The sequence below is a fragment of the Anopheles ziemanni genome, chromosome 3, assembly GCF_943734765.1.
Source record: "Anopheles ziemanni chromosome 3, idAnoZiCoDA_A2_x.2, whole genome shotgun sequence".
NCBI lineage: Eukaryota > Metazoa > Arthropoda > Insecta > Diptera > Culicidae > Anopheles > Anopheles ziemanni.
Window position 1 is genome coordinate 3,189,552 of NC_080706.1, and position 137,626 is coordinate 3,327,177.

The 137,626-nt window shown below is 45.9% G+C and overlaps 19 protein-coding genes across 19 annotated transcripts; 9 read left to right on the top strand and 10 right to left on the bottom strand.

Moving 5' to 3' along the window:
- Positions 1-11,385: 11,385 nt before the first annotated feature.
- Positions 11,386-17,621, top strand: LOC131288174 (tyrosine-protein phosphatase 69D). The gene is made up of 12 exons (XM_058317285.1): positions 11,386-11,647; positions 11,731-11,839; positions 11,922-13,792; positions 13,866-14,090; positions 14,160-14,421; positions 14,568-15,156; positions 15,232-15,543; positions 15,615-15,767; positions 15,841-16,131; positions 16,206-16,504; positions 16,580-16,715; positions 16,802-17,621. The coding sequence occupies exons 1-12, from the start codon at positions 11,566-11,568 to the stop codon at positions 16,883-16,885; spliced, it is 4,413 nt and encodes a 1,470-aa protein (XP_058173268.1). The 5' UTR covers positions 11,386-11,565; the 3' UTR covers positions 16,886-17,621.
- An 18,638-nt stretch (positions 17,622-36,259) lies between these two features.
- LOC131289239 (broad-complex core protein isoforms 1/2/3/4/5) lies at positions 36,260-39,008 on the top strand. Its single transcript, XM_058318452.1, has 4 exons — positions 36,260-36,433; positions 36,620-36,937; positions 37,008-38,344; positions 38,468-39,008. The coding sequence occupies exons 1-4, from the start codon at positions 36,260-36,262 to the stop codon at positions 39,006-39,008; spliced, it is 2,370 nt and encodes a 789-aa protein (XP_058174435.1).
- Positions 39,009-40,757: 1,749 nt separating this feature from the next.
- LOC131288175 (probable DNA mismatch repair protein Msh6) lies at positions 40,758-44,613 on the top strand. The gene is made up of 4 exons (XM_058317286.1): positions 40,758-41,513; positions 41,577-44,111; positions 44,196-44,351; positions 44,439-44,613. The coding sequence occupies exons 1-4, from the start codon at positions 40,791-40,793 to the stop codon at positions 44,556-44,558; spliced, it is 3,534 nt and encodes a 1,177-aa protein (XP_058173269.1). The 5' UTR covers positions 40,758-40,790; the 3' UTR covers positions 44,559-44,613.
- Positions 44,614-45,346: 733 nt separating this feature from the next.
- On the bottom strand, positions 45,347-47,189 carry LOC131288178 (glycoprotein 3-alpha-L-fucosyltransferase A). Its single transcript, XM_058317291.1, has 5 exons — positions 47,098-47,189; positions 46,941-47,025; positions 46,206-46,780; positions 45,946-46,129; positions 45,347-45,871 (listed from the first exon to the last, which is right to left on the bottom strand). Exons 1-5 carry the CDS (start codon positions 47,187-47,189, stop codon positions 45,347-45,349), a joined length of 1,461 nt encoding a protein of 486 aa, XP_058173274.1.
- A 1,837-nt stretch (positions 47,190-49,026) lies between these two features.
- LOC131288185 (alpha-soluble NSF attachment protein) lies at positions 49,027-52,091 on the bottom strand. Its single transcript, XM_058317297.1, has 5 exons — positions 51,891-52,091; positions 51,364-51,550; positions 51,168-51,299; positions 50,773-51,093; positions 49,027-50,700 (listed from the first exon to the last, which is right to left on the bottom strand). The coding sequence occupies exons 1-5, from the start codon at positions 51,980-51,982 to the stop codon at positions 50,551-50,553; spliced, it is 882 nt and encodes a 293-aa protein (XP_058173280.1). The 5' UTR covers positions 51,983-52,091; the 3' UTR covers positions 49,027-50,550.
- A 398-nt stretch (positions 52,092-52,489) lies between these two features.
- Positions 52,490-53,439, top strand: LOC131288182 (GPN-loop GTPase 2). The gene has a single exon (XM_058317295.1). The coding sequence runs from the start codon at positions 52,524-52,526 to the stop codon at positions 53,436-53,438; it is 915 nt and encodes a 304-aa protein (XP_058173278.1). The 5' UTR covers positions 52,490-52,523; the 3' UTR covers position 53,439.
- A 33-nt stretch (positions 53,440-53,472) lies between these two features.
- Positions 53,473-55,245, bottom strand: LOC131288179 (serine protease inhibitor 77Ba). The gene is made up of 5 exons (XM_058317292.1): positions 54,994-55,245; positions 54,712-54,911; positions 54,326-54,605; positions 53,901-54,263; positions 53,473-53,829 (listed from the first exon to the last, which is right to left on the bottom strand). Exons 1-5 carry the CDS (start codon positions 55,153-55,155, stop codon positions 53,557-53,559), a joined length of 1,278 nt encoding a protein of 425 aa, XP_058173275.1. The 5' UTR covers positions 55,156-55,245; the 3' UTR covers positions 53,473-53,556.
- A 1,805-nt stretch (positions 55,246-57,050) lies between these two features.
- On the top strand, positions 57,051-57,937 carry LOC131288729 (elongation of very long chain fatty acids protein AAEL008004-like). The gene is made up of 2 exons (XM_058317901.1): positions 57,051-57,305; positions 57,389-57,937. The coding sequence occupies exons 1-2, from the start codon at positions 57,051-57,053 to the stop codon at positions 57,935-57,937; spliced, it is 804 nt and encodes a 267-aa protein (XP_058173884.1).
- Positions 57,938-59,097: 1,160 nt separating this feature from the next.
- On the top strand, positions 59,098-60,035 carry LOC131288106 (elongation of very long chain fatty acids protein AAEL008004-like). Its single transcript, XM_058317216.1, has 3 exons — positions 59,098-59,158; positions 59,220-59,410; positions 59,478-60,035. The coding sequence occupies exons 1-3, from the start codon at positions 59,098-59,100 to the stop codon at positions 60,033-60,035; spliced, it is 810 nt and encodes a 269-aa protein (XP_058173199.1).
- A 2,139-nt stretch (positions 60,036-62,174) lies between these two features.
- Positions 62,175-69,879, bottom strand: LOC131287788 (small G protein signaling modulator 2-like). Its single transcript, XM_058316872.1, has 13 exons — positions 69,834-69,879; positions 66,906-67,126; positions 65,806-65,978; positions 65,525-65,744; positions 65,239-65,460; positions 64,860-65,169; positions 64,598-64,777; positions 64,397-64,536; positions 63,131-64,321; positions 62,938-63,062; positions 62,690-62,869; positions 62,341-62,618; positions 62,175-62,263 (listed from the first exon to the last, which is right to left on the bottom strand). Exons 1-13 carry the CDS (start codon positions 69,877-69,879, stop codon positions 62,175-62,177), a joined length of 3,375 nt encoding a protein of 1,124 aa, XP_058172855.1.
- A 1,116-nt stretch (positions 69,880-70,995) lies between these two features.
- Positions 70,996-71,975, bottom strand: LOC131287904 (mitochondrial import inner membrane translocase subunit Tim22). The gene is made up of 4 exons (XM_058316997.1): positions 71,739-71,975; positions 71,349-71,667; positions 71,210-71,282; positions 70,996-71,146 (listed from the first exon to the last, which is right to left on the bottom strand). Exons 1-4 carry the CDS (start codon positions 71,873-71,875, stop codon positions 71,064-71,066), a joined length of 612 nt encoding a protein of 203 aa, XP_058172980.1. The 5' UTR covers positions 71,876-71,975; the 3' UTR covers positions 70,996-71,063.
- Positions 71,976-72,168: 193 nt separating this feature from the next.
- On the bottom strand, positions 72,169-73,737 carry LOC131289242 (probable ATP-dependent RNA helicase DDX28). Its single transcript, XM_058318456.1, has one exon. It carries the CDS (start codon positions 73,708-73,710, stop codon positions 72,169-72,171), a length of 1,542 nt encoding a protein of 513 aa, XP_058174439.1. The 5' UTR covers positions 73,711-73,737.
- A 322-nt stretch (positions 73,738-74,059) lies between these two features.
- LOC131286586 (protein NipSnap) lies at positions 74,060-76,283 on the top strand. The gene is made up of 5 exons (XM_058315561.1): positions 74,060-74,450; positions 74,749-74,931; positions 75,178-75,343; positions 75,415-75,682; positions 75,762-76,283. Exons 1-5 carry the CDS (start codon positions 74,398-74,400, stop codon positions 75,908-75,910), a joined length of 819 nt encoding a protein of 272 aa, XP_058171544.1. The 5' UTR covers positions 74,060-74,397; the 3' UTR covers positions 75,911-76,283.
- Positions 76,284-80,697: 4,414 nt separating this feature from the next.
- LOC131288089 (serine/threonine-protein kinase Tao) lies at positions 80,698-87,378 on the bottom strand. The gene is made up of 13 exons (XM_058317189.1): positions 87,175-87,378; positions 84,168-85,176; positions 83,650-84,087; positions 82,924-83,587; positions 82,649-82,822; positions 82,365-82,576; positions 82,128-82,278; positions 81,935-82,057; positions 81,739-81,855; positions 81,482-81,655; positions 81,178-81,399; positions 80,982-81,100; positions 80,698-80,917 (listed from the first exon to the last, which is right to left on the bottom strand). Exons 2-13 carry the CDS (start codon positions 84,602-84,604, stop codon positions 80,794-80,796), a joined length of 2,955 nt encoding a protein of 984 aa, XP_058173172.1. The 5' UTR covers positions 84,605-85,176; positions 87,175-87,378; the 3' UTR covers positions 80,698-80,793.
- A 475-nt stretch (positions 87,379-87,853) lies between these two features.
- Positions 87,854-89,807, bottom strand: LOC131286815 (vacuolar protein sorting-associated protein 33A). The gene is made up of 3 exons (XM_058315817.1): positions 89,704-89,807; positions 89,429-89,642; positions 87,854-89,371 (listed from the first exon to the last, which is right to left on the bottom strand). The coding sequence occupies exons 1-3, from the start codon at positions 89,803-89,805 to the stop codon at positions 87,882-87,884; spliced, it is 1,806 nt and encodes a 601-aa protein (XP_058171800.1). The 5' UTR covers positions 89,806-89,807; the 3' UTR covers positions 87,854-87,881.
- A 1,056-nt stretch (positions 89,808-90,863) lies between these two features.
- LOC131289686 (transmembrane GTPase Marf) lies at positions 90,864-95,459 on the top strand. Its single transcript, XM_058318984.1, has 9 exons — positions 90,864-91,170; positions 91,676-92,470; positions 92,546-92,835; positions 92,905-93,135; positions 93,198-93,305; positions 93,667-94,590; positions 94,650-94,796; positions 94,864-95,060; positions 95,129-95,459. The coding sequence occupies exons 2-9, from the start codon at positions 92,251-92,253 to the stop codon at positions 95,328-95,330; spliced, it is 2,319 nt and encodes a 772-aa protein (XP_058174967.1). The 5' UTR covers positions 90,864-91,170; positions 91,676-92,250; the 3' UTR covers positions 95,331-95,459.
- A 583-nt stretch (positions 95,460-96,042) lies between these two features.
- LOC131286529 (NKAP family protein CG6066) lies at positions 96,043-97,856 on the bottom strand. Its single transcript, XM_058315491.1, has one exon. It carries the CDS (start codon positions 97,796-97,798, stop codon positions 96,083-96,085), a length of 1,716 nt encoding a protein of 571 aa, XP_058171474.1. The 5' UTR covers positions 97,799-97,856; the 3' UTR covers positions 96,043-96,082.
- A 380-nt stretch (positions 97,857-98,236) lies between these two features.
- On the top strand, positions 98,237-100,930 carry LOC131289901 (glycylpeptide N-tetradecanoyltransferase). Its single transcript, XM_058319242.1, has 2 exons — positions 98,237-99,746; positions 99,828-100,930. The coding sequence occupies exons 1-2, from the start codon at positions 98,637-98,639 to the stop codon at positions 100,398-100,400; spliced, it is 1,683 nt and encodes a 560-aa protein (XP_058175225.1). The 5' UTR covers positions 98,237-98,636; the 3' UTR covers positions 100,401-100,930.
- Positions 100,931-101,196: 266 nt separating this feature from the next.
- On the bottom strand, positions 101,197-102,895 carry LOC131289208 (large ribosomal subunit protein eL13). The gene is made up of 3 exons (XM_058318420.1): positions 102,819-102,895; positions 102,159-102,428; positions 101,197-101,862 (listed from the first exon to the last, which is right to left on the bottom strand). The coding sequence occupies exons 2-3, from the start codon at positions 102,399-102,401 to the stop codon at positions 101,452-101,454; spliced, it is 654 nt and encodes a 217-aa protein (XP_058174403.1). The 5' UTR covers positions 102,402-102,428; positions 102,819-102,895; the 3' UTR covers positions 101,197-101,451.
- Between the last annotated feature and the right edge of the window lie 34,731 nt (positions 102,896-137,626).

Sequence of the window (137,626 nt, forward strand, 5' to 3'; positions counted from 1 at the left end):
GCTTGTTATACACATATATAAATATCGCACAGGAAACGCAACCATATCTAAGTCAAACTAGTAGACATCATGCAGATGAGTGTGTGGCGGGGTAGTGCAAACTGTCGTTGAGACGCGTGTAGTGTGTAGCGAGCAAACCCGCCGAAGACTCCGCCGGGGTTGACCTCTCGGTGGAGGCAGAGTGTAACCAACGAAGAATCACATTATGTTGAAACAATTAGTTCCAGTCACTGTGCCGGTAGGAAAAGGGGGAAGGACTTTGCGGAGCGGAGATCGGCCACTAACAAATTTGTGTGTGTTCTCGGTGATGTTCAAATGGTTCAATCAAGAAACATTCGTGGAAAAAAGAGAAGGAGCCACGATCACGTTGGACTACGCTGCAGAATACGTTCAAGGCCGTCGACAGGAATTTGGCGGACGCGGGAGATCTTTGAAGTTGGATGCTTGTTACTTATGTGCCATCTTCTGATAACTAACTTCCTATGATCTCCTGGTTCCTGGTGATCTTACGCAAAAGGCACATTTTTGCGAGTTCCTTTTTGAAGCCCTCAGACATAAGTCACCTTAAGCATGCCACAATTGCCAAGAATAAGGCACCCGAATTGAAGGCATTGTTGGGACGGTTAATCTAATTCAGCTACCCATGATTTTGTGTGTGTGTGTGCTACTGGTTGCTGATCCAAGGTCCGTCGTTCTCACGTACAGTAGTACCGATGGCGATGACCCAGCACGCAAAGGGGCCACTGACGACGATGACGATTGGGAGCTTATATCAATTTTATCAAACTGATCAATTGGATCCCGAGTGAGCAATGTTTTAAACCCACCGTTGGCGTGGGTCGTGGCTGCCTTAATGCTTCCAATACTTCAATCGATTGGCTAGCCATTTGATTTATTTGTTTATGGCAGCGTACAATGGTAGTCGTCGGTGGTCGCCGTCGTTCGAGGCAAGATAGAGCCCTAAGCGGTCAGCTACGGAGAAGAGGTTAGTCTCTCGCGGCATGTGCGGTGGAAGAAACCCATGCGAAGGAACGAATCGCGATCAATTATTCTATGCTTGCCGCTGATGGCGTACGACGACACGTCGCTGCTGACGATTTTGTGTCGGGTGACGACGATGTGGGACATACTTCAAGAGCGTGTTATAGATAAAGTTCATTCATATGACTGCCCCGTGACGTTGGCGATTCGCGTTGCGTGGCGACGGTGGACCTCTGCCTCTTTTCTGTTTCCCCCACCCCCATTCTACCTGTCCTAATCTTCCCGTACCCTTTGGCTCCAACACTCCCCGGTCCTACAAATCCCGCATAATCTTCACGGTGACAATTACGGCGCCAGCAGCATGTTCGGGGACCGCTTATCAGCCCTATTATTTCGCTCGCTCGCTCGCTGCCACCACTTGCTGCCCCATGTTCGGCTTCTTCTACCACCACCGACGGATGGAAGTTGACAAGTTTTCCATGCACGACGGCCAAGAATTCCTCCCATTATCTCGCGGGCGCGACGAACAGTGTCTCCGGAGAGTTGGTGCGTTTGCCAGCAAGGCTGTGTTTGTGTTGCAGCTTTTTTAAAGGGGCGACAAAACTTTGTGACGCCGGGAGATATCGGCAAGCGGCGCGGGTGGCGACAAGGGGCGCGAGGAACTGGGTAGCATCAGTTATCAACATCTTCGACACTGTGCGAGCACAACGAAAGGGCACGCTCGTGTGTAGTGAATCATTTGTCGTTTAAGTTTTTGGAAAATAGACATCACTCACGCTCTAGCGGGGTAATGATGGATTGTACAGCTGTTCTGATCTCCAGCGCAGAATCCTATAACATTTTCCACCCATCAAACTGTAAGACACGCTTAGAAGGGAATCAAAATACAAACACATTCCACTCCAACGGGGCTGAAATGAGAAATGTCAGCGCAGTCAGAAGTCTGGAATGCTCGGTAAACCTCCGTGGCGTGGCGTGTGTTTGCCCTTTAACTAATTGCGTTTCGTTTACGCAGTCGCCTGGGGGGGTGGATGGGGAGGGATGGGGGAAAGGTTGTATCTTCTTCTCCCTTCATCGGAGATCTAGCAACGTGATCGACGATCGCGGTCCCTTGATCGGCGGCCTCCCCACGATGACGCCATGGATTGTCCCCTCTCGCAAAGGGGGTTGTTTTTCTTCCCAAAGTAGAACGTTTGGAGTTTCGATTCGACGACCCGGAGGGATTCACGACAACCGGGCAAAACTCCGAAGGCTACAATAACGTCACTGATTTATCGATATCATGTTTTGTAATTGATGTTTCTGGTTAAAAACGTGTTTCATGAGCTTGCCTATTATCTCCCCCTCCCATTTCCTTCCCTAACCTCCCTACCCACCGGGGCGCACCGAGAACCTCATTGCCCAGGTTCCTTGAATCGAAACTGTCTACGGGGCGATTCCCCGTAGACACACGCACGAGACAAACACGTTGCTGTGCACTGGTTGCTAATGGAGTTTGCGGCAGCGAAACTATTATATGCCCGATTGTATATGACAATAATCGCCGAAATTTATAGTAAACCGTGAGCAAACGGTCGCGTGCTCACTGGCCAGCTGGATCAGATTCGCTGATTCCCCGCGGGGACAGCTCTATCGACTCTAAGTTTGTGCAGGAGGAATATAGAAGAAGTCCAGAGGGGGAGGAAGAGGAAAATCGTGCCATGCTCAACGTCACCACATTGGCGATGGGAATTCTGGATGCCCACCTGTCCGTGGGGATGTCGCTAGTGGCGTCACTACCAAATCATACCTAAAACGAACGTGTTGCTCACGATGTAACCAATGACGTTATTAGTTGTGGAAGGTTAGCGTGCACGATAGAGTTCCATTAGATTACGTTTTTTTTCCACCACACAACAATGAACGACCCCTGAATCAGAAAGAAGGGAACGAAAGTGCTTAATTTGCACAGGGCAGTACTTATTTGGCCACCGCAATAGTTGCTCTGTTTAATGGGGCTAAGCGTCGCGAAGATTGACAGGGGACAAACAAAGGGATACCTTCGGACCAGCGGGAGGAGGCCGACTAGGCAATGAATGTATTATCTCATACTTATGGCAGTTTGTTCGCTGATTTGTTGAACCGAGCATTAGAACGTGATAAGTACGGGCACGCTTTCCTTGGGCGCAAACTTTACGGTGCTTCCGTTTGGAAAACGGAGGTGCGACCCGCCAGAACCGAACTGTCATCGCAGGCGGCCTACTACGAGGAAAGATTTACAATCTCGTCTTTACCCTTTTGCCAAGCGCAAAGGCAAGGTCCGGGAATGATTTTCCACCCGTCACACAGTGCGCTTATCCTGGCATGTGTCAGCTTGCGCTAGTTCAAACAGATGCTCGTGTGTGAATCGCGTAATGCTGCGCACTAGGATGAGATTAGGAGATTTCAGGGATTTACGAGACTCTTGGCCCGATCCGCTTGACGTCTTGAAGTTGGGGAATTTTATTTTTCATTTTTTTCTTTTTGTTTTTGCTGGACTACGATGTGTGTCCCGTTTTTCAACTTTTCACTGTTATGTGACGGTAGTGGTTGTCGCTGGATCAGTATTTTGATAGGGCAAAAGAATGTCTGCCGCCCGATCGTTTGAGTGGTTTTGCTGCACATTCGAACACCCAACACATAGGAACGACAAACGACGAGGCACAAAAAGGTCCCGGTGGTGCAATAATTAATGTAGGAAGTAGTAAGAATCGTTGAGTTTTACTTTTAACCTTTTTTTTTTGTTTGTTCTTAGCATGTACGCTCTTCGCGACAATTGTTGCGCGCAATTGTTTTACGTTCTGTATTTGTTAACCACGCGTACGTTTCGTTGTAAGTAGACAAGTTGTTGCTAAGTTTAAGTGTTAGCTTTTACGTTTTTCTAGTGATACAAATCAATCGTGTAGCGAAGCAGTGCGTTGGGGCGCGCACGCGAGACGATAGTGAGAACAGCAAAGTACATTAGATAAGAGTGAATTTAGAGCGAGCAAACACACTACCTAAACCGTATCGTTGTTGCATGGAACTGAGACCAGTTTGCGTTACGTTTATTAGATTCGATAGAGGAAACCCGTTTTCTTTTTCGTTGCTGTTTTCCGGCGCCCGCTTTTGCCACGAAGTGGGCCCGAGATCATTAGCAGATAAATTAAAAGCAATGCAATAATAGTGTTACCAGTTGATCATGATGATGATGATGACGACGACGACGACGTAGGCCTGGAGCATAGAAGATAAGATTCTGTTGTATGAATGAAGGGTGCGGTGAAATTTGAAAGTATTGACTGTACAAATCTACTGAGAAGGAAACGGAGCGTGTACTGAGGCTTCGGGAAGAGGTGGAAATGTCCTTCCCGTTGGCGCGGAACACAATTTGAAACCGCCAGAAAGACTATTGCCGGGATTACTACTACGGATAAGGTCACGCTGGACTGCAGCATTTGGTGGCATAGGAAGGCCAACAACGATATTGCGGATTATCGTAAGCAATGTACCGCGCTCAAAGGGTGTTTACTGAAAAGCCATCTGCAACGGGGACGAAGAAGAAGAAGAAAGATAACGAAATCTAATACAATAATTAAATTATAATTAATTCAATAAACGCAAATACAAGTGTTACTAAATTATTGCTATTACAATAATATTACTTAAAAACCAACAAATCAATGAACCATTGTATTATCTATTAAAAACAAAACAGTTGTAAACATACGTTCGGCTACAGTTTACAAAACGAAATAAAAATAAATAATTAAAAAACAGGACAAGAAATATATATACATAAACGAAAAGACGGACAAAAACATATAGTATATTATATATTATTGACACAGGTCGACGAGAGTTGTGAGTAAGAAGTTAAAAAAAAAGACACAGAGAATAACACAGCAAGTTTCAGAAAGTGTGTATGGAGCGAGCGGGGGGTGCTAGAAAGGGAAGCTATTCGAATGAAGCCTACGATATATATTATATATATATACATATACATATACATATACAAATATTTCATCACTTTTGCTGTATATTCATCGATGTAGTTCTATTTGTTCATTTTGTTGTGAAACGTAACAAACAGACTAAAAATCCAGCGAATAAAATATAGAAAAAAACGGAACGAAACGGGAATTCAGCGAAAAGTGAAGAGGTACATATATAAAACATGGTAAGAAACATGCATCCCCACAAAAACTATGTTCATGATCCGGGCAGACAACAAAATAAGAAAAAAACACTGGTAATGTTTTAAAGCACCTCGTTGATGATGCCACGCGGTTCGTTCTGTTACAACTGCATCCTTCCGGTGTAGCATCGGGTTGTTACAAATAAATAAAAGAAAAATAAACTCAAAGAAGAAAAAACTCAAACAGATTTAAAAAAACGAAAAGGTATTACTAGATACAAAAAGCAATGTTGGTGAGGCGAAAATAAAGATATATTAAAGCATTCAAAAATAAACGTATTTACCAAAATCAAAAACCGACGCAGTCTCAAATTATTCCTACCACATACACTAATGAAATACGCAGATATTGTTGAATTAATGATAAACAAAACATAAAACAACACAAAACCAAAACGAAACATTTGTGAATTGACAACATTAGAGCGAAAGTTTAACAAAGTAACTAGTAGCTGAACAAGCAAACAACTGACAACTGATTTTAAATTGTTAAACCGATGAATATCAGAAGACAGAAAGTGGGCGTATCTTTTTGGACATTAGGAAAGGGTAGGGAAAACCTTTCCCGCCTCGACTAACGTCCGCAGAAAACAATAACAGACGGTTGTTGAAAACTGTCACGAAATAGAGGAGATGACGAAAAAAAACCGAAACGATCAAAACTGTGTAAACAAGCAAAATCAGTGGAGAACGCGTGAGATGTGTGATGAAAGAAAAAAAAAAAGCCAGTAAAGAAAACTATCAAAAATCATAAGTAACACAAACAGAACAATTGATGAAAACATGCTGCAAATTTGCGGAAATCATAAACGGACTCCTTTTTTCTTTGCTCTCTCTGTGTTTTTTCTTGCTTCATTATGTGTGGTGTTTACATTTCGCTTTCGTGAGGCAGCAATCCGAAACTCCCTTTGGTCTGTTTGCCATCCTAGTTTTCACCGTTGTCGCTAACCGGAATTTTTCGTCGATCGCGTCGACGTCTCGTCCCGAAAAACCGTTGACCCAGCGTGTGGAGAGTGAAGTAGCACGCATCAGCTTCGATTAGAGCGTCTTCGTGTTCCTCCAAAAAATTCTGCAACGCAACGTTCACAGTATGAAGAAACCCCTGAGTAAGGCTCTGGCGCCTGCAGTGCAAAACGTTCGTACACGACTTCGCGCAATCCGCGCTAATTGCCATGCAAACATTGGGCACAGATAACTTGAATGGAAGGTGATGGCGATCAAAAAATAAAAAAGATGGTGGGGGGGAAGGGAGAAAAAAGTAAACGACCACTTTGGAATGGCATATTGGACAGATATTCATTCCGAAAATCTGTGCGCGTGATTAGAGATGCTAGACTGGGGGGACGTGGACCATGACGTCCTCAAGAAAACGCTTATCGGACAAGGTGCTGGCCTTGACGGGTCCACAGTCGAGTCCCGTCCCCATTGTACTCAACATCAGGGAACATAGTGCATTCCCACACGATAGAGGCAATGTGCCATGTTGATTAGATTTCTTTTTTTTATTTCTGGATGTATTGTGACGGTGTGGAAAATCTTACAAGAAGTTAGCAAAGTATTACTTGAGCTTAAGAAGGTACAAAAATAGATTTTTGTTATGTTAAACCAAAAAACATAGATTAGAAAGGCTGAGGGCATGGTTTCAATATGACATGGACACATTTTATCGAGGTATGTCAGCATAACGTTTCGAGGAAAGTATTAGTCCTAACAGATAACCATTTCCTTCTGACGTAAAAACAAAACATTCCTCGAAAGGGAAGCGCCGTATCTTCAAGCTCGTTTGGGATTGTATCCAATGGATTAATGGTTCGGAAGCTTCAAAATACAAACAACAAGAAAAACCGACTTGAAGATCCCTTAATCAATCGGACATGACAGCCGCATCCAAGATATCGGGCGGATATAGCGGATTGATCTTTTTTTTCCCCAGCGTGACTGATAATGCCGACACGGCGAAGTCAAAAATAATTAATACGCACCTTGGATCGGGCATTATAAGATTTCCCATGATCCACTATCTTTTTGTGGGTCTTTGGGGGAGTGGAGGGGAGCAAAAACAGGGAGCTACGGTGGTGGTGGCGGCGACGGTGGCGGCATATGGTAAAGACAGTCGGTCAACGAGTCTGGCGGATAACCACTCTTTCGGTGTAATCTATGTCTATGCCATGAGGTCCACGGAAAGTGGTTACTCCACAGCTCCTGGAAGCCGGCGGTTATCATCGCGTTCATAATTAATATTTGTAAAGATAAGCCACACGGTACGGTATGACTGGCCAGCTCAGGCGAAGACGTACACCCGAAAAGGCCAACACAGGGGTGACAGGTGAATCCGAAAATCCGTAATCCGACCATGCTTAAACGTGTGTCTTCTTCTTGCGTGCGTGGACGATGGCAGACCACGGTGAACCTTCGGACACCATTACGCGATATCTCCTGTACCGCACCCCTCCCTGACGTTGCCATGTAATCCTTTGCCGGTTCAGAAGAAGCAGCAGCAGAAGTATGGAAGGTTATGTGCGACTACGTCATGCCGTAGCGCCATCGAATGCAAATAGAAATCTCAACCGAAGCCGGTAAGTACCGGCTAATACCGGGGGTTTGTGCTTCGTGTCGTTTGTGCCAGTCAGTGGTGCGAATGTGCAAGTGCGCTGGGTGCTGCTTCACGAACTCCTGGACAGCATAACTTTGCTTATTATAATGTGTCCCTAAAATGCGGAACGTGCCGCGAATACTTAATCATTCCTTTTTGCGGGACTTTTACTTATTGCATGATTTTCACTCTCTGATTTTCTTAAACCTCACACACCCACATGAGCTATCAAAATGAATAAAAAAATAAATAAATAAATAAAATAAACTAAAATAAATACAACAATAGCATCTGAATCCAAAATTTGGCAACCTTCGCAGCCAACCGTATACCATTATGGATGCTCTATTGTGTCGATTCCAGATTCGATTCGATTCGTTCCGATAAGGACAAAGCAAGGACTATCAACAAATTGCAATCCAACGCCCTTCAGATAGAGACCCTGCGGAGATCGTTAATCAACGCCAACAAACTTGACTGGTGCGAAAAGATATACTAAGTGCGAAATCGAGATTGTACCCTAATGTTATATATGCGAGAATGTACTACAAGAACACATGCCGAAGCATTATTCGTTAATTGCCAATTCGGTATACCATAAACTGGAGATCGTAAAAGTATTATACCAGTATCAGAAACCGTGATACAGATAATCGGTTGGGTACGCTAGACAAGATATTCCAAAGCCTGAAGATATCCAGAAGCAAATTGCACCTGAATTTCCTACCTATCGAAAACCCCGTACCCGTAAACTGGTCAAGCAAACGTGTTATGGTTTTACAGGAACTAGCCGCGGCCAATCCAAAACGCGTAAGAAAAAATTATGAAATATTTTGTAATGTTTTTTGTTCCCTATTTATTCTTGTCAGTCCCTCTGCGATAAGAGAACCTCTGGATTAAGACTCCACCGTCCACATGGGAGGAAAGATCTGGCCTCGTGGAAGCGTCCGTGCGGTTGTTGTTGTTCCGTTGATCTGCAAATGAGCCCCAAGGGCCCCGGAAAGGGGTTGCCGAGAAAACGTGCTGCTTGTGAGGTCGGGACGCGCCTTTATCAGTGCCTCGCGCCATCGTCACACGACAATCTGACGCACTGACATAACCGGTGCCAGGTAAAGGGTGCTGCGTCCACACCCTTCTGACGCTACTGTGCACCGTTTGCAGGCCACTTTATGTGCTCGTGTCTTCGTGATATCGGACAAATAGATTGTATTGTTCAAAGAAACTTATCAATTTCTGTCACCAACAATAGAATCTTTAAGAGGGGGTGGTAAAGAGGGAGGTAGGGGCTGAGGTGTCGTAAATCATACCTGCGCAGCCTTCAGTAAAACGTGTACAGCGTCCATCTTGCCATACACTCTAGTAGTGCCCTGCGTCATCCGCAGCGATAGGAAGAGATGCTACCGTGTCAACTCAGAACTGGGCCAGCCCATGGCACACGCGAAATCTCTAAATCAGTCAGCTGGAACTTTGTTGCTGCTCCTGCTACTGATGTGCCATACAACCAGCGTGTTGATTGTACATTTTTAACATTCAGCAACATCGCCGGTCTTAATGATGATTAGTTCAGTGAATGCTCGTGGAGTGGAAACTATTTGTAACTTGTCTTCACGCTCTCCTGTTCGTACCCTGATATATTGGGAACTACTTTTGGAATTTTGCTACGCCAGTCCCGCTACCGCGTGTCGATGCTAGGCCACTCTGTTTGCCACTAGAAAGATAACGGAGCCAATCAGTCAAGTGGCAAGTAATCCGCTCGACACACAATTGACAAGCGTTTGTGCCGATTGATTTAGTAATACAATTATTGAACGGACCGAACTGTGTGTGTTTTTTTATTTCTTCGTCGTAGCACGTTGTTTGAGATGCTCTCACAAGTCGAATGTGATAAACATGCAAGGATAGCAGCAATACAACCGCCTGATATGGCTTCTGCACACGAAGTCTTACTTTTTAATGCGAAATGACTACTCCTACTCACCAGTTACATTATTTAAGCAACGCAGTTTAAAATGGTGATACTCCCATGGAAACAAAAAGATCGCAAGGTAAAATTAACAAATCGTTTGTTGTTATCGGCATTTATTTCCTTATCCATGTTTATGATTCTTTCCGGTAGATAAAATGGAGTTCTATTTTTGCACCGCTCTTTTGGTTGCTTATAAGCGGGATTCACTTGCATGATAAAGATAGAAAGAATGTATGATAAAGCAACAGCTGTGTGTAGATTGCTACATCTGATTTTCCGGTATTGCAGCTAGGTATTCAAAAATCAACGTACAAAAGGCATCGACAAAAGGTCAATTCAGCTCAAATATTAAAAATTTATTGAATATTTTATTACTTTTTCATACTACTACGACGAGTGAAATTTTTCACTGCAGTTGCAATATTTCCTTATGGAAATTCAAACCCAAGAAAGAATCAAATAGCTCTGACTCACTTCTCGAGTGCGGCATGCTTTCTGACAAACAGTTACTATCAGAAAGCTCTCTTTGATTTATAAAGAACATCTTCTCATGATTATTCGATAACTTTTGGGTACCACAATAAAATAACTCCAAGCATCATTCGTAAATTCTATACCTTCATTTCTTTTCCATGAATTCATTGCTTTTACCAATACCGGTTTGACCACGATGAGTGTATAAGGAGGTGAGTTGTGCTCGATTGACCACAAAAAATAAAATAAAAATGTTGGCCAATTTTGGAACCTATTGAATAACTGTTCTCTTTGGCAGTACCCGTACTCTATAAACATTATTGGCATACATTAGATTCGATATGCAGGACGGCATAATAGCTCTATTTGGGATTTCAAAATGTAAAATTGAAACTATAAGGCCGGTTAGGAACTCACCTCTTTAAACTCTCTCACCTTGGCATTCAAGACGAATGAATTTGGAGAAACGTCAAAAGTTGACAAGAAAGTGAACGCTCTGTGGAGAGAATCGTGGAGAGAAACAAGGTGATTCATTCATCCAATGACTCGCTTGTCCGATCGAAGATTCGGACTCTAGTGATGGATAAACTCCGGCTAAGAAATAGGTACGTTTCCCTCTCGCAGAAGAAAGAATGTATCATACATTGATTTTTAAAGCTTCATATGTATGAAGTTCGTCATTAAAAGTATATTCCGCGTTGTATCAACAAAATTAAGCATCTCTCTGTGATTTAGGCCCGTTTTGATTGATTCTATAACAGGTGCGATCCTACCGGAGAAGCACGGAAAAGGATTAAGTCCAATCCGGCTCCGCATGTCACAACACTACTGCTATTTCAGTTTGTTTGGAAGGTGCCTCCGCCATTGTGTTGCTCCCGTGGTTTTTGTTTTCGCGTGTTGATAGAGTCTGAAAATCGCTTCCAAAAGCGGTCCACCATGCATCAAATGCTGTAAATATTGTGTGATGGCGTTCGCTGTGCTGTAGCGATAGAGTGAAGAGCTCAATTCACACACGATAAGGTGCAAACGCGTGTGATAAGCCGCATCCTTCGGATCCACCGTCAGATAGAAGGGGAGTGTTCCGTCGTGGGCGCTGCTAGCAGGGCAGAACAGTAAGAAGAACAACACGAATAGGTGAAAGCAGTGGCACATCCATCCGAGCAATAAACGAACGGGGCGAGATAAATCCGTTCCCCGCGAAACAAATAGTAACGCTGTGCCAATTAATTTACGAACAAACTTCGCTCGACACTCCCACAGTGTCATTGGTGCCGGTACGCCCAAGCGGAAGTGTCAGTGGTAGAGCAGGTGAAGTGGCATCCGCAGCTTCACGCTCTCGCTAGGAGCTGTTGAGAAATGTGGAAAAAGCAAGCCTCCGTGTGCTGGCTCGTTAGTGTCTACGTCCTGTGTCAGTCCGTTGCAACGGAGGGTAACCAAGGTAATGCAGTGGCAGGCCATCTCCAGAAGAGCCACAACTGGACAGATGATGACTAACGCTGTTCATGTTCGATTTCTTTGTAGTGCGGGAGGAATACTTCAGTCGCGGTAGCAACGGGACACTTTCCTGCGCTACGTCCGAAAATCAAAATATCGTATGGCACAAGGATGGTGCAAACATTACCAATCCAAGGTACGATACACCTATTCCGATACGTCCAAGGAAGCGTTGCAATTGTAATTTGCTTAATGACGCACCGTTTTCGTTGTTTCAGAATTACGTTTCAGATCGTAGACAGCGGCGCGCCGGTTCGGAAATGGTCATTTGTAGTGCCCGACGAAGATAAAACCGATGAAGCAAACGCTCCGAAACTGTACTTCACTCTGACGATACACAATTTTACCACAACCGACGAAGGCAACTACACCTGCTACAATCTGGAAAATGGTCTCAACGTGTCGTACAACGTGCGCACCGTAATCCTACCAAAGATCACCAAAACAAGCGACGAAAGAATTAGAACTAAGACGACCAGCATCCTGGAGCTGTACTGCGTCATCGAGGCGTATCCACTATCGTACTTTAACAGTTCCATCTACTGGCTCAAAGAGGATGCTTCGGGCGATAACAGTCAGCGAGCGTTGGCCAGCAACGTTAACAGGCGCTTCATCGACGAGCGTCATCTCAACACCACACTCACGCTTCGCGATCTCACCAAGGCGCACAATGGGACGTACTCGTGCATCGTGCCGCAATCGGCACAGCTGCAGGAGGACTACGGTGAAGTAAAGCGATCGATGGCCCTGCTGATTCTCGACGTGCCCCAAGTGACGATCGACTACGCGAAGGCGGTCGGCGCCAACAAGATCTATCTCAATTGGACCGTGAACGACGGGAACGATCCGATCAAAAGCTATATCGTGCGATATCTGAAAACGGGTGATCAAACGCAGACGTACTACCGTGAGCAAATCGGTGCGAATAATTCGTTCTACGTTCTGGACGGATTCGAGCCCGGAACGGACTACAAGATCAGTTTGGGTGCCTCGAACAGCCAGGGCCAGGGAAAGTTTCATGAGTACAGCGAAACAATTCGGACGCTCGACACCGATCCGAGCTTCACTCCGATGGTGGAGGTCAAAGGGAGTACGCACTCGACGATCACAATCGGATGGACACCGCCACCGGCCAACCTCACCGATTACATCCAATACTACGAACTGGTCGTTTCGCTAGCCGGCGTCAATGCGTCCATCATGAAGAAGGAAGCGTTTCATCCGCAAAACAGTCGGAACCTTCCGTACATGTTCGACAACCTGGCGACGGCCACGGAGTACACCTTCCGTGTGCGAGCCTGCAGTGAGCTGACGAAAATTTGCGGCAATTGGTCGGATCCGGTCAACGGCACGACCAGTGATGGGCAAGCATCGCAACCGCGCAACCTACAGATCACCTGCTCACACCACAACATCTCGCGGCGCAATTTCGTGCGTGTCCGCTGGGAAACGCCCGAGTCGCCGAACGGTAAGATCATATCGTACCAAACGATCCTCAGCGGAGTATCCCACTTTCGCTCGGAGTACGGTGTAATGAAGAACGAAATCTGGGGTCCAAAGATCAAGAACATTCTGCAGAACGTGCTCTACACCGAGTACGACAATGTGCCGCCGAACACAAACTATACGGTCAACGTGACGGCGCATACTCGAACGAAGCGACCCGGTGTGGTGGCGTCGGCCAGCTGCACCATGCCGGCAACCACTCCCGACCATCTGGGGCGCATGATCTGGGGTAAACTGCGCACGGAGGATGACAATTGGATCTTCAAGCTGTTCCTTCCGCGGCTCTCGGAGCGAAACGGTCCAATCTGTTGCTACAAAGTGTACCTAACGCGCATTCACATGCACCATAATGGATCACTGCCAAGCCCGGAGAATGCACCGATCAGTAGCTACGCCGAGGTACACTCGATCAATAATACGCGCGGTGGCACGTACCTAGCGGAGGTGTTTGCTAGTGCATTCAACTACACGGAGGTGTTTCTAGGCGACGGAAAGAATTCTCCCTCCGTCGGACTATGTCCGCAATGTTTACAGATGCGGCATCGTATCACTTACGATGCAGAACGATCATCTGCAACGACGGGTGAGGATTGGAACCACCAACACCTATGATTGATCGATAGGTTAACGTAACGTTATGTCCTTTTTGCTTGCAGTTTCTCCTACCACTGATGATGATACTGCTCCGTCCGATGTCACTGTTCTGCCTGGCGGTAGAACTGGCAATGAAGCCGTTCCACTTGAGGATGAACGAAAGGCATCATCGAATCACGAGAAGCGTGATACAATGAGCAGCATGAAAACAATCGCACAGCTGGAAACAGTCTTTGACGGAGTTCTCGATCCATTCAGCAACTATACCGGATTCGTGGAAGTTGTTGGTAGGTGACGGGCTGCTTGCAATTAGTTAGTGGCAATATGTATTTACATTTTGTTTTTCTATCTTGAAGTTAAAACGGACACCGGTGACGATGGTCGGGACTATGTGTCGACCTACAGCGAATACTTCCAGGAGATGAACGCTGGAGCACCACCGGAGAGTGATGCCGACAGGGACGAGCTCTCTTTTATACTGAAAATCGTTATTCAGGTATTGCTCGCCTTGATCGTGGTGGTGCTGGTCGTGCTGCTGGTGCTTTGCTTCCTGCATAGACACTTTAGCAACAACATTGCCCAAGAAGGGGAAGCCATCAGCCTGGGCGATTCATTGAGGTAAGACTTACACTTGAAGTTGCATGCCAAAGATCGATTCTCTGTGTAATGCGTTAGAAACGTATATGTTTCCATTTTGCGTCGCGTTATTCTTTTTGGACTATTGTGTGTCGCCCTTGTTCGTGTTTTCCCCCCTTCTCTTATAGACGCGCCCTGTGCAATGGTGGCCGCGGTGTTAATGCTCATCATCGTCATTTGCTCGGTTCCAGCAGTGCGAAACCACCGGTTCTGCCACCGATCGCGAAAGAGGACGTACCGAAGGCGTACAATGACAAGCACAAGGACTCGGACTACGGCTTCCAGCACGAGTTTGAGCTGCTGCCGGATAAGTTCCTCGATCGTACGACGAAAAACTCCGACATGAAGGAGAACATGCCGAAAAACCGCTACCCGGACATCAAGGCGTACGATCAGACGCGCGTCAAGCTGATGCCACTGAATGGGCTGGCCGGGTCGGACTACATCAATGCGAACTTCGTCATCGGCTACAAGGAGCGGAAGAAGTTCATCTGTGCCCAGGGACCGATGGACGCGACGATCAACGACTTTTGGCGCATGATCTGGGAGCAGCACCTGGAGATTATCGTGATGCTGACGAATCTGGAGGAGTACAACAAGACAAAGTGCGCCAAATATTGGCCGGAGGGTACGAACGACTCGATACAGTACGGCGAGCTGCTGATCACGTTCCATTCGATCACTTACTATGCGGATTACATCGTACGCACGCTGAAGGTAACGAACGGAGTGGAGACTCTTTGACACCAGGGATTGTTTGGCACTTATTTTCAAAATTTTTTTCTACTTCAGGTTACCAAACGTTCAGCTAGCTCCGGCGAGGAAACATGTCGTGAGATAAGTCAGTATCATTATTTGGCCTGGAAAGACTTTATGGCTCCTGAGCATCCGCAAGGCATCACGAAGTTCATCAATCGTATCAACTCGGAGTATTCGCTGCAGCGCGGGCCGATCCTCGTCCACTGCAGTGCTGGCGTTGGGCGAACGGGTACCTTCGTGGCGCTGGACACCCTCTCACAGCAGCTACAAGAGGAGGGTCAAGTGTCCATCTTCAACACCATTTGTGATATGCGCTATCAAAGAAATTTTCTCGTACAGTCACTGGTAAGGGAGGATGAAGTGCTTCGATCGTGCGATGATTTTTACATTTACTGCGATCTTGTTCTATTCTACAGAAACAATACATCTTTTTGTACCGAGCTCTGGCCGAGTTGGCGTACTTCGGAGACACGGAGATCGATCAGAAATCGTTGGCCAGTACCATCGAAAATCTGAAGCAACCATCGTCGGAGAATCCCGAAATATCTCGACTTGAACTGCAATTCCAAGTGAGCCAAATTCCCGATCATAACAAACCTTCTGGAGGGCAATCCCTGTACAAGCGTTGTGTTCCACTTCCAGCGCCTTAAGGCATTCCAAGATGACACGCGGCGAACCACGACGATGGGCTCGAGCGATGAGAACAAGGCAAAGAACCGATCCGATGCGTGCATTCCGTACGACAAAAATCGCGTCATTCTAGCACCGATTCCGGGCCGGGACAATTGCACCTACATCAACGCGTCGTTCGTCGATGGGTACGATGAGGAGAACAATTTCATCGTCACGCAGGACCCGATGGAGGAGACGATCTTTGACTTCTGGCGCATGATATTCGAACAGCGTGTCAAAACGATCGTTATGTTTTCCGAGGTAAGGTTTGCAGAAGGTTGAAGGTTTGCCAGTGTACACTCATTTTCCTGGTTTTTTTTTCTCACCTTTACCAGATTGGTGATGGGCCCAATAAGTGCCCCCGCTATTGGGCCGACGAGGAGATGAAGTACGAAAATCTGCTCGTTTCGTACATCCAAAGCGAAAGCGGGCCATACTACACGAAGCGCGAGTTCACCGTTACTAACTGCAAGACGAACGACACCATCCATGTAACGCAGTTCCAGTACAACGGTTGGCCCACGGTGGAAGGTGAGGTACCGGAGGTGACGCGTGGCATGATCGAGATCGTCAACCAGGCGCAAAAGCATAGCTCCCAGCAGCAGGATATCTTCACGATTGCCGTTCACTGCAGGTAGGAAGCGATTTTGCAACCCAAAGAAAATCGTCATACCATTTTCAAACCATGCTTTTGGTTTCCTTTTTTTAGTCTCGGGACGGACAAAAGTTCCCTTTTCGTTGCCATGTGTATATTAGTGATGCAGCTGAAGACGGAAAAACGCGTCGACATTTGCACGGTCGTGCGGAAACTTCGCGCACAACGTAGTCTAATGATACAGACATATGTAAGTATCGTTTATTTGAACCTCGATTTGTCAACGATGGGCTTGTCCACTAAACCAATTCTTCTCTCTTCGTTTTCATACTCTAGGCACAATATGAGTTCTTACATAGGGCCATTGTAAATTTTGCCGATCTGTATAAAATATCGCTAGGCATCGCAAACGATTGTTGATAAGAGTGAGTTACAGTGACGGTTCAGCTCGATGTAGCAATTATTGGAAACACATTATTAAGTAATAATTTACACCGAAAACAGAACAAAATAATATACGTACGGTATGAAGACGACGCTTGAATGGGTGTGTGTAGCGTGCAAGGAGTGTGGAAATGGAAAACGGTAAACAGAACGTGTCTCTCTTATATACTCCACCTTCCAGGAATGCGTAGAAAGGGAAAACCTGGAGAACACACAAGAACAAACGAATGCGAACAGAGAGTAAAGGCTTATTATCGGGGAATCGGTTTGACCAACGCGAACAAGTTCCAGTAAGATTAAGTAAGAAGGTAACAGTACATACCGGATATGCACAATCTCGAACACAATCGGAAGTTAGGGCAAGGTGAGCGGCACTTGCGAAAGAAGCACCCCCTCCTTCCCCTCCCATAGCCACTGGAGTCAGTGTGCAGCGAACTGGAGGCCATAGAAAGCCGACCCATTTTTGGAACATTTTATGTGAAGAATGACAATTAGGATTAACTCTTTTCTATACCGAAACATACACTGAAACCACGCGATACATGGAACCAACCAACCGAACGTTTAGAGCAGATTAGATGCAGACAGGCAGAGGGAAAGAAGGAGGTACATGAGTATTGTGAAGCTTTTCAACTAGTTTGCTGCTGATGTTGCCTGTATCCTGCGCAATTCGGGCCGAAAACAAAATTAGAGCGGCCCTTAGGCGAACTCAGAAGGGAGGGAAGCAGGGAACCGAGCAAACCAATAAGCCTAGCACCTGATGGCGATTGTGTGCCATTATTTTGTTGTTATAGTTTTGTGTTTTCGATTTACGGTTTACAATTGTAAAGGGAAACAAATGAAAGATTTGTTTCATGGTCGACTTAATTCTAGTATCAGTTCGAACGCAAGTTGTCCGCGCCGGAACAGTAGTAACATTGAATTTGTTTTGTCAGTGCATCGTCTTGTTCGTTGCAGTATTATCAATAAACGAGTATTTCTCACCCCATTCAGGTGCTGAACTTTTTGGGAGAAGCCTTCGGTTCCCCAATCCTTCGATCCGTTTAGGCAAAAGCAGCTTGTTGCAATGTGCGCTTGCTTATCGCCACGCAAGTCATGCATGCTTTTCCCCGCGCGGGACCAGCTGATCGGTTCCGAGGAAAGTTTAGTTTAAGTGACAATCGTCTTTTGTTTGTTTTTCGGTGTGATCAGCCATCACGCACATCAATCACACACGGTACATACAAACATACATGCATACTACCCTCCTACATACCATACACACGGTTCGCATAAGTTATATCGGATAGGCATAATAGAACGAATCTAGCGAGTCTAGGCGGCGGGTGCGTTGGGTAGGGGTACGTCCCGGTCTCTTCGGTTAAGTTCATCGATACATTCTTCATACCCTAAGTCAACATTGTATTGTGGATCGCAAAAAAAAAGAAACAACAAAAAACATTTGCCATGGCACTCGAATGCAACTATTACGATATAAGAATACAGCAGTAAAGACAGAAACAACCGCGCTTCCGGTGTTTGTATCCGCTTCGATTTTGCCTTCCCCCCCTCCCAGCGAGCAGTAAAACGAACCAAACGTAGAAGAAAAACCTAGCGATAGATGTTGGCTTCTGTGGAGCCGAACACACAAGCCAAACCAACAAACTGCTGGGCCGTGCGAACAGCACAAGGCTTCAAGGGGTTTGAAATTTTCGTTCACGAGCCATTGTTTCTGTTTTGTGTTTTTTAATTTCTGTTTGTTGTCATCCTTGAGGTAGAAAATCGCTCGGAACGAATAGGAAAAAACATATTCAGTTCTCTTATCAGCTCAGCTAAAGAAGAATGTATGTTGTTTTTATAACAGAGCTTCGGTTTTGTTTACAAACTCCTTAGTAGTAGTTTAGATTCGACAAAAGATTTACATTTAAATTTCCAAATTGTATGTTAGGAAGGCAAACCGAAGTGTTAGCATAACCATCATGGATATTTCGATTTAAAAGTGGATGGAAAGAAAAATTCGAGGCAGCTGAGTTGAGGAATGGGAATGCAAGCCCTTTCAGGGAACGCTAAAAAGAAACAAGATAACACAATTTGGTGATTTCGAGCCATTTAGCGAACTGATTAGCCGAGAAGAAGGGGCCGGTTGCTGGCTGGCCATGCAGTTGTGCATTGACTTTTTTATATTAATTATACTATATTGGAAATCAACAACAACAACAACAACAAAAAGCATCATTATCAAAACGAAAGGAAGAGAAAACAAAAGAAACACGAGACAGATACTCTAGAACTACAAAGAATACCTCTATTTGTGTGTAATAGTCAATAACAATTAAGGCATCAGCAAGTACCAGTATGATATTTCTTTAGCATATTTGAAAGAACCTTCGCGGCAGTTTAGAAGCAGGATGAAAGCGTCGTGTTAGCAAAGGCAGAGGGCATGAATAATGAAGACTATCGCTTCGACTAGAAAACCCCGTTCTGGCATTCGCAAAGGGAACGCACAGCACAAAACACTAGCGAGAAAGAAATAAGAGTGGCATGAACGAACAAAAAACTCATCATGAATAAGAATAAACTAATTAAACTGTATGGCGTTGTTTTAATGTCAAACGCACACCGGAAACCAACCAACCACCGCGTGGCTTTACCACAGGATGACGAGGACGGGACTCTGCTGGGGAATAGCTGCCGCGCCAACCTGCCAGCCTGCCAACTTTATGCATCGAGTGCGAGTGTTCTTAGATTTTACAGCTGGTTGAGAAAAGCACGTACCTTGTGGCTATAATTTCTATCGGCGCGCAATTGAAACGATTAGAACGATGAGAACTAGCCACATGGAAAACGAATACGGACAATGGGAGAAAATAAATTACAAATAGAACTGGTGTAACATAAACGTGTTTGTTGATAGTGTGTTTAATGTGGTTTCACTGTTTCCACCGTTTTTGATTTCGTTCGACAGGTAGAAAGGTTCAACAAGGAAATGTTGTTTTGTTTATAGCAATGATCTTACATTGACTTGAAATATGCGTATCTCATGTTACGGTAGACCATCTAAAACTCTATTATTTCTCAAAGTATATCTCAAAATAGGTTCTTAAAAAATAGTAGTAGTTCATCAAGGTAAATTTTTAGCTCTTTATTCAAATATTTATTTGACGAAATGTGTATAGTTCTTACTAAAAATTCCACAAAACGCAGAGCATAAGGTTCAACATTTCAGTAAGTATTTTTTTTTTTTTTTTTTTTTTTTTTATTTCAGAGATTTTGACCTCTTCGGTCATTCATCTCTTATGCCAGGTAAGTATAGGCCGAGAAGCGATGATTCAGTAAGTATGTTTAAAGAGGAAAACATATTTTCGGTTATATACAATACCGCCCCCAACAAGCCAACGAAGAGCGACGTCAAAAACGTGTCGTCGGATGCAATTGCAGTATGCACACAAGTGCATAGGGGTCGCTAGATACGCTCCGCCTCCATTTTTTATTTGCTCAGCAAGCGTGGGTCCTGTTTTGCGGTTCTTGAGCCAAGAATACAGATGAATTTCCCTACTACTTCTTTCTTTCCCTGCACGGAAGGATAATTTTCTTCTCTGGGTTGGTCAAATGTGAAAAGAAATTATAATTCAATCGGGAAATAATAAAGTAAGAAGAATATCCTGACCCATCGTGCGACGAAACACATATGGTTGTCCGAAAACGAACCCAATTTTTCCCTACCTGCAGCAAAATGGACTTGATAGGAAAAAACGGAACCCCCGGGGCTATAAGCGGTCCTTTGGACGACGGTCACTTGCTCCGCCCCTTGTTGCAATGGTCAGTTTGAGTCCAATCGGAATGCGCAGTTCGATCTCTACCCTCTTTCCGCGTGCAACCGGCTGGGGATGGCTGGGAATGATTTCATTTTTCATTTAAAACACTTTATTTAGTCTTTACATCATTAGTTACATACATGAGTTAGATGGAGAGCTGCAGACTTGGACCGAGCTACTTGGATTGGTAACTAGGCCATGTCAGCACGGACTGCTCAACTTTGGACGGGCCAGTAACGAAGATCATTAGTTACTACATTAAGGTGATTTATATCTACCTGGCTGGCTGTTACATAAATTCGAAACGAATTGAAACACTCACTCCTGGAGAAAGTAGCTGAAAGTTATACATAAGCTAATTCCAATAGAACTTTACATTGATTAATTTACAAACTTTCATCTTTAAAGATGATTGGTTGTTGAAAATCAAATAAATTCACTATGTAATAGTACAAAATCTTCATTTAGAGGCGCTCAGCTATCATTCATCTATATTGTTCGTTTATTTGCGTTTATGTTGTTTGCACTTTTTAAGGAGAATTCATAGACGACATCGTTTTGTTATGCAAGGGTCCTAGATTATGTTACTCGTTATTTTGGATCGATTTAAAGTGTGTATGCACTTTCGAGCGCTCAATTACCATCCCAAAAGAGTCTCTTCGGTCACCGAACTATCTAAAACTGTTTTCAAATGGAAAGAAAAAGAATAATAAAAATCGCTTTCGTTTGACCGTTAAAGGATCGGCTTTGAGAAGCGATTTGTGGAAGCTGCTCGGAAGGTGAAAAGGGAGCTATAATTTGACTCGTTCAAACAGTCATTCATCATGGTCCTAAAACGAAACGAGAAAAGAAAACGAAATCCAAGACCGGTGGCGCACCGTCGTTTGAAATTTAACCCGATGGTGAGAAGTAAAAAATTTAAAAAATAAACCGACAGCAGCTGCATCGTTCCCGCTGCTGCAAGCCGTTGCATCCCGAACACACACACGCACGTACATCCAGTTTGGTTCCCATATGACGCATTACGCACCGGGAGTCTGGGCGCGAAAGGCGCCTCTGCGCAGCCGAGGTTCAGCTTTTAAAACCTTTTCCGTATGCTTCCCCCTTTTTTTCTCGGTTACCCCGCTCCTGCTGCTGCCTCGGAAGGGGTGTGAACTCGGAAGGGGGATGAAAAGTACAAAATCATTCAGGTACTCGAAATGCGATGAGCGATATGTTTTTTTTCTTTAAATCCCCTGTTTTTTCCCCGAGTTTCGTTTGTTACCAGGCGAAACCGTTGGCAAATGTTGCATTTGCTCGATGCGCCAGTGGAAAATTGCATGATTTGGCGTGAATCTGACCTCTTCTGCCTCTTTATCTACCACTATAGCCTCCATATATTGTGTCTTTGTCCGATTTTTTACCCATACACGAGCCCGGCCGGCGCCGCAACTTTAGTGAAAAGGGGTTTTCCAAACCCAAAACTCCAACCACATGCGCAATCTGCGTCACCGTGTGTGCGCAATATCCTGCAACGTGTGCGCAAGGGGTTTCGCAGAAAAGGGCTTTCTGCACTGCATCAAAAAGGGGGTACAACGAGGAAAATGAACAAAACATGATCTAAAAAAGCGAAACCCCGAAAGGGAAAAAAAAACACGGGCCTCAAAAGGACACGAAATGAACCCGTCCGGTTGTTGTTGGAAAAGTGGGATCCCATCGCGCGGGTAAAGGGATGAGGATGGGAAATATGTAACGGCGAACCGAACTGGCGGAAGCAAGCAAGAAAACCCCTAATCCATTTTATCAAGGGATTGCGCAAAAAACAAGCCGATCCAGAAGGGCGTAAGGACGAAGATCTGTTGAGGATTTGAAAGGAAAGCGACAAAATGAAGAGAGAAGAGGAGGGATACAAAATGTAATAAAAAAAACTAAACCCTCGAAGGGCGCTTTCATTCCGAAACGGTTACGGGGTTGCCGGGTGATTATTTACACTTTTAGCAGAGGTCCGTACATTTTTGCCTACGTCATGAAGCGAGGAGCGCGAAATGAAATGAGAACAGGAGGGATCAAACACAAAAAAATCGGAACATCCAATTTGATGTTCCTGCAGTTTTTTTTCTTTCATTTTCGGCAGATCCTTCAGTAGCGAAGGAAATTGATCCAATCCGATCGGTTCGCAAGGTCGCCTTGAGCAGGCTTGAGAAAATCTTGGAGTTTTTTCAACGAGACATGTAAAATTTTAAGAAGTTTGAAAACTCAACGTAAGAAATAAAGAGCACCGTTTAACATCTGTTTACACTATTGATAATCGGTTGTAATTATGCACATATAATTGAAGATTGTTTAGAGTTAAATTTTTGTTTTAAATTATTTTGTAACGAGACACATTATGGGTTTAAAATATTTCATCTTTTCAGCTTTTGTACTATTGTATCACGTTTTTATAAATGTAGGATATCGGAATTTACCAGAAGTATTTTTAGTGACAAAATGATTTGCTAAGCTACATATTTCATTCATACGCTAAAATGCTACACATTTCATTTAGTTTGTTATTGAGATCATCCTTTTTTTTTCACTCTTTTATCGACAATCTGGAGTATGGATTAGACTATTCGCAACACAAATGTGTGTGGCAGTATCCTTGCCTTTTCCATTTTGAGCAAGAAAACGCTTGACAACGACTTTTCTTACTCCTCGAGGATTCTTCCGCACCCTGGCAGGTTGAAGGTCATCTGAAGGCATAGAGACGCAGGGAGAGGGGATCAAATCGAAAAGCGGTTAAAGGAAAAATTAAACACAATCAAAGGGAAAATATTAAACAGAATCGGTAAAAGAAAACCCCCTGATACATCTCATCTCAGTCGGCTGCGTTCGGCACGCCATACACGCACACTTTTTAAAATTGCCTACCGCCGGTTTGATGCTGCCGGAAGGAGATGTGTGCGTCGCTTTGATTGCATGGCGCGCGTATTATGGTTCCCGAACGGCACCGGAAGGGGCAGCCCAGCCAGGTTCGAGTTCCCGGCAACCCGTTTTTTAATGAAGGGCTGTGATCGCTCGATTGTTGCTCGCCCTGGCGCGAAGTTGAGTTGCACTTTTTACCCTCCCTCCTTTGTCGGTCTCTCTTTCCTTCGGTGTTGTACCGGTTTTTTTATTTTATTAAACTTTTTATTTTCATTCCCGCTCCTCTCGCGTTTGTTTGAAACCATTCATCCTGGGATCCGGCAAGGATTCGATGGATTATTCGCCGGAAGGGGTGCGTTTGCTTGGCTCGGGGTGCTGGACAGCTTTCAGTTCGACTGGGAACGGTAGTGCGTGCGCATCACTCTCACTTCCTACCGCGGGGTTTTCAGAGTCGTCCTTTGGAATGCTCCTCCACTATGACCACAAACAGTGAGTCTTTCGGAAAACATTGAGTGAAAATTGTGGGCGCGTAAGTGATACCGAAGAACTTAAATCTGAAGCCAAAATTCAAGTGAAAAGCCGGAAAACCCATTGCGAAACAGGAAAGAAACCAATAAACCGGAATCTTATAGAAAATGGCTCCCAAGCATACCGGCCGGTGTTGAAATAGGTTTTAGAAATCGTTCTAGCTATTTGTTCCGATTGCGTGTGACATCATTTTCGTGGAAAATTGAACATTAGTTTTGTTACGATTTTTTTCCCACACGATGGAAAACACTTCACCCGTCCATCTTCCGAATCCTTGACATTGACTAAAGAAAAGTGAAAGTGTTTTGGCGCGTGCATTTCCCATCTCATTCGAACGCACCCACGTTTAATGCAGACGGGGGTTTGTTTTTTCTTTCCGCTAGTGGAAAGTGACAGCACTGCCCACCATTTTTCCCGATTGGGAGGAGAAAAACCCGCTTGCTATCCGAATAAATTGCGTAGGGGGTTGTTGCAGCACGCGTTTGTGGGTGTTCGCTTTTCTTTTGCTTTTTTCACTCGTTCCTCCCCCATCCGTGTCCTAGCACTGTGTGTGACCGAGTGTGCGTGTATGTTCGTGAATGCGCGGAAGTGTGTAAAAGTAACAAATATGGCGGCTTGCGAGGCGCTTGGCCTCACGCGAAATCTGTTCCAGAACGTATTTTTGATGGAAAATGTTTCTAAAAAAGCTACGAATTGTGTTCAAAACTGTGTGGAAATGTGTTTAGCAGTGCTTAGCTACGAAATGGTAGTGTATTAAACCTAGTCCTGCAGTTATTAGACGTGATAAACGGACTCCTAAAAAGAAAGTGTCACGCCATGCAAGTGTCTATACCAAATCAAGATGGATTACATTCGTCAAAAGTAAACAATTACTTCATTTGGAAAAAAAAGTTTGCATATTCTGTACCAACTGAACCGCCGCTATTTGCTTTACCTTTTCCGATACCATCAGTTGCATACACTTCGCTTTGCAAATGAAACTAATGAAAATTGACTATCATGCACTTCTTCCAAACCCCAACAACGGGGGTTTCGTTTCCCATTTCGCACTCAAAACAAATGATACTCGTGCTACCTTTAAGATAGATCGACCGCTTAACATTTGCCAACATCCGCTTGACATGCAAGTGATGCAACCGGAAAACCCTCATTCCAGGTTCTACCATTCCGTGGATTTGTGGCGAGAAGTCGTTGTGATTGATGGGTACGCTTTCTGCATCTCTATTTCTGCAACACCAACGACCGGGAAATGGAGTAAATTTTTAATCACGAAACCACCGAAATGTGGAAGTGGCTTTCGAGTGTCAACTTTACGTCTTCACTGCGTCTGGAATGGAAGAGTCCCTTTTGCGGTGGCTTCTAGCATGTGGGCATGTGTTTAAGTTGTTTGTATCAAGCACAACACACTTCGAGGAGGTTTGAAGAAAAGGAAAAGGCATTATAAGAGGATAGAAGTCCTTTTCTCGGCAGCATTTGGAAATACATAAAATAACAACTATGTTTGTTACGGTTGTAACGGCTTAGAATTTGTCCGCGTTCGACCACCCCTCTTTCCACCGAGGGTTTTCTTTCAACCAAATGCACCGAAGGTAGCTGAATTCGAGAAAAAGGAAAAGCTTACTAGCCCCTAATCGATTCCATTAGTTCGGTGCATTACAAATGGACAGCTTCGAAGCGCAATCGAACCAATCGAGCATCTATTAACCGGAGGACAGTGTTGACAGTGGACTGGGAAACTCACGTAGTGTTGCTGCCAGTTTTCATCAGCATCCAACACACAGTCACACACACACACTCACCCTTTCCACGCCGAATGCGATGGGCTGAGGAAAAACTAACATTTTAGCTTTGGATATTTTCGTTCGCCAGAGGAATGCATCCTTTCGAGAGCATATTTTTTCGGTGGCGGGATGATACTGATACCCCCTTGCATTGCATTGCTAGGGAAAAACGTTCGTCGACGGAAAAAAGGCATAATTTATGCACGACGCCGACTGGAACAACGACGAACCAGACGGGCTGCGACGACGGTACGGCGTGTCAGGATATTCCCGTGCTGTCAGTTTATCCATACAATAATTTATTTAATTATGCAGTGCTAGTTTTTGACCGAAACCGAGCTCCGCCGGGTTGATGGGCAGTCGGGACATGTTGTTGGGATGGTTGGGAAGCTAAAAAGCGCCAACATGGAAACTGCATCAAGCTGTCGTCCGGTGCTGGGGTTCTTTTACTATAAGTCGGGTTGATAATCGAAGTAACTGAGGATTATGCAAACATCGTCCACGCGCCCGGGAAACGGATATCAATTGTCAATAATTTGAAAGCTGTCAAACGATCGAAAGTGCCAAAAGGGCTACTGTCATTTCGTTGCCGCCTGCCTCTCTGCCCTCTGAGAGGGCATATCTCCAACATCACCGACATGTCGCTAAGTGCATTCGAACATGTCGAACTTGTTGGAGGTTATGAGAGGTTCAATTGCTTCCCCCAACCTCTCGCCGAAAATCTTCCTCATCTCTGTAACCATTCATAATTATGACACGCGAATGTGTTGCTTGTATCAATTAGCGAGACTCGATTAAAATTCAAGTGTGAATAGGATCGACAGGGGATGAAAATTGAACCACGTACAGGCCTATTCCATTACCGATCGAATTTATTGTAAGATAAGTTCGTGCTCAGTTTCAAACTTGTTTTTAAAAATACCTATAAATTTTAAACTAAATCAAATTGAAGTAATTTTGAAGCTTCCGAAACCATGTGTTTGCTTTCAAACTGGGTGAGTTGTCATAGAGTGTCTAAAACGAATACTATACAGATAAAATAAATCAAATATTTATCAAATTTTCAATGAAGAAGGTTAATTATATTTATAACCAAATTCCAATCAATAACCTCTATGTATTCTTGGCAAATAAATCAGTTTTAACTTTTTTTATGTTCACATATTACATAGTTTTCAAATTGAATTTTGTTTACGGAACAAATAAAAATTTTACTTTTTGGCTATGAAAACAACTTTACACAATGAATTTGCCAATTCATGTCTTTTGTCTGATTCAAATTTAACTCAATACGCACACCATCACAATGCACGACTAAGATGCGCGCAATAAAAGCATCCAAATTGCATTCGCGCATAGTTGCGAAAGCAGAAGCCACGTGTTTGCTGGCCCCGTATGGAATCATGTCTTAGCTATTGCTCTTCACCGTATTTATGTACAAATTTTCTCTAGCCTTCTCTTTCGCGTTCCCCAACGACCGAGTCGTGCTTCCCGCTTCGTGCACGTGCACATCGAATGCGCCGACGAACTTCCGCCTCGTGCGCGCACGTGGAGCAGAACGGTGCTGCGAGTACATAGCAACGGCCATTTAAAAGCTTCCGCGAGCTTTGTTAAGCTTTCGTTGTCCTGTGATCACTCGATATCAGTTGAATTCGAGCAGTGCCCGCAAAGGGTTGTGTCCGAGTAGGCTCCGACTGAACAAGCTGCTAAGTCCTGATATCGTCTATTTGAAGAAGTGTGAACATTAGATTATGTGTGGCCCTTACGACGGTAAAGCTGTGTTTCTATAAAATTTTGATTGTTGCTCAGAAAGCCGTGCCATTTAACCATATCGCTTTCGAGCAGTAATCAAAGTCAAATAAAGCACAAGTACTGCAAACATCGGTTAAATAGTTCGTATGACTTATGTGAAACTCCTTGTCCTAATATCCGGTGTTAAAGATGGATTGTTTTTCAATAAAAGTTGGTAAGTATTACACCATTTATTTCTTAGCCGACCAGCATTAATTAATTGGGTTTTCAAGTGCAACGTGCTCTCGATCAAGACGCGTTACTTTCGTTACCCGATTGGAAAATGCTTGTCAGGTAAATGTATTTACACTCGCCAGAGGCTTTGATAACACTACATGCATCTCACACCCTTAGTAGCATCGACATTAGAGCAGAGATTTCAGTATTTCTCCAAGCATCCGAATATAGATTAAGAGCAGTGCTAAACCACCTTCGCGCGTTGGTTTTCCGCTCTATTCTCCCTCGTTCGTTTATTCGCTCCTCTCTTGACAATTTTCCCGACTCACTATATGTTGTTGTTGGGGAAAATTCTCGCACGCTGAAAAACCCGACGAGCTGCGCGATGTGATGTCGAAAATGCGCGGTTCGTGAAAATCATGTCCCATGCGAGCCGACACACTCGCGCCACAGTCAGTGTCAGTCAATCGATCGGCAAGTGTGAGTTGAGCTCTCGGCCGGGCTCAATCTCTGCTCACCGGGGAAGCGAAAAAGTAACACAAAAGAAAAAAACACCTTCCGCAAGGCAAATAGGAGAATTTGCAAACTCCAAAGTTTCCGAAACCGAAAACGACACGAAAACGGCAGCGAAGTCAGTAACCGGCGTACTGCGCGAGAAAAGCCGCCATCCCCGGGAAAACGTTTCTAGACGCGAAGGACAGCCGGGCATGTTCGACGTGGTTGTAGTACGTAGTAAGCATTACTAGTAGGTTTCGGTTTAGTTTCGGTTAAGTTTTTAGTCTGGAATGTTTTGTGCAACTGCATTGAGTGTGGTGTTTTAGAGTTTTGTTGGAACCTTGAATTTGGCAGTTTCCCCAAATTTATTGAAGTGAGCGAATTGCATGTCCAAAGGGTTGGAAACACTGTCAGTTCGATTTCGTCACCGTCAAACTCGTCATGTTCGACCTCTTCCGCCAGTACCTTTTTGCCTCAAACCCCGATATGTCACCCAGAAGATCGCGTGTGTTTGGAACCGATTGTGAAACACCGTCGATTGACAGTTATTTTTTTCCATTCCCGGGAAAGGAAAATGACCGATCCGGGGCTACTCTGTTACCCCGGGAAGATTGCTCACTAATGGACTCTGTCCACCGTCGTGGTGTTGGTGGACCTAAGAAGATGGAGACATCTCCTCCTCCGTCACCGGACACCACCAAAAGCACGCAGCCAGAACATTGCGTCTGCCTTGGCCATTTACGCAACAGCACCAGGCAGATCGAGAAAATATGCAAGCATGTATGTGTGTGTGTGTGTGTGTGTGTATGTGGCGCTCTAGTATAAGACCTGTTGGCAGGCACGACACGACGGCCGTCCGACACCGGATCGGTACGTAGACGAAAGTGCGCGGACTCGCCGCCTGTCACCGTCACGGCGCTTTGTTGTAGTTGTAGTTTTCTCCAGGGCAGGCCAACAGTTGCCACTAAAAATAGTACAATTCGGCCTGGATTTTCGGGTAAAAGATGTCGTCGTCGTCGTCGCTGACGGCGTCGTCCCAGGCCAGGGTCCCGTCCGTCATTCTCTTTCCCCAACCCTAGCCCCCCTTCCGCCACCCAGCTCGCCCTCTGCTCCCGGAACGCCGGGGGAGCGCGGAGGACTTTTGCTTCATTCGTTCTATTTATTGCCAGAATGCGATCCGGACGCGCTCCGTCGTCCAAGTCGGCGGCGACTATTCTTTTCCCTCGCTTTTTTCACTATCGCCTCGCTCGCTCACTCCCTCTGTGATATCGATCGTGTCCAAGGGATTTTCGCCCGCGATCGCGCGATGTGATCGTTTGTCTGAGCCACACAGCCCCGATACAGCTGCTCGCGGCAGCTTCAGTTCAGAAGACGCACCCGGGTGCTGCTCTCCCTCTCCCCGGTTGCAACCGTGAACGGACTGTCCACCGCACACGGTACGGCGCTAGACGGTTGGCAAACGCGCCAGACCAGACGAGTGTGACTTCGAGCCAGGGCGCCCCCGGAGGGTCGATTTTCCACGACGGTTTCCACGTACTGGTGCCGCTGCTGCCAGTGGGACTATCTGCCTGGATGATCGGTCATCTCGGGCTGGGTGCGCAAAAAAAAAAAACACGGCCGAGACACGAGACGGGTAATAAACTTCTGCCAATCCGACTGTTCAGCCTGCCCGGGGGGTGAGGGTCAGCGAGTAGTGCGAGAAAAATACAAAATAAACCCCCCCCCCCATATTGGCAGAGAAAATACGCTGCTGCCAACCAGTACGACGCAGTGGACGGTGGCCAGTTGGGAATGAGTCAGAGTGTCACGAGGCGAGTTCTGCGAATCGTTCCGACGTAGTTTCTTCCAGAGCTCGTTCCAAAATTATACACTTCAGCTGTAAACATCTGTCGAGTGTTGATCGGACCGGAGTGCAGCGCGTGATCGGTCGCCGTGTGGACTTTTGAAACATATGTGACATTTTCTGCGATCGAAAACTGCAGAAAGAAAAACTTCGTGTGTGTGTGTGTGTATTTGTGAATGTGTGGGGTGTTGTTTTGTGGCGTGTGTCGAGCCATTCCAGGCGGTTCGACCAGTATTTTTCAGTTCGTTAGATCATTTTGTTAACTAATAGTTTAATGCGTACAACAGGGAAAACGTCCTCTGGTTAAGTAACGGTTGGGCGTTACGCGTGACATAGCAACGACTAGAGAGCAAGAAAAGAAACGATCGGCTTATATTCTCGAAAAAGCAAACAGAAACCCATCAAGGAATTGGAACGTAAGTTAGCAATCACTATCGATAAACCAACCTCTTAGAGTCAAACTACCGAACTACAGACATTGCTCCGGAACGAGTCCCTGTAGTGGTGCCTCCCCCGAAGAAACGGCTCCCTCTCCAGCTGGGACGATGAGTTGGCTCGTTTCTAAGTATCCTAACCGCTCCGAATGACAAGAGTGATATAACGTCGAACGATATCCTATCGAGGAAAAATGCTGCCTGGTCAGCGGAACCACCGTTGGCGGCGCGGACGGAGAATTGAATGTTTTCCTCCAATCCTTGACACTTGCCGCGGCGGGCCGAGGTCCTCGTCCTCGTGCTCGCGTTTGGGAATTGTTTTTCGCCATCGTCCCCCCCCCGCTCATTTTCCTGACCCCTTCCTCTGTCAAACCCCTCGCCGCTTACTCGAGCGCGTTATTTTCCGCGCCGATTCGAACGGGCGATTGGGCTGATTCAATTACGACGAAGAGAGAGAAGGGGGTTAAAAATAAACTTAATTCTACTTTATCCATTTGCGCGAATGAAGAATAAATCACACACTCGTCGCTGTCGCCATCGTCTTGGTCGTCGGCTTCGTCATTGCTCGCGTTGGGTTTTTTGGTGGAGGCCAAAAGAACGGCTTCGTCGGCAAGGCTTGGCTTTGCTTGCCCAAGTCCGTCAGTTCGTCTCCATTTGGACATGAGTGCGATTTCGGGACACCGAGCAGTAAGCAGTATTGTGATAGCGTTTGCGACCAACAGCTTGTATCTGGGCTAATCAGAGGCGACACAAGCCAAATTTTTGGGTCTAACATCGCCGGATGTCATGAGGATAAAGCAGGTAAATACCAAATTGTTTGCTATCATCACGTTGAACTTCATCGAACGAGGGGCCCGACATTAGAGTTCGGGCCAGGTACTTCCAGAATTGGATTTCCACATTCGATGTAGCCTGGAACTTCTACAAAATGCTGGGAAAAAAACTCATCCAGCATCAAGTCCAAGAACTTACGGCCCGTAATTTCACGACTTCTCGTACCAAAGAAGGAAAAAGGCACTCCTCGTCACAGTTTCGTGCGTGATTGATCGCCGACGAAGCGTGATGTGACATAATCCACCTCTGGTTGTCACCGTTGATCGTTTTCCGTCTTCGCAAACACCGCATCGCTCTCCATCACACTCCGCCTTTCCCCCCTTCCTTCGTGTGATCCTTTCCAACCCTTTTACCCGAAAATCCTCACCCAAAACGTGGTGGAAGCGTGCGTATGTACAACATATGCGCCCTGGTTGCCTCTGAAAGCCGAACACACGATCGAGCGTAAAAGAATCGCATAAGAACTGCCAACAAACAGTGGAAAATAGGAGAAGACGAGAGTGTGTGAGAGAGAAGGAGAGACAGTAAGAGGGAGGGAGAGATAAAGAGAACGATTAAAAGACCGACGATGGAAAAGTATCGTGCGGATGGCGGAAGAAAGAGATGCGGCGATTCGGTGGTGATCGGACGATTGAGACATTGCCGCGGGGGTCCTAAAAATATACTGGACTCTCACAGACCCATCCTCCGCGGGGTCTCCGCGAAGTGTCACGGATAGAACCCAGAAGAAAAAGTAACAGCACGCTCCGTCGCTGATGCGGTATTTGCCGGGCAGTGTCGCAGCCGTAGCCGTGGCGGTGGCAAAATAACTTCCTGAATTGGAGAACCATCCACTAAGGCATGGCCCCCTGGTGGAGGCTGCTCACGAAAAACAACAGCATTGCGCTTGTGGGGAGTCTGCGGTTGCGGAAGGATGGAGGGGGGAACCACCACGGATTTGTCCCTTTTTCGCGTGCGAGAGAATGTGCGGCGCACGAGCCACAGCCCAAGATGCTGGCAGAGATTGCAGAGGCGTGTGTCACATGTTGTCGTGGGGGTTCTCTATTATCTATGCAACAGCTTTCTCGATTTCCACCAGCTTGTAAGGTGGGATATGGATCAGGAAGTGTGACGACTTCAGCTCAGAATTGTTCATGTTGGGTACATAAAGTCAGAACCTGTCCTTTCTAGATTCCAGGTGGTTCTAAACATGTTTTAGACTTTAGTACTTCATAAGGTCTGCAAGTATTGTTGGCCTTCGCCGTCTTTGATGAATTAGAAGGTCTTCCATCGGATAGTTCTTCTTCCCAATAGCCAAATCCAATCACCAATTTATAGTTCTAGTTCTACCTCCCAATAGCCAAACAAAATTACGATGTATACAGTGTCAGTCTTAGGCGTTTTTTGTCTTTCTTAAGGGTTGCAAATGGTTATTTGATGTTGCTTGTGCTGGTGGTTTTGTAGATTTGATCGACACCTATTAGATCCAGAATAGAATTTAGGTTCTTTTTGGAACTTTATAAGGTCTAGCACTTAGTTATATGGCTGTGTATAGTGTTCCCTCTTTGATAGAAGTTCTAAAGGTTCGATGACTGGGGACTCGTATCCCTTTACGTCCCACGTGGTTCCTTTCCTCCCGCACTTAGAGAGGATTCACTCGATCGTTTTTTGATACGGACAAGAAAATCCCCTTTTCCCCCTTCGCTTTGGTCACTCGGTACAGCCCCCTGCCCGCGCCCTTCACTCGGTGACATTCTCGATCGTATCTGTGTGTGTGTGTGTGTACAGATTTTGGGGGCTCGCACACACCGATGCCAATGGGCGCGGACACCAAGTGGCGCGCGCGAATCCACCGCATTATCATCAGCTTTTGTCTCGGAAAGATTTATTTTAAGAAATTCTATCAGCCAACGATCATGGTGGCAAACGGGCACACGGGGCAAACACCAGCCAAACCAGTAGCCAAACCGTGTTTTCCCTCAAGCCAACAGCCAGCAGGAGATGTGAGGAGAGCGCATGGAAAATTTAAAAATACGAATCCGCGCTGACTGACTTGTCTGACAAGCTGACTACTGGCTCCCTGGCGAACACTGGCGGCGGGACCAGCGCCAGAGCGAATGTGTGTGTGTGTGTGTGTAATAGCTCCTGCCGAAAATGTGTATTGTTCGGCGGTCCGTGCTTGTCGCGATCTCGCGGTCTCCATCAGCGCTGGTTGCTGGTATTTTTGTTCGTTTGGCCAGTCCCGGTTGCTTTTTGGCCGGCCTAGAGAGAAGATGGATTGCGCATTGTGTGGCAAAGACGAAGCAAAGGGGGGGGGGGGGCATCGTGGTGGGGAAACCGGCGGTGTGCAATAAAAAAACACTCACACCACAAATCGCTGCCATCGACGTTTTATTCTATGTCCTCACCAGTTTCCGTTTTCGTTCCGCTGGTTTTGTCCAACGCGAACGCCTTTTTTATTGTCGTGTTTTATTTTTCGGTTGTCACATGCACCATTACAAACATACATCAGCACAAACAACCTAGCTTCGCCGTCCCGGTCGTACCAAGTACTCGATCACGAGGACGTTGTTTTCCCCAGGAATTATTTTCCACGCAGCACAACGGAATAGGGAAAGGGAAAGCAGGAGGAGAGGATCGAGTCCACCTCGAGAGTTTGTTGGAAACACACTCTTCACACAGATGATATGCCCACACGTACACAATGTAAACCCCGTACGCTCTACTGCGCTTTAATTTGAAAATGCTGACATATTAACTTTTCACCTTCCTTCCGGGGGTCCAGATCAAGACATTTTATACAACCCAGGATAATTAAGCGAGGAAGTCGGAAAAAGGCGACGATCGGTTCGTTTTGCGTCCATTCATCATCAATCTTACGTCCCTCCTGCTTCTATCCACTCACCCGGGGAGAGAAATGCTCACACAAGGAAGCAAAAGGGGAATAAACCCGCCGCATGTGTCATCGGCTCTTGCAGGGCGATGTATTTCGCTCGCGGAAAAACCACCGTCTCGATTGCAGTCGCGTTTACATTATTCGGAGGAAAAGTGGCCATCAAGCGACACCTAAACAAGCGACAAGCATCCGCGGTGGTGCGGAGCCGCCCGCGATGGTGTCAATCATTTTCCGTTTGTTTCCTCCTTTTCATAATATTCATCAGGAAGGGGAAGTGAAACCTGTGCTTTTGATTATCAGGTGGTTTTTGTGACGAGGCAAAAGGAAAACGTTTGCATTGGCAGGGAATTGTTTAAGATACTTTCAAGAGACATAGAGAAAAGACATTTAATCTTAGTTAGAGCAATGTTATCTGACTAATCATATATACTGAATCAATAATTGCTTTATAGTTCTAATAGTTTCAATCATGAGCATGCACAATTTTTACTCCGCAGAACCTGATGAAAATAACTTAAAACTAGCACCTTGTTTTATGTAATACTTGGACGTTTTTCGAATTTTTGAAGAAACTGTTGAAGGTACCAACCTTATTTTATTTCTCTTTCATTCACAATTATTGTTTTTTTTTCTTAAAAATGAACTTTGACCGGACAATTTGTTTATTAACAAGTTTTAGCACGATTGCCTTGTAAATAGCAGTTTAATTCCAACTCAGTGGAACATTCTTGGTTCTTGGCATTGTGAAAAATACTTCCTTCTCGAGACTCGTGCAATAAATCACTTTTGATCGTTCGTGGAGAAAATATATTTCTCTAAGAGGGATGGAGGGAACGGAGTGGTGTTATTTTTCATGCCGCAGTTTCACACGATCCCCTGCCACGTTATATTTTGGGGTTGTCTTCGGGTTGTTCGGATGCAGGTCGCCGGCGAGAGTCAGAAGCGATCCGTCTTCGTCATTGCTGGGATGGATCCAATCTTTCCGCGTCGAAGTGTCTTCTGAGCTACAGCACGATGGAAATTCGCTCCTTCGATAGTACCGCTCCCAAATTCTCTCGCACGATTTTCCTGACACACACACACACAAACATTCGTACGACCATGCGATCGTTCGAGTAGTGAATGGGGGGGTCAATGGAGGCTGTGAGGTGACAAGCTGTGAAAAAGAAATAAACACGATCGTTCGTTCGTTCGTTCGCTCGTTCATTCGTTGAGTGTTGATCATCGCAAATCCTTTTTTTTCATTGGTGGTTGTATTGATGCAACCACGACAAGTAGCTCGATGCCTTTCCGAGCGACACATTCCGTTGTATATTGTCCGGACGAGCGGCTCGCTCGCTTTTGCTTCTTTCAGACTAGTGTAACAAGTGGTTTTTTGTGGAGTGGTTTGTGCGTATTGCGTTGCGTGTTGTTATTATTTTTTCGCTTCGTTTGCGTCTACGTTGGCCATTCGTATTTGCTCAACTCAGTCTCGTACGAGAAAAAATACCTAAAGCCAACCATCGTGCTCACTCGACACACTCGCTCACTCACGCAGCTCACTTTACTCCGATCACACTCGATCTTCGAATCACCTCGTCAATACCGACCCATGTATACTTACAGCGACACTGAACTACGCACGCCAGTCGAAGGCAACACCGAACAATATGCCAATGTTTTCCACCGAACGTAGGAACTCGGTTTGTGTGTGTGTACGTTTTTTTTGTTTTGCATTGTTTTCTTGGTTTGTTGTTTTTAATCACTGTACGGCACGATGCAACTCTGGCTGGTGCAACTCTCTGCTTCTCGACCGCATTGGAAGCCGCCGTGAAGTGCATCTCGCTGATCGCTCACCGTGAGTGTCGCTCTTACCATTGCAGCCGTTCTTCCGTCCGTTCAAGTGACCTAAAATTGGCCTTTATTTTTAAAAATGGACGCCGCCAACACGCACACCCTTGGAGGTCGACCCAGTAGCTGCGGTGGCGGTGTTGGAGGAGGAGGAGGCGGCGGAGGCGGAGTAGGTGGTGGTGGTTCAGGAATGCCAGGAGCAGGGGCCGGCAGTTCAAGTCCGCAGCAATTCTGCCTTCGATGGCATAACCATCAGGTAAGGCATCCTTCTCCGTTCGGTTCCTTCTCCGATGGCATTTTTGCTTCAGAGACTTTGGCCAACTCGCATTGAGAGCCGATATCCATCTTTCTATTTTTAACACATTCCATCGTTTCTCCATTGCGTCAATGTGGACGGAATTGTTTCGCACGACTCTAATCTCCACTCTCTCCATGATGGCAGGCGAGTCTGCTGAGTTCGCTACCGATACTACTCGATCAGTCGCACCTAACGGATGTAACGCTAATGGCGGACGGGCAGAAGATTAAGGCGCATCGGGTCGTGCTGAGCGCGTGCAGTACGTTCTTCTCCGAGCTGTTTCGCACACTGGACGGAGCGCAATATCCGGTGGTGGTTCTACCCGGTGCCTCCTACCACGCCGTGGCTGCGCTGATCACCTTCATGTACTCTGGCGAGGTGAACGTGTACGAGGCTCAGATATCGGTGCTACTCTCGCTGGCCGAGACACTGGGCATCAAGGGTTTGGCCGATTTCAATGGGGTATGAATGGAACAACAAGGTTATTTCTACTTCAAACCAATTCTAATCTAACCATCCGATTCTTTCGCAGAACCCTAACAAATCAACAACACCATCCACCGAAGCGTCCTCTTCAAGGGATTCCGACGTACCGTCCCCATATCACACGATGAAAGTGTCCTCACCCGTCGACAGCTTCTTCCCGCGGACGCCGTACCACTTTGGGTCACAAATCTTTCCGCAAGCCCTCAACCTAGCCACCAATTCTGGAGCGTCCAATAGCCCGCAATCGTCGGCAGCTAACAATGGAAGCTCCAGTGGTATTCTTCCCGGAAATGATAGTAACGGGCATGCCGGTGGAAGTAACTCCGTTGCCAGAAATCACGCCACATCGAAGACAACAACACCGATCCATATGTACGCTCGGTATGACCCCGATCGGAATGAACCACTATCGACGGAGACTCTCTGGAAGATGAACGAACTGAGCCGACTGGCGGAAGATGCGATGATGAAGGAAAAACAACATCATCCTCCGCACCGTTCGGGTACGCCGCTTCGTCTGGCGCAACATCAACACGCACTAGCACCGCCCGCCATCTTCGGTAACGCTGGTAACGCTAGTGACGGTTCCAGGGACTGTAAGCTAGCCAATGGCCCGCTACTGCTCGGCATGAAGTTGAAGGAGGAAGATCTTTCCGATACCATGCAGCAGTTGAGTCAATCGTACGGTTCGGTACCGACTACACCGACTGCCCAAACACCAGGTTTGGACGATGCCGGGCGTGTTACCCACCAAGTGGGTAACGCTCGCAAGACATTGAACGCGCAGGATACGGTCACAAACAAGCGGAAGAAGCTGGAGAAAATTACGGAAAACTTACCCTTGCAGTCGGTGGCCAACGTGGCCAACTCGTTCGAGCGACAGTTGTTAGGCTTTAAGCCGTCTGCCGAACAACAGGGTAACGGAAAACAACATTCGCTGTCGTTGCAGCAATTCAGCAAACCACCCACCGTGACCCCAGTCAGTAGCATGCAGGGTTCTTACCTAGCGCACAACTTCCTCACCAACGAAGGCGCCTCGAAGACGCCGGAAAATTTTAGCCTAGAGTCGTCGCACCCGAATGCGGCTTCCAACACGAACACACGCGCATCGCCCATTGGTACGGCCACGACTCTAGCGATCACTACCCTACCGGGCACCATGTCAGGAGGTGGTGGAGGAGCAGGAACAGGAGATAATGAAAGCCTCATCAAGTCGCCTCTTCTGGAGCATTCATCTCAACTAGCGGCAATGCAACAGCAGCAGCAGCAACCTTCGCCAAAGCCGCCATCTTCGAAGCTCTACGCCACGTGTGTGATCTGCAACAAGCAGCTCAGCAATCAATATAACCTTCGCGTTCACCTGGAAACGCATCAAAACGTACGGTGAGTAGTGAGAATTCGAGTGAGCTGTGAGTGAGCTGTCAATGGAGGCGCCCAGTACTTCACTCGTTAACATATGCTATCCGTCCGTCCGTCTAACACGTTTTCCACTCTCTTGCTTGATAGATACGCTTGTCAGGTGTGTTCTCACGTGTCTCGCAGCAAGGATGCACTGCGCAAGCACGTCTCCTACCGGCACCCGGGAACACCAAGCCCCTGCGATCCGGAAACCAAGCGGAAGCGCTCGAAAGTCAACTCATACGGGCAATTGCCAAAGCAGGACGTACTCACTGACCAGCAGGCCGCTGCCATCCTGAACCAGCAGCAGCAGCAGCAACAGCAACAGACCACGAACCTTCTCGCCACCCTAACCTCCCAGGGCAGCGTTATTCCATCGATTCTACAGTCGATGGTCGCGCACCACAAGTCCGCACTGCTGTTCAACCAAACCGCCACGGCCAACGCGTTGATTTCTTCGGCCGGCAACTCGTCGCTTCCGCCCTCCTCCATGACGGAATTCACGGGAGCGCCGACCAGCGAAGGCAAGCGTGACAGTGAGCTGGAGTGCGAGCCGAAGGCCGACCACGACATCAAAACGGAGGACCAGAAGTCCGACAACAATTCTAACAATCTCACTACTCCGAAGAAATCCGACAAAGACATTTAAATCATCCACCCCCAAAGACCAGCGCTTAATTTGCGTGGGGGATGGGAAGAAGAAGGCGCCTTAAAAGACCTTGCCTTAAGGATCATGAAAAAGCACTGGCCTTGTTGCCTTGCGGAATTTACTTGAAAAAGACATTAGGTTAAACAACTACGCTATACACTAATAAGAAGGGTTTAACATTGTTACGCCCTCACACGACTCGTCAAACGCCCAAGGAGGCGCTCACGAGCCTCATACACATGACTCTTATTCGTCGTGCGTCTTTTAATGCTTTTCACTAGTCTTGTTTCTCTTATTTTTTGGATTTTGGTTCAATTTTGGTTCTTTTTACATATTTTCTATTAGTTCCAGTTATTTAAAGTTGTTCCCTAGCTGTGATAGTAAGACAATACTTTGTATAGACCTCTGTGTAAGAACTTATTTCGGACAATCCTTTTCCACTGGTCATCCTGAACATGCGAATTAGCAAAACTTTCAAGACATTTTCCCCATCTTTTCTCAGATTGTCACAAGAAATCCCGATCAAGACCCAGCATTCGCGCCGACTTGTGCCTTCTTTTATCAAACTAGACTAGAGACAAACGTTGCGTGGGCATTCAGAAGACAACATTTGATCCGCAGTATCTATGGTTGTTATTACCCATACCCTGATATACCTGTGTTATTAGGACGGTCCTTTTGAACACTGAAAAGACATCCAATTACTTATCCATCTTAAACTGATTTCAATGTATTTTGATTTATATCTATTATTATTATTATTATTATTATTATTATTCTCTTTCTTTTTTATTTCTTAAGCAAGCCGAGTAAGTGCCTTGAATCGTGTTTTATTTTTCTAGTCTTTACCAAACGCACCCGTACTTTTATACTACAGCGAAGTAGAAGTTGGCAGTAGAGCTGCGCAGCCCAGTCATGGTGGCCCGGTAGTTTGTGGTAAAGAATGTAGAGTTTATAAAACGAAACGGAAACTTAAAAAAAGACAAACATACTCTCGTAAGTAAACGCTAGGCTAGTAAATCAAATTATACTTAGTTCTATTTTAATGAGACGGTGCTTCCCACGCCCTGGCGGGACAATAAGCAAATGTGCAACGTTACCACCATAATCACAGAATGACAATGACAAGTCATCAGCACCACCAAACACTGTAAAACATGTAAGGTTTGAATAAAAACCCGCGATCAAAACAGATTAGCAAAATGATAACCAATAATATAATTGTTCACTCACTCTTCACACTAAGAGAACAAACAAATATTGATTTTCTGTACACTAATACCAGTTAGAGTAACGCATCGTGAGATTTTCAACATTTATAATAAAACAAGTTTGTTAATTATACCAAAGAAACGGTCATCAACGTAGATTGATCACATTATTCAACTCCGAAAGTCACAGATCACAGCGCGAAAGACATATTTTTCGATAACAAAAAAATGTTGCATTGTCGCAATTGCTCATTCAAATTAAAAATCAATTGAAGTACAATACGGCGAACTATGGTATTTTAATATCCCACTTCCAAGATCGAGTATAAATTAAAATTTTGTTAATAGTTTGCTATGCACCGTAAATAATCCATAACGGATTTTTCGTTTTTTTTTAATCTACGCTCCGGAACTATGAATCGATCGCTGGGTTCACGGACTGCTGGGTTCGTCCAACGGTTGCCATCGCAAGCTGGTAATCGCGCGCATTTTTGTTGTCAATTATTTGCGGGTTACCATTTGTGATCGCGTGTTTTCGTGTGAATATATCTCACTTTTGTAGCTTGGTAAAATGTCCAAAAGCAGCAAGGATAAAATTCCTAACTCTCCCAACACTTTGCTTCATTACTTCGCTCGTTCGCCGGCGAGCGCGAAGAAAATAACCAATCCCTCAACTCCCACCAGTGCACTGGCATCGAAGTCTGCCTCCAAAGTAAGCAGCGGTACACCGAAAGCTAAATCGGCCATAAAGAAGGAGCTTGAAGTAGTAAAGGAAGAAAAGAAGGCTGTAGTACCCACTGTAAAGGACGATGATGATGACGAAGAGGAAATCATTAGTCGAAAGAAACGCCGTCGCGTCATAGTATTTGATGACCCTGAAGATGATGATGGCTCCGGAGAAAACGAGGAAAACCGACAGCACAATAATAATAACGATCACGATGTAGAAACGGGAACAAAACGTTTCGAACTTTCGTCATTCGAACGTCCGGACGAAGTAGAAGAAACTTCCAGCAATGCGAAAATCACAAAGAAAAAATCACAAGATGCTGAGGAGCGCGCCGAAGAGCAGCCGGATGAACCCGTACAAAAAAAGATCAAACTCGAGCCCGAAAACAATGGGACGGATGAGCTGAAAACCACTTTGGACGAGCCGACCGTGTGGGCTCATCAAAAGTTGGATTTCTTAAAGCCAAATAAGATCAAAGATATCCACGGTCATCGTCCGGGACATGAGAAGTACGATGGTAGAACACTGTTCGTGCCAGAGTCCTTCAAAACCACACTCACACCGGTAAGTAGAGCCAAATGTCGCTTAATGGAAGTCATTTTAATTGGACTTGTTATCTATTCTTAGGCTATGCATCAATGGTGGGAACTCAAAAGCAACAACTTTGACTGTGTACTGTTTTTCAAAGTTGGCAAGTTCTACGAGCTTTACCACATGGACGCCGAGGTAGGTGTGAAGGAGCTCGGGTTTTCCTTCATGAAGGGCGAGTTTGCCCACTCGGGTTTCCCGGAGCAGGCCTACGATCGCATGTCAACCACGCTCGTCGAAAAGGGCTACAAAGTGGCTCGCGTGGAACAAACGGAAACACCGGAAATGATGCAGGACAGGTGCAAATCTATGCGCTCCGTCACCAAGTTTGACCGAGTGGTTCGGCGCGAGATATGCCAGGTGACGCTGAAGGGTACGGAGGTGTTTGGCCAACAGGTGCGAATAACGGCCAACCATCAGCCCCGATACATGATGGCCATCGTGGAGTCAGCCGCCCGCCAAGCGTTATCCGGTGCTCGGTATGGTGTTTGTTTTATCGACACGTCGATTGGCCGGTTCCACGTCGGCGAGTTTGAGGACGACCATCAACAGTCACGGTTGCTAACTTTGCTGTCGCACTATCCGCCCGTACTTATGCTTCACGAGCGCAATATCGGCACTAGTGGAACGCAGCGCATATTTAAAACACTATTGGCGAACGTAAAACGTGAAGCTCTCACAAATGAGAGTCAGTTTTGGTCCGGCGAAAAGACGCTAAAGTATCTGGCGGAGAATTTCTACGGTGGTTCAGCCAACGAATCATCCAAGTGGCCCCAAGTGCTTCGCACGCTCGTTGACGACACGGACAGCTTGGGGCTGACGCCGAAGGAATCTCATCAGCTCGCGCTGAAAGCTCTTGGAGGATGCGTATGGTATCTGCAGCGTTGCTTGCTCGATCAGCAGGTCCTCTCGTTGGCCTCCTTCGAAGAGTACGTTCCTCTAGATGAGCAGAGAGGAATCCTATCCGGAAACGATCGTATCGCCGATGCGAACGCCAATCGATACATGGTGCTTGATTCGATCACGCTGAATAATTTGAAAGTTGTTGGAATGGAAGGATCGCTCATCGAGAGGATGGACCATTGCTGCACAAAGTTCGGCAAGCGCCTGTTTCATCACTGGGTGTGTGCACCGAGCTGCGAAAGGACGGTGATCCTCGAACGCCAGGAAGCCGTTAGTGAGCTGATTGAAAACGTCAGCCTATTGCAGGACGTCCGTCAGGTGCTCGGGCAGCTGCCCGACCTGGAGCGACTGCTCGCACAAATCCATGGTTTCGGAAATGCCAAATGCAGCCGCAATCATCCCGCCGGTCGGGCCATCCTGTACGAGGAGCATTCGTACGGGAAGAAAAAGATTGGCGATTTTATTGCCACACTGAATGGGTTCCGCTCTCTACTTGCCCTACCGGAGCTCTTCTCTGGCGTCAACGCTAAGCTATTGGTCCGCCTGACGCAAACACCCAGCACCAACGCAGATGGAAGCTTTCCTAAGCACATGGAGACGCAAATAAAGTTCTTCGATAATGCGTTCGACCACGAGAAGGCAATGCAGGGAGGCGTGATTGCACCGGAGAAAGGCGTCGATGAGGAGTACGACGCGGTCGAGCAGGATATCGAGTCGTTGAAGCGCGAACTGGAGGAATACCGCGAAGAGCAGAGCAAGTACTTCGGCTGCAACGTGGTGTACTTTGGAAACGATAAAAAGCGCTTCCAGCTGGAAGTGCCGGAATCGCGAGCGAAGAAAGCAACCAGCGAGTACACCCTGGAGGGCACCAGAAAGGGCAAGAACGCCGTCAAGCGATTCCACACCGATGAAACGCGCCAGTTTCTCCGGCAAATGATGCAACTCGAAGACCGACGCAAAGCCGTCCTGAAGGATCTGGCGAGGCGTATCTTTGAAAAGTTCTCGCTCGAGTACGACATGTGGAAGAGCTGCGTCGAGTTGGTGGCAACGCTTGACGTTCTCACCTCGCTGGCCGTATATGCTCGCTCCGAGGGAGCTGCGTGTGTGCCGGAACTGGTGGAAAAGAAACACGCCGGCCAACAGTCTCTCATCGAACTGGAGGAAGGTATTCATCCGTGCATCGGTGCGGACGCGGCCGAAAATTACATTCCAAACGGTATCACCATGGGTGCCGTCGAAAAAGAGAATGGGGCAAGTCTGGTGCTGCTTACCGGACCCAACATGGGTGGTAAGAGTACGCTGATGCGTCAGGTCGGTCTGCTGGCAATCATGGCCCAGATTGGTTCGCGCATTCCTGCCCAAAGCTGCCGCATGACGCTAATCGATCGAATCTTCACAAGGCTTGGTGCAAGCGATGATATTATGGCCGGCCACAGCACGTTCTTGGTGGAGTTGAATGAAACTTCCGCAATTCTGAAGCACGCCACGCGCGACAGTCTGGTGTTGTTGGACGAGCTGGGCCGTGGAACCGCCACCTACGACGGTACGGCCGTTGCTGGTGCTGTGGTGCACTTTTTGGCCGACCTGAAGTGCAGAACCATCTTCTCGACGCACTACCATAATCTGGTGGACAATTTCCACGATGATCCACGTATCACTCTCGGTCATATGGTAAGCAATTCAAATGGGCATTACATGTTGTTTTGTGCCAACGGTGCTAGCTTTTCTTTTTTGTCTTTGTCTTTCGTTTGGCAGGCCTGCATGGTGGAGAATGAAGAAAGTGATGATCCGACGCAGGAAACGGTAACGTTCCTCTATCGGTACACCGACGGTGCGTGCCCAAAGTCGTACGGGTTCAACGCAGCAAAGCTTGCGGGAATGCCGTCGGCTATCATTAAACGGGCTTATGAGGTGAGTCGTCGGATGGCATGATTGACCATCCCTTAGCTTCCGCCAGGTTAGTGCAAACATTGAATTTCTTACTCTTTTCCATTTAAGCTCTCTAAAACGGTGGAGGCTGAAGCGCTAAAGCGTAAAATACTAATGAAGCTGCTAACAAAACAACCTCAAGCTGATATTAAGGATCTCGTCGTTAAGCTTAAAAGCTCCCGTTTTTAATCCGATCCGAATTTCTGTCCTTCAATTTTCTTGTTTTGCTAATTTGTTTCCCCAATATTACTTGTATACGTTTAGAATTTAGTATGTGCCATAAGTACAAACACTTTTAAGTAATAAACCATTTTCTGATGAACTCAAACGTAACTCATGTATCGGAATTTAATGAGATTTGTGTTTCTTTGGGCAAGAATAACTTTTGCTACACCCGAAGTACTGTTTTATCTACATCAAAAGAGACAATGTATTTGGAAAAACGTTTAAATTATTCTGCTATGCAACATAATTGGATTTACAGAGAAAGAGAAAATTCTTGATGAGACGTAAACTCCAGCACACATTTCTCACAAAACGCATCAGATTTTATATCTTTCGCTTGTGCTTTTTGTTTAATTTACCAATTACAAATCTGTTGAAAAAATTAAGCCGGCTGATTGAATACTCGATGAGAGATCTATAAATAGCACTTATTCTCCTTATCGACGCGCTCCTTATCACGGTAAAGTGAAATAAATAATTATCTAACGAACTAGAAAGGTAACATATGGCTCTATCGAAATTATACTACGAATAAACGCAACTCGAATGCGGCCAACCAGAGTTGGCCGGAATTCGCGAGTGCGATATTATGCGCATTATTCAAAGGAACTTTGCTATAATACATGTGTTTGTTGTCGCCTCTACCGCAGCCGCGGTATCTAGGAGCGTTGTTGAAATAGTAATGCAAATACTGACCAACGATTGGTACGATAAAAATGGAGCATAGGGTGTGGCGTCCGGTCCATCGTTATTCATCGGCTGTCGGAGGCCGGCTTTTCGGGATTGCGGGCCCGAAAGTTGCGCCACGACCCGTTGGTGCAGACGCCCGGTCCGCGCCACCAGTCGTTAATGTCATCGTACCACTTGGGCTTCCGGAAGGACGCGTCGTCGTGCAGCATCGCACACACCCGGCACCAGTAGTACGTGTTGATGAACTCGCCCGTGCCCTTCCACTTGAAGTACGAGTTGTACAGCTCGTCGTTGCGGTCGAGCAGGTGCAAATACTCGGCCAGCTCCCGCGGCGACCCGAACTCGTCCACGTGGATGTAGGACTTTTGCGGGGAGCTCGCCTCGTAATCCTCCGGCCGGGCACCCATTACGATTGGCAGCACGTTGCGTGTTAAGGCATTGACGAAGAACTTCTCCGTGATGTAGTCCTTGCAGTTGGAGTTCTCGAAGGCAAGATAGAACTTGTAGTCCCGGTCTAGGATCTCGAAGCAGCGTTCCGCGGTGCTGCGCGAACATTTGAACGATCCACAGGCGCCATAGATGTCGACCTGGGAGGGATTTCGTAGTAGGACCGTTTAGTATTATGCGGTGCATGAATGTTTGAAGCCTCGCTTATGCTCACCTGTATATATTTCTGCAACTCGTGGGCATACTGAAGGCGCCCATTGCGTGCACCGCAGTTGGACACAAACCAGGCCACCTTGCGCGTCTTGTTAAGCGCATAGTTTCGATCCTGCTCCACCTGCCGTATGCGAGGATCGAAGTATTCCCACTTCTCGTACGGGGCCACAATATCACTGTCTTTTCTGGAGTGGAAAGGAGTAGAGCACATGCGGTGTGCGTTAGTCTAGGATCGTGGGAGAATAAGTGGTGATACCATACCTGTAGGTAGCTGTCCAGTTGAACGCATCCGCGTACTTGACGTGCTGCGTATGGTACGGACACTCCAGGAAGTACATCATGTAGATCTGATAAGGCGACCGGGGAACAGCGGGCGGGATGTAATGATCTTTGTACAGCACCAGATCGGCCGTCGAGGCCTTCTCCCGCTGGGCCGTGATCGTGCACGTCGACACCGGGCACTTTGAGCTGAGAAACACATCCCTTCCGGCTTTCACATTCCACGGGCTCAGGCCGTTGTAGAGCAGGATCGTTTTCAGCTTGCCCTTCCTTTTGATTGTCTCGTAGTTTGGTGGCACGAACATAAGCTGGTTACTGATGCGATCGCCCCGGGATGTTTCACTTGGCAGCAGGCGTGCGACCCGTTTGTTTGTCTTCCGGTTCCGCCTCGCCGGCTTCGGATATCTCATGCCCTGCGAGAAGTACCACGGCAAATCGGAAGCGGTCAACGTGTTGTCCTTAGACCGTTCATCGGACCGCGGCTTGACGTAGTCGACGATTTCGTTCTCCTTCTCACCACGATCGACCACTTCCAGAGTTTCAGTTGTGACAGATGGCTGAAATGAAATAGACCGTTATCCATCTACTACTTCTGCATGACGATTGGCTTAATGACATGCGACAATTGTTTAGTTTATCTGATGGCTTGTTAATCGCTTGTTTAAGCTTAAATAATTTATCACGACACGGTGTTTCGTGGCTATGCTGGTGGCGTACCTCGTTCTGTGCGTTAATTTCATCCTGCTGGTATTCTTCTCTCGCATACAGCACATGTGGCGATTTTGTGCTCCAATCTTTGTCCCTACGGAGAAAGAGGAAGTACACAACGGTTAGCAATTTCCTCGTCAGGACACGCATTTCGTTGGCACTTTACCTCAAGTTGAACACCAACAGTATCAGTACGGCAAAACATAAAACAAGGAAAAATAATTTCTTAAGCGACACAGCTTTCGACAGTCTCATCATAGACACATTTCCGCCGCACGCTGCGTTGATTCGTTCCGGGCCTCACTAGAGGTTCCTTTCCGTCTACTCCCCCGGGATGTTTGATTCGTTGCCCTGCCAACACACGTACGAACTTCCACAGGACGAATTCCGTTTTGCTCCCCTTTGCTGCTCAAGGTTTACTAGATCTAGCGAGTATATCCCGCTGCTTGCTTTGGCATGTTAGCTTTCGGATGATTTTATTCTACAATTGTGTTTTCCCGCATTACCAAAGCCATTCCCGAAATGGCCGCTGCCGAGATATTGCATTTGCTAGTACAGTCCTCGTTGGTCGCGTGGGCCACTTTTCGGATTACACGTTTCCATTCTTTTCCACTAGCGTACACGACACTGACCACAAACTGAGCAAATCTACAGAGATCAAATCTGCGTACAACAGTGGCCAATCGAAACAGTTCGCCTTTTTTTCGAGTTTATCAAAGGGGCGGATTCGACAACGGTTGTTGTCTGACGTGTCACCACAATATCGCTCTGAGCATTGCTTTTTAGGACAGTGAATACTGAATCGTGGGTTGTAGGCCCTGCCCGACCCGCGCTTAATGTAGCGTACTATTCGGCAGCTCAGAAGTGCGTTCCAAAAAGTGACCCAAATAGTGTAACTCCAATTCCGTACGATGTGTTTTGCGACGAAACAATTTGTTGAAATTTTTTCAATAACTACAAAACGAAACGCGGCTCTACCATATTCAAAAGCGTTCCACACTATGCACGTTGCTCGTTTTTTAATCGAGACAGCAAAGTTGCCGCCAGTGTTTTTTTATTGTCCGGTAATATGTTTTAGATCACGATTTGTCGCGCTGATAAGAGTAGTTATTTCACAGTTGCATGGGCATCACCTTGTTGTTTTTTTAGCACCAGTACCTGCGACTGGGTTTGTGCTATTGCCAGAGCAAGGTGGGGAGCATTTTGGGTCCGGCCACCGGATAGACGATTTCATAATTTTAACTTATTTTTCTATGCCACCCTCTGCTACGCCACACACCCGCAAACTCTTCTCTCGTCACTGGGGTCTCCGTTTTGCGAAGCAGTCGGAAGTGGGCAACAATCGTATCCGGTGCACACTAGGGAAATGGTTCTCGGTCCAGTGGAAGATAATTTGCAGATACGTATGCGTTTTAGCCGTTTTGCACTCCCATCTCTTGCTTTAAATTTTCACCCGTTTCGGGTGGCCACGCAAAAGAAACACCACCCGACACGCAACATTTTTCCGTTTCCAACGCGAGCGATTAGATGACAATCTTGACTCTCCCTCTTCGACGGTGGTGGGCCTTTTTCGTACTGATTTTCCGACGCAAGAAGGGGTGAAAATCCTGTGTATTATTATCCTTGCTCGTTCGCCGCTACCCCGACACCAATACATGTGCACGGGGGAAAGCACGGACACACTGCCACGTGCACCACGAATACCAGTGGCGCGCAAACGCACGTGCGCATGCAAAAAGCACACACCGCCTGCTTTCTGCTCGATACGATGACAGGAGACGGCAAGGACATTGACAATGTACAGTGAGCAAAAGCGAGACAGAAGGCAGCGCAGAGAGCTTGCGAGCCTTTGCCAGTGTTGGTGTTCGGTCCGCCTGGGACAACTGACGTTGCTGTCTGTAGTCCTTTCGAGCGAAGGGTGGAAAATCCTCGCATCCCATTGAGGGTTGCATCCCCGTTTGATGGCAATGCTATGAAGAAAACCGGACTGGTGCGATTCAATTAGAGAATAAATGCATTTGTTAAGATGAAAGACCCATACTTACGGGAACCGTACCTCGATAGAACAATGAACAATGTATTTTGTGTATAGCGTTGATTTTTATTTATTGACTTCATTCACGTTATTTTGTTATTGCAATTCAATTGGAAACATGTAGTCATTAGTATATTTAGCTGTACTTTCCGTTTACCTCCGCATCGTAATTTTTCGCATTATCGAGGATAATATTACTGTTTCCACAACAATAGTTCAATTTACTTGTGTGTGTTTTTGATCAAGAAAGTGATAATTTCATTCTCCAAGTTGGTTGACTTGTTTTTTGTTTTGTTGTTATAATTTTGTCTTCGCATCCAGTTGTAGCTGCATCTCTGCTTATCCTCTAATCTGTTGCGCTGTTCTATTCCTCTATGTGTGTGTACGCCAACGAACTTGGAGTTTCGGGCAACTTCTACATACTTCTGAGGGTGCTCGGTAGGAATTTTAAATATGCTGATGCGGCAGGGACCTTCATATGCACACGAGCCAGCATAGCCACGAGTATAGGTATATTTTAGTAACAATGTGATTGATTCTAACTTTCTATTGCCTGCGCGGTCGATTTAGATGTAAGATAAATATTTTTACTTGCTTTTACTATTTGCTCTATTTCGATTTGCAGCAAACGATTACTAGTTTTTTTTATTCTTTGTTTTGTATCTTAATGCCCGCACTACACAAACGCTAATGCATGTTTAGCTGGACTGCAATCGATCCCCGCCACCCATCGCAACCAACTTCGATGAGAAAAGGTTCGTCTGGCAGAACGGGTCCGCTTTCACTAGCCTATGAACGAACGTCGTTCTATCTGCTTGGGTTGCACTGTTTCACTCAATTGCATTGTATAATTGTTATTATGCTGCAGAACGGAACGAACAAGAGAACAAAACATAAGTTAAAAATATGTCCACGTCCAGCAAACAGCGCGGTGATAAACGATGCACAATAATTGGCTTTAACGCTAATTGGTATGCTGTCGAATCCAGATGCATCGGTAATTTCATTCAGTCCGCGTACGGACGTGCTCTTACCTAGATTTTGTAATGCTTAACGTCTTAATACCTACGGTAGCTAGATTTATTAACAAAACGAAAATTACAAGCTTGCTACCAAGCCTCAACGTAATCCGTAATGGTGGAAGAGAAAGCGGACAGTTGTGTCGAGGTGCTGGTGTAGCAATACAAGATCGGCTCTCAATTGTATCGGGATCGATCTTGTTGAGAAAAATGGGTTGTCTTGGTGGCATTTTTATGCTAGGGGTGGTGTTCGATATTTTTTTACACTGTACTGCTACTCAGCGAATAATTTCTTTTTGTATCGTACTTAGGGAAGATAAAATTGTGTGTTTGTGTGTCGTTTCCGTAATTTCCATTGTTGCACAAGTGGGATAGATGAGTTTAAAAGTGTGGTTGCAACATCAACACTGCCTAATGTTTAGGAGAAAACAATAACACCGGACGTTTGTGTCACAATCGGTGAAATCAATCGATTCAAATGTAAAGGGCGGTGTGATGGCCTTCGATGAGCCGTGTTTCGATGAGGACGCCGAAAGGACCTACTGGTGGGTGTTCGGTGCACTTTTTATCGCAGGTCCGGATTGTCGTTGGCCTGCTTCTTGATGCGCAGCAAAATGGTTGTGTACCACTGATCCAGCCTGGAGATGCTGTCGTACTCTTTGACGGCTTCGGTGAATCCATCAACATTCTGCTCCTCCAAGTGTTCGCAAAGGACCTGGAATGTTTAGGATAAATGTGTTACTTCCATTTCTTTTACAACACCTGAGCAAATTCGAACTGAAAGCACCTTCACAAGCTTATACTCCCGCGAGTCCTGGAACGCCGGGTATTGCTGTGCGTATTTCTCCAGCGCGTGCTGGGCGTTCAACAAATCCACACTCAGGTGGCAAAGGGCAGCGCGGAAGAAGTACTCCTTGGCACTGTACTTCAACAACGAGCTGTCCAGACACGATCCAGCCACTTGCTCGTAAATTTGAATCGCCTTCTCGTAGTCCTCCAGCTGGGCCGCATACTGTGCAACCTTCAACATGCACTTGTTGGCCGAACTAGTCGATTCTTCGCCCTTGAAATAGTCTGCCGCTTGCTCATAGTGCTGTACTGCCCGTTGCTGTGCGTTTATTGGAAATGTACCGGATTCAATAAGGGTCTCTTCCGAAGAAGCGGCTCACATTATGTTCTTACCAAATCATTTGCTTCATTTTCGTACATTTCGGCGATGCTCTGATGATGCTTGGCTGCCATAGTGAAGCGTCCCATGTCGGTGTAGATGTCTATGGATTTTAACAGGCAGTTGACGGCCTCATTCGGATCGGTCTAAAATCGCAATCGAAGTGCTTTAGCGCAATTTAATTTATAGAACCCCGATGAAGAGTACTACCTTTTTGTAGCAGTTTGAGGCATCTACATAATTTGAGGCAGCATCATGGCGACTGCCCGCTTTCGCATGAAGATTTGCCGCCTCACAGAAGGCCGATCCAGCTTGGCTCCATTTCTTGGCCATCTTAAACATGTTTGCCGCCCGTTGATAGCATTCCACCGCTTCCTCCACTTTGTTGGAACCTCCGCTGGGAAAAATGGCGTTGAAAAAAACAAAACAATTTTAGAACGACGTAAAAGACTCGTGAAGATTATTGATTGTGTGAGCTCCACAGCATGCCACACGGCAGGCACCCCCTGGCAAGCATTGTAGGACAAAGAGCAACCATTGTCCAGGGTTGCCACGAAAGTGGGAGTCACCCACGTATGAAAAACATGGAAAAAGTTATAAGCATTAAAAGTGAAATCTTCAAAGGTGACCCATACGTTCGTTGGTAAATTAACATGATGAGTCACTTGTATCACGATTTTGCTCTGCTGATATCTCTTCCAAGCATCGCTGTCGCCGTTTGTGCATCGACGACCTACCCAAATAGCGAGCCCAGGAAACTTTTCGAAGAGTTTAGTTTCTTTTCTGCCTCCGCGATCAGCTGCATCGCTTTCTGCTCGTTGTCGGCCATGGCGCACACTTTTCACTGATTTCACTCTACACTGAAATGCTGATATTTTCCAATTAACCTCACGGTAATGTGGCTATTTCAATTGATTGTACTAAGCTCGCAGAACGGATCTCGACTTTGAACTACTGTATTATTGATTTTTCATTCCTTCCCTTCGCTGATGAAGTGCTGACACACTTGACACATACAACGAAACAACTAGAGGGATGTTTGCGATCCGAACCTGTTGTTTGAGCCGAACCCATCAAACAGTTTGAATTGAGACGAGTAACTTCGGAGGTTTTAAGTATGAAAAATTTAGTAAAGACTTTTAATAAATGATGAGATTTCGGAATAAAGCTGTCTGCTCTTCAGTTAAAAAGTATTTGACGGAATAACAAAACAAACGTCGTCAATCCTTTGTTAAATAAGTTCGTTCCCGTTTCAAACTAATCTCAGAAATTTCGGATCACCCATCACTAGCTGTCAGAATCTCGAAAACATTATCGTGTCAGCAAAAAGGTTGTAAACAAATCGTGCACGAAACCGTACGCCACAAATAATGATGCAAAATAGTATTGCTAAACTACGCAGCATATCTCCGCTGTACGGACAGCTGGTAATTGGGCCACCCGGCTCTGGTAAAACAAGCTACTGTTACAAAATGCAACAGTTCCTCGAAAAGATTGGCCGCAAAGTAACGATCGTGAATCTGGATCCCGCCAACGATAACATGGAATACACTAGTGCAGTCGACATTATGCAGCTTATTACGGTGCAGGATGCCATGGAACAATTCAAACTAGGCCCAAACGGAGCCCTCATCTACTGTATGGAATTCTTGGAGACCAACTTCCAGTGGTTATTGGACCAACTGAAAACCATCGATAGCAATTACTTCATATTCGATTGCCCTGGGCAAGTAGAATTGTTTACACACAACAATGCCTTAAAGAATATTTTTGGAAAGTTAGAACAACTAGGATACCACCTGTGTACAGTGCACCTTATCGAGTCACAAAACTGCGCCGAAGCTTACAAGTTCATTTCATGCGTGCTGCTCTCCCTTCACACGATGCTCCAAATGGGTTTACCTCACGTCAATGTCCTTAGTAAAGCAGACCAGCTGAAGGAATGCGAATCCCGGCTGCCTTTTAACGTGGAATACTACACAGAAGTGTTGGATCTCAACTATCTGTTGGAGAGCATGGAAGCGGATCGACTCGGTAGCAAATTTACCAAACTGAATGCGGCCATCGTTTCGATGGTGGAGGACTATAGCCTAGTATCATTTCTTCTACTCGATTCCAATCGGGATAATAGTTTACTGAGGTTGAAAAATGCAATTGATAAGGCGAACGGATATGTGTACGGCGCAGGAGAGGAGAAGAACATCAACACACTACTGGCCTGTGCTGTTGGGGCAGAGACTGAGTCGGATCGAATGGATCGCGATATTGATCCTTATCTAAATTGATGTATATATGAAGGGCGATAAAATTCAGTATAAATCTGTTTATTCCATCCACTGTTTTATTAGTACATCCCGAAATGAAAAATAGCGCAAATAATTCTTTTCCACATGCAACACCGATTTACACCAAATTTGGCTGTTTTACCTGGCCAGCGAAAAGAACAGCACGCTCCTTTCTTGCAACAATCATGAAGCCGAATGGCCGGTTGGCCAGAAAACGTGGCGGTGTGGCTTTATTTGCGAAAACTGCCGTCGTAACTGCCGCTGCCGTTGTGCCCTCCTCGTTGACGACGATTTTGGATTGCTGTATTACGCTGCTTATGTAGATCGCATTAAGTTCCGTTATTTTGTCAAAGTTGGCCGATCTTGAGCTAAATGCCTCTTTGATTCCCATCTAAAAACAAGATGCAAAGGGGATAGTACTTGACGACAACGTAACCAACACAGAAGTCCTTCCTTACTCACCTGCCCCAAGACTGGTATGAGGTTATAATCGGCATTAAATTCGAACTTTGGCAAATGAACCTCTACTTCGTCGTCGTCAAAGTCCACCAGGCTCCTATCGAGCTCCTCAAACACGTGGTCCATGTTGTAGTTAGCCAGCTTTCGGATAACCTCCATAAGGGCAACACCCTTCCGTGGCATAATTAGCAGCATGCTCAAATGACGTCCTTCTCCATATGGTAGCTCCAAAATCTGGGCGTCTAACTCTTTGAATCCGGCAAAGGGGAAAATTCCCCGTTGGAACATCATCTCCACCATACCGATGGGTTGCTCGTTTTCATCGTAGAATGGAACTTTCGTCGTAAATGATCGATTAAACGGAACCTGCGACAATAAAGGTAATAAACTGTACAGCCGAGCAGTAACTTTAGCGCTTTTTAACTCACCGTCCATTGGCCTTGGAAAAACAGCACCGAGAGCATGATCAGGCGAGCGTCCTGAAGATCGGAAATTTCTATCGCTTTCGGAATCTGCCCATTGGTCGCATCCGACACCAACCGATTGATGCGCTCGTACGTTTGATTTACGTCAGCGAAATTCATTGGTTGCAAAATGTTGGGATTGTAGAAATGCTCCAAACTTGTTTCAAAGTCCTTCGCCACCGGACGGTTTTCGTCGGTGATGACGTGCTGTACCGCTGACAGCTGCACATCTCGCTCGGGCAGGCTTCAGTTGCGGAGAAGACAAAAAAATAATGCGCATAAAGACCATTCCATATTAATTTTTTTTTCACTTCTCCAGCTCATTAGGCTCTTGTTCGCGATGCACATACCTAAAGGTTTGCAAAAACGGAATGTAGAAGTTCCGAATCTGCTCCTGTGACTCGACGTTCAGTGCTGTGAGCAGCTCACTTAGCGTCACCCCGGAAGCACCTTCCGTTATGACGGCTAACAAATTCCATACCGAGAACGGCGATACGATGATGTTAGTTGTCGTTACATTCGGATTGTAATCAACTAACTCCGTGGCATACTGGAGGATGGTAGAAAAGTGGCGTAAACTCGGCATAAAACGGCACTCGATCACGGTCACTAAATGTTTGAACACCACTCACCTTATAGAACTGCAGGGCAAATTTTACGGAACTTTGTTGCAAATTTCCAATCCCCACACTGACGCTGCTCGGCGGTGCTGTTAACTCGGTGGTCTCATTTTGGCTGCTCGCTAATGTTATCAGCAAACAAAACACCAGACATCCACGCACTAGCCGTCCCATGATGGTGACTGTCTGCAGGAGAATAACAACGCCAACGATCCACAGCCACCAGTCAGGCCAGTAGCAGCAGCAGCAACAGCGCACCCAGCAGGCTATGGATGAATAAATACAAAAACCGGTATTTTGATTCCGGTTTCCCGCTGCTGGTCTCAGCAGCGCAGCATTCTTCAACCTTCGTATCGTTGCCGGTATTGACCTTCTATTATCTAACATTCGTTTTTGGTGACTCTTTGGTTGAAGCACGAATCAACACAGGCACACCTGTTTGGTGTTCTACCTTGGACCTGGGTAATTTCTGCACGCCAATGCTCTGAATGGCCGTCTGGGATGGGTTTTTTACCCGTCGAGAGATTCACTTTTCAACCGTAAACGCGGTGATTCCCGTCTGGTAGAAGACGCACTTGACGTGTTTGTGCATGGCAAGCTGCAAGGTCACGACCTACATACATCGACCGGGCGAAACCTACTTCGGATACAACATTGCTGATCAAGCTAGCAACTTGCAATGGTAAGCACATGGGGTGGGATATTCATTAAAGGCAGGTATAATAACCACGTACATGAAGATCACCTGGACTGCTCCAGAATGAAGCGCACAAAGGATGTCTAAATTTAAACCCTAAGCCCTTCCATTACCTTTACATTCAATACACTGAAAGCAATACCAGGTTGCGAACAGCGAATGGACGAAACGTAGATAAGTACTGATTATGTTAGAGCTTGTTGTCGTAAGAGCAATCGATCGATGATTACCAGGAGTAAAGACTTTCACTGTATACTTGAAACAGAAATTGAAACGCTTTTCAATCGAAACGGCCTGCGGTTGTTCGCTAACATTTTTGAATATTAAATATTAGGATTAAGATGACATGCAACTAGAGATGAATAGGTAAAGAAGTCACTACTCGGTGGACATTAACAGTTGGAAGCTGGTCATCGATGTAGGTTTTTGTGTTCATTGAACTATCCCAGATGGATTGGTGACAACGTCTAAACCATTTCAATTAAGGACGACGTCTCCTCTATGACACAACTCTAATTGGCCTTATTCTTAGTCAACTTTTCAGTTTGTCAGAGGAACCTTATTCTTAGTCAATGCTACAAAAACCAATAAGTGTCCCTATTCTTGGTCGAAACACACGTGCCAAAACCCCTTTGAAAGTCTCAATTTCGGCCTTTGGAAATTATCTGGATACATTTTCTCCGACTTTAATTGCACTGGCTTTGAGTAAAATCAAATCCTTGAAGTTGAAACATAAATCATAATATAATTAAATGAATTCAGAATTAGAAGTATACATAAAACCTTATGCTAGGGGTAAGGGGCACCAATTGTTTCGTAATCAAACACCGGGCTGCTGAAAATACTGTTCTGTTGCATCATTTAGTTCCGCGTGGTAAATGTGTGTCGACTGTGGGTCACTTACCGCATCAGAAAGTAATGTCTACAATAGTGGCACCATTACACATCACCTAAACCTCGATTCTCAGCCGGTGTCCACATGATGTCAGTGTGTTTTGTTCAATGGGGAGTTCCCTGTGTAGGGTACTTTTTGTCCTATGTCGAATGGTTCTACAATTTTATCAAAGCATTTCACAAACAGTTGCATTTTCGAGAGCTGACCATTCCTAACGCAAAGGGCCCAGACCCAATATGTGTGTCTGCACGGATATGCATTGCAAATCACTTAAAAGCGCTTCCATTACACGTCGATCGTTCAGTAGGAGTACATCGCGTGAGCACGCCACGTGGCAAATAACGTTGTCCAGGGTGCAGAACCTCTAGCCGTGGCGCGCACTTCAAACACCGCAACGGTGGTAGGACGGATTGACAGAGTTGAAGGTTTAGTTTGTGAGGGGCAACGCCGGAACATTGTCGTCCCTTTTGTGTCCCGATGGCGCTGGTTTTGCAACGGGTGTACGATGTGTACCAAGAGTTCCTCGTAAATCGACGCGATATGCGCAGTGCACATCTTCCGTTGGCCGGAAGTCCGTGGCCATTGGTGACACTGTTGGCAACATACCTGTACGTGGTGCTATACGCCGGACCACGGTTTATGGCACACCGGAAACCGTTCGATCTGCGGAATGTTATTCGCGTTTACAACATTGTGCAAGTGTTGATCAACAGTGTTTTATTCAGTTGGATTGTAAGTATCCATTCTGCGACCTCTTGTACGTACTGAGCACTATGCGTCAACTTGCCCGTCGGTTTTTCCTTTACCTCCGTCAGGTTGTTAAAATCTTCATCGTCTACAAAGACTACAACTACTCGTGCCAGGTGTGCCACTACACTAGCGACGCCCGGGGTATGGAGGAGATGTACCTTAGCTATAGCTACTTTATGCTCAAAGTCCTGGATCTTGCCGATACCGTATTTTTCGTGCTACGCAAGAAGCAGTCGCACGTGTCGTTCCTCCACGTGTACCATCACACGATCATGGCGACAGGGTCGTACTTCGGCCTACTGTACGTTCCGGGCGGGCACGCGATCATGCTCGGCATCTGGAACACGCTGGTGCACGCCGTCATGTACTTCTACTACTTCCTGTCCTCGTTCGGGTCACAGTACAGCGAATGGTGGAAGAAGCACCTCACCCGTATGCAGCTGCTCCAGTTCATTCACCTCGCGTTCCACTTCGGTATTCCGCTGTTTTCCAACTATGAGTGCAAGTTTCCGCGCGTCTGGCTGGTTTTTGGTTTCCTGCAGGCCATCTTCATTCTGGCGCTGTTCATGGACTTCTACATTAAGTCGTACATCGTCAAGCGGAAAAAGCAATAGTCGACTCTCTGGTTACACCCGTACCTGCACGTTACTGCAATTCCGCATTGCTGGAGGTCACCGGAGACTAAAGACTTCGAAGCTACGAGGAAGGAAAAAATCAAACGTACAAATTTAAGGTGTGAATGTGCCAAAGTTAACTGTAATAAATAAATGGAACGAAACGAAAAGTACGACTTCGGTACAGAGAAAGAGAGAGATTGAAAGGGAGCGATAAAGTTAGGCAAAACAAAATTAAAGCAAAAAAGAAACGAAATGGCCCAGTGTTTGGTCGTTGTGCTGAACTAATTACAATTTCCAATCACTCCTCTTGAACCCGAATCCGACTTGTTGTATGTGCGTATCGGCGGAAATTAATTGTACTGATTATTCCATTCCGAACTGCTGCCGGCAGCGCATGACCGCGCGGGGTCCAAAAGGGTTCTGTTATCGGCTCTACTAAGCGTTGATCGTGGCGGTTTTTTTTGTCACTATCCCGTCCAGCATGAGCCAGCAAATAAAATGCCCATGGCCTTCACCCGGTTTTTTTGCCCTATCGGTCCTGTACTCATGTACGGTTGGTGTGTTCTTCCTAATTCAAATTTAAGTTGTAAACACGAAAAGCTATTACCTTTTGGCGATGGCGAAGCATGCGCTTGAAATCATTTCAATTTCTTCAGGGAATTCTTAAGCTATTATGTACCCTGATGAGATTATGTATCCTGATGAGGTGCAGACAGTGATTAGTAATCGGTATCTATGTGCATACAGCAAACAGTTATAATTTATAACTTTTTAATTATGCCAGCACGTGTTGCACGAAAACACATGTTGTGCCAATTTTTGATGACTTTCAGGCGAACTAAGAACCATAATTAATAAGTCATAAAATTAACTATCCTTAACCTGACAAAAAACTAAAGTCATCCAGGAAAACTTGAATGCACAAACAAAACCGTTTCATTGTTACAACCCAACACGAGCAAAAGTTCGCCGCAATTTGCAACACATAACCGGGTAGAGTCTCTATCAACACAAACCGAGAATGGTTAATTAATTGGCTGTAGAAGCTGTCCTTTAATAGATACTTCCTAGGCGTCTGACATGGGCACTGACCAGTTAGGTTTCAACGCTCCTTCTGGTAAGCGAGCGTGGCTTCGGTGAGTGATCCTCCACAAGCAATGGCCGTCATTCTGCAAGCAATCTATAATGTCTACCAAGAATATATCATCGATAAAGCTGGTAATTATTGTGTATGCCAAACATGCCATCCGAAGGTACACCGATACGCCCACTTTTGTAGATGAAAGAGTTGCCAACCTACCGCTGCTGCGCTCCGTGTGGACAGTGCCGTTGATCACCGGGGCCTATCTGTACTTTGTGCTTCGCTGTGGACCGAAATGGATGTCCTGCCGGAAACCAGTGCAAATCCGTGGCCTACTGATAGTGTACAATCTCGTTCAGGTGGTAGCCAATGCGGTTGCATTTTCGTTGGTATGTTTAGTGGTGAAGTAGTGATTAGCATGATCAGTTTATCGGACACGACTTTGCGTTCTTTCAGGGCTTGAAGTACCTGCGGGACTTCCCTTACTCCTTCTTCTGCCAACCGCTTCAACCGGCCGGCAGTGAGCAATTCATGACCGAAATGAAGCTTGGCTACATATACTTCCTGCTGAAGGTGCTCGACCTCTCGGACACGGTGTTCTTCGTGCTACGCAAAAAGCAATCCCACGTGTCGTTTCTGCACGTGTACCACCACACCGTCATGGTGCTTGCGTGTGCCTTCTTCCTGCGCTATTTTTGCGGGGGTCACGCCTTCGTACTTGGCCTACTCAATACCTTTGTGCACGCCGTCATGTACGGGTACTTCTTCCTCTCTATATATTGGCCGGAAGTGACGAGAGGTGCCTCCTGGAAGCGATACATTACGCAGATACAGATGGCCCAGTTCAGTTACCTGGTGTTTCATTTCTTCCGTCCAATCGTCCTGGGCGTGGAATGTGGCTATCCGCGTACGATCATGTGGTTTGTTGGAACACAAAATGTCTTCATGATGCTGATGTTTGGTGACTTCTACTGGCGCACGTATGTAAAGAAACCGCGAGCACACAATAAATGAATGTAGTGTGTAGTGTAAAGATAACCACTTCTATTGAATAAAATTGAAAAAGTGTCCGTAGAATAGAAATAAATGGTTTAAAAATATATATCTATAACACATGTTACTGAGTATATACCTTTATTATTCAATAGTGCTCCACTATATACTGAATGTTTCTGGATTGGTTTGCCATTTCTGCCCAAAAGTCCCACCGTGTCCTTGTTAAGGATTCGTCTTTCAACGTCTCTAGCTGCACTTGTGTATGTGTGGCTCTGTATATATATATATACTTCCATAAAACAGCGTCAGTTTCCTTGCTTTAAACATTGACTACACAAAATACTGCCAACCTAGCTGCTCTGCAGCGTCGACTGCAAATTTTTTCAAATAATTTGGGGTGGGCTATCCACTCGTGTTTCAATCTACTTGCCCTTCTCTGACCACTTTTGTCACTTTTGTTGAATTGATTTTTTGTTAATGCATTGCCTAATGCCTTTTAGTTGTTTTCAAACCATGTTTGCAGGATAATAGGGTTTCCTAACTTTCCAAACTTTTTTCGCAGGTCATTTTTCAGTATCATGGGACATTTTTGCATTGTTTACATTTGAATCGTTCTTGTTTCGTAAGATATTTTGCTAAGTATGTTCAGACCTGCAGACTTCATGGAGTGGTGCTAGATCAATATGTCTCTGTGAATGTTTCTGTAGGTACGTGCTATGCAACTGCTCTAATCGCACATTGTTTGTACGACCAGGCCTGCTACGATGTGGTTTGTTAAAAGAATTTACAAACTGATCAATGCTCCGGCATTTGAATACTGGAAGATAATCAAAGTCAATCAAAAAATTCCCATAAACAAATCTACATGGGAAGTTGTTATTTGAACTATATTTTAGAAGCTTCAATTTTCGAAGAATTATTAACCTTGTTCAAATGCTTCTGAGCCAATGAAACGATATCAAATGAACACATATCTTTATAACATCGCTACCAGCATTTTTATCAGTCTAAAAATATGCTTGATCATTTCGTGATTTCATGTTGTAGTACGGTTCATCATAAGATTCATTTGCATTGGATATTGTAGAGGTTTTTGGTTTGTGTACTCAGTTTTAATTTTTTCTTTGCACATGATTAATTTGCAGCAGGTTTTTGTTCGGTACCTAGGTATGTTGGCTACATAATATAGACATTGATGTGGCTAAAACAAAAAGCGATAGGATTAATCATCGCCGCTAATGGAAATGCTCTTTCTTTGGGTTGAAGAATAGATGATGTTTTCTCTAACGTTTAGCTTTATGCTTCAAACATAATATGCCTGAATGTGTTCAGTTGTGCTTTCAGAGTTGAGGTCGGACGAACACAAGCAGAATTTATGGTGACTATTTTTTTTCTAGAAGTATGGCTTACACGACTGCTTCTAAATCTTAATTCTTACGGACAGCTAAATAACAATAGGTTATCAACAAACATAGCGCGCGCAGCATAGATGCCTCTTACCTGTGAGTGCATCGATTCAGGCTGTAAAGTTTTTGTTCTCTTTGATTTGTTGTTGTATATGAAATATTTCTACGACTTCCGCTAGCTTTGGCAGCCTTTTGATAACTAAATAGTCAAAACACAGCGACAGTAACAACAACAAAAAGCAAACGATACCACTCAATACACAACAGTTATTAATGCATTGGGATGTTTTGCCGGGGTCTTTCAGAGCTCCCTCATTCACTACAATCTTCTACAAGGGAGTAAACAAACTCTTCTAGAAGGTAACAGGTGACATATAGACAGAAAGGTACGAAGTATCCATAGGATTAGTGTGTCCCAGCGAACGGGGTTGTATACTTCGAGTGTAACGTTTTTTTTTTAATTTTATATCACGATGTTTCATCGTTTCTGCGCTCAGCAGAGTGTTCCACTGGTTCGTCAAAATATATAATATTTTTTTAATTAACTCGCTACTTCGAGCTCATTCTGCATTGTCGTACAATCTCAATTATGTGGGATATTAATGGGTATAGATTTCACTTATGGTTGCTTTCTGCTTCGCAGATTTGTATAAATATTTTTTTAGCGTGGTTTTTCGTTTTGCCTTCTCTACTGAGACGAAGGATGCGTCCATTTAATGCCAGATTAATGGGCTCGTTTCCAGCTGCCAGGTTACTTATTCTCGATGATAGTTTGCAGTTGTAAAACCAAGCTCCGTGCCAGCTTAAGAACAGATTGGGTGTTATGCCTTTCGGCCATTTCTGGAAGTACAAGAAAGAGAATATGTCAACCTCCGTCTGCTTGCTGGAGAAGGGCACGAAGAAGGCTCTCGACATACCGTTGAAAAACTTGATGATATCGGTAAAGTCCATGCTGTTGGAGAGAATGATATCACGGTAGGTCTCCAGCAGTGCCAGCGCCAAAAACAGCACAAAGTGGGCAGAAGCGACATGCTTGGCCGCCCATATGACCTCCCAAACGGAGAAGATGTCGGCGTAGATGAGCTCCCGCTTGAAATCGAGCAAAAACCAACGGTAGCAGAAGTAGAAGTGTGTGTAGTCACCGTGCGCGTGCATAAGATCGTACATCTCCGAGTCTAGGATTTGTATTAAGGACCTGGAAGAAGCGATAGAAGTAGTTTTCCATTAGTCCTCTAACTGTTATCGATCAACCCAGTTTTTACACACCTCATGTTGGCGAAGTGCATATCCATGGCGCCGCCATTGGGAAAGTTCTCGATCATACGCTCCATAAAGCGACAGAAGCAACCGTAGCTTAGGGATTCATCGTCGAAAATGACAAGCAGAGGCGCCACTAGATCACACATTCCTTGCATATAGCCTACGTCCAGATGCTCCCAGACGTACCTGCATTAGTAGACGAGATAAAGATCAATGTCAAGAGAAACGTGTGAAAAAAAACGCGTGTTACTTACGTGCAAATCACGTTGCGTAGTTTGTCCAGATTTTCGTTCGCAAAGTACCAATAGTTGCGATCGCATCGTTGAACGTCCTTTTCGATACGATGAAGGTTCAACCCGAAGGACTCGAGAAGTTCGCTCTAGGGATGGTAAAAGAAAATGGGCTCCAATTAATGGTCTCTTTCGTTCCGGAGGGGTTTACACTTACACTGTATATTCCTCCATTCGAACTGGCTGGAGACACGCATACAGACTTCGGCTCCTGTAGTGAATCCAGTGCCGGTTGCCCACTTCCCTCTTCCGGCAGAGTTGATAGTGTGTTGTTGTTGTTCAGCTCCCTAACCACCTCGTTCGGTATCGTGTGCACATCGATTGAAGCGTCGGTCACAATGACGGCTCTCGGATGTCCCGGAGACTTTGGAGACTCCGGTTCCTCATCCACTTCCTCGTCGTCATCCTCCGTTCGCTCGAGGGCGTCCTCAGATTGAGCTCCTTCGTCGTCTTCACCTTCCTGCATGCGCTCCACCTCGACGGTGAAAGGTTTCTCCCCATCGTCGTCGTCGTCGTCGTCGCCGGTTGGAGAAATGATCTCCGCCACATCGATAAAATCATTCCCCACCGTGGCATACGATGAGTCCGAGGGTGAGCTCTTGTTGCTGTCAAAATCCTGCTCCTGATCCTCCTGGCCTTCCTCGTCGCAGTTGGCCTTCGCGTCGTCAGCAATGCCACCCTGCGCCACTACGGCCAGGGCGATGTTTTCCTTCGTCAATTTCGTCTTGGAAACGGATTTCTCCTCACCCTCGACCTCCGGCTCGGACATGTCCGAAAAGCCGTTCTCCTCAAACACCTCATTGTCCATCTCTTCCTCCTCCTCCCCATCGGCATCGTGATCGATGGTTTTGCTCTTATTCTCGATGCTTCCACTGCCCGAACTCAGCTTGGCCACCGCGACAGCCGTCTTCTCCTTGTCCCGCTGGCGTACGATCGCTTCCACCGCGAGCCACTCGCTCATCGTCGTTTCGTAGTAGTGTTTTGCCGTTTCATCCAGTTCCGCCCGCTCGACGGGTGTACTGCCGAAGCTGTAGTGCCCTAGCAGATACGGCCACACCTCTTTCCGGATGTCGTGCTCCACACCACCATAGTACACTAACCGGTACACTTCCTGGTCGTCCGCTACGACTCCATCGGCATTGTGCAGGTTCTGCCAGCGCGTACGAGTCAGTCCCTCTTCGGCGCCCGATTCGGGAGTGATGCGACCATTTACCAACCCCGACAGGTGCGTACGGACTGTGGACAAATGGCGACAGTACGCTAGCCAGCCGTAGAAGGCTCGCGAAATGATCTGACGTTTCATCGTCGAGCATACCAGTGCAATGCTGGTCGATTGGTTTGATTGTGGCTAGAAAAAAAATGCAACGAAGTATTGATAAATAAAGCAACAACTTTGAGTTTAGCTATAGAAGTCGATACTTACATTTGGACTATCGATCGACATGGCATCGATCGAGAGACTCTTGCTCGAACAGTCGCTGCTTTCGTTGGTCGAACAGCTGCTCAGTTGGGCTCGGTAGCGAGGACTCGTACGGCCTAGTTCCAGAATCGAATGTGTTGCCACTGAGGGAAAGCAGTTTATTACTCTCAAACTATTCGAAGGGGACACTTTTTTGGTACTTACAAAATTCGTCGGTGTTACTCTTGTTCACTACCCGGAAAACATAATCGATTGGCATCTCATCGTTTGCCTCCAGCAGCGATGGCAAAGGTCGACGCCGGGACTTCTGGGGCCAGGGGAAAATACGTCCAATGCCGCGCTGCGACCAGAGCGGTGGATCCAGCTGACCATGCGGCAGAAGACCTGGTAAAAAGACGACCGACAAAGTGTCGCACGTGAAACTCCCAAACATGACGGAAATCAACTCTGCAACCTATTGCCTTACCTGTTTCCAGGCAGCTTAAAAAGGCTGCCATATGACCACCCTCGGGAAAGTGTATCGGTGGACGTTGCACACCGTCCTGGCCGACAAGAATAACGGTACCACCGGTGTCGCCGCCCCGCGCCTGATGACAGTGCACGTACACGATCTCGTCCACATTGACGTTCAGTGCGTACGCCCAGTACGAGCTCTTGTCGATGTTTTCCGACTCGGTGTAGCCGTTCATCAGCTGATTCGGTGTCCACTTGATAGTGAGCGATTGCACCGTCTGGTGCAGGCTCAGATAGCCCGGCATCGGTTCACTGACGTCCTTCTGCAATGGGGAAACTGGGGCTTTAGTGGACCGCGTCCCGTTGCGCAGCTCGTCCGTCATCGAGTTTACCGGCAGCACGAGCACATTGTTCTTCCCGTAGAGCAGCGTGGCCCGGGAGTTCTGGTGCAGCGACTCGACGTAGTCCTTCGAGGCCGACACCAGGCTGTTCGACTTGAACGACGCCATACTGCCCTCCTCGGAGCTGGTGTGAAGGCTGCGCTTGAAGTTCAACATTGGTCGTCGGTAGGCCGGTGGCGTCGGATTACTCGAGCTAATTCGATGCCGTTGGACCTAGGGAATACCGACGAGTGTGTTAGAGAAAACCACCTCCGAACGATCTTGCCCTCACACTAACCAGTTCGTCCGCGGGCGGATCGGTCCAAAAGTGATCGGCAGTTTTGGCACGTGAGTAGTCCAGGGCGCACGGTCCCACGAGCAGGGAGCTCAGTATTGAGCCGTAGTCCGGATCCGCTACCAGCGAGTCACGTTCGTAGTAGCGCGTTGCGTTCGTCACCAGATGATCGATAATGCGGGATAGCTTTTTCTCGTACAATGCCAACCGAATCCAGAGGTATCTAAAGTTTACCAAAAACCACCGTTATCACTCTTTCACTATCGAATGAATAAAAGACATACTTGACAACTGGTGGTGACTGCGGTGGCGTAGTTGTCGAAACGGAGTTGCTGCTACCCTTCTTCAGTATCGGTGGCTTGTTGGTACTGTCGCTGCTCGACGAGGAGCGCTTGTTAGGGTCGCTGTTTTCGATGTCCTGTACCTTCTTACTGATGCATGCTGCTTCCGGGCAGTGCTACAGACGAGAGGGCAGTCCAACAATACAAACGGACATGTTGTAAAGGTTTTGCAAGTACTAGTTGGCCTCTCTACTGTTTGCAAGGTATTAGTAAACTAGTTCTAGTAGGGAATGAGGGAAATATGTTGTTTTCTATTGATCTGGCATAGATTTTGCTCATAAGGGATACATGTTGAAAGTCAGGGAGTACAGATTTCGTTCTTCACACTTCCATGTAGGAACATGGCACAAAGATTTAGCTGTTTGTGTATCAAAGGAAGTAAAAAGGAGGAAATGGTACAAGCTTTAGCTGTTTGTCTACATATTTCTTACAAGCCATATGTTAGGTCTTCATATGTTGGCTAAGTCGAACAATGTTCGTCTTACTTATCAAGTTCAACTACTACTTACAAAAACAAAACACTCTAAACAAAGCACAAAATTAAGTGTATATAAAACAATATGCTCACAAAAAAAATCGAATGAAATCCGATTTCAAAATATTACCTAAAACTTCTATGGCAAGTAAGGGTGTTTACAATTTGCTGATGAAACCAATAGACAACTTACACAACCAAGACGAAACTAAACAAACAAACGAAGGGTTTGCTTACATTTTTAGTTGCATTTCTTCGTGAGGAAACATGAGGAGCGCAGCAAAAGCTCACGGGAGCTACCACTACGTCAAACGTTTTCCGATGAGCTGCGTTTGAACCAATCAACTAAGAACACGCTCAAATGTTTTATTGCTACAACTAATCCAATTACAATGGGTACAACAAGGAATCAATCTAATCGGAAGCCCTCTACACTAAATACGGCAAATGGCATATACTGGGAGAAGGCCGGTGGTAAGGACATTACAAAGGCAGGCTGCCCGGGCGAAAGGGAGATGATAGCCCGGTGAGGGAGAGGTTGATGCGGGGCCAGTTTTTTGGTACTCACCTTGGCCACTTTGTGCAGCAGGGCGGTGGTGGACGACGTCTTGAACAGGCCGAGGGCCCGCCGGCGCAAACCTTGGCTCAGGCAGGCCTCGACCGCGGCACACAAGGCCGTCACCGAGCCGGACTCTTCGTGTATGTACTTCTTGGTGACGGCTTCCTCCATCACCTGCTTGACCTCTTTCTTCACGGCCGCTATGAGCTTCTCTTTGAAATCGACCGGATCTGGAGGGTGTATGATCGCGCGGAAATGGAGGCAGGGGGGAAAGGCACGAGGGAATGAACCGAATACCAAGGGTGAGCGTTCAGATACAGATCAGGGTAGATCAGGTTGGTTCCAATATTATTTTTGTTGATGATCATTTAAAACACCCACACACACACACACACACACACACACACACACAAATCGAGGATTGAAGACGGATCAAATTTGGAAAGATGGGTCACAAGCACAAATAACCACAAGAAGTCGCAGCAGGACACGGACACACACGCAAACGCACGCACACAGATGAAAGGATCGATCGATCATCGACATGGCGTTGGATAAAGGACGAGAGAATAAAAATAAACATTTACTAAACACACCGATAACCTCCCAGGTACGGTACGTCCAAACAACTTGAAAATGCCGTGAAACCCTCGGCGAACAAATAATGTAAAGGATGGATGGATTGAGCCGAAAGGCCGAACACTCCAATGCGATCTTACTTTGACACCGAACAATAGACAAATCACAACTCGGAAAAATAATAATGTCCCACTTGAAGCATGCATTTGGACTGGTTGGGGTTGGGTTGAAGGGTTTGTGAGTAGGTAAAATATACAAAACACCCTGGAAGCATTTGTTGGGTCTTCTGATAACGGTGCGCACGTGTGCTTTGTATTGCAAGCAAGAAGCGAGCTGCCACAACTATGCAATGTTGTTTGGTTCTTTGCAGGTTAGAAAGTGCGCTAAATGAACATTTACAAAAACTTAAATCATGCTTTTGTTCCACCTCACATGCACAGCTCTGTGTTACCCTAATAAGTTTACAACCAACCTTCTGTTCACTTTTCGTCTAATTGCTCCTTAGCGTTATGACGGTAGAAAATAAAGAAAATGCAATAAGCCAATTCCAACTTTTCGATAGTTAATATTTCAAAACAATCTTTCCATGAACTGTAAATTATGTTTGCGGTTCAAAGCGACCCCAGATATTTCGTTCATTTTCATACTGAAAAATCGCCCATTGGTCGGCTGACATTGACGTCTACAATTTGTGTGGGTGATAGCAGAAAATGAGGGAAATGGAAGAAAAACGTAACTCGAAATGCTTCCTTTATTCAGCGAACACAGAAAAGAAAAACGTTTCGTCTGGGAAGAAAACGCCAAATTCGCCATTTCTTCCGACCATAGTTAGGAGCGAAAAAGTTTTCAACTGCAATCTGTTCTGATGATGGAGGTGCCTGGTGGTTTGTGAAGTGAGGAAAAACTTTTCCGAAGAAAGGTCAACTTAAACATGTTTTGAGTTTACGAATGAAATGTTGAAAAATGCAAATGAGGGTATTTTTCATATCATCTAATTGCGCTTTGAAATCATTTCCCTGTTACTGACCCTGTTTTGCTATATTTTCATCACCTTACCGAAATACCAAAATTTCACCTCGTGAATTGCAGCATTCGGATTAAATCATATTGATCATGCAATTGTTTCGCAATGTTTCCTGTCTTATGAGAACTTGTTTTCCTTCCACAAGCTTTCCGGATCACTGATTCAAGCGAGCGAATAATGACGCTACACGACCTCAATAATTGCTTCTACTAATATAAACATTACAATGCCATATTTTTCCTTCTCTCACAAGCAAATCTTCACATACAAGAATCGCCTCGTGCTCCCTCTCGACAACCCACCCGGGTGGGTTTATCAGCTTAATTTCCGTCACCTTGCGTTGTGCTTTTAATCATCCGGGCATGTAGCCGGAACCATATTGTTGTTTACTTTCTGTTGCCGGACGGCAAATAAGTTTCCATCTAATTAATGCAGTATAAATACCTCCCTTACACACGTGCGTAGCAGTGGAGGCGTACAAAACATGGGCTGCAGGGGGTGGGTGGGCGATAAAGTCGGGGTGGGAAAAGTGAAAAAAAATTAAACACAACTTGCTGCATTGATAGCCATGATGACAACGATCTGGCACACAGGAAAACACACACTCTTGTTTTCATCAATGTATTGTCGGGCTTTGGGGAAAGCCGTTCCCCGAGGCTCCAAGCGGAAGGAAAATGTCGAAACAGCTGTCCACACGGAGCAGAGCGCGGTTGTGGAAAAGCGCAACCACAACCCTAGGCCCCAATGCACCGTAGGCGAAGGAAAGGGACGCGCATATCAGTGAGATAAATTCATAGTGCTCTTCCTAACGGACATACTCACACTGGGCCTTGTACAGTTACGGCATTCAACATGTGGGACAGAGGAAATCCTGCCTTTTGACATATGACCGTGAGCCCACAACGACTTTCCTGCCAACACCCGCGCGTGTGCGTTGGCATTTGCAGTTTGGTATGAGTGCGAAAACATATTTTCTTGAGCACGGGAAAATCCGGTTGTATCTCGTGTGTGTAGTATTTTTCTCCACTTGCTGGTTGTTTTTTTTGTTCTCCCGTGGGGCGCTTATCAAGGAAAACTGCTAATGAAGGAAATGTGCCCGTTATCCATATGCTGGAAAATACCAACATCCGCTTGGAACGATTTCGTATGAAATGAAGACATGGTAAATGCAGTAAAAAGTAAAGCACCAACGGGACCAAAGGAAGCTCATCAAATTAAACTCATTCACAACGTGTGCGTAATGTAAGCGTAAATAGTATACAGATGGCAACAACAAAACCAATCTACAATCGCGTGGAAACGGGATGCAAATGTGCGTAAATATGGTACTTTACCTGCTTGGACCGACATTTTCCGCGGTGGGTTTATTTCGGGGAACATTTTAGCCACTCGAAGAACACACTGTACTCCACCGCAAAAAACCGACTCTCGGAAAGACTCGGACTAATGGATTGCTTTAATGGCCGTCGAACCTTATGGTACCGAGTGGACAAATTATCGCACCATACGCACAATATGTTAATGCTAACTGCACTGTCGAGTACTTGTTTGCCGTTCCACGTTCTTTCAATTTCATTTCCTTGCTAGGATGGGAAAGTTACATAGTTGGTTGTTGGAAAAACGTTTCCCACCATATGAGATCAATTGTTTGGTGTGTTTTTCAAAAATCAGCCCCCACACAAAACGCACATACATACGAGCTGTTCGTACACGTACACAATTACACGAATGGCCCGTTTACTACATATCCTCGGTACGATGTTGAACTTCACCTTCACCAGATGGCTTTTTTTTTCGCAATCCAACCCGATTCACCGTGGAAGAAAACTAAAACGCCTTACGCTTTGATACTTTTTCGTTTTTTGCGGATATCTTTCTTTGTTGTGTAATTTTCATGCCAAATTGCGTTACCATGAGCGTTTTCAGAACGCATAAATCCTTTTTCAATGCATTCTCATCCGCCCAGATGCTGCAAACGTATGTATTCCTTACCGCTCCAGGAAATCAAGGACACTAGGAAAAACTTCAATTTTCTTCACTGCTCTCTTTACGTCCACGGTAGAAATGTTTGCCTGAAGCACAATCCCTCGAAATTATCATTGTAACATACTCCGTTTTTTGGTCCTGTTGGCTTACGAGGACGATTTGCTTTGCCGCTTTGCTCAGGCAAAGTAATATTTGATTACATGCATCCACATTCACTCACAATTTTGAGGCTAACAAACTGAACCCGCGATGAAAATGCGAACCGATCCCGACGAGGAAAATTTTTCATCTACGCATCTGGACGGACGTTCTACGCTACACGTAGAAGAGAAAGCGAGAGTTTTTCCATCGGTGAGAGCTTTGAGCACCCCGTCAAAGTCGCTCAATACTCGTGCGATGGATGGAAAATGGGCTTTAAAAGTGTGGAAAACTGTTCGAAGAGATCCTCCGAAGCGGTGAAATGTTTACAAAGTTTCCCCCCAAATTAAATTCATGGTATTAGTTGGTTGGTTATTTTATTGAGTAACACGCTAGGAAGCAACTATTTATATTGTACATTAAACATTTACTTTGAATGTTTATCTATGCCTCATATAGTAATCTATAACGGTCGAGAAAGCGGCAAAACCTGCTGCACCAACAATTCCTGCTTTGACGCCGGCTGAAAGAGATTTAAATGTAGAATTTAATACCAGGAGCTACTTTACTTCACACTACTACTTACCTCTTAAACCGATCAAGCCTCCAGTCACTGCACCAGCATAAGTTCCGTTCTTCCAGTCGGATACTCCTCGTTTCTAAAGAGCACAAAATTCGATGAATATTATCCCCAACTCACCCACAAACCCACCAACGTTACTTACCGATTCAATGACACACTCTACGGCCGCAAAGACCGCTCCGATAACAGCGAAATTTTTACCATACGAATGCGTTGCTTGTCGCATCTCACGAAAGATTTCTTTCGCTGTTTGCTGTCTGTCGGCGGCCATTGGATCGGCAATGCTCGGGTTAACGGACGAGCTGAACAGTCCGATAGCTGCACCCAAACCGTACCCCAGAACACAACTCATCAACGATTTGAACGCACAGCTCTCAAAGGCAGCTTCCACGAGTTTTTCCTCGTTGGTTTTAATCTGTACCGCGCCGTACATCTTCGGAATAATGATGTTCTCTCGGTACCTGGTGAAATGCACAAAATGGTGTTAACGTGAAAGTAGCAGAAACATAAAACACCACATGGTTTAACATACCGGTGATTGTTCCCGATGAAATGCTTTGCTACTTCGTCCAAGTCAGAACCAGGGAAGAACACGCCGCCTTTCTTTGCCTTTTCATTCTGCTTGGCCACTTCCTCCGGATCGACCGGTTTGGGCAGTAGAGTGGCCATTGTTTTACGTTTCCAGCAAACCGTCCTTATTGATTTTATCTTACTGCATCCAGCGTAACTGAGTATTTTCTACGAGCAAATGCGAACCTCGTTACAAAACGATTTGTTTACAATTCGATTGTTTTGACGTTCAAACAGGGCTGTGTGAAACCTTCGAAAACATGAGCTAGCTTAGCTCAAAATGTGCATTTCAAATTTTCAGATTTTAATTTATTTTTATTTTTAACAAGCATGTCGTTTTTTTCAACAATAATAAATTTATATTGTTCACAATGACTATAAATTAATCTTTATTACACTTTCATTGGACCACCTTCTTGCGCTTCTATTCGCTTTAGTATATTTTTTCTGATTATTCCCTTCACATTCGCATCCACATTACGAAGAGGGCTGGTAGTGCGGGCAGCGTGCTCAAGTCGTTGTACTCCACCGATCTCTGCTTGACTGGAAACCAAATTGGTAACCAAACAATCGCTACGACTTCCTATTCGTCCAATGCGTCCTACGCGGTGAATGTAATCTGCCGTGTAGAGGGGAAAATCGAAGTTGATAACGTGCGCGGCACGGATCGTGTTCAGCCCACGACTCGCGACATCCGTGGTGGAGAGAATGTTCACTTCGGCTTGTTGAAATTTTTCAAATTGACCCAAACGAAGCTTCAGCATCATATCCCCATTCAGATTGACGCAAGGGTATCCATGGCCGTTTAGATGCAGCGAGACGAAATCGCAGGCGGGTGTTTTATTGCTGAATATGATCGTCGATACATTGCGCTTCTTATCGTTCTGAACGAGATCGAGTAGGATCTGGGGACGGTCTGACTTTCGAACTCGCATAAACCGTTGCGTGACGTGACTCATCAATCGATGAAGATTTGGGCTTATGACTTGTTCGATCGTGGCTACATTGACCAGCTTCGAGAGCAACTCTTCCATATTCGAGGGCATCGTTGCAGCGGCTAAAATCAGCTGTGTTCCCCGAATGCTCTCGGCAAGATCTTGCAGGTGGTTCTTGTGAAAAGGGAAGCGTTTCATCAGATGGAGCAATTTATTGTTGAAGCTATCATCGAGCAGCGTGTCCGCTTCGTCCAGCACAACATATCGGATCTCTTCCATGCGATAAATTCCGCTCGTAACTAACTTGCTGATGGCACCGAAACTAGCCACTAGGATGTCTATGTCTTCAAATGATGGATTCAACATTTGCTGCTTCGTTCGACCACCCAGAACCACACGTGTCGTAATGCCAAGCCCTTCCGTTAAACTTTTTGCCACATTTCCAATCTGTTGCGCCAACTCACGTCCCGGAGTGATGATCAGCACAAGCGGTGTATTAAATTCACGTCGTTTTTCGTCGAGTTTCCGACGCAAGATTTGTTCCAGGATGGGCAGCAGGTAGGTGTAGGTCTTTCCGCAACCAGTCTCTGCGGCCAGGAGCGCGTGACTTCCGTCCAGTACCGTCTGGATGCCTTCCACCTGGTAGTGGGTGGGAAACAGGACATGTTGCCTTTTCAAGTTTTCTACCAACATTTCGCGTATGCCCAGCTCGCTGAAAGTCCCCTTACTAAGGGCGTATGCTTCGTACGCTTGTTGCACTGGGTGAATGATGAAATAATCGCCATTTGATTTCCTGTGGCGCCATCCGTCAGAAGCTAAAGGCAGGTCGCCCAACTTAACACGCCCGGCATCTGCTGGCAAATCATGCTGGTAAAGATTAAACTGCTGGCGTTTACACGTGATCACTGGAATTGGTTGAGCGATGGCAGACGCTAGAGGGCTTGGGCGGGTAGAAAAATGCCTTCCAAACGAAAATGAAACCTTCACGAATTTCTTCATCGCCTTGGATACGAAAGCACCGCCCAATCGAATCGCCATGCCGGTACTTTGGTTTGTTTATTTACATTTTCAAGTCGTGCAGGACTGTCATTTCTTCTGTAGGTGAAATTAGCTCTCTTGTGTACATTCCCTTTCTTATCTTTTGGTATAGAAAAGAAGACGAACGAAAGGCATAATTTTAGTAAAAACATTTTTAATTGATGCTCTACAAAGCGGAGACGAAAATTATAATCTTGATTTGGATAGACACGCAATTTTAATGACTCCAAAATTTGCAAGTTCCTTATCACATCGGTCAAAATTTTGAGTTAACTCTGTATCACCAATGTTTTGAAAATTATGACATGCCGCTCATTCCAATGTCCATCGATTCCTTCGCGGGTCGGTGTTGTGGACGAGGTAGATCTTTTCCGTTCCGTTTTGTTTTTCGTTTATGTGCCGAAGCAAATAATAGCTGCAAAACACAACTTGGACCAGCTGGGAACAACAGTTAAGAAACAACATTATTCTCTAGTGTCTCTGCGAAACTGTGGCCAAAGGTGTTGCAGTTGGAAGCACCTCCATCTCTTGCAACGAAATATTAATCGGGTCGGTGAACCTTGACCGCGAGACGATACGAAGGCGACGGCTGGCTGCGATAGTGAATGTACCCGTGAATAAGGAGTTCGAAGACAGTAAAAAATAAAAATGTCCTTAAAATCGCTCCGCGGCGCACGATTGCTGCTAGGACAGCCGGTTAGGTAACGCGGATAAATATTGTTCGCTCGCTTCAAACTCCCACAAGCCCCCATTCCGGTACCTTTCCTTCCTTCTGCCCACGTAATCGCCTTCCTGCCCCCCAAACCGAAGTATAATAATAAACTTCGCTGTTCCCATCTTTCTATTCCCAAAGAAATGCGTAACATCCCGTAAAACGTGACGATAATAAGGTGCTCATATTTGTTTGTTTCTTCCAACGCAACGTTTGTAACCCGCTTCCGTCTGGTGGTTCCATTTTGTTGTGGAACATTTCATATGACCCCTGCGAAACAAATGAAGGACACTGTGTACGAGCAGCGTTGCCCAACGGGACGAATCGTCATGGCTCAGCAAGCTGCTGGTCCGGAAGATCGAACCGACGAAGGAATCCCACAGTCGGATGCTGAGCGACAAGTTCGACATCTACGAACTGCATACGCACAATGTACGCCCGGATTCGGTCGGAAAGTATCTGGAAAACTAGTAAGTATTGGGGCGTGTAAACCAGCAGCAGTTTGTCTACGTCATTGCCATTCGTTTTGTTACGGACGCCAAACAACTGACAAAATTGATAACAAACACTTGGTTGTTTAAACGCGGAAAACCAACAGTCTCTTTAAAAATTGTGTATGAGCTAGAAACATAATTGGTTAAATTTCTGAAAGTCTACGTGATATGCGTTATCAATAAGTAATTATCTTCCTTATCCGCATTTCTCGTTTTCAACAGCAAAAACACGGTTCAAATCGTACAATCAAAGGGAAGCCTGTCGATGGAACTTATCGGCTCGTGGAACGTCGAAGTAGGCGATCTAGATCAATGTCTCCATCTGTGGCGCTACAGCGGAGGCTTCGAGATGGTTGATCAAGCGAAACGCGAGCTAAGCAGTGATAAGGTATTGATTGCACACAATGCCCGTTTTCCTTATCGTTTGAAACTAATACCAACCATTTACAATCACTTTAGAACTATGTACAGTTGATGCAAGAACGTGGTACCTTCCTGCGTTCCCGTCACTTGCAATATCTGCTGTCGTTCAGCTACTGGCCACAGCTGAAGCTGCGCGAGGGTAAAAACATCTATGAAATTCGTTCCTACCGGCTGAAGCCGGGCACCATGATCGAGTGGGGCAACAACTGGGCCCGGGCCATTAACTATCGCCAAAACAACGATGAAGCTTTCGCGGGATACTTCTCGCAGATCGGACGCCTTTACAATGTGCATCACATTTGGTGTAAGTTGAGATCGGTGGTCTCGAATGTCTTGACATGAAGACAACGGCTGAATCTGGATCTTACTTTCCACTTTTGTAGGCTACAAGGACCTACAGGGCCGCAAGGAGACACGTGAATCGGCCTGGAGATCGCCGGGATGGGACGAATGCGTCGCGTACACCGTTCCACTGATCCGTGAAATGCACTGCCGCATACTGGCCCCGACGGAATTCTCACCGACCCAGTAGTAGGCCCATTTATGCCTCGGCCAAGAGCAATATGATTGTTGCCTTTCGTTTAAAAACTTCTTCAGCGAGTCAAACTAGCGGCAATAGATATATATGTGTGTATGAGTGGTGTCAATTATTCGGTTCTTTAGAGCACCGTTGGCGACAACCGCCAGTTCCGGTTCCGGGCATTTTGGTTTTGCTTTTCATTGTTTTGTGTCAGCATGCATTTTTATTTCCCGTCGCAACGAAATCCTTTTCCATCCTCTCTTAGGTGTAGCTTCATCGGAAAACGAAATCACATACCTCTCTAAAGATACGTAGGAAAACTCGATTATATATTTTTGTTTTGCTATCTGATTGGTTTTGATAATGTATTTTGTTTGTTTGTTAACGAAGCATGTGATGCAAAATTAATAAATGAAAATAAAAAAAAAAAACAAAACCGACGAAATAGAACAATTCAACTTCACGCATATTTCCTTCTTTTTAAGACCTGAATATCCGATTCGGATAGTGCGTTTTTATAAATAAGCAAACACTGAAGACCGAACTTGTTGTGGATTGTTTGAGTGTTCTCTTTTCCCTTTACTTCACCATTTCTGCTCTACTCTGTTCGTGTTACTCGTCTCATCTTCCCTATCCATACGCCTTGTTTATTCACATAGTTAATAATATGTACAAAATCAATCTTCTAATTGTTACCCCAAATTGGGTGTGTTTTGCTTTTTTTTATTACTATTTTTCCCTTTCATATATATCGCTAGGATTTTTCTGATGAATTCCTTATGTTCTTGATAGCCGTTTCATTCTTATTAAAATATTACTAAAAGGATGGCGACATACACAAACACACAAACATGTGGTTGCCTGTCCTCGATGATTTTTTTTAAAGATCCTGAAAGCACAGCATTTGTCTGGTGACGCGCCTGTCCGCGATCGAAGCAATAATGGCGGGCATGCGGGCGACTTCCACCAAGAGAAACGGTATCAATGTTATTGGTATGGTATCGTCAGGGGCAATCTAATTTAACTCCTTTGATCTTGCCTATTCGAGTAGTTCAAATTGTATATAACTAAAAGATATTCGTGTTAGCCTTATTGTTCTGTTGTTATCCACTACCGCGCTTTGTCCACTGTCTTATGTCCTCAATCTGGTTTGATTTTATGTTTGCTTGCATCTTCTCTCTCCCCCTCATGTATTCGTTTGCTCTAAGCACTCTATCTTTTCTAACATCCTTTAGCCGCTTTCGCCTTGCTATCTAGCAAACATCCTATGCTAAAGGTCTTCCGGGAATCAGTTTATCTAGTACAATTAATCATGCGTCCGAGCATCGTGAGCGTGCACGTGCAAACTACGATTCGTGAGTTTCTTGTGTGGTTTTTATTTTAGCATTAAGCACACACACACACACACAGCTGCTGTGTCCTGATGTCCTTCCGTCCCGTTCTACAATGCAGTAAGAAAATGCTCATAATAAATTATGTCTGTATAAATACGAATTCGTTACGTGTGGAGTGCATGCATACGAGCAATCGTTTATGTTTTTTTATAAGTGAACAGCAAAGTGTAAAACGTCCTTTGGCAAGAAAAGCAAAGGATCCATCTCCGCTTTACCCCGCAATTGGCCCGCACGTGGTGAATTATCGTCACCACTGTTAGTAGTGTTATTGTTATAAATTTCACAAGCGTACGTATTTCGCCCTTTTTGTTTTTATTTGCATGCCATTCCGTAATTGATTAGCTATTAATTATTAAACTGTGGCCACTTTTATTGTTTTGTAGATTGTTTATTCACTGCTTATGTAACCACTTTCCAATTTGCTTTTGCTGCTACTTAGCCTTCGGTTTTAGCATCCTCAACCCTCATCTTCCACTTATCCCATGCCGAACTTTGTTTTACATTTTTATTAAAGCAATGGACCTTTTTGATCTGGCATCGGCAGTAAACCAGTTTTTCCTTTGCTTAGCTTTTTGTTATTGTAATTATGGTGAATATTTTTAATATGGTTTATATGTTACTTCATTGGTGCTTAGCGCACAGCGTCTTATGTTTATCAAAACAATTATCTTGTGTTGTGTTTCACTTCTGCGTTTTCCGGTCAAGGGAATCAAGTCTTCCATGAAACGCATTTTAATTGTTTTTCCTTTTCTCTGCACTTGTTCTAATGATTATTAGTCCACCTTCAACACAATCGACAAAAAGGCGACAGAAGAACTATTTGACAGACTACGGCAACGGTTCTGGGTGAGGTTTTTGTTCTTTACCACGTGTTAACAGTTGATCCCAACGACGGAGATGCTTTTCATTTTCAATTTCGATCTCCATACAAATGGAACTCATAAGCATTCTATTGATTGATTCATCAACGACCGTTGTCAACGATGCGATCCGTCGGAATTGTGATCTAAGCAAGACGAAAAAGTGCATTCGCAAAAGCATTCCCGCCCTTGCGTGAAGTCGCAACTTTCTTAGCCGCTCTTTTCTGCTTTACCTTGCGTCGTTTGCTGTAGTTTAAAATGTATAAAATTGCGTTTATAACATTAACTGGGTGAGGCTAACTTTATCGGTTCGTTTGATTTCATGTGTTTAATACTCGCTTCTCGTGTGTATTTCAAATTGCTTTGCGTTTCTCTCCGCCTTTTCTTTGGAATCGTCGCTGGGTCATTGTGTCAGCTGGTATTTTGATATCATGGGGACGACGAGTGCGAATTTTGTTTGATCCTTGATAATGTGAAGTGTATCTTAACGGAGGAGTGATTGGAATTATTGCATAAGGAAATTTAACAGGAATCTACTGAAGCAATTCGTTGACAAGAGGGGGTTTACTAAACGATTTGAGTTGTTCGTTCACTTCTGCTTTCGTGTGTGTAGGATACGCGTATTGTAGTTTTTTCTCTGTCCTTGTCGGCCCTAGTAGTTAATCTTTTGCCACGCAAAGGCTGCTTTGATGTTGTTGGCGATGGTTATCTTTAGGTAACTGTAATTTTATTTCAGAAAATTTTGTCAATTAATAAAAAAAAATTCAGCCTCCTAGTACCATTCACTTCCTTTCCAATAGCATTAAGTGGGCTCATTTAATAATTTCTTATGCACCGAATACAAAGCGGACACATAAAGGTTGAAGATATGCATTGCCGAAACAAATTGGTACAATTTCCAACACTACGCGGTTTTTAGGAGTTTACGAGTTCATTTATTGCGTTTGCAAGGTTAACGTTCAATGAATTACATTCAACTGGCTGAGTGACTTGATTCGGACGCATTCGGAAAAGGATACTATAATAACTTCCAATGCTACACCTACCTATCGCTGAAGTGAGGAATGAACAAGAATAAAATGGGGGAGATTTGGCGTTTCCTCTAAATGGGTATTATACTACAAGTTACAAATAAGAAGCGGTTGCAAATGGACTCTATTTATCGCAACCCTCCATTATTTCTACCTAAGCCACAGCTTTCTCGCTTCCTTTCGCTTCGTGATGCTTCACGAGATAGGGTTTAAATTGAACTAAAACAAAAACCATTTCAAAAACATTGCATAGGAGTTAATGAGTTGAGTTCCAATTGAAGTAAAACTAACCCCCGAATATCAATAAGGGGCATCCCCTTTTTCGATAGGCAAAACGAACAAAAAGGGCACGTGCATTTGTTGCCTCATTAAAATCTCTAATGATGCAGAGTGATGAGTATTTAGTCATATACTTTTGCTTTTATTGTTCCGTGTTTTTTGAACCTTCGCAAAGCGTCGGAGGGAGCGCTCTCGGTTGGTGAGAGTTACTATTAAATGATGCAAAGCATTTATTGTTTTTGACTAGACAACCTATCGTCGTGTTCGGAGATGGGAGGATGGATGGGAGAAGTAGCGCGAAAGTTGGTCAACTATGATTCCCCTCACCTACCTATCCCTCCCCATTTTTGCGTGGGCTCATTACTTGACTTTTTCTGTTTCTTAACCATCTCCAAGGCGATTACCATGAATGGATGGGTGGAGGCATAAATAATTTACGTTTGTGAATTCGAGGGTAATCTTTTTAATTGGCATTCCACATATGAATGGACGAGTTGGTGGTGCCCGAAACGGATGCTGAACGTTTGCCCACCCTGCTGCGACGCAGGCAAGGGGTTCATCAAACGAACAAAACAAACAAAAATAAACAAGAAAAAAGAGGATCAGAACTAAAAGCATTCAGTAGTTTATCTGTCGTCTTAATATACAATTATTAAAGCTGAAACCGAATATGTCGTGCCTTTAGAGCGGTATGGTAACACAGAACAGAAAATACATAAAACAATATACGAGTACATTTCTCACAAAACAAGACGCCTACACAATTTCGCCGTTCCATTAGTTTTTGTTTGCTTGCTTCCGTGAATGCATTGATAATCGATGCGATCGTTAAAGCGTACAACATTTGCCCGCAGTCAGTTCGTAACCTAAGGCCCTACCTAAACCAGGAAGTGATACTTCATTCGAAATTGATCGTTACTCTTTTGTTTTTGTTTTCATCAGTCTATCCTGAGCTTCTGTTCATTTCCCTATTGTTCTATCCATCGCGAAATATTCCTTTATCGATGCCAGAGAATTGATCTTTCCAAAAGTGCGCTCCGCTCATCTTCGTGTTGATCTCAACACAAGAGGCCACACCACATTGTCGTACCGTCGTACAATATCCAACCTTTCTCTTCAAACTTTGCAGCTTGCAGCTCCCAACACCGCTCCCGTTTCACCACCAACAGCAACCAGAGTTCTTCCAGCTTGTTCATCTTTTCCCGCACAGAGCTGAGGCGAAAGATGGCTTCTTTTGCTCGGGTTTCTTTTCGCTCGTTTTTGTTGTTTGCAATGCAGCCTGCTTACATCGAATGCTGACTCGAAAGTGTCATCCACCTGGACGACTTATGCTATAGAGATCCGGCCGGAAAACTGGTGGAGCTATTGCTGTGCGCTAGGCTCAGCATCGACCCGGACAGGCTCCCTTCTTCGTCCGGATACGTTTCCTTCGATGCTTCGGCTAAGGCTAGGGCACTGCAATGGCATCAAAATGGGGGGTTTTATCACATACTAAAAGAAAGGGGTTAATAAGATATACCTGAATCCCATGCGAGCTGATTCTTCATCGAATGCCTCGAGCTGCTTGTCGTGTTTTTCCTTCAACTGACGAATCCTCTCGGCACGCTCCTGATTGAACTGCTGCAGCTCCGTTTCCATCTGCAACGGGAGATGGAAGTTTATCGTGAGATTAGCAAAAGAACGAGAGTAAAACACCGCCCCCATGACCCTCTTACCTTGCTCTCGAGCAGTGCTCGCCGGACGCTGACACGGTCCTCCAATTCCTTGCGCTCGCGATCACGCTGCCCTTGGGCTTGCATACGATTCTTGCTCTGATAAGCGGTCAGTATGTCCAGCTCGTACTGTAATCGGTCCTTCAGCTGGTGACACTCCACCTCCTGGCTTTCGTCCAAACGAAGGCTCTGCTTTTGCAGCATATCAGCAATACTTTGTTCATACTGCACGGCGGACGAAATCCATGTGGTGAACGTTAATTTCAATGAACACCTTTTGCGGGGGTGGACGGAAAAAAACACTTACCTGATCACCGAGTAGTGTTAACTTACGATGTTGCTCTTCTTTTAGTTGCTTTATCACAGCCTTTTGTTCTTCCTTAGGTGTCGTCTGTAGAACCTGTCGCTTCAGTGCCTTATACTGGATAGTCTGTGTCTTACACGTTTCGCGGAACTGTTTTCTTATCTGGAGTTCTTTTTGCTGCAGGATTTGGAAAAAAACGGGATTAATTTCGAACCGAGACGCCTCACCTAACGGTGTTTTCCATTTCCCTCCTTCATTACCTTCAGGCTCTTTGGTTGCTGTTTTAATTCGAGTGCATGTCTTCGCAACAACTCTCGTTCGGCCCTGTCCATATACTCCTTTTGGTTGCGCAATTCACTTTCGTGCTGCTTTGATATCTGCAACGAGAAGACACGCACGAATTCCGAGGTTTAGTCTACGGTGTTTCTCGTTCAATTTTTCCCATTTCAAACTCACCTGCTCCTCCCGCAGTGCATGCACACTCTTCTGCTGGCGATACTCGAGATCTTGGGTTTTTTCGTGGTGTTTTATCAGCATGGCATGCGCCTGTTCCAGTTGCTGTTGCTTCTTGCTGAGCTCCTGTGAGGTTGAAAAAAGGGGTCCGTGAGATAATTTCATCTTTTTCAAGACAACGCAATCGCAAACATACGTCTCTCAATAGCTGATCCTCGAGGTCATGCAACAGCACCATCTTTTTCCTGCGGAACTTGCGCATTTCCAGCTCGATGTAGTTCTTCTGTACCCGCAACAATCGCTGTTCTTCCTGAGCCTCCGCCAGCTTGAGGTTGTCCTTTTGCGTCCTGTTGAAAGAGGAAGACGCATTAGCGTTTAATCGTAATAAAATAAAGAGGTATTTACTTCACATTTATAGTTTATCAATACTCACTGCAGCGTTGCATCCCGTTGCCGCTTCGGAGTAGAATCGTCCATCGACAGCTCACGCTTCCAGCGCTCCTTGTTCGCCTTGTACTCCTTCTTTCGATGGATTTCGAAAGCCTTCCGATCACCCTCCTGCCGCGTCGATATTTCCTTGTGCAGCTTTTTCTCAGCCCCGTCGTTCTGCTTAACCCTTCGCACAATCTCTTGCTGATGCTTTGCCTGCCAAGCCCAGTTCCAAGATGTTGTCAGTATCGTGAGTCAAAGGGAAACGGGCTCTGCTGTTCGACTTACCGATTGCTTGTCCAACTCTCGTGTAAAATTATGCAGCAACAGGTCGTACTCCTTGTCCAGGGCGGACTTGTGCTGCTCCATCTCGACCTTGCACTTTTCCTCCAGCTTCACCAGCGCGGCCTGATGCTCCCGGCGCATACGTTTGTAGCCGGACATTTGCTCGTGCATTTCCTCCTTGACCAAAGGCAAAAACCCATCAATCGAAACGCACCAAAACCCCGGCAGGCGGTACGGGGAAGAACACTCTTCCTCCTCAGCAGCTTCAAAATGCTTACCTGCATGTGTTCCTTCTGCTGCTTCGTCACGATGCTGGTCGTACGAATCGTTGCAAAGTTGTTGGCACCATGTTCGGCGACCGCGATGGCCGCCACCTGCGACACGTGGTTGTGATTGTGTTGATGATGGTGATGCGACACAGGACTAGAGGAATTATGATGATGGTAGCCCATGTTAGCACCCATATTTGCCGATCCAGCAGCACCACTACCGCTTCCGGTACCGCTGACACCCTGCTGCTGGCTTTGCACTCCTCCTCCGCTCGGGCCCATCCCTCCAGCATTCATCATCAGACTACCGCTACCTCCACCACCGCTTCCACCTCCAGCACCAGCCAGCAGTACGTTCGAAAGCATACTTTCTCTCGCGTTCGCACCCGCCGAGTGTATGGAGGAGATGGCGTTGGAGGCTCGGGACCGGGAAGAGTTTCGCATCAGACCCACCCCACCACCACCTGCCACACCATGCTGTTGCTGTTGGTCGACGGAGGGTAGCGAGTGCTCGGAGGTAATGCTGTTGCTTTTGCTACTATCGCCTCCGATCTGCTCGTCCGGTGTGTCCTCCGCGTCTCCAATGTTGCTCTCCGTTTCACAGTCCACCATTAGAATTTTCTTCATCTTCCTATAGTTCAGATTGTCGAGCTCTCGTACGGCTGCCTTCGTTCTGGAAATGGTTTAACCAGAGTATAAGTGACCCTCCTTAGGAATGTCCGAACCGTCTCTTACCTCGCTATTAGATCTATCAGCACAGCCGGGGAGCGTATCCGCGTGACGAACGTGTGCTTGAGGAGCTGCGTCGACGTGGGCCTATCGATCGGCGACTTCTTCAGACAGAAGTCGACGAAATTTCGGAACATATCCGACCATTCCTGGGCCTGCAGCGAGGGTGCATCGTTCTGGGCGATGTGGTACAGTGCCGACATGGCGTTCATGTTGAAGTACGGTGGCTTCCGCTCCGCCAGCTCGATGCACGTTATGCCGAGCGACCACACGTCCACCTTGCCATCGTACTGGCCCTCGTCCATCGCAAGGATCACCTCCGGCGCCATCCAGTACGGCGTGCCGACAAAGCTATTGGCCGGACACTTGATGGCGGCACTGCCGAAATCCGCCAGCTTCACAATGCCCAGCTCGGTGAGCAGAATGTTCCCGGCTTTGATGTCGCTGGAAAATCGAAATGAGAAGTAATAAATTAAAAACCATCCCATCGGAAGCACCACCAGGCGGCCGGTATCAAAACGCACCGATGGATTCGTCCTAAACCGTGGAGGTAACTTAACCCACGCAGCACACCGTCACAGATGGCCGAAATTTCGTCCTCCTTCAGGGGCCGCTTGTGCACCTCGATGATGTCCGAGGCCGAACCGACGCAGTACTCCATCACGAGCCAGGCCGTGTTCTCGTGTAGGTAGCAGCCCTTGTACTCGATCGTGTTCGGGTGATTCAGCTGCCGCAGGAACCGGATCTCCTTCAGGATATCCTGCCACTTTTCCATGCTCTGCTTGCCCATGTACGACATCTTCTTGATCGCGACGATCTCGTGCGTGAGGTTGCATTTCGCGTAGTAGACGGCGCCGAACGAGCCATGCCCGATCTCGCGCAGATCCTCGAATATCTTCTCCGGGTCATGTTTGTGGAACAGTTCCGCTATCTCGGGGTCTTTCAGGCTTCCCGGCCTCATCGTTACTTCGGCTCGCCACTCGCGCAAAGCGGTGGCCTTCGACACGTTTCACTGACAATTTTTTCTCTCCCCCTACAATCCAATGTCTTTATGTTCCCCCCAGCAGTTGCCACCGGGATCTTTCCGTCAGGATCGTACCGGAAATATCACTCTAAGCGTTCCTTTGAACACGTTGTTGCTCGTCAAAATGTTTCATAGGATAATGCCAGTCGACTGGTTCGGAATTTTACATCCGAAAACCGGTGATGGGCCAGACCACAGGCTACACAAATCACAAACACATAAAACGATCCATCATCTCCCGGCCGATTACCATGATTCGCGTGATATTTTTTCTTCCACACACAGCCGTCTCTCGAACGACTTCTGATCGTCGTCGTTATTGTAATTTTTTATTGTCGAGTACACACTAAACAACCGTTGCGTAAGCCGGGGCCAGGCAGTAGGCTAAAGATCACTAGAATATTACACATTCGCATCCACCTGCGACATCCCGGCGAGAAACACCAATCGACGACGTTGTACGGAATTTTTCACTACAATTTCGCCTGCTCCGTTTGGCATATGAAGACCTACAACAAAGAAGGGAACGAAGATGATTAGCACCGCACCATGGGAAAGATTATCTATTCACTATTTCCATGCATATATAGTCCTGGGCAAATAGTCATCGAATGAAAACGCCTAGCCCCACTACACACCAGCGCCACACGCACGCACGGGCCATTCATGAAGAAGATGATAAATCGAACGATAAACATTGTGTCAGGATTAATTGAAGCGCATCAATAAAACCACACCTTGCGGTTTCTGCAAATCAAGAAACACAGCCCCCAAAAATCTACAAACTTGGCTCACTGAATGTGGTTTCACATGTTTTCGCAGCTGCTGTCCATTATCATTCCACTTTCCACCTCTTGTACTCAAACTCGACGAAAGTAAAACCGGAAGGTGACACACTCCCGTGAATACGGCCGGATAGTGAGCAATTCACTTGAAAATGTACAGACCATCAACCTCGTCTTGCTTTCTAGAAAGTCAGTAGTTATTCTGACTATTAGAAGAAATTGATTAGTAGCCGACAATACTGGCAACACTAAGTCGCACATGACCAAAATGTTATGTAGTGATAAGTTTGGAACAAAAACTGAACGATTTGAACATTCTATACATTCCTGATATACGGTGGAAAACAATTAGGATAATTGAATGACGAGCCCGACCGTCACCGCAGTAAATCTACCAAATGTTGCTTTTACAGCACGGTTCTGTGCAAAAATCCATTATCTCAGTCACATTAGGGTTTGCAAAAATCCAAAAAATCACACGAAACTCGCCGCAGTTTCAGTACATTCCTTCTGAAAGACGAATTTTCTTCCCGTGTTGTGTGTGCCTGCAAACCGTAGATCCGTAGATGTGGTTGATTCTCGCGGCCGCTCCTTTTCCTACAAATATCCAGCGCACCGGGATCGAAATTATCAAAATTCTCAACGAACTCTCATCGCACACTGATTTGTCGTTCATCATCGCACCATCTCTCCGCGACTCTCCGAACACAGCACAAAATGGCGATTTCACACAAAAAACCATACATACACACCCGACGACGGCACCGACACTCTACGGACCTTGGTTTGAAAGCTTGAAGGAGAATGTTTACATGGGTGGTTTGAAGTCTCCCCACAGCTTTTTCGTATCTTTTTGTTCAATTAAATAATATAGTTTCACGCTGAACGTTGGAAAATATATTGAAGAACACAAGAACGTAACTCTTTTCCATGGTATTCTCTGTACAATGTTGCAAGTATCAAAAGTATGGTGGAACGAAAAAGAGAGGATTGTACAGGCCGGTCGATATGTTCTCTAGATTTGAAAATCCCCTCAAGTGTTTCACGAGAAACGCTTACTCAAGCGTTGACCAACAACATCGATGTCCGAGAACAAGAAGACAAAATGCGAGACGATACTTTTTTTTGTCACAAAAGCACTAGACAGCATAAGAAACTACTAAGTCACCAGCCCCTCTGATTCCACCTTATCACACGCAGGATCATTGAACGCGATGGCATCGTAGTCACTTTGTAGCACTGACTCATCCGACGTGCATTGGAGAAGAAAACACGCACTACCAACTAACGCATGTTGCGTAGAAAAGCCACAGCCTCACTGAACAACGACGAACTAAAACGAGGCACGTTGGAAAAAGACGATTGACGAAGCCAACGGGTTGGGTTTTTCCTTTGCGTTTCCTACGATTCTAAGCCACTTTGTTCGGGCATGGCAATGCAGGAGACGAATGAAAATTCTTCCGACCAACCCAACCTCTGACGGCCGTCAATTGTTACTCTCTGGACGTTTTCAGTTTTGGTTGGAGTTTCATTGTGAAACATATTTTCACACAGTCACATACACACACACTACGCCATGGGGCCATACTTTTACTTCACACTGCTCTCACACACGCACTTGTACAACGATTGCCCATTAGGCAGTACACCACACGGAGCACCCCAGCATTTGTGGTGCGCGAAGAGAAAAATCAATCACACCACACAAGCAGCTGAACTAACCTTTTCCATAATGGGCGCTGCTGCCGACCTCAACACCTGGTGCTTTCGAGCGCACGGGTATCCCGGTGGGCTGCATGCGTCACGTGCAAAATATGCCCAAAGTCTGCTGCAGTTACTCAGCAAACCTGCACCGAAGTCGCAAATCTACGGCTCCCCGGAATATCTTCATCTCTTGCCACACTTTACATCGACTGACCGAACCACTTTACATCGGCACAACGACGTGAGCATTTTTTTTTGTTCGACCAACCAGCATGGAACTAGTGTTGGCAGCATATGGATTCGAATGATTCGAAGATTGGATCCCTAGGCGGATTCTAAAGATTTGATTCGATTGGGATTCGAATCAGATTTGATTTGTTTGGGACTTGATTTGAATTGACTCACAATGATTTGAGTCGAATTAGTCACATAACGATTTGATCTAGAGAAAATGTTATTTTAGTTTAGTTAGACTATAGAAAAATTCCTGCAAACTATTTTTTACAAAGAAATACAGTAGAATGTCGATTATTCGAGTTGTTCTACCCAATCAAACCCATTTAGTCCACGGAATGGCAATGGTTCGGACCAGGACCGGACGAAGAAGCACCAGCAACCTTACCTTGTGTATCTTGTACACGCTTACGAATTCAAAAATGAAAAAAAATTAACAGTTTTTTAAAGGACAAAGCTTCTGGATATAATACATCTTTATCATATTTTGGTTAATTTTCAATCAAGGTATCAAGGAACGTATTCTTATTGATTAATTTCGTGGTACAAATGACAAATTCCACGTTATTTTCATCCTGCTGAGCGAGAAATCTTAATGCAGAAATTTCCGCAAAAGTACATCCTCCCACGAAGAACACCACAATCACGCGAGGAATGTCCGATTGAGATAGTTCACTGGTGAATGAACCTCTGCGATTGCCCAAATTTGGAGCCAACTGAAAATCTTCAAACGTAGGCCCAGGCAGTGTGGATAACTTATCAGCCAGCAGTTGCCATCCGCCTGGTCTCAGATGTTGTTCTACAATACGCACGGATAATGGAGCATAGATGCTGTGAACGTATGTTATATCCTTTGGTGACACTTCTTCCGGCGTTTCTGCAGTCAAATTTAAAGTTTTCCGCAGTACGTGGTAGGTGCGTGACCCTGTTTGCTGGCGAAGTAGACCCGCCCTCTCGAGATTGCCTACCGTTAGTAGGGCCTTTATGCCATACACTTGCACCAACTCTCGTTTGTAGTAATCGAGCACTTTAGGCTTCAATCCAGACCCTGCAATGGACTGCATGCACATCAACCGAAGTACACTACGAAGTGGGGCCTCTTTGGCGATCATGTCTTCGATGAAACTGTTGGCTTTATCCACATCCGAACACATCATAAACTCCTGCTCACATCCCAGTTCATCCAGAAAAGAATCCGATGAAATGACGTCCTGGACCAGCTCAGCAATTGTAGTGTGAGTCGCAAGAGACTGCTCGTTAGCCTTGATATGTGGTAGGCTTTCGACAAACTTCTTCAGCTCCTGAATCGATTTTTCACCATGGTTTTCGTTCGCCCGCAGTCGGATTGATTTCGCCATTCGAGACAAAACGGCCCCTACCGCATTAAAATTTTTGTCTCTCAGCTCGGTGTACAGCTGTTCCTTCGAGTTAAGAATGAACTGACTTTTTTCGGTATTTCGATCGGTCGAGATTCCCTCGCCCGAGTTGAATTTCTCTGCTGGCAGGTTCACCGTCGTATTATTGATACCGAAAATTTCATCTATCAATCCCTCGTAGGTGAGTTGTGTCGCCAAAACGCTCATCAAATCCACCGATCGATCGAGAATGATCATCTGATCGATGACGCCCTTATCGTTGTTCATTGCTCGTCCATTTTCCTCTGCAAGTGCTTTTGTGATTTCCCACACTCGTTTAGCATAACTTCCAACTCCATATACCTTCGGAATGCGGCCGTAAAGCTTCTGCAACGCAATCAGCGCACAAGCGGATTGATGCAGGGAACTTGTGTCCCCTTCGATATATAGCTCCTTGTACGCATCCCGTAGCTCCATCGAGAGAAGATCGTTATCGAAAGGGAAGAATTCACAGCGAAATTCTCCAATGAACGAAAGACTACCGTGCACTCCCTTGATCTGCAAACGTTTCTCGCACAGGAAAGACTTTTTCGGCAGAAAGTATAAAAAGTATTCTTTGCGGGAAACTAAAACCAAAAGCAGTGTATTAGAATGTGAACATGCCCCATCCGTCCGGTACAAACCTTTCTTTTTTCGTTCCTCTTCGTGTATGTTGTTGGCAATGTAGTCCATCAGCGTCTGATTGGGGCGTGTTATGAATATAATGTTTTTCACATCGATATCCGTCCACGGTTCCGGGCGTAACGGGTACATTTTCGTAACGTGATGCTCCTTCAGGAATGTGTAGCGGGCAACCAGCCCCACAGGTCCACCCAATGATTCATCCCAGATGATTGCCTTTGGGGAAAGATTTACGTCGGATCACTCGGGGGGAGCATGGACGTGGAAAGTTTCCTACCTTTGTTCCCTCGCATCGATCGAGAATTCCAACAAACTCGCGCACTGCTGCCTCCTGCAGAAGCTGTATATTCACTCGTCCACCAGAAAGATGCGAATACATGATTTTCCTCTATCGTTTGCCCACAATCAGACAAGATTGTTTTGATTGCAAAAATGGTCAGTAGTTTTCTTTTTTGACGTGTGTTTTGATGACAGCCACAAAAGTCGAGAAAACAGAGAGTAGTGATGGGTAATGAAACCATTTCTGTGTAACTAGGTACCAAAACAAATCAATGTTTGTCTTCCCGAAACCAAGATGGTATTCTGCGAAACCCTTATTGATGATTAAATTGAAAGAAAGAGTTTTCAGTTCGGTAGTGCATCAGAGCGGATGTTAGCAGTGCATAAGTTTCCTGAAAGGGTTAGCGGAAAAGTAAGGTTACGGCACGACCGCGTGGTGACGCCGAGCTGGAGCTCAGGTCAGACAAATCCTAGCTGCCGCACATCTCGTTCTGTTTGAGTCAATCAAGCGGACCACGAGTTCTTGTGTCCTGACAACGGAAGGAATTATCCCTCCCGTGGCCGGCGGGTGGACATATGGCTATTATTAGCCGGTCCTAAAGGACGAGCCCCTTCATAGGAGTTCGGACAGAGTTGGTACGCCTCTGATTACGTGTAAGGGAACAAATTGTTCGACTTAGCGTAGGAGGATATACCCCGACTCGCATATCGAAAGAAGAAGAAGAAATTGAAAGAAATACATTCTAGTCCAGTTTGATTCATTGAAAGTGATTTAGTTTTCTTCTGCTAAATCACTGGGTCCAGCAAGTAAAAACGAAGGACTGTGCGAATCTATCACGTGCCGAAAGTTTTGTAAAGAAATCACATGCAGACTAGTGATGCGAATAACAACTCTTTTTAAAGATTTGAATCAGAGTGAGCAATCAGCACGATGATTCAAATGTTTAAGTCGCTCTTTTGTGAGTTCGAAAAAAACTCTTTTACTCACTCATTCAACCTTTCGGGATTCCAATCCCTGTTAAATCAATCATTCATTAGTAAGATTCAACTCAATCACTCATTCTTACTCAGTACGCGCATCACTAATGCAGACCCAGCAGGAACGGTAAAATTGACAGCGGAGGACTTTCTCATCATCGTTGTCGTCTATACTGAACAGAAAAAGTTACATCACGATTTCGCAAACGCAGTAATCGGAGATATTGGTTTACAAGCGGCTTCAGCAAGGTTTAAAAACACAAAGTGTGAATCTTTAGTGCACTGAAAGCCTGAATGTGGACGTCGCAAGCTCGAAACGCAAATTGCCTCGTGGTCCACCTTGCAAAGTGATTTGTAATCATCTTCGCTAACGAAAAGTGCGCTGTGTGTTTCTTTCAGCATGCTGCTGTAGCCAAAGGCACCGTCGAAGAGGTGTGTGAAACAACGGTCAGTGATTTCGACGATTAATATGAGCGAATCGAGGCAGGTTAGTGATTATCATCGTAATGAAATACACACTCAGGCATCTCATTCATGCGTCTTATCAACGATGTCTCCAAATCCACGCGAAAGGCTTGAAGCCAAACAAGGCCTATGTTGTCACCATTCATCGTTCTTCTCCTTTTTTGCGTTTTAAATTTTGGACTCCCTGCCCCGCGCTAGGAGGCGCAGTAAAAAATGGGACCGTAACCATACACGTACGATCCTATGAAACAATCTCCAACCCTTGCTTGCCCACTCAGCTTCATTCATATCGCCCACCGGAAGGCTGCGCCCAATTGCCAGAAGAGGCTCATTATTTAGCTTTTCCTTTCGTTTTGCACACTCTAGTTATAAAAGTCTTGCTATTTGTTTCCTTGCTTTCCACAATCCACTTTTCACTCAGTTCGCTAAATGTTTCACCGGAACAGGGCCATGGGACATACTGCAAGTACTACAGCTTTTTTTTGGCTACACTTCATTGTTTTCTTTTCATTTTCTTTTATTTTCAGTTTATGCTTTACACCCCACAAGAGGAGCTCCCACCCGTATAAATAAGAACAAACGTGATACGAAACGTGTGTGCTAGGAAACGTATTTGCACTTGTTTTGCTAGTTTGTGAACCTCGCAATAGTAGTCAATCCATTCATATTTTATAGGAAAGAATATTGCGGATCAAGTGAAGGCTTTTCGAGGACTTCCCGAATTGAACGTTACGAACCTGTTTGTCGCTTTCTTTTCGCCAAACAGCTAGAGACACATAAACCTCCAATCGGCACGTGCTGCGGAAGGCGAGCCTGAATGTCTCCCACCTACACACTGAGTCGTTTCGGAATGAAATGAAAATAATCTCATCAAAACGAGACGCACCTGAATTCGTATTATGTTTGTCGTACATGAAGCTTAGTTTTCGATATACGTGAAGAAAGACTTGCAATTATAATTGAATATCTTTCTGAACGACCGTGTAGAACCGTGCAGAACAGTAAAGAATTGTCACGTGTCACGTGATCGCTTTCACTCTCGTTTCGTGATTAACTTTACCCATCCATCGTCGTCACCGGCATCGTTCCCGATCTGCCGCCAATGGCCACCTACTTGAACCGCACGCTGTCGATGGTGACGGGAAACGGGAACGCTTCGATGTACGAAACCGCGGCACTGATCGATCCGAATACGCGCACGCTACACAACAATGCAACCGACGTGTCGCCCCTGCAGATCTTCGTTCGGGCCAAGAAGAAGATCAATGATATTTTCGTCGAAATCAACGACTATGTCGTCGAAACGACCGGTTTCATTGAAGGTTAGTTTGGGCCGTGGTTGGTGGTGTCTATAGCTATTGGCGGGAAACAAACATGTTTTTCCTCTCCGTCCCTAGAGTTGCCCGTGGATACAGAGATCGTGGATAAGGCCGAGGCGGAACAGTTTAAAAGCTATGTTCACAAGGTGCGAGGCATCCGGGAGGTACTGGCCCGGGACAACATGAAGGTGGCGTTTTTCGGTCGAACCTCTAATGGCAAAAGCTCGGTTATCAACGCCATGTTGCGAGATAAAATACTTCCCAGCGGCATTGGCCACACAACCAATTGCTTCTGTCAGGTGGAAGGTATCGATGGTCAAGAAGCGTACCTGGTGAAGGAGGGCAGCGATGAGAAACTCAATGTTACGGTAAGATCTTCCAGAGGCGATTCTTATGTGCTATATACTAATGTATGCTTCGTGCCATTTTTTCGATAGTCCGTCAAGCAACTAGCAAACGCCCTTTGTCAGGAGAAACTGTGCGAAAGCTCCCTGGTACGAATATTCTGGCCACGGGAGCGCTGTAGTCTTCTAAGAGACGACGTCGTGTTCGTCGATTCGCCTGGTGTGGATGTTTCTCCGAACCTAGACGATTGGATTGATAACCATTGCCTGAATGCGGACGTGTTCGTGCTGGTACTAAATGCAGAATCAACAATGACGTTGGCGGTAAGAGAGAAAAAGTGGGGAGTGCACCTTAACGCGGAATAACACCTGCTTTCTTTGTACAGGAAAAATCTTTCTTTCACGAAGTTTCTACCCGACTATCGAAACCGAACATTTTTGTGCTAAACAATCGTTGGGATGCATCGGCTTCGGAACCGGAATTCCAGGAATCTGTAAGTATCGGGAACCGGGTGGGTGCCCCAAATAGTTTCATAATGTAAAACTATTATTTTCTGTCATTCCAATGATCACAATGATACGTGACGAATTCATATAGAAGGACCTGGAAAAGGTAATGAAACGCGTCTTGCGGGGCACTGAATGTTATTGCTTCAAGAAAAAAGGACCGTCAAACCGCACGCTTTCATTCTTTTCGACCTCTTTCTGTTCTTAGGTGTGCTTTAATAGTGATATTTCGGTTTATACTACCTAATGATTTCATGTGCATCGTCCTCATTATTAGTAGATGCAATGTAGAACTAACATATGGATGATACGGAAGTAACGTTGTTAAATTCATTCCTATTATTTCAGGTTAAAGCACAACATCAAGAACGGTGCATAGACTTCCTGGTTAAGGAGCTGAAGGTGGCCAGCCCGAAGGAGGCGGAAGAACGCGTTTTCTTCGTGTCGGCTCGTGAAACGCTTCAGGCGCGGCTCAAAGAGCAGGAAGGCCTTCCGGCCATTTCCGGCGCGCTGGCTGACGGATTCCAGAATCGCTACTTTGAGTTTCAGGATTTTGAGCGCAAGTTTGAGGAATGCATTTCCAAGAGCGCAGTTCGGACAAAGTTCGAGCAGCACAGCTCCCGCGGTAAGAACATCGCCAGCGACATGCGCATGATGCTGGACAGTATCTACGAGCGGGCGAACGTGCTGCGCAACTCGAAACTCGACCAAAAAAAGCGCCTCACCGATCGTATCGCCAACACGGAAACGTCCCTAATGCAAGTGACCCGCGAGATGAAGATGAAAATTCACACCATGGTCGAGGAGGTGGAGCAGAAGGTGGCGAAAGCGCTGAACGAGGAGATCTGGCGGTTGAACGTGCTGGTGGACGAGTTCAATCTGCCATTCCACACGGACCCGCTCGTGCTGAACGTGTACAAGAAGGAAATAAACGCACACGTAGAGACGGGGCTTGGGTCGAATTTGCGCGCCCGACTCAGCACCGCCCTGGCGATGAACGTTGAGACGGCACAGCGGGAAATGACGGGCCGTATGACGGCCCTGCTGCCATCGGAGAAGATTGTTGCCCAGCAGCATCAGGTGGTGGCCCGCACGCAACCGTTCGAGATGCTGTACACGCTCAACTGTCAGAATTTGTGCGCCGATTTCCAGGAGGATTTGGAGTTTCGTTTCTCCTGGGGCATCCGAGCGCTCATTGCACGGTTCAGTGGTAAAATAAGAGCGAACAACCGAAAGGCCATCACGCATCATCGGCAAAATAGTAACATGAATGTAAGTAGCGTCGTGCGTAAGTAAGCGCACAGACTAAGGGGCCTTTCTTTGACCAACAGGTATCACAGGTGCTTTCTCCTACTTCACCGATGTGTCTTATGCCCGAGAACGAGTTGATTACGAACGAACAACTTTCGGTCATTTCGAAGGTGGCAATCGCATCGATTGGGTCACAGGGGACCCTGGGACTAGTGGTTGCGGGTTTGGTAAGTTGCTGGCTACGGAACTCTAGTCATGCAAGCAATTAATTGATTTATTTGAATACCATTTTAGATGCTCAAAACCATTGGATGGCGTGTAATTGTTGGTGCAGGCGTCATCTACGGAAGCGTCTATCTGTACGAGCGACTTTCCTGGACAAACACGGCCAAGGAGAAGAACTTCAAGAATCAGTACGTGCAGCACGCGACACGCAAGCTGAAGCTAATTGTCGATCTGACCTCGGCCAACTGTAGCCACCAGGTGCAGCAGTAAGTAGAGCACCACTTATTTCACTTTTGCCCCCAAGTGACATTGTTTTTATGAAATCACTTTTCAGGGAGCTCTCGAGCACATTTGCACGCCTGTGCCGCGTCGTGGACACCGCCACCACTGACATGAACGACGAGTTGAAGCAAATCGAAAGTTCACTCGGAGTGATCGAAAGCAACCAGAAGCAGATCAAGCTGCTGAAGAATAAAGCAAACTACATTATGAACGAGTTGGAAATTTTCGACAGTAACTACATTAAAGCGAACTAAACCAATATATGCCGCGTAAGGAAGGAGTGCGCATCGAAAGTGGAGATTGTGCGTTAACCGCCGTTCTGATCAATGTCGCGTTTTCCACAAGGAAAGAAACACAACTAACAAAACAAAATGTGATCGGACTAGAGGAGGCTCGGTTGGCATAGTTGGAACAGGCGCAATGGTGTCTGTATGCTGCGCTTCTGTAGAAGGGAATAGTCACCATCAATGCCAGAGTAGGACTTATTCTTCTCAGTATGGGAAATCTTTAACCAATTCTTGTGATGGAGGAAAATAAAAACAAAACCATTACCAATCGAAATTCGATAACGCGACGGGATTCTATTAACTGATTAGATGAAACTTCAAGAGTGACTCTCGCTGCTGTATGATACAATTTGTTTATTGTGAAACCCTAGTTCATAGTACCTTATACTCAGATTTGTTGTTTGATATGTAAAAACTAAATCGAATCGAAAGCATACGTTGCGGAAAAAGGTGAACAACTTTTTTGGCCACGTGATTGTAATCACTAATCCAATGTGCGAAACCTCACTAGTTTTGGGCTAGGATCCACGATCACATGCAGATAACGAAATACGTAGCGCGTTCCAAGAGCGTGTGAAACTCGGTAGCTATCTTTTTACCAAATAAAATAGAAAGGTATGCACATGTTATCATTTGAGGGTCTTGTTTTATTTTTCTTTACTTTAAACTTTCATTATATTCAATTGGGTCGCGTAATTGGTCTAATATGTTTTTTTTTATCAGTTCTGCTTGTTCTTTTTAGCGCTGATCATCTCCTTGAATTGCGTCAGGACTTTGTGCTCGTGCTTCTTTCGCTCCTCCTTGCTGAACATGGCCAGCGCACGCTTTTCGTCCGCAGAGTAGATTTGATTTTCCTTACGAATACGGACGGCTTCCATGCGTCGATGTCTGCTGCCACTCATGACGTACCCGACCTGCTCGAAGTTGGCAATTTCATCCGATGTGAGCCCGATTTCACCACGCCGGGGAATACGTTTTCCTTCCGTTACGTAGGCCGCCATCGCGGCACCCTCTCCGGGCAGCAGGGCGCGACCGAAATCTTTCTGGTTCAAGTTGCCACTGGTTTTGACGGGACCGATAACGGAGTCTCCGTTTTCGTCCACCGAACGAGCCCTTTCCGAGCTATCGGGATGATGCGACGAAGCTGCAGCTGCCATGGCCATGGCTTCCGATTTTTCAATCCATACTTCCCCTTCCTCTCCCGAGGAGGAAGAATCGGACGACGACGAGGAGGACGAAGACGATTTAACTTTTTTAGTTTTTCGTTTCTTCTTTTTGCCATCTTTGGATTTCTTGGCCTTCTTAGATGACTTTTTCTTCTTTTTGTCTTTCTTGGAACGATGCTTACTGGACTTTTTCTTCGACTTGGATTTAGCTTTGGCCTTTTTGCCATGCTTCGAACTTGCCTGTTGCAGTTCGTCGTCGGAGCTGTTGTCCTCGGACGGAGAGTCCGCCCACGCTTCCGGGACTCCTTCGGTGCCAATGATTTCCCGCTGTAACCGCCGTGACTGCATGAAGTCTTCATTCATCGTATCTCGGTTCGATTTTCGGTAACTACGATCGATGTTACGGTCGGATTCATGCGCGTCGTACATGTCGTGTTTCCAACGGTTCTGCTGCCCCCCATGTCCCCCATGCTGATGTCGTTCGTTGTTTTGCTGATCTGCCTCGTGCCAGTGATTTCCTCTTCTTTCGTTGTGCCGATCACGGGACTGGTATCTTCCTTCCCTTGGGCTTCGTGAACGATGACGACTCGTTTCGTTCCGCTGATGCGTTGAGCGGTTGGAAGGTCGTTCATTTCGTCTATCGTCGTCACGGTGGCCACGCTCAGCAGATCGACGGGAACGTTCCGGAGGAGGGCTAGCCCTTCGGTCCCGCGGACTGCGTGACTGTCGCCTACGGTTATTCTCACGATCGTACGGATTCGCATTACCCATCCTCCTGGGCTCACCATCACGATTGATTTCTCCATCGTTTCGTCTCAAACGATCTCGGGACGAATTCCGTTTCTCTCGGGGACTACGAGAACGTCGCCTTTGATGCACATCCTTGCTCGGACGTGGCGATCGGGACGATCCACGCCTGTACCGCTCGGGAGTTTCTGAGCGTCGTTTTCTGGACTGCACACCAATTTCATCGCGGTGTGCGTCTTTCGATGCCGGTGGTTCACGCCTTCTGTTATCCCTGTCGGCTTTTGCAACCGACTGGAAACTATTTCTATCGTTGGGGTTTGCAGAACGTTTTCTGTCTTCCCGACTGGGGCTTCGTCTACCGTTTGCGTTGTTCGTACGACTGCCGGTGCTGCTGTTGCTACTGCGGCTACTGCCGTCGCTGCTACTACCACTGCCACTTCCACTGCTGGAAGAACTGGAGCGGGAGCTGGATCTACGCTTGTTCGTCTTCCTGCGGCTTCGCGAACGACTTCTGGATCCCATCTGTGACGCTTTTATTTACTTCCGCGGTACCCGTTTATGTTTTCCTGCGCTTCGATTATTTCTTTGCTTCGCTAAAACTGGAACTAGCTGTCACCGAAGTTCACAAACGTAAACAATCCTGTTGACATAGAAACAATCCCCCATACACCAGTTCTTGTTTGATCGCGTGGAAGACATTAATTTAGTGGTCAAATAGTTTTCCACTCGACTTAGGGCGCATGTAACATGTCGTTTTATTGATCATGTCCTATCTAAATCAAGTACTTTCTTAAATCTGCCAATTAAAGTATGTTTGCGATTTTCTTTTAAATTTGTTGTGTCATTCTGTATTTAGTCGGTTTGCTCAAGCACCGCAAGGGGGTCGGAAGCGAGGGTCGGTTCGATTATCTAAACTGTCAAAGGTATGCGAAACGTTTTCTAGTCTTTTTTGTACACGGATCGGCTATCGGGCAGGAAAAACTGTACAACCCTCCAAATTTTCTGCATCGCCTCCCCCCCGTCACCCGGCATACCAAGAGATTTTGTTGAAAGGGTTTCAAGTGGCGATGGCCGAATAAGTTTTCGTTTCTTCCCGCAGCACATTTGGGCAGTGTACGATACGTAGGAAGTGGTCAAGTGGAAAGTGAAATATCGCAACCTGTTCCCATCGTCGGCAAAGTTTCGTGCTGCTTGTGTCATATAGTCAGTCGAAATCGTGCGTGTATCGATCGCGTGATAGCACGGCAGCTGATAGCAGGAATATCGCCGCACGCTGAAAGCCATCGTTGAAAAGCGCAGCAGTCATTCAATTTTAGTTCATTACGCTCGCGAAGGATTGCAGCTCGAGGATTCCTAAACAATGAGTGAAGGAAACGCTAAAGAGGTGGTCGCTGAAGCGACGGTTGTTGCTGCAGGGGGAACCACCGAGAAGGGCACCAAAAAGAAACAATCCGGACGGAGCGTAGAGGAAAGCAAACCATCGTTGCCTGTAGCGAACGGAGAACCTGGTTCGCAGGATACCGCAGGAGCAGACGCCAAGGGAGAGACCGCTGGGGCCGGGGGTGAGGGTGGTAGTGTAAAATCGTCAAAGCAGCAGAAGAAGAAAAAGAAGAACAAATCGAACCAGAATCCGGAAACCTCGTCAACATCACAGCTGAACGGAGAGACTGTATCGGAATCGGAACAGGTGGTAACGGACGGCTTGAAGGCAGACAAGACGGATGGCGCCGGGGAGGAAGGTGAAGCGGTTGGATCTGGCAGCGGTCTGACGATGAGCTCGGATGCGGCAGACATGATGAAGAACGTCCGCGACGTGTTGGAGCGGCTGAAGATCAACTCACGCGTACTGAAGCCGGCTAAAACGCCGGAAGAGGCGTTGCATAAATCTTTCAAATTCTGGTCGACACAACCGGTGCCACGGATGGATGAGAAAATCCAAGCGAACGAACCGATCGAGGCGGACAAACAGTTGAGTGAAATCCGCCAGGAACCGTACGCACTGCCGGACGGTTTCAGCTGGGACACGATGAACCTCAACGATCCACTGGAGCTGAAGGAACTGTACACGCTGCTGAATGAGAACTACGTCGAGGATGATGATGCCATGTTCCGGTTCGACTATCAGCCGGAATTTTTGCAGTGGGCTCTGCAACCACCCGGTTGGAAGCGCGAGTGGCATTGTGGCGTGCGAGTGGTCAAGTCGGGCCGGCTGGTAGGATTCATTTCCGCCATTCCCGGTACGCTAAACGTGCACAAGAAGGAGCAGCGGATGGTGGAGATCAACTTTTTGTGCGTGCACAAGAAATTGCGATCAAAACGACTGGCACCGGTGCTGATCCGGGAGATTACCAGACGCGTCAATTTGACCGGAATCTTCCAGGCGGTGTATACTGCCGGTGTCGTACTACCGAAGCCTGTCTCATCCTGTCGTTACTGGCATCGTTCGCTGAACCCGAAGAAGTTGATTGAGGTAACGAGGAAGAAATAATAGACTTGACCTCCACAATCCGTAGAACCATGTAACTAACTTACAATTTGTGTTTTTCTTCAGGTGAAATTTTCCTACCTATCACGTAACATGACCATGCAGCGGACGATCAAGCTGTACAAACTGCCGGAGCAACCGAAAACACCCGGTTTCCGCAAACTGCGTGAAACCGACCTGAAGGCCGTCCACAAGCTGCTGGAGACATATCTGCAACGTTTCAACCTGACACCGGTGTTCGATGAGGAGGAGATGCGCCACTGGTTCCTACCGCAGAACGGCATCATCGACTGTTTCGTGGTGGAAGACCCGGCCCAGCCCGGCTCGATCACCGACATGGTCAGCTACTACACGCTCCCCTCGACGGTGATGCACCACGCGGTGCACAAGTACGTGAAGGCCGCGTACAGCTTCTACAACGTCGCAACGTCCACGCCCTGGCTCGACCTAATGAACGATGCCTTAATTTCGGCCAAAAACCTCGGCTTCGATGTATTCAACGCGCTCGACCTGATGGACAACAAGCAGTTCTTGACGCCGCTCAAGTTTGGTATCGGCGACGGCAATCTGCAATACTATCTGTACAACTGGCGCTGCCCAAGCATGCAACCGGAAGACGTCGGATTGATACTGTTGTAAACACTCGGTGGGCTCATTGTTTGGCTGGTGGCGGCAGACGGAACCAAAGCATTCTTATCGAACCCCTTCCGACACATATTGGCCCGGAACGAACAATGCTTTATGCGCTGGCGTTATGCTCATTTTACTCTTCTCTACTATCCCTCACGTTATTAATCATGTAGCTCAGGGAGGTTGCCCCTAAAAAGGAGAAAAATTTGTGTATTGTTTCTCTTTTTTAATTTTTTTAATCGGCTTTTGTCTCACACAACAACACTGCAACCAACCGAGGAACGGGGTTTGGTGGTCGTCCTGAAGGTGTCGGCTGAAAAATAAACCATTCAACATACATGCTAATCTTTATTTAGAGATTTCTGGGTATCAATACGTAATTTCCTTTCGATTACTGCCCAATTCAGAACGAAATGCAGTCGTATTAATACATCGTTAATGTGTGTACAGTGGAATAGTAGTGTAACACTCGAATGTAAAACCATACTTTCTGTTATATCACTACCAATTAACGCAGTCAATAAAAAGAACGATTAAATCAACTATTCCTCGTGGTTTATGGGCGTACTTTCGAAAGAAACCAAAATAATAGTTTATGGATACATTTTTAGGCGGAAGTTACCCACCTTGTTGATGTCGCCAACGGTTTCAAAACGATGATTTTAACTATCCTTGGATTGATTCCGAATTGGTTATGGTGCCCTTGGTCGATAGTTCCGGCTGATATTCATTCTTGGAAATTAACAGGCATACGACCATTTAATGATTTGTTTAACATGATGGTAAAAGAAATGGAACAACTTCATCGGTGTTCAAAGGAACAGTTTTTATTTTAAATCCTCCTGTTCCCCCTCTTCTACAACAGATAAATTATTCTGCTCAAAGAGAAATAAACAGTCCACACTTCCAGGGTTCTGCCAACTAGTGCTAAAACAGATGTTTGCCTTGGCCACATAGCTGGACACAATTATGCTTTTCAATTGTACAGACACGATGACAACTTTCGGAAACGTGTGATAGTGGCCAGTGCGTGGGGAAACTAGAGAAACGAAGCTAAGGTTTACTTCTTCTCCTTCTTCTCGCCCGGCTGGTTGTTTTCGTTTTCGGCGGCATCCTTGGCCTTCTTCGCGCGGGCACCAGCGTGGCGGGCAATCAAACGAGCCTGGCGGATGGCCTCGAACGCGCCGTACTTCTTCATCTTCTCGGTGATCGTTCCGAGCGTCACCTCAGGCTTGCTGTTCGTGATTGGCATCACATCACCCTTAAGCTGCTTGGCCAGCTTGCGCTGCGCCTCGGTGGCCTCACCCTTCTTCAGTTTCTTGTTCGCGTGGATCGGGAACAGGATCAGCTTGCTACGGTACACCTTCAGGCGCTGAACGTTCGCCTGGCGGCTCTCCACCGATTTCGACTGACGGCGCGGATCCACGGCAATGCCGATGGTTTGAGCGAATCCCTTGGTCAAGCCAGCACCCTGAAAAAAGAAAAGAAACAACATTATCAATGCCTCTCCCAACTGCAACCCCATTATTTGTGTCCTAATGAAGGAATTGATTTATTTGTACCTAACGAGCCGGAAGTGAGGCAGGAGCGACACCCATCCGATCGCACAGCGGTTTGTAATGAATTCTTCTAGCCTCCGTTGTCCGCCGAAATCCCTTCCATGGAACGGAGAGAGAATTCTACTAGGCGGCAAAAGAGGCATACACACCCAGAGGGCAGGCGGTATCGCTGGATTGTTTGTTTTCTTATTGACACATTGTTGCTTACCTTAAGCTCAGCAAGAGTAAATCCACGACCCGCACGGATCTTGGTGTTGTAGCGCTGCGACGGGCAGTGCACGATCGGACGAATCGGGCCCTTCGCTGGACGCGGGAAGACGGCCTTAGCCTTCTTGATACGGTTGTTCCTCCTGCGGACCTTGCGGGCCGGCTGGTTGAACCAGGTGCGAATATGCCTTTGCCAGTACTTATGGAAATGACCATTGGAAATCATATGATTACCCTTCACCATCTTGACGGATTTTTGTTAGCCGTGTGCCTAAAATGAGACAAGGGAGAAGCTTACATGAATACCATTTGTCATTCACAATGGCGGGAGCGACATCTGCGTTGTTCGTGGGAAAACTGCTACAAGAACATCTTAACGATGAAGCCACTAGAAAAACTGGAAACTAGTCAACTAAAGCACCACAATAGTGAAACGTAGAGTTTTATGAAACGAAGACAAGCTACGGAGGAACTGGCCGAATGGCCCATGACAACACGTAGCTTGGGTCGAACGTTGTTCGTGGATTTTACACATGCTTCTAAGTTCTATCGACTTTTTCCTGAACGTATTCAAGCCGGCAATCATAGGTGATCTATTTTCCCACAACAGCAATGCAAGATATTGCGAATTTTCACCAAATTTTGTTAAAAATCAGCGCACCTCAACAAAAATGTGTTCACACAAACACCTTTACGGCCGGAAAAGAGAGAAGGCAAAGTTGTTTTCACTGACAACTGGTGACGGAGCTTGACAGCTTGTCCGCTTCCGCCGCACTGTCAAATTATTCGGACTCACTGGGTTCGGTCCGTTCTTGAAAAAAAGTTTGCTATTTTTGAGAAATTATTTTTTGCATGATTTCGATGCGATCGTTAAACAATTAAAAACAGTATGATAGAAGCATAATTAATTTATCGAACGAACATTACATATCGAACGAAATACAACTCATTTGATTAAATACTTGGCCGGCTTTTGAAGTTTGCGTTTCCGATGCGTTTTTGATGTTTGAAATTAAAAAGATCGTTGAGCGTTAACGTAGCAAGTGTGGAATGTTATCATTTTGAAATTGTGTATAAAACATTTTCGTTCGGCAAGCTTAGGAATCTATTTCTTGATTCTTGAAAAGAATTGCATTTAAATCTCTTTCTTCCTGTAAATAGTCCTAGTGTATAATTTGCGAATTTCATCAACTAAGAGGACAGAAGCGGTTGAATATTCAAGTGATAATGCAATACCGCGTTCCTTCGTATGGGGTTAGGGGATTTCCGTAGTTTATGCTTGAGAAAAGCTTATAATGAAACCATAACTGTTCCATCAAGCCACCCATTCCGTATACTCCACCGCTGTTGTGTGGTATTAGTTTTGGTAGCAGCACAACGTCAAGGAACGATGCAACTTTGGCCCGGCGTTGTTGTGCTGTGCATTTTCAGGAAGAAGTTCGTGCGCTGTTCGTCAAGGATTTAGGAAACATGCAAAATCTCGACAGATTCGAGAGGTTAAACGGTAGTGCTTCGGGGTAAAGTTGTAAGCAGGAGAACGCACGCGTCACGATGATACTAGCACCCGATTCCGAGAAGAGTGTGGCAGTTTTGAAGGGTATGAAAGTCAATTAAACGCAAATTTCGTGGGGCGAATACCTGGAGACTTGACCGAGGAATAGTGAATGGTGCATCATGTGAGCAAGGAGTGCATATTTAATAGGTTGCTGATTTGGCGCAGGTGGATTAAACTATGGGTATGTGACCGACGCAGTTGTTTGGATGTTTGTTGACATTAAAGAAGATGTACAATTAGTGTTCCTTAGTTCTTTCCACAACAAACTTTGCGCCAACCGGACAATACTTGCAGAGTTGTACTGAGCTCAAATTAGCGAAACTCTACTATTGAAACTGCCGGCTTGGATAAATACTTCATCTTCTTCCTCAGGTGAGTAGAATCGACCGTTCGAAAACATACCGAACTCATGCCTCGTTGTGACGCCCTCCTGCACCTTCCGGTGATGCCAGTTGCATCAACAGCTGTGATACATCCCACCACCAGGTTGAATTGTGCATATACTCCGCCGATGCACCTGCATTAGACCTTCTTCCTGCGTGTCGTGGAGCAAAGTTGCAAATTTGCTATTCGTTCATCGCCGGGGAAGCTCACGCAAAAGATTCCGAGCTGAAAATCAGGGTATGTTTGTTGCTGTACCCATTCCCGTTAGCCCTGCGTGTGAAGCCGACGAGCAATTAAATGAAAATTGTAATTGACATGAGAAAATTATCCAATCGTCGTTTTGTGGAATCTAGGGAAGTCGTCATTTGCAGCAATTTGCAGGGTCGGGGAGCAAGTCTGAAAGTGAACAGTTGTTGTTTCAAGAAGTTGATAAACATCGGGATGATTAGGATGGTACAAGCTAACTGAAATTGCTTTATTTAGTCCCTCACTATAGCACACGGTTGGAACTATTAATTTTTATAACAGGAGTGATTTTATAAAGAAATCCATGCTCCTGGTATGAGATGTACTCTCTATTAACCAAGACCTTGTGGCTATTGAGCTTTTATCCGCTGGGCACTTTTTGATCCACTTTCGGGGGTATACTCCAAGAAACTCCATAAAAGGCACAAGCAACCCCGAGATGCCTATAGCGAGTGCTTGCCTAAAATCGTGCCTTTCAAAGGTTCTCCGATGGCTTTGAATACCCTTTCGAGGTACTTCACGATTAAGTGCGATCTGGTTGTGTCAACAAATCAATTGCACAGCAACTTTCCGAACTGACCATGCAGCTTTGTTTGTGCGGGATTGTCCGAAGGTGCGCTCTCGGGTGTACAACAAAATAGGGGCATCTTTCACAAGCGGCAGCCCGAGCAAGCCAAACGCTGGTTGGTCTGTGATCTGTGGTTGTGCTGTACAAATTTGCTAACCGCTACTCATCGCCTGAAATTTGGGCAATTTTTGGTTCATCGATTTCCCAATGGTCACAACTCGTCGAAGGCGAAAAGGTTGGCCGAGGTTAGTGGTGAGCTCATGCTACAAATTTCCTGCTATGGGTCCAACTTGTGAAGGGCAACAGCTGTGGTCGGTTTATGGTGCGATTCGAGTGTCGGCTCTGTCATTGAGCGTGGTTATTACCAACGCTTTGGTAGATCAATTGACTAATCAATAAGTTCCCCAAGAATTCTACTATCACTGATGGCCAGAAATAAAAGGTTTGGGTTGCGAAGTAGTCATGCCGATATTTAGCACAGATTTCAACTTGTTAAATTTATACCATACTTCTAGTACCTATTGGAAAAAGCGTATGTGTATCAGCACCATTATATTTAAAACGCTTTATTGCAAAATTGTAACTTAAAAGATTTTTTTCATTTTGCCTTTTAATCTTTCTTTTCTCTTTGAACAGAAGTAAATGCAAGTTAGTTGTTACAAGGGTGCGCAAATGCTCTTTATTTCCACGTGTTAATTCCAACGTTGACATCGTGCACCGTGATGTCCGCAGCAAGTTTCTTCAATCGCTTCCGCAATGGATGATGGGGAAAGCGATAGAGATCACTTCCCGAAAGGCACTCTCTATTGACAGGCATGGTTGGAAACTTTTCTTCTTAGCAAGTCCTCGGGCATTGAATACATTGAATTTTGATACTTTCTTCTGCCTCCATCACGAGGATCACCTTCAGGCAAATGGCGAAATGTCACCTGCTTTGCACACAAAAGCTCGGCACCAAAGCGATAATCAAATCCATGACCTTTTCCGAGCGAGCCGACGGCTTTGACTGGCTTTCCTTCCGCAACGGCTTTCACGGGACTTGACTCTAGGCGGGTGTACTGTCAATGTCGGCAGAAAGGGTCTTCTAAAGATGTGTTTTTTAGATTCTCCCTGGCGTCTTCATTTCGTTCCAGCTCCGCTGGTGCCGGGATCCGTAACCGCTTGCATAAGAGATTGGATGCGTGCAAAAAAGAAACGTTCCTATCTTCACAAAAGCATCTCGAACACATCACTCCACGAGTCACCACGTGCATTTCGTGAGTGCACACACCAAGAACCAAGCTTTCATGCACCCCCCCATTTGCTGGCCAATGATTATCGCGCTCGATCGTTTTCTCCCGGCAAGATAAGCGTCGCGAGAAATGGTAACCGTGGGGGGGTGTGCACATTGGAAATTGTTTTCCATTTGCCTCTTTTTCACTACGCAAACAACACCAACTAGCAAGCAAAACGCGGTCTCGTCGCACCCCGGAGGTAATCAGAGCTTATCGAATTTTTCTCCACACTCTCGGCTACCCTTTAATGGCATTTCGATCACGCGATCGCACTTTCCTGTGCTGGAGTTTTCCCAGCCGTAAATTGTTGTTACGGGAAAGTGAGTTAGGAAAACGCTTTCAAGGGTGTGGGATTGAGGATGTGAACCGATCGTATCATTGAGTGAAAATGCTGGTTGTTTGAAATTTCGAGTTTTCGAATGACCAATTGAAATTCGTAAAAACATGAGTTTATGTGTTAAGGGTTTCAATAAAGTATTGGCTCATAAAACTTTCTAGATACATGTACAATGAATCCGAATGTTTGGTAAGAGAAAGTGATCTTCTCGTTGGTGACGCAATCGCAGCGTAGGTTTTCCATAGTTCATACACACAAACCCGGTGACATTTTGACATGCTGTCTGCTCATTTGAAAGCACGTGCTAATCACTCGACCCGTTTTGCAAACCGGTAGCAACCAATTTGATAATCACTAGCCACATGGTGCATGGTGCAATATTGGCGAAGACGACGGGTGCATAATGCGGTGCGATAAGTTAGCGCCATTTGCGATGCAATCCTTGCACAATGACCGACACCTCACCAGCTAAACATCTCCTCCCGGGCGCCGTTGCATCATGGTTTGCGCCAAATCATATCGGTGCATTCGTTCCCTGTGCGCACAAACCGAATATGATTCGTCATCCATCATCAAGACAGGGGAGTGATTTGCTGCTCCCTGGGTTTTGTGATGTAAGCGGTGGATTGCTTGCAAACCCAGACGGGGGAATAAATAAACATCATCTGCTGCACGGAAGCAGCTCCCGAAAATGCGCCTGGCGCACCTCCGTTTGGAAGGTCCCATTACTCCACGGTGCTTTCTTCCGCCGTGTGGTGAAGCAGGGGACTTTCCTTAGTCCAGCGAACAATCGTTTTTCACGTCTCGGTGCAATAGCTTTAAGAGCACCATCCATTACCTAAATGCTTCCCTTCGGACCGAGGCTCCGCTAGGTGGAAAATGAACATTTCTCCTGGTACCCTTGGGACATGGGAGTACGGTTTAACATCGTGAGCCATGGTTGAGTAACCAGTGATTAAAATAGATCCTGCAAATGTTCGACTGAAATTGGAAGAAGATATTTTATAACCGGTTTGAAAATGAATTCCTCCAAGAAGATAGGCTTTACTGAGCTTTAAGGTTCCCCGATTGTAGTCATCGGTGGAGGAAATGCAAGGCTCCTTTCCACCCTTCCATCGGTCACGATTACTTTCTCCTTCATCCGCGACCGCACCCCGTTCTGACGGATCATATACCAAGCTTCGTCGTCGGATGCCGTAATCGGCCGTAATCGCGTCGTATCTCACTATTCATCTTCATTAGCGATTAAATTTATCTTTACCCCGGCGTCCGACGGCGTTGCAAGCGGGAGGAAAAGGAACCACCCCGCACTAGTAGTTGAAGCAGTTAGTGGGAGAGCACACTTTTTTCCATCCTCCCTCGGGTCGTTTGGTTCGTTCGATTTTCGCCTTAAAAAACCACGCGCACGATCGCGCAAATATTAGCTCGGGAAATATCTTTCAGCGGTGTTGATAGTTACGATGTGATGATGTTCACGTCTGTGTGCCTTTCGCCTCGGTTTTTAGCCATCATCCTTTGCGGAAGTTTTCCTCCGTTCGTTAGTCGGGTGGTTGCATTTTCAGCTGGACGTTTTTCGCCGGTTCACGGGGAAAAATCACCGGCGCGACTCGGTTGCCTGCCGAAAGAATGGAGATTTATTGGCCATGCCAGAAGCTACGTTGGTTGTGTCCAACCAATACTTGTTTAGACGAAGGATGGAAAAGCATTGCATCTTGGCATTCTCAAACTTGTATCGTAACTATTTATTGAAGCGAGATTTTTAACTAGAATAGTTATATTCAATTAGTTTTTACTTTACTTTTTTATAGTTTTTACTTTTACTATAGTTGAAACTCATTTCTGCATTTAATCCTTTCAATATGGAATTTCTTTTTTTTTTATCCATATTTTATTCACTTTTTGCTATATTTGTTTTTACTTTTAGATTTTACTATTATGGTCTAAAGTTAACACTTGTTTTTCCATTTGATCGTTTTAATATGCAATCTCTTCTTCGCAGATCTAAGAACAAGTCCTTACATGATGCTTACAGTGTGGGAACAACCTGAGAGCACATGGTATATTATTGAATGCCCGGGACATTCGATGCGTTTCTACCGAGAAATAGAAAAGACCATCGGTTGGCACTTTGTGGAGCGATCAGGTTCAATTAGGAGTCGGTTAAGCACGGTTAAAGGACCATCTTGTGAGTCCATTGGAGAAAGGAATCCAATTACTATTGTCGCTGCGACATACACACACGCACTGCTATAAACGACCGTCGTATGGTGGAGACCGCGGCGAAGAAGCACCGACTGCACACGGATGCGAGTAAGCGTGCCCTTAACCGGGCTAAATGCAATTTATCTCCCCATGCACACGCAGCAATCCTGAAAAGTGAGGTTATGGGATGCCGGCTCGGGGCAGGTTCCTAGGATTCAGATACTGGCTTCGCGAGGACTCCGCTGTGAAACATTTTCCCTTGCATAACTCCTTCATTTTGCTCACTTTCAGTTCAGCTTGCATGGAGGAACTTTGTGTTGCTGACACGATTGTTGTCTGAATGATGGGCGACGGCGTTGATGATGATGATTATTATTACCATTAGATTGCAGTCACCTAAAGTCTACAGGCTGTCGAAGGATGTTTGACGATATCCCGCCAATATTGCTCCAACAGTACAGCGATGGTACGATATTCTATCCGTCGGACTTGATTGTGCACGATGAACATTCTTCCAGATCCCCTTGCTTCGGGGCCACCCAGCGTTGTCCCACCGCGCTTTCGTCGAGGAGCTGTCTGTAGTACGTTTATTAAACCCGTGTACTCTATGCCGGACGGTTTCGTGCGTGTGAAGTTCATGAGACTCGCGCCGTGTCGACGATATTGAAGGTTGGAGTGATCCTTCTTGGAACCGTTGCGAATATCGTGTTCAAGCGCAAGCAAGCCTTTTTCCGTCGGCTCGGTTTGCTTGGGCGGAAAGTGTCCATGGTATATCGCGTGTAGCCGTCGATGCTCACTTTCACTCGGGTCGTGTGTTGTGTTGCTAGTGGCATGGTTGCATCAAGGTTCTATCGAAAAAAAGGTGGCTGGAAAATGCAATTTACATCTAACGAAGAAAATCAAAAAGGTAGAAAATGTCTGCTTCCTATTGGTTTGTCAAGATATGTAGTGCCCTCATATAGTGAACCAAAAAGACTCAAATCCTATACATATTTACGTTGGAAATGGTGGATTGAAAATGTTATAATTTTTGTATTTGAAGAGAAGAAATATAGTAAAACGTATACCAGTAAAACTCGTCATAAATCAGACAAAAATTAATCCATTTGAATTGAACTAATCGATGAAAATAGCTGCGATAAAATCCTTTCTTTTCCACTCAAAAAAGATGTGCCAAGCAGTCTAACTCAGTTGTATTTGTTTGTGTCTTAGTTGTCCTTCCTATTCTGTTTCTGTGAATGCGTCATCGGACATTCCTTAAATTTACTGTTTTATGCTTTCCTTTTGTAGATTTTGTTATCCTTCCCAAGCAATAACCAAAAGAATACCAGGCATCCAACACACTTGATTGATGAGGAATCAGAATGAGGAGTTGCATATTCATTTCAGTCGACAACAATGACGGTGTCGGTTGGAAATGTTTTTTCCTCCGAATTCCAATGTTCGACATTGTAACCAGCAGCCAGATCTCTGCTTGGGTTGGAAGCTTTTGAAGTGAGCTTTTTATTTTATTGTCGGCAAGCCGGTTTGTATGCGCTTTTTTCAATGTGTGTTTTATTTATTCCGAAAACACAGAAATTGGAGCCTGGTCAAAATAATTTCATGCAAGGAAAAAAGAGGAACCGAATCACGCCAACGATCCGCTGGCCCTATCGTTCGAGTTAATTGAGTGACATCAGCATTAAACATGCACGAAATGCCCGGTTAGACGCAGTCCACCAACCCTGCCACAATTGGATACACGCACAGGAAAATAACGACGAAAAAACCTGCAGCAGTCCGATAAATATATTATTTGTTCAGCTTCTCGCTTTTTGTTTCAGTTTCAGCAAACCTGGCGTGAACCTGGCGGCGAAACAATGATTCAAGCTTCAGTAACAGTCTGTGAGATATTTCTGGCGCTTCCCACCCCAATATTCCTCGGGGAAATTTGTGCGCTGGCCAATCAATCGCCAGCGACAATGACAATCGATTCAATTGCATCATCATCCTCATCCTCATCCCTATATCCTCGGGATTCCCGTATGATTGGCATCGATGCATTTGCTTCCCGTGTCCATTGTTGTTATCGACGAATCCACGACACGAGTGTGCATTTGTTTATCTATTTATTTTATCCGTACCTTGCCAGAATCCGACGAGTGGAGCAAATATTTTAGTTGCCAACTATTGACAGCGGATGGATTTTATTATGACTAGCTGTTTGCCCCCACCACCTGCTGGTGGTTTGTGTGTTTGCGGGACGAGAAACCGCACAGCAAAAGACCAGGGGAAGGGGGTGAATGTTGGGCCAATTTCTAGGCTGACACGTATACATCCTTTGGTTCAGTTTACCAGCTTGTCAAATGCTTTGGCAGTGCGTTATTTCATGTAAATTACTATTACGGCGAGTGAGTAATTCCGTTGGAAATGGCAAACAATCCTGCAGAAATGCTGGAATGAGTCAATAACAGCTAGAATTAGTTGCGCTAACAAATGCCATAATTCACACTACCGTTGCATTCTGGTGCAACGTAGTTGTGAAGTTTGATTCAATTCTGGACCGACGGTTTTGGGGGATTTTTTTTCCGTTTCGTGGTCGGAAAAGCTGTGCAGAGGTGTTCGAAATGAAATGGATCGCGAGTGCATTGTTTTGTGGAAAATTAATTTAATCCATTCCAATGCGAGGAATGCATTTTCAGGTTGCGTCCTTTTCGTAATCCCGCCTCGGAAGGACTTGGGCGGAGGTGAGGAGATGGATGTTAGTAGGGATATCCCTGAGTTCCAATCATGCCGGTGTCGGTGGTAGGTGGAAAAAAGGAGAATGCCACAGAATATCAAATTAGCGCCAGTTATTCCGCGGTGTACAGGGAACGTTAGGTTGGCGATAGGAAAAAAACATACGTTACTCACTGGATTACCGATGTCTAGCCTTCGGAGGATTGATGGCCCAATAATGGGGTGTTGCAATTTTAATCCCTTTTACTGTGAAGAGGAGCGATTCTCTGGAGCGTTCGCTACTAGTTCACGATGAATTAGAACCGATAATCACCAACGGAATGGGGCCGGGAAAATCTGGATTGACTATTCGACTCATGGCGTGTGCTTTTTTACTCTTTTCATTTGGCGGGGGTGGTTATAAAATATTCACGGCACGAACTGCAGCACTGATTTTCCCGCCGATTCAGGCTTCGATTGGCCACCGGAGGTTCGGCTGACAGACGAATTGATATCAACCGCTAGTGCTGGTGGATGGTAGTGTTGTGGAAAGCTGACTTGGCTGCATAATTAATTATACCAAACGATGAAGCGACCAGTTACGTCACCGTCTCGGGATGATCGTGAGCTCCTTCTACCGAGGATTCGTTTTTTTTTCCTAGCGACGCTTGGGAAGTTCGTGTCGAAAAATAAACGACTACCGTGGATATTGATCTGAGCTTAAACTTCGAGGTCCGTTCAGTTGATTTTGCAACGCTCATCAGTATTCACCCTCCGAGGTTTGAGTCAATAGTGCAACTCATTCCATGAGCTGGGCGTTAAGTTTCTGTGCTGTACTTTGCCAAGAGAGGTCAAGCACTTCGGTTCGCTTTTCGAGAAATGTTTATCCCCGGATGGGTTGTTTATCGACATCGACACAAAACTATCGGACAGAACTAATATAAATGAATGTGCTTTTCCAGGAAAACTAATCGCAGCCGGCGTGCAACGAACATTGCATCGATTCGACTTAATGTGCACTCTCAATCGGAATGCATCCGTAGCGGACCGGCGAGGAGATGTCTTACAGCCGGTCTTTATACGAAGTTTGGAGCAGCCTCTTCGGCCACGGGCCATCGATTACGACAAAGATTTGTGGCTTCTCGAGCCGGTGCTTCTTCGCAGGGCAATCAGCCGAATGGCATAATCAAAATTATAGCGCTAGTACTCCAACCGAAGCCGGCGGGGACAACTGTCCGTTTGCTAACATCACCGGTTTTACCGGGTGGGGGCCTTCAAGAGGTGAACCGGCGTGGCGAGGGGGTCACTGATTGGACAGAGAACGCAGCCATGTCTCGACACTGTAATTGAATCGTACCGCTCTCTCGGATCATAAAGAGTTAATGAGTCAGTCAGCGATTATTCGCCAAGTGGTGGTGGAGGAGGGCTACTGTGCACCGTGGCCTATGGTCTGTGGCCGACGAGGTGGAATGTCCACCTCGGCTGCCGCTGGGTGACTTCTGCATTTTGTATGCAAATCACACCGTCGCTGACCGATGGAATGCCGTTGGGGTAATCGGCGGCACCGAGTCCGTCGGGCCAGACTCCGCTCGCCTTACGTTTGTCCTCGAGTGGGACATGAACACAGACATGTGGAAGCTTGTTGAGGCGTGCGACGCGCGAAGAGCAACCGGCGACATGCAAATGGGCCTGTTAATGGTAATGTGCTTCTGGATTATTGAGCTGATCACGTGTCGATCTTTAGTGGTACCATTAGCTGTGCGTTCGGATTGGAGGCAATATGTAGCAGTATGCTAGGGACTCTGTTCTGTTCTTTTTTTTTTCTCTGCGGTCATTTCCGCTTTTACATTTGTGTGAGGAAATTAATAATAATGAAAAGGATTGTGTTTTATAATGCAGCAATTCAATTCCTGGTAAAAGGTGTGAAAGTTTCTGCCAAAATTACGTTCAAATCATGCCTAATATGTCGTGCGTTGGGGAACTAATTCGAATTAAACTGCCCAAAATAAAGCAACTGTGCAAATAAGCGCCTAAAAATCGAGTCCCTCAGCAAACGTAACAAACCAAAAAGTGCAACCCCTCTGTCAAGCGAACCGAAAGTCAAGCCTAATTTGACATCGCTCGGGGGTGGCTTTTTTTGTTTGCCTGGAAAATCCAGTCCAATGGAAAAACCGAGGAAAACTGCCGTTTTAACGCCGCATTACGCCCGATACAAACGGTGCCGCGGGTGAGTGGGTTTGATTTGCAATGGATTTTGTTTTGTTTTCGCAGCGACTGAATTACATTACCGGTGGATCTAGTTGGCCCGTTGGTTGCTTGGTGGGTGCGTTCGAAATTTTCCCTTTCAAAATTCCACCCGAAGCTGATGAGGCGTGTAATGTGTTTTAACTAGGTTATAAAATAGTTCTGCTTTTTTTTCTTCGTCCTCTTCTTCGCTTGCTTAGCCTCCCGGCGAGCGTTTGTTTTGTTTCGGTTCAATTCAGCAGTTTAGTTACAGGCAGCCACCGGTTGTAACATACAGCTTCGATTTCCCACGAGCATAATCGACCTGGAATGACATCGACGACCACCCAAGGGAAGGAGGGGGGGTCTATTGAGGTACGGTATTTCCTCAAGCCCCACTTTATTATCTCCTGCTCGATGGTCGACTGAACACATCAAATTAATTAGATGCAATTAGATTTTAATTTATGGCGATAAGCAATGTCCACATTTACTCCGCACGTCCCCAATCCGGTTTCCAACCCTTTCGGCGGGTGTGTTGTCATTGGCAAACCTCAATACACATTTCGCCACGTTTTTTTTTAATTTCCTACCCCTTCTTCCCCAAAACGCTAAATGACCATCGAACATCGGGTGGTGGCGGTGGACTCATTATCGTTGCCAAAGTTGTTTCACAGCTTGTGACGCCGCTGGATGGATGGCTGTTATCCATTTGGATCCAGTTTATTCTGGTTTAATTTTTTTTTTCGCCGCTTCCGTTTAGAACAGTTTTGCGGAGGTTTTCCAAATCGAAAGCTTTAATGGGTGGTACACTTTCCCGACCTCCTCCTCCCCCAGCGCGGGTAGGGGCGATATTTACGAGCGCGATGAAAATGGATTCCGGTCGTGCTAAACGGGACGCTTTAGAAGGGAAAATAAAACATAAATCTGGTTAATTTACGTTTACGCGCTTCCCTCCGGACAGTGGCATTAATTGGTGATGCTTTTTTTTCTTCTTCTTCCCTTGCCTAAGTATGTTTTATTGGGTCGTAAAGATTACACCAACCACCTCGTTTCAAGCTTGTGTTGCAAGCTGCTGGATGTTGCTGTTGGATTTAACGATTTTGATCAATGGCGTGCAAGCGCGACGAGATGGATCGTTTTCGGATAATTTTCTCTCTATTTGCAGTTGTGATGCCGTTAGCTGGTTTGGGGGGTGGGTAATTAATTTGAGCGGAAAATGTTATTAAAAGGCGCGTACAGTCGGCATGATTAATAGCTTAAAATGTGGGTGTTTTTCTTATTCCTAATTGGTAAGAACGAGTAGGAGGGTTTCTAATGGTGCTACAAATTTAAACCACTCGATAGCCAATCGATGGAATATCAATTATAATCTTTTGCAAATTAATTCTCCCTCGATCCAAGTCATCCGCAGCCGGGCGACAATGGCCACCGCATCCTTTTCGGAATCGGGAAAAACACAACACCGGAGTGCTTGCGGAAAGCTTCTAGCTTAGCTCATAGTTTGTCACTCGTTCTACTGGCGATGAGGCCCTGGACGGTTTCGAAAGCCGGCCGATGTTTCGCAAACCCATGTGGCTTATAACCTCAAAGTAGCCATAAATTAGAATGAAATCGGCCGAGCACTTGTGCGAATGGAAAACTCGAGCTCGAAGGAAGAAGGCCTCGGCATGTTTGTACCGAGTGCAGTTACGTAACGGAGTCGCATCAACTCGTCAGATCCTTCGAGAGTTCGGAGGTCAAAAGGGAACTATCGCAGGCCTGGTGCTATCCGGTGTCTCCACCGGTAAGATGAAGTTTTCCCCCCCTTCCGTTGTCCGGAGGAAAGGAAGTTAATGGTTTTGTTGCCTTCCGTTGCATGCGGTGTACGGATGGAACACTTCATATTATGCTGCCTCAGGAATAACCGACGAGATCGGGGGGAGAATCGTTTCATGTGCGGCATGAGTCCTCCGGTCGATGGGAATGGGAATCCCGAAACGCCTCGAGGACCAACAGGGCCGCCGGTGGCATTAGCTGTCGGGGGTTGGTTTCGACTTGCAAAGTTTTGCAACCTCTCCTCCACGGGGGGGGGGGGGGGGGGAGGCTCACAATGATCGACACTCCATCGACTCCGGCGACCTTCCAAGACGAGATGGATGCAGACGGTATCGATTACCGTTGTCGATGTCTTCATGGAAAACGATTGCCGCTCGGCATGGCAAATAGGGAAGCCGGCTAAACGATGTTTCCACTCGTACGAACCCATCCGGAAAGGCAAAACACATCGGGTTGGCTTTTGTGGTGCAGGCGATGGTAGGTTGGTGGTTGTTTGACCTCCCAACCTGAAGGTTATTTCAGGCAAACCGCATGTGACATAACGTAATGCAGCAATCGGTCCTGTTCCCGTAGGGCTGAGGAAATGCATCCGAAAGGGCGAGGCAAGGAATGATTGACAGGCCCTCTGGATGGGCGGGAGGAGGCAGCTCCTTTGATGGAGATATCGTGCCATCATATGACCCGGCGACTTGCACACATACAGTGTATGTGACATTTCGCCCGTTGACGTAACTTTTTATGCACTCTGCTGCGTCGGGGTTTACATTGATTGAAAAGTCACGATGTCCTACATTCATGCCAATCTCAGGACATTTCTTATTCATTCATCTGCACTGAACGGCAGTTCCCGTCGGATATCAATTTGCATCGGCAAAAGCGTTATGCAAAGTTGCGAGTTTGAAATTGGAGAAGAGAGTTACGTCAAAATATTTGCAAACATTGAGAATGGCTTCATTTGACTGTCTATAAACTTACCTTTACAGGTAAAAGCTGCATAATGGATGGAAAGTCTTCGGTGTGGACGAGATTTTATTCAGCTGCCCTTGCGAAATGGTTTCCCGAATTCCGCACGACGTAGCTTCTGCTTTTATCGAACTTACGTGATCGTGTCGCGGGTGTGGTAAAGCTGCAGAATAGAAGAAGAGCCATAGAATGGGTCATATCAAGTGTCAAGAAGTTCGCATGTCACGTCTGGTTAAATTGGTAAGCCATAAAAAAAATGAAACGTTCCAAAACCTCCGAGCTGCTGCCAAACGTTTTCAGACGAGAGGTAAATTTCTGTCAGTCACTCACAATTTCATGGGTGTGACTTTTTTCCTTCTATTGACCATGCTGATATCGATATCCTTCTAGCGAGTGAACGTGTTCGAGTCTGTGGCTCCAGATGCAAACGGGATGCATTTGGGATAGGACTGCTTTTTTGGGAATGTGACATTAACACCGGCATGTCCTAACGGCATGTAAGCGGGTTGCAGATTTCGTCTGTGAAGCAGAATCCTTTTCGTCTTCCGCAACCCTACCGGAAGCTGGAGATTACAGACATCAACAGACAGACAGAAAGACAGTCATATGCGAGCAGAGTCAAGCATGAAATCCTCTCCACTTTTCGGAAACACATCCGTGCGGAGGAATAAAAACACAAACACGACACTGGAACGGATTCTCAACGATCAGGAACGTTTGTCGTAGTTTCAAAACGGTTGAACCGAACCTGCAGAAACGATGCTGGTGGCGCTTTCGATTTGAATCCTCGATTCCCTCGGGCCGAAAGGAAGCGCTGCAATATGGCTCCAGACCTACCGGGGAGATCCACTGTGTAATGCTTTTGGGGACGAGCTTTTTCCATCCCGCATAGAGTTTTCGTGCTGTTGGGAAAACGATTTGTGAAAATGGATTCAACCCATCCCGGCAGCGGCAGGGTTTGAAACGTATCGAGCTTGGCCACTTCATACCCATCAGAGGGAAGGGGTAGTTAAAATACTTCTTGGCCATCTTAAGTGAGCTTGCAGGGTCTTCAAAGAAAATGTCTTACCCGAACGTGCCCCGTACAACCTCGACGACACCCACATGAGCGGTTGGAAGCGTAACGGTTCACTGCGAAAGGATGCCTTAAACCTCAAGCGGATTAATTAATTAGTCCCGCATCCGATCCCCGGGTGCTTCCGTGGAGTTTGTGGAGCGCCGGATGGAGGAAGATGATTATCAACACTTGTCTAGCTTATTGATGTGTGGTTCGTTTGTGGTTCTCCAATTGGAAGCTGGCAGTAGTTTTGCTTTCGAATTAAATTAAAATTGACAGTCCCCAATCCCCATTCCCCCCTCTTGGTTTGGTTTCTGCGAATGAATGTCTTCGAAAAATAGGAGTGCGGGGATTTAGATGTCACTGTCATACGAACCGGTTCTATGAGGACTATCGACTCGGCGCTAGCATTGATTCTTCCCACCGATAATCTCGCAGGATCAAAGTCGGGTCAACGTAGGCCACTAAGCAGGGAATGGAAAAAAGGCGCCATTCCGCATTGGATGTAATCTTATTAGAAGTCGGACGAATTTATCGCATCCTTCAGCTTCCCCTCCTTGGGTCCCGTGTGTCACTTTTGCTTGCCGGTAAGTGGTCGCATGTACGACATTGGCACAAGAAGATTGGCACGAGTAGAGAATCAAAAAACATATCACAACAGTTGTGTCACCAACCGGCCAAGGGACACTCTCTGCGGGTTCAGTTCGTTAAATCCGGTCTCGAGACCCCGATCGGTTTGACGTAGTTGTGCGGAAAAAGGACTATGCATCGCTGTTATGTTTTCGAACTCGGTAAACCAGACTCACCCGCTCCCAAATAGCCAAAAGGAAACAATTGAAAATAAATCAAAAATCATTGCCTGATTGTGATTATGTGTTGTCCGTTTGATTGGGTGGTGGTTTTTATGATTTTCCGCCCCGATCGCCGACTGGGAGGTGTCGCGGAGGTTGCGGGATCAATGGGATCATGTACATGCAGGGGGACAAAAAACGCCAGGCAAAAGTGATTCAACAAAAGCGCAGCATAAAACATACATACGAATACGGGCGACAGAACGAAGTATCGGGCTGCAGTATTGTCGGGAAACTTTTGGGTGCCAAATGGAAAACCCCATGAACATGAAGGGGCATCGCAGCACAGCTCGAAAAGAATAATGTTTCCATTTCGATTCCATTCCATTCCGCTGCGCAACGGATAAGGATTTATTTGTCTATCAATCGAACGGCTAGCGAGAGAAAAGGACACGAGACAAAAAAAAAACGAGGAAAACCGGCAGCGCTCAATTGAACTTGGGTTGGCAGTTTTTTTTTTGCGTTGGTTGGGGCAGGTTCTACGGAAAATCGGAAAATTGGGTGACTGCACTCGTGGAGGAATTATGAGATCGTTCGTTATTTGATTTTTACCAATTCCTACGAAAGAAGCGTCACTGGTGTTGGGTTGGAGGTTGGTTGAAGTGGTTACACCAAAGTTCCACGATGTCCACCCGGTTGTGGGAAATCTCCAGCGGGTGTTCTAGGGGAGGAAAATTCAATAATCTCATCACTTTCAGTCTGTGGGTGAGATATATTTTATGGGACCCCTGAACCCCTGCCCTGATGGATAGGGATCCGTTTTCGGTTCGTCGGCGAGGACGTTCTCAAAATGGCCATCTGTTTTCTCCTTTTTCCTTTCCTCTTCTTGGAGCCATCCATTCTTTACTGATCGGTGCGGATAATTGGTGGAGCGTAAAGGATTTATTTGTCGTCCTGGACCGATTCGTCACCACCGAGAACCGCTTTAGTGCACTGCACACCCACTTCCCACCGAACCGGTGATTTATGATTCAATTTTCCTTTGGTTCGTGTTTAACATGAATAATCGAAATCATATTGCGATTCCGTGGACGTTGATGACATTGGAGGGGTTTTTTTTGGTCCTCCGTTCGTGGTGCTGTCAGAGGAGAGATAATAAAAATGAATAGTTGTGCAAATTGGAAAATGTATTCCCAGTGTGCCATGTGCCAGTTCTAATCCCTTCATTCGGCGGACTCTGGTTACCAACACGAACGCGAGTTATTTGTTGAGGCAAATTGAAATTTATGCCCCGGGAAATATGGAGCTGCGATTGGGGTTTTCGGTTTGGAAAGTCAATCAATGCGGTCGAATGCAAACAGAACAACTCACCGCCCGGGACGAGACCGAGAAGGTAAAGAACTCCGAGTGCACTGGCACAGTCACAAGTAGCGGGTGAAAAGTTTTCAACCATCAACCATCACCCGGCATAAATCATCCACTGTGGGAAGTTTTATCCAACTCGCTTCAGCCGGGAAATTAATCTCGGTCGGTCGGGGCGGGGAATTTACCTCCCCCCTTGACCGCTCCATGCGAACGCTTAAGCGATGAGCCATGAAAACGTTGAAGTTTTTCGCGCTCCCGGACGTTCCCGGAATGCCATCTGGGAGGAAGGTATTCCGGAAAGGTGTGTCCGTGCCAAGAATGGGAAAAAGGCTTTCCTACTAGTCACCTCATCGTAAGGAAAAAAACATACGTCTCGCGCGAACCCCGACGTCGTTTTTTTGGTTTGCCTAGCCATGTCGATCGGTGCGCTGGTGCTGGTGGAAAATCCCGTCCTAATGGCTAAACTTTTCCCGGGCGACAACCGTATGTGCCACCGGGCGGCGCACTTGATCGTGAAAAGGGGGATGCATTTTCACGGCGTGTCTAGTGAACTGCATGCCCCCGAGCATAAGCTCCGTTCGTTCGATGCCAAAAGCTAGTGAAAAGAAAATCGGTGCATTTTTCACACTGAAACAAAAAACCCTGGGACTTTCGTGTTTCCTTCTGCTAGTGGCCAAACGATTGCTGCCTGTGTGCCGTGCTTTTCCGTGGACCGCATTCGCTCGTCCTCGGCGTAAAGATCATCAAGGGAGTAAGTTATTGGGAATGTTGCCGAAGTGTTCTGTGCCCCTCCGCGGCCACCGGTGTGTCGTTGAGCAATTTATATCGTCAGTTTTTCTCGTGGTTCCGCTGGCAAACATGGCGCGCATGGAGTGTTTAACCCGGGAAAACCGGCTTGTGGAACAGCATCGAACGGAAATTCGTTATTCACCGTTCCATCCTGGTTGCCGTTTGAATATAGAGGGGGGAAAAAAAAGGAAACGAACATCTATAAAATGACTTCCATTCGATTTGGGGGTTTTCGCTCGCTCCTGTAAACCGTGTTCTTCGCGAAGTGGAACGTCGATTCGCAGTGTGCAAGAAATATTGACCGGCTCTGAATTTGGATTTCAGTAAGCGGATAAATTTATTGAGCCGATAAATCTTAATTGCTTTGAAATTAGCAACAATGTTTCAACCGCTTGCAGGCTCCCTTCGCTTTCATGTCCGGTGATTTGTCCTAGTTGTGCAGCGAGTGGATTAATGGCGTGGTATATTTGGAAGAAGCTTTCAGGGCAGAAGATAAGCTCCACCGGTTAAAGACAGTTGAGTTTGAAGGTTTTATTTTTCAAAATAAATATTGGGTGAGTATGATTTTAAACAGCATATAAACTGTGAAAGGATTATAAAACTTATCTAATAAAATTAAACTTATTGCAGAGCAATGGAAATTCACCCGCATTTGGAAGCCACTTTCCAGCAGCAGACAGCTTCCGTCTCGAACCATGGGGCACAAGCGATAGCCGACAATAGCTGCAGCCTGTTGAAATAGTTATAATCATTTTGTTGTCTGCAATCAAGCGAAACGATGCCTCCATTACATATGCAAATCGCCAATGCTCCCCACGGGGCACAATAGGGACATAATTTCCATGCGCATAATTCACGCAATACGCACTGCATTCGCGACCGCCTGGTTGAGTCAAAAAGGGCTCCAATCGACCGACAAATGGCAATTTTTGGCAATCGAATTAATGGCGGTAAAGCGCCCGACGGTCGCATCCGACGGGGGGGCCCTGAAATGTTATTTACGAGCGTGGGAATGGAGTAGCGGAGTTGGGTGGAGGAGGCGTTAGTGCAAGTTGCAGAGTAGTCGTGCTGCAGTTTGATTGAATTGTAGTCGACTGAATGTGGAGTTCCAGTGCTTTACGTTTAATCGGTGACTGATGCAACGGAGAAACACATTCGGTTAGTTGTCGAGTCGAAGAAAAAGATACTCCACACTTCACAGCAGCCCGGAGCTGGTCAATTAGAAACAGAAGCATTTCACTACTTCTTGGGTAATCTTCAATGTGTGGGCATGTTTCTCCACCCAGTTGGGTAGCGATCAAATTAATAAACAGTAAAGTGCCCTCATGGGTCCAAGCGCGCGCTCCCTGGTGGTTATGCGACGTTCAGGAGCTCGCCGTCTCATAAGCCCTTAAACGATGTCGTCGCCTTCCGTGGATGATTTCATGTGTGATGTGTATGTTTGTGTGGTCGTGGCTAATAAAGCGAATCGTTTGCCTAAGTGGCACAACATCGTGTACGCCACGCCATAGGGACAATTATAAATGAATGGATTTATGATCCCGACGATGTTGTGCGGCGCGGAAATATTTCCAGCACGCTTTTAGCTTGGACTGCTGTATGCTAATGGCAAACGTTTCACCATATCTGCTTGTTTGTGCCCTTTGGAGGAATTTTCATTAGGTTGAGTGACACGCTCGAGACGATTAGGAAGGGACTTTCGCCGTTGGTCACTGTTGGTAAATTTGGGGAAAACTGAGATCGACTGTTTTATTTAAGGTTTACTATGATGAAGAAGTCATTCCCATAAGAATAAATGATGGTCCCATTAAAATGTTTGGTTTGAATAAAATAGCAATAAAACATCCACACAAGATATTAGATCTAAAATAGATGGTACTCGTGATAGCTAATATTTTTCTTCTTTGCAGATGTTACCCTTGTTGCAGCTGATTTCATCTGCAAGCAATTTGACCCGATTTCGATTGACTGAATTCAACCCCCAGAGGTGGTGCAATTTGCAGGCAGGTGGTTTATCTTCGGTTTGAAATCAAAATAAACTCCCCGGGACGCTACAGATGTTCGTTGGAACGCCGGCCCATCACCGGAGGAGGGTAAACCGTTCGACCGACGCCCGCGAAGCCATCTGTGCAAATATCTTCAGGTGTTTGTGTGTTCTGCTTTCGACAGCTTACCCAACGGTAAGCCCATCTGACGTCTTGCGTTGGTCATAGGCCCCCCCTGATCCGATAGTTTGGAGGTGGCCCAGTTAACCGTAATTAGAACCGAACGAATTTAACGGTGGATGCATATTGAATATCCGGCTCACTTAGGGCACCGTTTGATGTTTTAGGGTTTAAGAAATACTATCTATTGATCTCTCCGAACCGGACAAGTAGGTTGCATGAGATGCACCCAAACCTTGCGCACAACAAGTAAGGCAAAAAGATACCGCAAGTACACTCGCAATCCGATGTTGCTTACGGCGCTGCAAAACAATCATCAATCTATCACTCGGGCCATCCATCTTGGGGCCGTTTCTGGAGAGATTGATCTCCCTTCGGTGGAGCTTTTGTGGCACCCTCGGAGCACCACAGGGAGGGTTTCGAAAAACATAATCAGTTTGGCACGCGCCACCCGTTTATGCAACATACACGCGACGGGTGCATAAAGGATGGAGAAAAAGAAGCGAATAGTCGAAAGTACCGGGCAAAACAAACATCTTCGAGGCGTGGTGTGCTCCTCGTCCAAGGTGAACGGAGTGATAGTTTGCTTTTGTGATTGGAGTGTGTTTTTATTACCGTTTCCCGGCCCGGGTGCTGATCTCTTGAGAGTGAGCAAGGTGAGCCTAATTAACCACTAGCGTTGCCTCCCTAATGACTTCGAGGAGTAGTAGCCATCGTGGTCGCCCTGGTGCTCTACCATCCAGACTCAGACCTGGTGATGAAACAATTTGTACGCCTCTGGTATATGAAGTGGCGGGAACTCGCCGACTTGTGCGGTACCAGCGTTTTTGCTTCTACTGGTGCATACGGGGGTCTCAATCAACAAGATCTGATCGAAATCGTTTCAAACCGGCTAAGACTGGGTTCCGATGACGGTAGTGTAACATAAGTCATGTGTGGCACTCGATGGTCTTCATGTCATTGCGTAGACAATGGCTCGCGTGCGCCTCAAGATACGCACTTGTCCTGAGTTGCTGCACACCCTTGTTGCGCAGAAGTGATCTTTTTGGGCCAATGATTGATGCAATCGCCCTCTGAAGACCCTCAACGCACTGACCATCATCGACTGTGGAGAAGCTTGTCAGACATTGTTCTCTTTTGTAACTTATCGGGGAATAGGCCCACAGCCCATCATCATCCCTGATAGTTACATCAATTAATGCTCGGCTCAAGGATCCGAACACACACACACACACGCGCCCCGAAGCGATTAGGAAACACAGGCGGGTCGTTACGTAAAGCAACCGGTCGGAGGTGTTGTTTACGTCCGAGTGTTGGCGGCTTGATCCAAATGGATCAATTGACATCAATCGTTACAGCGTTCCTCGCTTTGCCGCTTGTGATGAAGATAAATGAGTTTATGATAACTTCTTCTGTCTAGCCGGTCTGTCTCTGTCCTACAGAGTGGCAAGACATCTACCTACATGCTTTCTTCCTTAAGGCCTCCATACAAACGTTCCACAACATTGTAGCAAGTCGGAAGCTGGCGTGCGGTGGGATCCTGTTTACTTCCTCGATGCGTGTTGGAACGAAATTTAATTAGACCCACATCTAATCCTTCTTGTTACGAAAACTCACTTGTGCTCGCATGTGTGTGTGTGTGTGGGGGGGGGGGTATTTGTGATGGATTGGGGGTTCTTTATTGATCCAACTGCCTAACGCCTATACAACTTTCCGGGCAAAGTGAATAAGCCTCCATTCAACGATGATGGCTTGCCTGGGAGAAGGTTTCATGTTTACGGGTTAATGGTTCACCGATGGAAATTTAATGGGATAATTGTTTCGGATGGAAAGGCGAATGCAAAGATTAACGCACACTAAACGGTTTACTCTGTCGTGTTTGATATGATTTGAAGCCAAGGAGGCGAAAAAGAATCGATTCATAAAGTGCAGGAAACTGATTGAAAATGAACGATCCTTTTAACAACTTTACACGTGTGTTTTTATTGTTGAAATTAAACGAAGCAAGGTCTATTGAGTGCCCTACTAATGTGACTCGTGTTTGATCTGATTCGACATTCATTAAATAACACAGAAAAGCTGACCAAATTGGTCCATGTACATGTTGGATGGAGGCAATGTTAAAAAAGTGTTATTTGCTTTGGCTACCTAATTTTGATTGCAATCTCTTAAAAAGCTTTAGCATACGACTGGGCCAGCCAGGTAATAAGAAGACAGACCTAACGATGGAATGAAGTCTGAAATTATCGATTGCTGCCTCAACTCAACGATCTGGTCAACGATTTACTACAAGTGGCCAACCGGGAGAGTGGAACTGAGCGAAACCCATTTATTCAGGCCGACCCGGCAAGAGTCTCGAAAGGTGTCATTACGCGAAAACTTCCATAAATCACAACTCCTTCCTCCGTTTGTTCCGTGGCCTACCACCGGACTTCCCGCGTCCTTGCAGGCAAATTATTTCGTTCGGTCCGGTTCACTCCGGTTGGGCTGCGAAGCGAAAGTGAAACTAGCGCGCGCGCTGGCGGGAAATGATTATTGACTTGTAAGCGTCGTGTGCCACCAGCTCACCGCAAGGGCCGCCCGAGTACCTGCCACAGAGCTCTCGGTACGGTTTTGATCCAAATTTCATTAATCTACATCAACGCCACTTCCAGTCCAGGCCCCGCGATGTGGTTTTTCGTTTTGGAAAATCGTCCGCTCGTGTCCGTCGTTCCGTTGGGTTGTCGTTTTTTTTTTTCTCTCTATTTTGGTTTCGCTGGGCATGTACTTTCACGCCCACCCACCCACTAGGGAAAGGGTGTGGCGGGGCTAGAGCGAAACAATTATTACGAGATAAATCAATCACGGGCGGCACACGAACTCGAACCGTCGCGAATTTTGCGTGCTTTTCGCGCGACGTTAAGCCGCCTCGGCGCCAAACGATTTCCAATGGCACTCACAATCCATCGCCGCCGCCCTTACCCGGGGAACGTGTCCAGTTGGTCACGTCACGTTTGGAGCGAACGAAAAGATGTGATTGAAAGGGACACTCGGTAGATATGAACCGTTCCCATTACGGAACCACACGATCGAGCACGCTTTGAAGCTTATTAACGCCACGCTGGTTTCTTGTTCGTTTCCCTTTTCTTTTCTGCTAATCCGATGCTGTGCCTAAACGCATGGTTATTAATTAAAATGTTGCGCTGGCGGGGGCAAATGACTTTTTTTCCAGCTTCCTGACTTCCCAACCGTCCCGCAGTGCAAGCCCGGTGGGATGCAGTCCGGAAAGCATAACGATCGGTAAGTGACTGCACATTTGGGTCATGCGGTAAGTGAGACCTTGGTAGGGGTTTGGCTGATGCTAAAGCAATCCATCGTTGGTGCGTTTCTTTTCCTTTTTCTTCTAGCGGTTGACCGATGTGTTTCCCAATACACACCCACATCAACCAAGCACCCGCAAGCCCGGAGTCGGCCGACGTCTGTTTCCGCGCCGGAGATGCACTGAGATGATGCGAAACCATGATGCGGCACGAGTTTTCCGATGTGGTCGAATGGGTTTCGTGGTTTTCTTCTGCTCAATCTAGCAAGCGGCGACCCGGTTTGGTCGGACCATCCGATCGATTTCGGAGCGGAGTTGGTCAATGGCAGGAAAGCATGCAATTTCCGATCAGATGGGATGTTGAGGAGGGTAGATTACATTCGTGTGCTCGTGCAGAGATATACCCTACAGTGAGACAATTGTACCTTGAACAGTGTTTGCCCAATATCCAATTACTTTGAACAAAACTCCTGCCTTGATAAATTCGAAACGACATTTTTATCTTATGGTCCAAGCAACCATCTGCTTGAGAAATAAATAAATACGATGTTTCTTCTTGTAGAAACGGACGTCTGATGGAATAAAAGGATATAAATGAGACGACAACGATGTAAAATATTTTCCACATCGCCATGCGATGCAGTCCACAACTTGGCGGACATTGCACGATTTTTACCAACGTTCGACTTATCCCCAACGGTCATTCTCGTGATCAATGGTGTCGGGAAGTCGAAAACGCTGTTGCATCTTTGCGGTGTGTTCACTCGAGATGGTTTGTTTGCGGTGTACAATTTAATGAAATCTTAAATTCACTATCGCGATGAGGAAACGGCGTCGGCAATTGTACGCTCGTCGGCCTCGGAAGGGCTCGCAAGAAGTTCGTGCCTTCGCGCGTACCTCTTCGAGGCCTTGAATCGTAGCGCGGCGCTCCATTCCGTGGCCGTACGATGGCGTGTGAAACATCTACAAATTTGTGCAAATGAGGCGGAGCACAGCGGAGATGGGCCTCGCAAGATGTTCCAACGCTCTTAAGGGTGTCGGTGGAAACCCCATACTTAGCCGCCGGTGGATGAGTTTGAACTTGAAACGCAAGCGATCGTTGGTTACGCCATCCGATCGACGTGAGGCTGCGGAGGAAAATTGCTGATCGTGAGTGAAATTCCCCACGCCCGATGGTGCGATCGCATTCGGGGGATCGTGAGAGAGCACGTACGTCTGTTTTTTTTTTGTTTCGACTTTCCGGCCGGACGTTCGAAAGGCCTGATTCGGGCGTGATCCGGCACGATAGCATTAGTGGCCACCCCCTCGGGGTGCTTCGGCCCCATGAGCATCTGGCATGCGAATGCGGCCGAAGGGTTTAGCGGTGGCGCAGAATGTAGGCCACACACTCACGCTGGGCAAATGTAGGCAAATGAATTTAGAGGGAAAGATTGAGCAAAAAATGAAAAAAACGAGGAAACTTCAAACGCCCACCGAAGTCCGCCTTGATGAATGTGGGGGATGCTGATGAAACACGAGATCATAGATACAGCTGCGTGGGTCGGTGTCGGCTTACGGCTGCATGATAGATTAGATCGTTTTAGGGCAAACCCCGACGGTTGGGCTTGGGCTGTGGCTACTGGAATTAGAGCCATTCGGAGGGTCATAGATCTGGGGTGCAATGATATTCCAGATGTGTGTTTTGCTTGCGTACGTGTTTTCCGGTCAGTTATGGCTTCCCCCTCCCCTGCGTGGCACAGTAGACGACAATTAGTGTTGTTATATGACTGATGATGTTGTTGAAAATAAGATCTTTGTTTGGTTTGCGTGGCGAGGGTTGTATAATCATCATGAACTTTGATTCCAAAATGATGTTTTATGATAAAAAGGAAGGAAGAAACACCGTTTAGAAATGCAGGAAACGGTGAACATGATAAGTGAAATTGATAGCTTGTATAGAGCTTTAAAGGTATTATCGTGATTTCATCAACAGTAACTCATTTGATTTTTTCTTCTATTTTAGGAATTCGGTGTTAATCTTGCCTTAACCTCATTCAGTCGATGAAATTAAAAGGATTCAAAAGAAAAATCCGAATTAAACCACGATATATTATGCCTTTCCCGTGTCCAGCTTTGAACAAACCGACCGATTCGAGGCATAAATTGTACGGTAGCGGATTTTTATTTTGTTTTGAACCCGGGATAAATTAATTACAGGAGGATGTGAAAATTATCCGATACATTAAATTAAATGGTAGCGATTTTTGCACACTTTGCAATATTTTGCCTCCCGGGGGGACACCGGGACCGGGTCACCGATGAATAATTTATGCAAACACCCCCAAAACGGTGGGGCAGGGAACAAAAAAACAGGAATGAGCCGATACTGAACAGATACGGGTGTTGTTTGTGGAAATATGAAACTTTTTGGGGGTCTGTGGTTTTTGTTTCTTTTTTCCCGCCCCGCCAGTTCCAATCTCTGACAACCTCATTAATTATCGCTGGGACTGATGTTCGGGAGTTGCGTTAAGGCGACAGGCGCAAATAATCATAAAACCGTTTGTGACGCACGATGGGCGGGTTTGTGGGGGGGGGGGGGGGGGGGGGACACTTTTGCCAGTTTGGTTTCTTTTATTTAACAGAACATTAAACACATCCCACCTCGTCGGGTGGTTGGTCGCGTCCCGGGAGTGAAAGGGAGAGAAAGTTGGCCCGCCGCTGCATTGCATCCATTGTGGGATTGTGGCTTTGGCTTGAAGCGGGCAGAAGCAGCGATGCATCGGAAGCGAAACGATTTTAATTGCAGCATCACGCGTACCGCAGAATGAAATTGACCGCATTACGCGCGGTGCGTAACACCACGCCAGATGCGCTCCTAAAGATGTGAGTGATCGTTTTTATGGTGGCACTGGCAGGATGCACTTAGACGTACCATCGAAAGCAAGGAGACGTGCTGGGTGAAAGAAAAAGTTCGTTCGTTCGAAAAGACACTCCACCGGTAGTCGTTGCACTTTGAAGTGCTGGGATAGTTCGGTATGGAAAGCCGGACACGTTTTCACCACGAGGGGAGCGAGTAAGTACTCACAGCTCAACAACCAATACCCGGGGATACCGGAGCAGTTCGTTTGAGGGTTCGCAAATATCAAGTGCTAATCGTTGGCACTAGAACACGTCGTCCGCCGTTGTCTTCGTTATGCGTATCCTTCTTGAACCGGGTTCCGGGTATCGGGTTTTGCATCACCCGTCGGGTTTCCGATTTTCCTGCCAATCAATCGTCTCAATCGTAGGTGCTTCCTGTCGCCTGATTAGCAATCAACTCCCGTCTGGATCTGGGCGCCGGATGCTGGAAAGGCCAATCGATCTGGAATCAATCGAACGTTGCCAGGAAGCAATCGAATGCGAACGATTCGACCGAGTTCTACCTTTAGCTTCCACCTGGAACTAACCTTACAGCCTGGTTCTTTGGAGAGTACATTAGTAGTGACGCATTCGAGGGAAAACCTTTTGCGCAATTCATCGGAGGCGTTCGAGGAAAACCGAGTGGTTCTTCGCAGAACCCTTCAGCCGTATTTCGCCACGTTGGTGTTGCCATCGATGACAATTGAGAGGATGGTTAGCATTAGAAACAACGATGCAAGGAGGGGTGCGTCTCGGATGAATGAGATAAGCGAACGCAGGCGGGGGGTCCAAGACAAACATCAACATCATGATCGACGGATGGGAAAACATTCGGTTGCGTTGATAACGCTGAGGCTGCTCCTGTTGACGACGATGATGCTGATGATGGTGTTCCTGTTTATCCCATTTCCTCATCGTCATGCATTTATTCCGGTGCAATCGAATCTGCTTCCCCGGTCGTCGCCATCGTGCCAGAATGTTTTCGAATACGACGGTCCAGGTAGAGGTGTACGCTGGCAATATGCAAAATACCACTCAATCAGCAATGCATCGGTGAGCTGGGTCGTGATATCACAACCTGCAGGGCATCGGGGAACCCCTTTAGGCGTGCCTGGTCGTTCGCAGGTGTGACTTTTGGGCGCTTTCCACTCAGAAGGCTCAGACACTCGAATGCCGATTTTTGGGAAACCGTAGGCACGTCTCGTCGGCACATTGTCTTGTGCGAAAATCCTTCCCAGATCATTCTCCTAGGAGAGGTATCCAGCTTGTTGTGCATACTTTTGCCTGCATCGCAATCTTATCACAAACAGCTGCCACAGTTTCCCCGGTCGCACTTCATTTGCATTTCGGTATCTTTGTTTTCCACCCTCCGGCTTGGCTTTGGATCAATGATTTGAAATTTTGCTTGTGTTTGTTGCAATCTTGTGGTCAAACTTTGAGGATGGCAGAAAACCGAAATGTTGCCTGGACGTGTTGGGTAGTTTCGTCTGTATTTGCGGTACGTTTTTCGAGTGTAAAGTCAATACAATCCTGTGAAGAGCAAATAAATGCAAGCGATTAAATCGGTATCGGTGTTGGATCGACAGCAATATTGAATGTTCAATCGTTAATCGTAAATTTATTGGAAACTTAAAGACGGGGAGGGATTCAAGTGAAGCGTTTACTCACTTTCATGAGCTAGAAAATAGGTTTTGATGTAGAAAAACATCATTTGGCAGAATAACATTTTTGTGTTGCATCCTTATGATTTTAACTAGTCTGTGTATGTTTCAAAGTACTTTCAAACCCGTAATCGAAACACCATTCTTTCTTAAGGTTGCACGGAAAAAAGACATTTCAACGCAAACTCCACCTAGAACTGTAGCATCATAAACGATTTACTGATTTATTTTCAATCTCGCACCTCGAACTTACCCACGGGACGGGGCCCCGTTTTGGACGCAGAAGGAAAACCCATTTGCGGGGCGTAATGGTGCATATGATGGGGGCCCGGAAGATGGAAGCGATGATGTTGCAACTAGCATGGGTTTTACGATGATTTACTTACCAGCGTCAACCCACGGGAAAATGAACGAAAAATGAACACCCGCCATGAAGTCCGAATCGCTCGCTTGCTATCTGCTTGCTGCTCCTTGTCGAAAGCTGGTGGAAAATCTTCACCATTTTCCGTATCCGCGGGTAGAACGCGCGCGGGTGGTGGAGAAAGTTGAACCGAGCGAGAAAAGAAAGCACTAGATCTTGCAGAGCGCGTCGTCGTGTACGGTAAGGTACAGTTTTTATGTTAAAATGGACGGGTGAGATAATAGCTTCAAATATTAAATTTAATTACCTTTCGGGCTGACGTAACGTTGTTGGTGTACTTTCGGCTCGTTTCGGGACCTGAGCCTCTCCTGAACATTGGTCGCGCGGAAAGTTTACTGCAGTAAAACTTCTCTCCGAAGGGGCCATACACCGGAAGACAAAGGACGCCCGGCCCGCCGTCCCGATGATGATGGCGATGGTTGTGTAGTTGAAGAATTTTATAGCACTCACCGATTCCTGCAGCTTCATTTACCTTTTATCAGTTTTTTTTCTGTTGTTGTTTCGCGCCCAAAAATGCGTCCCAGACTTTAAACGAGAAATGCTGACGCGAGCGCGGACAAAAGTTAGATCCGTTGATTCATGCCGCTTAATACAGCGGGAACGGAGTTGGAGCTTGAGACGAGCCGGGAAGGAAAAGCGAGCATAAAGAAATTATGGTAACGATCGAACTCTCGCTTTTCTCCACCGACACCGGGGGACTGTTGCTGCTTTTTTTATTAAGACGGCAAGTGCGTTTGTTTCACGTCTTTTACTTGGAAGAAATTCATCTCCAACAGTTTTTCCCTATTATTTTTAGTAGCAATAAAAGTATACAGTCACTTACGCGCGCACGTTGGACAATAAATTGAGGGAGCAGAAAATGTACAGCGATGGCAAAGTGATGGGAAAACATAGAAAGACAGAAGTTTTAAATATGTTTGAGTTTCAATTGATAAGAAAAATGTACAAAACGGTTCAGCTGAAACGATGATTTAACAAGTGTTGATCTTTCGCCGAGTTGTTTGCTAGTCTCTTTATTTCATTTCTGGAAATGTTTTCCACGGGTAAACGCCAAGATGAATCTGGGTTACACCTTTAATCGACACTCGCCGAGGGAATGTGATGGAAAGAGTAAGAAGCTCTAATTACTGTTTCTCGAAATGAAGGGCAACGTACATGGCTTCTACCGGCAGAACCTTTGCAGGATGTATCCATCGCCACGTTTCCGCATCATGGAAACGGCTGAGACACCGGCATCGGATCCTGCCGAAGGAAGCTAATCATTCTTGTTTGCCCTTTTTCGCTGCAAATCGTCCGTAAAGAAGTCAAAGGATGGAATGGGAACGGAAGTCAAGAGAGCTGTGAAGGAGGGTGGAGCTGGAAACGAGAACCAATTATCAGAAGCCAGGGATTGAAGACAACCGACCAATTAATCGACCACCATTTGGCCAGCAGTCGAGAGGACGTCGATCGAACGGGAAAGATTGAAGATAGTTTCTGTGCAAAAGATGGTCGACATGTTCTTCGGGGGTCCTTTGCTCGTCGAGCGCTTCGATCGTACCGAATGGAAGTCAATCCCTTCGCACAATGTCAGCGGTTTTTCCGATGTTGTCACAGGCGAGAATAAATTGGATGGTTTAAAAATCGTTTGCTTTGCTCTTGGTCTTTTTTTTTTTTAGGGCACTGAAACCAGATGAAGTTTCACAAAGCGCTGAGGCGGGCCCATAAATATTGATACAAATCTCGCGCGCGCCCCGGTTCGTCACCAGAAAGGCGTTTCTGTTTCCATTTGTGCACGCAACGAAGCCTGCTCGCGGCAGCCCGACCACCATCGGCAGAATATGGATGCATAAATTTCATACTCGAAATTGGAAGAAACAAAAACTTCAAACCCACCATCGCCGACCGCTGGGGAGTGCCGAAAGCATAGAAATCATGCCGGGTTCCCACGAGCTCGCATGAAAATGGCTTCGGGCGTCATATGCAAACTGCACAACGCCGGAGTTCTCTGCACGCAATCGAGCCGGCGTTGTTCTCAATCGCTGAGGAACAAAAAGAGGAGAAGCCCATGCCAGATTACATTTCTCATATACCAATCGTTTGGAAGCTCCAAGCGTCTCCGTCGGGAGGATTAACTTCATTTAAAATTCACTGCCGGGGCTCGATCGTGGTGTAGATGGAGTTTGCCTTCATCACATACACACACCCGTCGAGCACTTGCGTGTGCTTTCGGGGTTACCGAGAAGAATATGGTGTTCCTCCGAAAAACGCCCACCGACGATGGATGGACGTGTGGAAAACTAATTAAACTCGAATGCAATATTTTCCACTCAGAAGCGTTTGTGCCCTACCGATGAGATGGTGGTGACGGTTTTCAAGACCATCCAGATTTTGATAACTCTCCATTGGTGGTAAGAGGCAGTATTGATTACGATTGTTTTCTATCAACGTAGTTTAATGCTTAGCTGATATAGAAAACAGTTTATTAAAATACATGAAATAAATTAAAACAGTCACACATTAAATTCTCTCTTTATTTGAGATGGAAGGAGGAAACAACATTACATTAAACGTTCCAAAAAGTTTCTTAAACGAAATCAGACAAATCCGAAACGGACAAACATTAATTTCGTGTTGATTCCGTGCACATGTGTAATCCTACACAGCAATAGAACGTACGGAAGAAAAAAGAAATGAAACAAAACTTACGACCCAAAACAACAAAATCTGATTACCACGTCCGATTTTCAGCCCGAAATTGGGTGAGAAAATCCGAGCCCGACTGCTTCCTCCCCCCTTCCTCTGTGGGGAAAACATTCGGGTAAACTTTTAATCACTTTTCCAACTTTTACTCGGTTACCTTCGCCCCACCCCTTCCCCATACTCGCCATTGGGCAGATAAATGGAAAAATTTTACTCAATCATCATCCCGTGTGAGACAAATTAAACTCTTTCACCCATTTTTTTTTCTTCGCAGTCCACCTTGGGAATGCGTTCTTTCGTTGTATAGTTGCTTGTGTTTATTGTAATACGGACTAGTTCCTTTTTGGGAGCCCAATGCTTGGAGACTAACGTTTTTTATATGTTTGCTATACATTTTAGCCAAACAAAGACACGTAAAAGACACATGGATTACAGCAAAATCGCTTTTTGTTGAGCTTTAAACAACAGATGTACGGATTGATTCTATCAGTGCCACAATAAAATCCGTTGAAATGCCCCCGAGCTCGAGTCGGGGAAGATTATTCGGAATGTGCACATAGGGCTCATTTAAAATTGATAAAATTGCGTGCATTCTACCCCATGTTGGACGGTGATTGTTGGCGGTAACCATCGCTGCAAATATTGCAGTCATTTCGGAATGGCGGAGAATTAATGGGTAAACACGAACGGATGAAATTGATCCTCTCGTTTGCGTGTGTTGGAAACGGCGGGGAAAATAACGTGGCTGAAAAATGGTGCAAGGTGATGAAATAAAAAAAAAATCTTTTGATAACGATATGTGCACTTGTGATGCTGCAGAGTAATCAGTAGCACAATCGGTAGTACCATCAAGCAGTTTTATTCTTTTATTCCACGTGTTTCATACGACCTAGTTTTCCATTTACCCCTCTAGGGCTTCCTGTTATAACATTTTTCCCTCTTTTTCGCAGTGCAACAAACTACTGCTCGGACTCCACAAACCGGAAAGATCGTTAAAACATAAAATGTAATCCAACCACGATGTATGGACGGGGATGGGCGGAAATGGAAAGCAATGAACACCAGCAAAAGGCAATGTGGAGCAACTGCCAACCAATGGGGTCAAAATATCGGAGGCCCGAGGAACATCATACTTTCACCATGGGTGAAAATCCACACGACCCTTTGATGAAGGGTGGATTTAGAGGATCTATTTGCAAATTGTAAAAAACAGGAGTGGAAATTATCAGTGGGGCTGATAACTCGCGTTCAGATAAACTAAGCTTATCAGTTGAGCCAGTTTGTTGCCGTCGCAGATCATACTCGCCGCAGGGCAACGGACGGTTGATTTAATGGTTTGGTTTTAGAAAATGCGTAGCGTATAGCAACGCGGACACCATAATTTAATAATGCACCATTTAATCACTGACATCCAACTAGAATTAACCAGATGAAATGAAAGCAGGGGGACTCGGGTTTTCGGTGGGACTTTTAATAGCCCATCAGCAGCCATCTGGTCTGAACGCAACTTTGGATGGACACAGCTGTACTATATTCCTAGGCGGGGTAGAATCGGGTTTTAATTGTATGAAACCCATCTCCGACCACACGAGCAATAATACTAACTCGTCTCGGTTTCGATTACTTGGGACACGCTGGGTTAGGCAAGACTTTTCCCAACATAGAAAATACCACTTGCGTGTCATTGTGCAATGATGATTTATCAATTTGAGAGAGGCGATGGGCGTTTTTAAACGTTCTCGAGTGTAGGAGTATTTTCCTTATGAGTGTTACACGAAATGTAATTTTCTTTAGGAGGATTTTTCCTTCATGCTGTTCCTTGTAGTGATGAGAAAAATCCGATTGCAACTTGTATGTGGATTCATCATTCCGGATCAGACTTGGGATTGATCCTCCAAATGAATTCCAATCTCGGATTTTTTCATCATCAAAAATCCAGATCGGCTCTGAAATCCCAGAGATCTGAATCCGGACTCTGGATCTAGGAATCTTAAGGAATCTGATTTGGAATTCTTGATCTAAATAACAAGGAATCCGAATATGATTTGTGGAATTCGAACTCGGAGCATCGAACTGGATCCCAACTCTGGATCCTGGGGATCATGGGTTTGTGAACTTATTCGGCTCGATTTGACCAGGGATCAAGTCCAACAATTCTATCCGGATCCCATTTCTCAACGTTTTTTTGATAAAATAAAAATAATTGGGAAAATAAGTTAGTTAACTTTGGTTTCTAAACTATTCTTTGTTCGAAGGTACGCTAAATGATTGAAGACACATTTAATACAAATCACTTACTTGTGTATTATTCCAATAACTTTTCAATTCACCTATTGTAGATCACTTCGTTTTGAGGCTATAAATCGATCGCACTTTTACTTGAATCCCACACAAACACACACACACACATGTTGTCGATTGCGGATTCCATCGTGGGCGTCACAGCGCAGATGAAAGTGAATGCATTTCCGGGTTCGATTCGAGTTGCATCCCCCGCATCATACTTCAGGGTAGAAGTGGGAGTGCTTGTGGTGTCTTGAGATTCATAACAAAATAAAGAGGGTCTAGCTCCAAAGGGGCTAAAAAAGGGAGTGCATTGTTGTTGTGTCACCAGCGTGTTGCAACCATCACACATTAAGCATGGAAACACATTTTTTTTTTGTGAAGATTAAAACTGAAATGAGCAAAGGCAAAGTATTAGGGCCTCGGGGCTCGGTCATGTGAAGAAGCCCTTAGGCTTTAGCAGTCATTTTCCCAATCCAGTCCTCGAGCTGGAGGGCGTTTGCTGTGTGCGATTGTGCAAATGAATGCAAACCGGCAAAAGCCACACAAGTGCAAAGTGGCAAACGTTTGAGAAACAAGCATAAAATATGTTTTATGGCTAAACTTTCAACTTTTTTCTCGCCTCGCCAACCGCTCGCCGCTCTCGGGAAACGGGGACTTGACGAACTTTATTGTGGCGGTGGCGTGGCGTTGGTGGTGGGTTATCGTCACCAGCAGCATCCCGGGCGCAAACCGGAGGAACGACACTTTTGTGCAAAAGCGGGTGGAAAATTAAAATATGTCATCGCCGAGCGGTGCGCGAACTCGTTAAAAGGTTGGCTGGCAAGCCGGCGGGCCCTTTTTCCCTTTCATTCGCTTGTTTTACTTTTGCTGCATTTCGCGGTTTTCGCGTGTTATGCGAACTGTTGCAGCTTGGGAGAGTTTCCAGCGGAATCAACAAATTTATGGGAGAGTGAAATAAAAAACAAGCATCTCGTTGCGGATAGCGTGACAGAAAAAAGAAAACAACACCCACATCCATACATTGGTGCGCAAACTTGCAAACTTGCGCCTGCAAATGTGCAAATCGAAAACTAAATAAAGCTCTAAGAAGAGACTGGGATAAAAAGTGGTGAAGGGATGAGTTCAAAGAGTTGCACGCAATCCACACTTTCCTCCCACAAATTGATGTTTTTCAGCTGGAAAGAAAAGCGAAGGAAAAATAAAACGTAACACAATACGATACGAGTGATGTAACTTTACTTAGTTAAATTTTTATCTCTTCATCACTTTATCACGTTAGCTTCAGGCGAAGGATTAACCCTTTACTGTCAAAAAAAAATGTTACTTTCGTCTATGGATTAATTATATTGTTTAATGGTTCATTGCATTTAATTTGAAATATTTTGGTAAATTCTTCTGGTTCACTTGAAAGAGTTAAACATAGAGACTGATGCACATTTAGAAACAGGTAATAAAGTTGTTGTGGATTTGACGGTTGAATTTCATGATCTTTTTCTTTGCTTTTCCCGCATCGCAAAGGCCACATATTTCTTCAACTTTGGCGGCATTTGTAGGCCCTTACCCGATGGCATTTCCTCCCGCACCGCTTGTCGATGATGCGCGTAGATTTTCCACCAGCCAACCCGCGCCTGGGCCTGGGATAATTATGGAAATTGCATAGAAGTTAACGCGAGGTCGCACCGCCTTCACCACCTTCCACCACTCTGCCAGTGGAAACAGTTCGTTCCGAAACGCAGGCGGGGGTTTTGTGGTCTGGACCGAAAGTTCCAAAGTCGCAAAGTCGTCGTCGTCGTCGCTGTTGCACAAAAGT

Coding starts and splice junctions, on each gene's coding strand:
- LOC131288174 (XM_058317285.1), top strand. CDS start 11,566: ATGTGGAAAAAGCAAGCCTCCGTGTGCTGGCTCGTTAGTGTCTACGTC. Junction 16,132..16,205: donor CGATCGTTATGTTTTCCGAG/GTAAGGTTTGCA, acceptor CACCTTTACCAG/ATTGGTGATGGGCCCAATAA. Junction 16,505..16,579: donor ACGATTGCCGTTCACTGCAG/GTAGGAAGCGAT, acceptor TCCTTTTTTTAG/TCTCGGGACGGACAAAAGTT.
- LOC131289239 (XM_058318452.1), top strand. CDS start 36,260: ATGGACGCCGCCAACACGCACACCCTTGGAGGTCGACCCAGTAGCTGC. Junction 36,434..36,619: donor TTCGATGGCATAACCATCAG/GTAAGGCATCCT, acceptor CCATGATGGCAG/GCGAGTCTGCTGAGTTCGCT. Junction 38,345..38,467: donor GAAACGCATCAAAACGTACG/GTGAGTAGTGAG, acceptor CTTGCTTGATAG/ATACGCTTGTCAGGTGTGTT.
- LOC131288175 (XM_058317286.1), top strand. CDS start 40,791: ATGTCCAAAAGCAGCAAGGATAAAATTCCTAACTCTCCCAACACTTTG. Junction 41,514..41,576: donor TCAAAACCACACTCACACCG/GTAAGTAGAGCC, acceptor ATCTATTCTTAG/GCTATGCATCAATGGTGGGA. Junction 44,112..44,195: donor GTATCACTCTCGGTCATATG/GTAAGCAATTCA, acceptor TTCGTTTGGCAG/GCCTGCATGGTGGAGAATGA.
- LOC131288178 (XM_058317291.1), bottom strand. CDS start 47,189: ATGATGAGACTGTCGAAAGCTGTGTCGCTTAAGAAATTATTTTTCCTT. Junction 46,130..46,205: donor AACTGGACAGCTACCTACAG/GTATGGTATCAC, acceptor TTTCCACTCCAG/AAAAGACAGTGATATTGTGG. Junction 45,872..45,945: donor AGTTGCAGAAATATATACAG/GTGAGCATAAGC, acceptor AATCCCTCCCAG/GTCGACATCTATGGCGCCTG.
- LOC131288185 (XM_058317297.1), bottom strand. CDS start 51,982: ATGGCCGACAACGAGCAGAAAGCGATGCAGCTGATCGCGGAGGCAGAA. Junction 51,551..51,890: donor TTCCTGGGCTCGCTATTTGG/GTAGGTCGTCGA, acceptor CATTTTTCCCAG/CGGAGGTTCCAACAAAGTGG. Junction 50,701..50,772: donor GGGAGTATAAGCTTGTGAAG/GTGCTTTCAGTT, acceptor TAAACATTCCAG/GTCCTTTGCGAACACTTGGA.
- LOC131288182 (XM_058317295.1), top strand. CDS start 52,524: ATGATGCAAAATAGTATTGCTAAACTACGCAGCATATCTCCGCTGTAC.
- LOC131288179 (XM_058317292.1), bottom strand. CDS start 55,155: ATGGGACGGCTAGTGCGTGGATGTCTGGTGTTTTGTTTGCTGATAACA. Junction 54,606..54,711: donor CCGTTTTTGCAAACCTTTAG/GTATGTGCATCG, acceptor CCGCAACTGAAG/CCTGCCCGAGCGAGATGTGC. Junction 54,264..54,325: donor TTTTCCAAGGCCAATGGACG/GTGAGTTAAAAA, acceptor TTATTGTCGCAG/GTTCCGTTTAATCGATCATT.
- LOC131288729 (XM_058317901.1), top strand. CDS start 57,051: ATGGCGCTGGTTTTGCAACGGGTGTACGATGTGTACCAAGAGTTCCTC. Junction 57,306..57,388: donor GTGTTTTATTCAGTTGGATT/GTAAGTATCCAT, acceptor TACCTCCGTCAG/GTTGTTAAAATCTTCATCGT.
- LOC131288106 (XM_058317216.1), top strand. CDS start 59,098: ATGGCCGTCATTCTGCAAGCAATCTATAATGTCTACCAAGAATATATC. Junction 59,159..59,219: donor ATATATCATCGATAAAGCTG/GTAATTATTGTG, acceptor CCACTTTTGTAG/ATGAAAGAGTTGCCAACCTA. Junction 59,411..59,477: donor ATGCGGTTGCATTTTCGTTG/GTATGTTTAGTG, acceptor GCGTTCTTTCAG/GGCTTGAAGTACCTGCGGGA.
- LOC131287788 (XM_058316872.1), bottom strand. CDS start 69,879: ATGTTCCCCGAAATAAACCCACCGCGGAAAATGTCGGTCCAAGCAG. Junction 67,127..69,833: donor GAAAATGTCGGTCCAAGCAG/GTAAAGTACCAT, acceptor TACACCCTCCAG/ATCCGGTCGATTTCAAAGAG. Junction 62,264..62,340: donor TATCATCAAGTTTTTCAACG/GTATGTCGAGAG, acceptor TTGTACTTCCAG/AAATGGCCGAAAGGCATAAC.
- LOC131287904 (XM_058316997.1), bottom strand. CDS start 71,875: ATGGCCACTCTACTGCCCAAACCGGTCGATCCGGAGGAAGTGGCCAAG. Junction 71,668..71,738: donor TTCATCGGGAACAATCACCG/GTATGTTAAACC, acceptor GCATTTCACCAG/GTACCGAGAGAACATCATTA. Junction 71,283..71,348: donor TAGAGTGTGTCATTGAATCG/GTAAGTAACGTT, acceptor TGTGCTCTTTAG/AAACGAGGAGTATCCGACTG.
- LOC131289242 (XM_058318456.1), bottom strand. CDS start 73,710: ATGAAGAAATTCGTGAAGGTTTCATTTTCGTTTGGAAGGCATTTTTCT.
- LOC131286586 (XM_058315561.1), top strand. CDS start 74,398: ATGTCCTTAAAATCGCTCCGCGGCGCACGATTGCTGCTAGGACAGCCG. Junction 74,451..74,748: donor CTGCTAGGACAGCCGGTTAG/GTAACGCGGATA, acceptor AAACAAATGAAG/GACACTGTGTACGAGCAGCG. Junction 75,683..75,761: donor CAATGTGCATCACATTTGGT/GTAAGTTGAGAT, acceptor CCACTTTTGTAG/GCTACAAGGACCTACAGGGC.
- LOC131288089 (XM_058317189.1), bottom strand. CDS start 84,604: ATGAGGCCGGGAAGCCTGAAAGACCCCGAGATAGCGGAACTGTTCCAC. Junction 83,588..83,649: donor CTGATAGATCTAATAGCGAG/GTAAGAGACGGT, acceptor AACCATTTCCAG/AACGAAGGCAGCCGTACGAG. Junction 82,058..82,127: donor AGGATCAGCTATTGAGAGAC/GTATGTTTGCGA, acceptor TCAACCTCACAG/GAGCTCAGCAAGAAGCAACA.
- LOC131286815 (XM_058315817.1), bottom strand. CDS start 89,805: ATGTATTCGCATCTTTCTGGTGGACGAGTGAATATACAGCTTCTGCAG. Junction 89,643..89,703: donor ATCGATGCGAGGGAACAAAG/GTAGGAAACTTT, acceptor CTTTCCCCAAAG/GCAATCATCTGGGATGAATC. Junction 89,372..89,428: donor AGAGGAACGAAAAAAGAAAG/GTTTGTACCGGA, acceptor TTTTGGTTTTAG/TTTCCCGCAAAGAATACTTT.
- LOC131289686 (XM_058318984.1), top strand. CDS start 92,251: ATGGCCACCTACTTGAACCGCACGCTGTCGATGGTGACGGGAAACGGG. Junction 92,471..92,545: donor AACGACCGGTTTCATTGAAG/GTTAGTTTGGGC, acceptor CTCCGTCCCTAG/AGTTGCCCGTGGATACAGAG. Junction 92,836..92,904: donor ATGAGAAACTCAATGTTACG/GTAAGATCTTCC, acceptor TTTTTTCGATAG/TCCGTCAAGCAACTAGCAAA.
- LOC131286529 (XM_058315491.1), bottom strand. CDS start 97,798: ATGGGATCCAGAAGTCGTTCGCGAAGCCGCAGGAAGACGAACAAGCGT.
- LOC131289901 (XM_058319242.1), top strand. CDS start 98,637: ATGAGTGAAGGAAACGCTAAAGAGGTGGTCGCTGAAGCGACGGTTGTT. Junction 99,747..99,827: donor ACCCGAAGAAGTTGATTGAG/GTAACGAGGAAG, acceptor GTTTTTCTTCAG/GTGAAATTTTCCTACCTATC.
- LOC131289208 (XM_058318420.1), bottom strand. CDS start 102,401: ATGGTGAAGGGTAATCATATGATTTCCAATGGTCATTTCCATAAGTAC. Junction 101,863..102,158: donor TTACTCTTGCTGAGCTTAAG/GTAAGCAACAAT, acceptor TTCTTTTTTCAG/GGTGCTGGCTTGACCAAGGG.